The sequence below is a fragment of the Triturus cristatus genome, chromosome 5_2, assembly GCF_964204655.1.
Source record: "Triturus cristatus chromosome 5_2, aTriCri1.1, whole genome shotgun sequence".
NCBI lineage: Eukaryota > Metazoa > Chordata > Amphibia > Caudata > Salamandridae > Triturus > Triturus cristatus.
The window spans coordinates 792,695,596-792,839,774 of record NC_140588.1 but is presented as its reverse complement, the minus strand read 5'-3'; positions in this window follow the sequence as shown (position 1 = coordinate 792,839,774).

Below are 144,179 nucleotides of genomic sequence, written 5' to 3'. Positions count from 1 at the left end.
ACCTAACACAGAATAAATCTGTATCATGACTCTCAGTTTTAACAATTATCAACCCCTCCCAACCCACCCTCCAAGGGCCCCACCCAGCGACCCCAAGGTAGTTACATAGAGGAGATAAACTTAAAAAACTCCATTAGAAAAACCAATTATCTTCCAAAGAGAAAATAAAACAACAAAAAAGAACAGAAAAAAAAAAATAACACAATATATGCAATATATATACATTAATATTTTTAGCTGATTCAAGAACACTAATTTATCCGATTCAGCCAATTGATTACTGGTGCCCATATTAATTCACCATTTCTTCGAGCCCTGGGACTTCTTTTTCTAAAGATCAACAGCTCCCATTTCCCAACATTAATAAATTTGCTTACCCACTCATGATCTGTCGGGGGGGCAGGGTCTAACCAAACAGTAGCTATACATAATCTCAGCGTAGCCATGGCTATAAAAAATAACTTTTGTTCGGAGAGTGTCATATTGGCATCCACTACCCCCAATATAACTGCTGAAGATGAGAGCTGAAGTGGGCGAATAAACAACATTTCTAACCATTGTTTGATTTTATCTAATAAAGGAATTAAATTAGGGCAAGAGGAAAACATATGAATACTATCAACCGCAATCTCCCCGCATCTGGGACAGTTAACTCCCGTACTCCCCCCCCATTGATGTATACGCTTTGGGGTTATATACAAATTGTGCCAAGTTTTAAAACATTGAACCTGGAGATTTGCGGATAGCGTGGCAGTGTGACTGAGCCGTAAAGACTCTTCACAAACTTCCTGCCTGGCATTTAATCCAACTTGCCATCTATTAAAATGTTTATCTAGATCATCTTTCCTTCTTTCATTTATCAATATATAAATTGAGAATATCGTAGAATGCCCACTTTTAATAGCTTCAACTAAAGGTATTGTACTCCAGCTAACAGTTTTGCGAGAAAGAAAATCCCGAATCTGTAAAAACTTAAAGAAATGTTGATTATTGAGATTAAATTTCTGTTTTAAATAGTCAAAGGTCCTGACCCCATTATCCGAGACTAAGTCCCCTAACCTAATGGCTCCTCGGGCATTCCATTCTCTAGAATACCCATCTGCAAAAATTTGAGGGAGAAGGGCATTTCTGTTGAATGGTGTGTATATATGTAATCTTCCTATATTGAATAATTTCCGGGTAAAGGTCCAAATTTTAAAGGCGGCAAAGAGACCCTTAAACCTCACACGTTTAAAATATGCAAAATCTATATGTCTAAGTAAAACCCCAGATACTTCTTCTCCATAGACAAGTCTATATATTGATTTTTCCGGGTCATCAGAATCTTGACAATCCAACAACTCCGCTGTATGCCTCAAAGTAATTGCCCAATAATAGATCTGAAAATTGGGTACAGACCAGCCCCCCCTTTCCCTTGGAAGTGTCATAAATTTAAAGGCTCATCTAGGTCTTTTCCCTGCCCAAATGAACCATGAGACTATGCGCTCTATTTTTTTGAACCATAATACATCAAACAATAAAGGGATAGCTCTGAAGAGATATAAAATCTTTGGTAAAAAAAGCATTTTTACAACATTACATCTCCCCATAAGAGTTAACTGAAGATTATTCATCCTCCGAGCATCTTTTTCAATTTTGTATAACAGTGGCTTGACATTAATCTCAACAGTTTCTTCGGAGTTTGCACTTATAAGTATTCCTAAATATTTTGCTTTATCAATAACCCTAGGATCGGAAATTAAAATCTTATCATTACAAATAATTTGGGTTTTTGCCTCATTCAAATGATAACCTGACAGTCTTCCGAATTGAAGTGTCAAGTTTTGTACTTCTAACAGTGCACGTTCCGGAGAATCAGTTAAAATGGCAAGGTCATCTGCATAGCCTAATATTTTAGTTTCACCACCCTTAGATCTCACTGGGCTAATCAAATTGTTCAAAAGAAATTTTTTAATTAAAGGGTCTATATAAATGGCAAATAATAAGGGAGAACAAGGACAACCCTGTCGCGTACCTCTTGAGATATTAATAGTTCCTGACTGAATCCCCATAATTGAAATTTGCGCCGTTGGTCGTCTATACATGATCTTTATTGCTGTAATGAATCCTTCTCCAAACCCATAGTGCCTCAAAACCGCCCATAAAAAAGGCCAGGAGACCCTATCAAAGGCCTTCTCCGCGTCAAGCAGAATTAAGGCCATAGGGTCCCCTGAGACCCTAGTAAAATCAAACAAGGCAATTGTGCGCCGAATATGATTAATGGTTTCCCGTCCTGGGACAAAACCATGTTGGTACACCGATACCAACCTCTTAATCACCCCAGAAAATCTCCTTGCTAAAACCTTGGCATAAATTTTAGTGTCACTGTTAATTAACGTGATTGGGCGATATGATCCCATATCTGTTGGATTTTTATCTTTCTTTAAAAAGGTGATAATCCGAGCCTTCTGCCATGATTCGGGGGAGACTTCTCCCTTCTGCACTGTTCTAAATAATGCCAGCATAACCGGGGTGAGTTGCAACCGAAATATTTTGTAGAATTCACCTGGTAAATTATCAGGTCCCGTAGCTTTTCCCCCCGGGATAGAATCTATAGCTTGTAGAACCTCATCCCAACTGATCTCAGCATCTAGTAGATCACGATCTTCCGATGTTAATGAATCCACACCTATCCCCCTCAAATACTCATATATTTCCTCCTGTAGTATGTCATTATCCCTGATGTCTTCGCTGTACAGATGCTGATAAAACTTCTGAAAGGCAAGCGCAATGGGCCCTTCCCCGGATACCAGACCGATATCAGGATCTTGGATATTCTTAATGCGGTTAACGGTCACCCTCTCTTTAATTCTTGCGGCTAACAAATGCCCTGCTCGTTCACTGTTTTCAAACATTTTTGATTTCCAAATTAAAAATTTGTCAGCTGCCTCAGTCTGAGAGAGTTCGGTTATGGCTGCTTTTGCTAAAATGATCCGAGTTTGTGCAGAATCACTATCCCCACCCTGCCGTAGCTGAACCACCAGATTCTGTTCTGTTTCTGCCAATTCTGTATATAACCGCTGCAGCTTGTCCCTTTCCTTCCTTTGATATTCCCAGCCGAACCGGGTTGTCTCACCCCTTACCCCTGCCTTTAGCGTATCCCAGACGTTCTGAATACTAGTACTATCAATATTTTCTTCCAGAAATCGAAGAATCCATATAGACATACAATCAACATATTCTGTATTCTTAAGCAGACCCCAATTAAATGTCCAGTTTCTGGGGCTACTCATGCACACTGACGTATTTATTTCAAGTAACAGCGGATTATGATCCGACATTACTCGCGGAAATCTAGTGATTCCAGAGCCTTGAAGAAAAACAGGTGAGGCAAAAAAGTAATCGAGCCTAGAACAGATTCTATGCGGTGCAGAGAAATATGTATAGCCAGGATCATTTGGATTTAAAAAAGCCCATACATCAGTTAAGTTGTGTAGATCTAATAAATGCTGCAGAGCTTGGTAAACCCTTGGTTTCCTCCCAGTATATACACTCTCTAGCAGCCTCATGCATCAAGCCAAAATCCAGTCGGTAAAATACCGATTCGCTAATAGCTCCCGGTATTGAGTTAAAAATACCCAATCCCAATGCATCAACCCAAAAGCAAAAATCGCTATTTAAGGAATCCTTAAATAGCGATTCCTTAAATAGCGATAGCAGTTAAGGAATCCCAAATTGAGATTCCTTAATTTAAGGAATCTCAATTTGGGATTCCTTAAATGCAATGCATGAAAGTTAAAAAATTAGCGAATTCGCTAATAGGGGGAGCAAATTACCATGAAGATGAACTGCATGGTAATTTGCTAAAAGTTTGAAAAATTCACTTTTGTGCATTTTTCAAAGTTTCATGTTGCGCACACACATGCCCTTAGAGCATGTGTGTGTGCAACATATGTGCACATATCAATTTCAGGGGTGCTATAGGGTGTCATTTTGACACCCTTGCACCCTTGAAATTGCATGAGCAATTTGCGAGAACCTACTGGTACTCGCAATTTGCTCATGCAATCTCCAATTCATTCCTATGGGCCTGGAGGCCCATAGGAATGATTGGGACGGCATTCCTTAATTGCTACTCGCTATTTGCTAGTGGCAATTAAGGAAAGTTAAGGAATCGCTATTTGAATAGCGATTCCTACATGCATAGCCTTTTGCTATTCCTTATTAGCGAATCCTTATTTTTCGCTAATAAGGAATCGCAAATGGCATTGTTGATGCATATGCCCCTAGATTATTTAAAGTTCCACATTCTATATTTATGTTCAGGTCTCCACATATAATGATCGGAGAAGGCCACCCCACCAACTCAGAACTAAGCCATTTAACTAATTCGGGATCATCCAATATCGGGCCATAAACGGAGCAGAGTGTAAGATTTTTACCCTGAAAATCACCATAAACCATTACCCAACGACCCAATGTATCAGCTGCAGAGCGCATAACATTAGCTTTTCCTCGTTTTGCTAAGATTGCAACACCCCTAGTCTTAGCCTCAAATTTAGTCCAAGAGAGAAGTTGGAATCCCTCAAACTCCAAAAACTTGTGCCGACTAGCTTCAATATGTGTTTCCTGTAGGCAGAGAACATCTGCCCGCAAGAAACGCAGGTCTTCGCCAATCTGGCGTCGTTTAGACGGATTATTCAGCCCACATATATTTATTGATGCAATTCTTAAACTAGCCATACAGAAGAAAAAAATTCCAGTAGCCTTAATTCAAACGGTAGACCCAGAGTTTCCTCTCGCCGCAGTATTTTTAGATGCCACCAAGGCATTCGATTCTGTAGAGTGGGACTATTTATTTGGGGTCCTACAGAAATTGGATTCCCGCATGTTTACTTATCCTGGATCAAGTTACTATATAACTGCTCTACTGCCAAGATTTTATTAAATGGGCAGGTGTCCCAGCCAATAGCAATCTCGAGGGGCACTCGGCAGGGATGCCCCCTATCCCCTCTGTTGTTTGCCATAGCTATGGAACCGCTAGCCTCCAGATTACGCCTAATTCATCAAGATAAGGCATTTCGGTGCTGCATGCGGCAGCTACTAATCTCATTATATGCTGACGACATGACGCTATATATCAGGGACCCCGAGCAGAATACCAACGCTATTTTACTTGAGTTCATCCGGTTTGGTAGTCTATCGGGCATCAATATTAATTGGGGAAAGTCGCAGTTCTTTCCTCTCACGCCGGCGGTACCTAGATTGCCTTTGGATTTCCCGTTAGACTGGTGTGATAATGAATTGCGATATCTTGGAATACAGATCACCAGAGATAAAGAGGAAACAATACGGGCTAATTATGGTACGGCTATCACACGACTCGCAGCCAGCGTTTCACGCTGGATCTCGCTGCCGCTTTCGCTGGCAGGGAGGGCTTCCCTCATTAAGATGATTGTATTGCCGAAATTACTTTACCTTTTTCTCAACATACCATATCATCCCGGGCAGCATTTCTTTAAAATATTGCGTTCAGAATTGACTAGACTAGTTTGGGGAGGGAAGCAACCACGACTTAAATGGGCGACTTTAATACGACCGTATGATCAGGGGGGATTTGATATCCCTGATTTCGAGCTTTATTTCCTAAGCGCGCAGGCGCATTATGCCTACTATTGGATATATCCCCCAGATATATGCCGCAAATAGCGGTGGAAGACTGGCTGGCAGACCTGATACCACTAAGTGGCTTGATACATGGGGCTGCGCGGTCACGCGCGATGCCTCCAACTACTATCACAAGCACGGTTGATGCTTGGAATAAGATAGCGGGTTTGTTGGCTGTGCCGGTACTGTATTCTCCCCGATTGCCGCTGACATATCATCCTAAGTTGACCTTGCTGCAGGAGAGGGGTTTCTTGGAGTTATGTCGGCGAGTCAAGGTCTACACATGGGGGACCTGTTTCACGCTGGGGAATTTCGCACATTAGAGCACTTTTCACACGGTATGCAACGCACACCATTGGATGTATTCCTTTATGTCCGCTTAAGACAGGGTATGCGTTCAATTGTTCCGGACTTCCCACGGGAACCCTTAAGTCTAATTCCGCTGCACAACCTGCTTACCACCAAAGATGGAAGACATCTAGGATCTACTTTATACACTACCATACGGTCTAACAGGGAAGGGGATCCCTGCCTGGCGCGAGTGCAGTGGGGGGAGGATCTTGGGGGGGAAATCACGGACGAACAGTGGCAATATTGCTGCTTGCAGACGGCGCAGATCTCGGCGAGCTGTAGGCTGCGAGTCATACACTATAATACCTGCACCGTCTTTACTATACACCACTTCAGAAATACAAATTTATATTAGCCACAACTGACAGATGTGAGCGGTGTCACCAATCGGAAGCGGGGTTCCTGCACTTAGCGTGGGAATGCCTGAAAATACATGAGTACTGGGAACAGGTGCTAGAGGCCCTAGAGAAGATGACGGGTGGGGAAATCGAGAAAAGTCCGCTGGCGGCGCTGTTAGGATACACGGCAAAGGTACCTAGCGCTTACAGGAAATATCTGGCAACATCATTACTGCTAGCTAAACGGAGAGTTACTAACCAAAACTGGGTCCTGGCTCAAACAAGCTCAGCTGAACTGAGCCCAATTAGCAGAAAAAACAAAACAGACTGAGAATCACTACAAACTTCCTTTTTTAGCTCCTATCATGACAAATAAAACGTGAGAGGAGGGCTTTATGAATTTCCTTTTTCTCAGGAGAATATTTATTATTTATTTCTCATTTCTCTCATATTGTGCGCTAAACAATAATTCATTGCGCATTTAAATTTTATAAAAAACAACATAATACAAATCCAAATACATTACAAAACAATACAAAATGGTCTTGATCCCCTATATGGAGATTACATACTACATTCACTCCTCAAACATTCATGCCAATACACTCTTACAAACAATCTACATGCACTGAACAAAGTGGTCCTAATGACACCTGACGCGTTTCGAACCTCTATCTTTTTGGGTTCTCTTCAGGACCAATCAATTTCTGTAATAAAGAAACAACAAACCCTCTTTAGAAAGTTAAAACAACTAGGGACCTCTAAAGAGCCATCAGCGGCTGAGCACACCCACCTTAAACAAGTGCGTAAAAGTAGAATCTTAACTGTCTGCAACCAATCCAGCTTGCCCTGGGGCTGTGAAACACAAATGAAACCCACTTATATCATCATTCTTTCTGTCGACAAAGTTACAGAGACACACAAAAAAGACACACAAAAAGACTAAAAGTGTCCATATAACTCACCATTCAAAGCGAATCCGTTATCTGAATTGGACAGCCGCAAGCTAGAATGGAAATTGATTTTGAATAAATCGGAGTGTGAATGGGTGCCCCCAACCACTTGGATCTAAAATGAAGCCCATGTTGGCTTACCGAATTATGAGACGGCTGCCTCCTTAGCCGGCTTTCACGATGGAAAGATTTATTTTCTTTCTAAAAGCGAAAGGAAATACTAATCGGTAACTTCTTTTTGAACACGACGGGCTACAGAAAAATGCCATTGGATCCTGGGGGAGCCGCTTACCTATTTGAATTTGCCTGCTCATCTCACGTTGGAGTCCCGTGCCGGCATCTAAAACCCAAAGGCGTCGAAAATCGCCGTTAGTATTGCTCGGCTGGCCATATCTATATACAACAAACTATGCGAAACTATCAGAGGGAGGAACTGCTTACCGAGATCACTCCACTCCTTCAGCGCTTCGTGGCTGCATCAGTCCGTTCACGATACTCCTGGGAAACCTGGGGCAGTTAACAACTAAATGCTCCCGGGTCGTGAAATCCCGTTGACTCATGGGAATTGGAGTTTTAATGTACCGATGGTTCAGCACATGATGGAACATGAAGTTCTTTGATGGAATGCTAATTAGTAGCCTTATTGGTGTCTATATGCTATGTCATCATCATTAAATACGAACAGACGAAAAACGGGCACGTATGATAGAAAAACAGGGTATCACGCTATAAAAAATGGAGTCTATACCACTGGTCTGAAGATCTCCGCTATCTCATTTAAACCGTTGATTGCCGTGTTAAATTTCATGATAAGCAATGCTTCACGCTGACTTAAATGGCCCTCCAAATCACCCCCACGGGGGTCTCGCTCAATTTTCGAAAGTACTGTCCATTTAAAGTCTTCCTCCCTATGTGTCTTTGCGGCCCAGTGGCTGACTAGTGGGGCATTTTCCACTCGTCGTCGAATCCTCGACTTGTGCTGGGTAATACGCTGCCGTGCCTCCTGGGTGGTCTTCCCGATATAAAGCTTTGGACATGGGCAGGTGACTGCGTACACAACACGTTTACAAATTGTAAAACCAGGAATGTCGTGTACGCAGTCACCTGCCCATGTCCAAAGCTTTATATCGGGAAGACCACCCAGGAGGCACGGCAGCGAAAATTGAGCGAGACCCCCGTGGGGGTGATTTGGAGGGCCATTTAAGTCAGCGTGAAGCATTGCTTATCATGAAATTTAACACGGCAATCAACGGTTTAAATGAGATAGCGGAGATCTTCAGACCAGTGGTATAGACTCCGTTTTTTATAGCGTGATACCCTGTTTTTCTATCATACGTGCCCGTTTTTCGTCTGTTCGTATTTAATGATGATGACATAGCATATAGACACCAATAAGGCTACTAATTAGCATTCCATCAAAGAACTTCATGTTCCATCATGTGCTGAACCATCGGTACATTAAAACTCCAATTCCCATGAGTCAACGGGATTTCACGACCCGGGAGCATTTAGTTGTTAACTGCCCCAGGTTTCCCAGGAGTATCGTGAACGGACTGATGCAGCCACGAAGCGCTGAAGGAGTGGAGTGATCTCGGTAAGCAGTTCCTCCCTCTGATAGTTTCGCATAGTTTGTTGTATATAGATAGGGCCAGCCGAGCAATACTAACGGCGATTTTCGACGCCTTTGGGTTTTAGATGCCGGCACGGGACTTCAACGTGAGATGAGCAGGCAAATTCAAATAGGTAAGCGGCTCCCCCAGGATCCAATGGCATTTTTCTGTAGCCCGTCGTGTTCAAAAAGAAGTTACCGATTAGTGTTTCCTTTCGCTTTTAGAAAGAAAATAAATCTTTCCATCGTGAAAGCCGGCTAAGGAGGCAGCGGTCTCATAATTCGGTAAGCTAACATGGGCTTCATTGTAGATCCAAGTGGTTGGGGGCACCCATTCACACTCCGATTTATTCAAAATCAATTTCCATTCTAGCTTGCGGCTGTCCAATTCAGATAACGGATTCGCTTCGAATGGTGAGTTATATGGACACTTTTAGTCTTTTTGTGTGTCTTTTTTGTGTGTCTCTGTAACTTTGTCGACAGAAAGAATGATGATATAAGTGGGTTTCATTTGTGTTTCACAGCCCCAGGGCAAGCTGGATTGGTTGCAGACAGTTAAGATTCTACTTTTACGCACTTGTTTAAGGTGGGTGTGCTCAGCCGCTGATGACTCTTTAGAGGTCCCTAGTTGTTTTAACTTTCTAAAGAGGGTTTGTTGTTTCTTTATTACAGAAATTGATTGGTCCTGAAGAGAACCCAAAAAGATAGAGGTTCGAAACGCGTCAGGTGTCATTAGGACCACTTTGTTCAGTGCATGTAGATTGTTTGTAAGAGTGTCTTGGCCACGAATGTTTGAGGAGTGAATGTAGTATGTAATCTCCATATAGGGGATCAAGACCATTTTGTATTGTTTTGTAATGTATTTGGATTTGTATTATGTTGTTTTTTATAAAATGTAAATGCGCAATGAATTATTGTTTAGCGCACAATATGAGAGAAATGAGAAATAAATAATAAATATTCTCCTGAGAAAAATGAAATTCATAAAGCCCTCCTCTCACGTTTTATTTGTCATGATAGGAGCTAAAAAAGGAAGTTTGTAGTGATTCTCAGTCTGGACAATATGTTTTGTTTTTTCAGCTAAACGGAGAGTGGCATGTAAATGGGGTAGGGGCAGGGCCCCGAAATTTAAAGAGTGGTTGGCAGACCTAACATATTGTCAAGAACAGTCTGCTATCTATGCCGAGATGGTACCAACTGCCTCCAAACCCAGAGATATATGGCAACCGCTCCAGGGATACCTAGTCCTACACAGCTCAGTGGATGGGAATGCTGCTCCACATACAATGGCATAAAGACGGATAGGGCTGTTGTGCAGGATGTTTCGGTGGCAATGACCGCAGCTAGCTGGGACTACTGGTACAGATGGTCAACTGTATTTTTGAACAATGACACCAGGGGGTCGGTTGCTTGCCTCCGATTGCTTTGTGTCTGGTAAACTCCTCCTTGCCCACACAGAATGTTATGACATTGCGCTACGTGTTATATATGTTTTCTTTTTGTACTGATATGGCTTAAAAAGAATGGCTATATTGAGGCTGGCACCGATAGGGGACCGAGCGGCAGAAACCACTGGGATTGTGCTATGGCTCTTTGCACATTGCAATGCTATACGCTGTTGTATGTTATGTTAAAATCACAAATTAATAATAAAAAAAAACTAAAAAAAACAAAACGATAACACTACTTACCTGCTGAGTGAATTTTCTGCCATAGGATAACCTTGGTGATTCTATGGGAAAAAAGTTTCCAAGTGGCAACTTTTAAAATACAATAATAATCCTTAAAAATCACTACTGTAACCAAAACGCTTTTACTCAACTGTTTACAGGAGATGTCCAAGGACTGAATCTAGCATCCAGTCCTGTGGTTAGAAAAGTAATCCATAAAGTAACTAATTTCATTTGACTAGAAATTCACATTGAGCTCAATGTTGCTTTGTGTTTGAAATTGTGTTGCCCATTGCAACAACTGTAACTACTGTACTTAAAAGTCTATTGCCTATTTGCAAAGTATTTAAACTAAAGTAATTCATTCTGAGAAAGTATATTTTGTATTGTAATGTATAATGTAATTAAAAAAATAAAATATCTAAAAAATAAACAGTTTAAACAATGTAGTAAATCAGTATAAAAAAAATCAGTATAACTATTAATACATTAAAAATTGTCATTTACAAAACCTTTGAAATTCACTGAAAAAACCATAGGTTTCAGGCCTGATATAGTTAGGAATTAGCATTTAAAAAACCTTTGAAATTCACTGAAAAAACCATAGGTTTCAGGCCTGATATAGTTAGGAATTGGCATTGAAATTCACTGAAAAAAACATAGGTTTTAGCCCTGATATAGTTAGGAATTAGCATTTAAAAAACCTTAGATATTCACTGAAAAAACAATAGGTTTTAGGGGTGTTATAGTTAGCTGGACATTTCACTCGAACAAAACCATTGAAATTCCTCCGATATAGTTAGTTGTACTAACTACATCTCGCGCGCCCGCAATCCACTGCTGAAGATGTCACATATTACATCATTCATGACATGGTCAGTGACATCACTGATGACATCTCAAATGACATCACTGATGACATCACTGATGACATCATCCACGTGACAATCAGATACACCTCATCATACACTAGTATAACCTTTCATCACTCACTGTAAAATAGAGAGTGCCAGATTTAAAACCATTGACACACCAATACAAGTTTCTAAACACCCACTCAGTGGATCCTAGATCTATACACACATCTAATCACTTACCTATAGATTCACTCATACATGCTGTCAATGATCAATAGAACACTATCAAATATACTTATACACCTATATCGACATTACACACCAGCACACATCCTAATCACTTATGAAGTCATCCTACTTAGTGTTATGTATACTTATTTATATACAACAACTGACACATACACTGGCTTTTATTTTTCTAGTTTGTTGGACATGTACCATTGAGACATATATTTGCTCATCGCCATACCCATAAAGATATTCACTCACCACAAACAACTGTAATAACATGTAGTTTTAACTTCATATACCTACTGAATTGACTATTCACACATCTGTGGCCAGTCACACACCCCCCACCGAACCACACACACATTCACTCTCCCATACAAATACTCAGTTAACTAATCAATAAATAATATAGACTTTCACGTAGCTAGTAACCAACTAGTGCAGCAGTTTACACAACAACTGACAAAGTGATACGGATATTCACACAGTTTAGTCACTATCCAATATATTTAGTGAGACACTATAAATTAGTCAAGTAAACATCAATCACACTGCTACTAAATCCTCCATCCAGATATTTATATTTATATATCCACTCATTCTTCAATGTAAATTGCTATATATATAATACATATTTAAATAACGAACCAAACCACATTCTCTGGATGATGTCATCAGTGATGTCATTTGAGATGTTACCAGTGATGTCACTGACCATGTCATGAATGATGTAATATGTGACATCATCAGCAGTGGATTGCGGGCGCGCGGGATGTAGTTAGTACAACTAACTATATCGGAGGAATTTCAATGGTTTTGTTCGAGTGAAATGTCCAGCTAACTATAACACCCCTAAAACCTATTGTTTTTTCAGTGAATATCTAAGGTTTTTTAAATGCTAATTCCTAACTATATCAGGCCTGAAACCTATGGTTTTTTCAATGAATATATATATATATATATATATACATTTCAATTTAGGTTTGTTATGTGTATATATGTTATCAATCCAGGGGCAGCTTTAGCTGGTGGTATATATATATATATATATATTCACTGAAAAAACCATAGGTTTCTGGGGCGTTATAGTTAGGAATTGGCATTTAAAAAACCTTAGAAATTCACTGAAAAAAACATAGGTTTCAGGGCCGTTATAGTTAGCTGGACATTTCCCTCGTACAAAACCCTATAAATTCCCCTGTTATAGTTAGTTCAGCTAACTATAACTCGCGCCCCCGCAATGCACTGCTGATGACGTCACATATTACATCACTCATGACATGGTCAGTGACATCACTGATGACATCACTGATGACATCTCAAATTACATCACTGATGACATCACTGATGACGTCATCCATTGAGTATGTGTTTCTGAACAGTTTTATTATGTTTAATATATATAGGGAAAGGCCTGTTGAAGAATACGTGGGTGTACAAGTGTGTGAATGAATGATTTTCTAGGTGCGTAACTGACTCTATAAGTGAGTCATTAAATGTATCTTACTGCAGACTAGTGACTAAACTGTGTGAATGTCTGTATGTGTCTGTATGTTGGTGTATAAGTGGCTGCATGATTTTGTGAATAGCTATATGAGTGTCTATATGGGTTATTTATTGGTTGTCTGAGTATCTGGATGGGTGCCTGAGTGTTTGTGGGGGTAGGGTGTGTGTGACTTTGTGACTAGATGTGTGAGTGGGTGATTCAGTGGGTGCATGGTTTTAAGAGTGCATCTGTGATGGACTGTATGGTTGGGTGAGTGTACGTATGGGTGTGTTAGTGATTGAATGTATATCTCAGTTGTACATGTGTCAGTAACTACATATGTGAAACGCAGTGTATATGTGTGTAAGAGTATATAACTATCTATATGTGAGAGTGTGTGATTTTGGGAGTGGCTGTATGCGCTATAGTGCAATGATATCTGTGTCATGTGCTGTTTATTTTTCTGCAGGAAGACACAGAATTTGTTAGTATTTATATGAGTAAGTGAACTTGAGTGTGTTTAACTGTATAGGTGAGTAAATTGGACTGTGATTAATTATTTGCATGACTTACTAGATGTGTCAGTACCTCAATGGATGATTGGCGGTGTGTGAGTGTCTATATAGGTATATAAATACACAGAGTGACTGTAAGTATGAGTGACTGTACAGGTGAGTGAGTGGACAGGTATGTAGACCTAAAAGTCAATGAGTGGGTGTGTAGTTATTGGTATTGGAGTATCTATGGCTGTCAAAATGGCCGTTTGAAATTTTGAGTCGGTGTATCAAAGGTTCTATTAGGGTGTGAGAGGTTGTACTAATTTATCACATGGATGACGTCATCAGTGATGTCATCAGTGATGTCATTTGAGATGTCATCAGTGATGTCATCAGTGATGTCACTGACCATGTCATGAGTGATGTAATATGTGACATCATCAGCAGTGCATTGCGGGGGCGAGAGTTATAGTTAGCTGAACTAACTATAACAGGGGAATTTCTAGGGTTTTGTATGAGGGAAATGTCCAGCTAACTATAACGCCCCTGAAACCTATGGTTTTTTCAGTGAATTTCTAAGGTTTTTTAAATGCCAATTCCTAACTATAACGCCCCTGAAACCTATGGTTTTTTCAGTGAATTTCAAAGGTTTTTTAAATGCCAATTCCTAACTATAACGCCCCTGAAACCTTTGGTTTTTTCAGTGAATTTTCAAAGGTTTTTTAAATGCCAATTCCTAACTATAACATGCATGAAACCTACGGTTTTTTCAGTGAATTTCAAAGGTTTTTTAAATGCTAATTCCTATCTATAACTTATCTCTAAAGATATCATGTTTAATGATTTTGATTACATTTCTATATTTTTCAAATTCAGTGTGTCATTTTCTTTCTTTTTTTTTTTTTATATTTTTTTATCATCACTTTCTAAACATATTTCTTCAATTAATTCTTTTAAAAATTAAAAAATATTATTTGAACTTAATGTGTTTTTCAAACATATTTTTTGATATTTTTCAGATAATTTTTTTTCAAATGTTTTCGGATCTGCGCACCCTATGCGCAACGTTCACGATCCGTACGCGATAGCATCCGTGCATGGTATGCGTTGGGTACGTGTTTAGTGCGCGATCACTATGCGACCGGTACGCGACTCCCAGCCTATACGCGACACGTTCGATGTATGTAACGCGACGTTTACGCGCTTCCGCGATGCGTCTTTTGCGTCCGTGACGCGATGGGTGCGCGGATCCCGCGAAGTATTTAACATTTAAAAACACATATTTATGTATTGCATGTGAATATTAATTGAAGACAAACTCTAAACTAGTCTTAAAACTAATATATTTTGACATCTAATGCTATATTTGTTTTTAATTCAATTTCGCGGATGCGCGCTGGGTGCGTGTTGCGTAAGCGCACGGTTCGTGGATCCCATGTGACCTGCAAAAAAAAGAGATTTGATTGGTTCATTACACTTCCTGTTCTAACTACTGAAAGACCCCACCCATTATAATCATTCTTCTTTGAGCTTCTTTGGAGAACCATCTCTTTGGACAGAAGAAGATTTTTTTAGACTAAGTATACACTTAGTTCTAACTTTTTGCAACCAAAAATGGCTTCAGGGCAGCAGGCATCACCTGCATCACCTCAAACCTCTGAGGATGAATTTTTGCCGGAGGAACCACAGAAAAAACGTTTTGCTTCAGTGGTGTGGAAATTTTTGACTTTTCCCGAAGGACAGAATAAGACCAATGCCACCTTGGTCACATGTAAGATTTGCAAAAGACTCTTATCGAGAGGGGATCCCACCAAGAAATACTCTTGCGGCACGGCAAGTATGATGAAGCACATGAGGAGCCTTCATCCAAACAATCTTGCACGCGAAGAGTGCCGACGCATGAGAGACACTCCTGCTCCTGCGCCATCCACCTCATCGCAGCCAAGCACGTCAAGAGTGCATCCCTCAGACTCAACCTTGAACATCCGTCCTCAATTTCAATTTTTAAAAGTGCTCTGCACTAAGTGCAATAAGACTTTGTGCTATGGCGAGCAGTCAATCGACCTCATCTGCCGCCGGCAGGAAAGTCATATTTGCTAGTTTTTTTTTTTTTTACTGTTCCCTGAAGTTAATTGTTTGGTTTCTCGTGTTTTTTTTTTTTTTCAGAAAAACCAAAAAAAACACAAAATTGTTCAAAACCCCCCCAAAAAAACATAATAGAAGAAAGAAGAAAAAAAAAAGTTCTTTTAAGAACTAACTTTCCTGGTTTAAAGAAAGAGCTAAATTTCTTTGTTAGTGTGTGAAAGTTTAGATGAATGTATGTGTAGTACGTAATTGACTGAATGAATGCATTAGTAATGATTGGTGAATGTATAAGTGCAGAACTATAAGGAAGTGCTGCAGCTTCACACAGTAACCTCTTTAACTGCTGTGTGCTGTAGTACTTCCGAAGCACAGAGATGCAACATATGTACATAAATATGTTGCAAATCTATGCTTCTCTCTGCACGGTTGCTTAAACTGCAGCCATGTGGTGACACAGGCACCCTTGCACAATAGTGCAAGGATATCTGTGTCATGTGCTGTTTGTTTTTCTACAGGAAGACACACCTTCCTGTACAAAAACAATGAGAAAATGCATTTTTCTCCTTCAATGTATGCTAAACATTTCAGCATGCATTGAAGAAATAAAAATGTGGAGAAATTAAAACAATTCTCTTTGTTACGCTTTCCTACACCAATTGTAGAATGGTGCACCATTCACACACATATCGAGATTTACGATTTCTAATAAATCTAGACATGTGTCTTGTTCTATGAGTTTTAAGTGCAATCATGCACAACAACACTTATAGAACACCCTTTCATCCGAAAGTGGTCTGCATGATGAAGTTTTATTTTCATGGAGTATAAAAGTGCACAGAGTGCCTTTTCCTCTCTTTGAAAATATGAAAGAATATCTTACACAATAACTATGTTACAAAAAGTGACATATTTCCGTTTTTAAATTTCCTTGCGAATGATAGAAGGTAAGCACAGAATTTTGACTGCAAAGATGTTCAAAGAAGAATGATTGAAATAATTGCGGTCCTTCAACAGCTAAAAAGATGAAATATTATGAACCCCTCAAATCTCTTTTTTTGCATGTGACTTGATATCTGATTATGGTCAAATTTCAAAACTACATAAACAAAGTGTTTTAAGAAACGTGTTTCAACTTTGTAGATTCTTGCAGACCTCTTCATTCTCCATATTGAGACTTAGTTAAACTTACCTTCACAGTAATAGGAATAAAAAATGTTATTCATTTTTGCCTATTTTTCTTTCAAATATAAATTCTTAAAAATTGTTCATTTTAAAATTTGGATCTGTGAAATAAAATAAAATAAAAATTATAACATATAATAATACATTTTTTACAAAACAACATAATTTCCACAAAGTAATTTGTTTGCCTTTTTTGCTGTTCTCAGAATATATTGAATTTCACTCGAAATAGTGATTTCAATGGTACTCATCACTTAACAGCGGGCAAAAAAAAAAACAATCAGAAAGATTGTTAAAAAAAACCCAGCATACTATTCTCAGTAAAATACCAGAAAATACAAATCATACACATATGAAATGCTTACAGATTTCAAAATTTTATAACTTTAACTTATAAAAACTGTAAATGTTGCCACATTAAAATAATCACCGAATAAATGACCACCAAAAAGTCCAAAATTCAAAAATATACCTTTCCTTGAGGCCAAATGGTATTTTTGCACTTCTTCATGTAAACTGTTCAATGGTAGTTCTATTAAATTATAATAATAAATTCCTCAGAGAGTAAGTTAGCTTCCTAAAACTTTGGCTTCAAAAATATTAGGTAGGAATTTTGTAATTCCCTAGGCAAACGTTGTTTGAAAACCAACTGGGCATCATTACAAAGTGTCCAGCCTTTGTCACATTTTAGATAGGCAGTGTAATGTCCAGATGTGGTGGAAGGACCTTCATGGAAAATATTGCAATTGCTACAAAAGTCCTTCCGGATATTGATATTTGTGCTGCTACTAATTGTTTTATTAAAGTATCCAATTTTCTTCCATCAGCTGTACACCGTTGTATCATTAAAATTATATATTTTCCATATTTTGTTAACAATAATGTGGATAACATTTCTGATTTACATTGGCTACACTCCATGTTTTGATTTGCACCTTTCACTAATTTATTGAAAGCCACTGATTTACAGTCTGGTAATGTTAAATACAGAAATCTCTCAGTGTCTACATTGGTGCTACATGTATACGTGCAATTTTCACAATGATGTTCCCATTTGTAAGAAAGGCCAAAAATATTTTCTATTTCTACACCTTCATTTTCAAAAATGGTAAGCATATACATTAAAAATTCCTGAGCATCTTGTTAGATATTTTGTGTAAATTTTGTAGGACACGAACACACATCCAAAAGACTATGAACATCTGAAACAGATTGTATTTTACTTCTATCTGTTGTCAATTTTTCATAAACAGAGTGCAACAGAGAACAACATTTTTTTTGCCGATTCTCCATAATTTGCTCTTGCAAATCTTCAAGGTAAAAAACAACATTGACCCCTACATTAGCATAGCAGTTGACACCAGAACTATTTTCAAACTGATAACCAACAATCTCTTCAACAGTGTCCAATTTCTTTTTACCTGCAATCACAACATTATCTTGTTCTTTTCTTTTCTTGATACCTTCAGAACAGATATTCTCTAACCTTCTTTTTCGACCAACCACACGCTTTTCAAATACAGGATATTGACCTAAATACACCCTTCTTAACCTATTATACTCTTTTGCACAGTTTGCATCTGCAGTAACCTTTGTCTCATCAAAATCAATCAAAAACAAACCAGATAATGTTCTGACTCGCGACAAAGCAACATATGCCATACCCTCTTCAAATACAGTAGATCCAATGTTCACCAATGCACTGTCTACACTTAATCCTTGAGATTTATGAATAGTCACTGCATATGCCAGAGAAAATGGAAATTGTTTCCTACGGACATATAAATCTTTAACAAGCAAAAATCGAACTGAACAACGACCAATTTCTTTAACTTCATCAATCTGATCAAATCTAATTTTTAAAAATTCAATTCCTTCTTTTTTCTGATAATTCACAAAATCCACCACTTTGCCCATTGCACCATTAACTAAACCTTTCTCTACATCCAAATTATGCCTTAAAATTACCCGACAGTTTACACACACATACAGTGTCTTTTCCAAACCAGCAGTTTTAGATATTACCCGTTAAAATAATAGCGATTCCTTCATGTACTATTTTATCGATGGCTTCCATTTTGACAATTTCTTCATTTTCCAATTTTAATAATTCTTCGTTGAATATTGAACATTCACGCAGTGTTGGCATTAAGCAAATCACTGACTTAATTTTAGCAATTTCCACGTACACTTTTGCAGCAACTGCATTTTCATTTGGAAAGACATTGCAAAGTAATCGACTCTCCAAAGCTTCTTTCCCTTTTTTTGAAAGAATTCCAATATATCTTGAAGAATACTTCAATTTTCAGCATCATTTGCCTGTCGCATATTTGTTGTCAGTTCTTTGTATTCAAAATTACTCCAAATGTTCACATTACCAACACTGCCAAGAGACTATCTGGTATCTTCATGGGCAAGTGTTTTAAATACCGGTTGTCCTTTTACCGGTGTCAGTTGCAGTAGATCTCCAAAAACTATGACGTGTTTTCCTCCAAATAACACGTCATAGTCTGTTTTAAGAATTTGCTGCATTCTTAAATGCACAAAGGCAAGCATCAAGTTTGAGACCATGCTCACCTCATCAATAATGAGAAGTTCCATTTTCTTCTGGACACTTGAAACTTCACAACAAGCTTCTCCAGATAGCTTGTGGTATTCCAATTTGTTCTCATGCTCTACTGGCAGCATTAGTAAACGATGTAAAGTAATTCCTTTAATTTTATTTGCTGCCAACCCAGTTGGAGCAGTGACAACACAAGACAAATGCGACTCAGTTTTTTTTTGCAGATAACTTGTAATTACTTTAATTAAGAAACTCTTTCCTGTTCCAACTTGACCACTCACATACATTCGGATAGGTTGAAATGATGGACATGAGCAGTCTTTCTTTTCATGAAGTAATCCATGGTCAATCTGCTCTTTCACTTGTTGATATATTTGTTTCTGTTCAACATTTAGTTGCTCTTCCAAGTTTCCTAACTGTATTGCATCTTCTTGTGCTTGATACATTGCTGTTTCCACCTCATTCATGGCAATCGCTGCTTCATTTTCAACAATTGGTTGTCCAAGTGGATATTGACTCAGTGCAGCAGACCTTTGACTGTCTTGAGAACTGTCTCTAGCAATCTCAGCTGCAATTATAGCTTCTTGATCAATTTCATCATTCAACATTTTCACATAATTTGCGAAAGCACTGCATTGTATGCTATCTTTACAAGCATTAAATGAATCTTCATAGCTGGGAAAATCTCCAAGTAATTCCAGTTCAGAACGCCATGGTTTGAACATTTACAAAAGGGCTAAATAGTAAAATTCCCTTTTGTCAACAGTGTCGCAACTCAGTTTTCTGTGATTAATTAAATTTCCTTTCCTTTGTTTCACCAGACATCCTTCAGAACCAATCACTCCATATTTTCCATCGTTGATGTTCTCTGTAATATTCCGTTTAAAAGTGTAGTTTTGCAACACTTCATAGAGACACATGTTCTCAAGATGATGACTTCTCTTTGGATAGTTTGGTGCCAATTACGATCCTGGAAAAACCGGGTACGAACCGTCGGTCGGAGCGTTTTCTCCGTCCGACTCGTACCCGGTTGTAAAACTTTACAAACATGGAAGTACGATTCGCACGGAAACACCATTTCCGTACGAATCGTAAAAAACACCGACCGACGAAAATATTCATACGAATGTGATCCGGGAATGCTCCGACGTGACGTCGGGACGCTTTCAGGCAGCGTTTCACGACCCAGGAAGTACGATTCGAACCGACAGCAGTCCGGACGGCAATATTTTCACGGCACCCAAAAAGTGCCGGAAAAGCGAAGTACGCCGCGAAACGACCAGATAAGGGGGCCCGGTACGCGCAGTACCCCCCCCAGCCCCCGTGAGTACGCGCCGAACCCCCCCCGTGTACGTACGAGCCGAACCCCCCGTGTATGTACACCCATGTACGTACGAGTCGAACCCCCCCGTGTCTGTACACCCGTGTACGTACGAGTCGAACTCCCACCCAGCGCGTAGCGCTGGGGGTACGCAGCGTACATACACGGGTGGGGGTTCGACTCATACATACACGGGTGTACATACACGGGGGGGGTTCGACTCGTACGTACATGGGTGTACATACAGGGGGGGGTTCGACTCATACGTACACGGGTGTACATACACGGGGGGTTCGACTCGTACGTACACGGGTGTACATACACGGGGGGGTTCGACTCGTACGTACACGGGTGTACATACACGGGGGTTCGGCGCGTACGTACACGGGTGTACATACACGGGGGGGTTCGACACGTACATACACGGGTGGGGGTTCGACTCGTACATACACGGGTGTACATACACGGGGGGTTCGACTCGTACGTACACGGGTGTACATACACGGGGGGGTTCGACACGTACATACACGGGTGGGGGTTCGACTCATACGTACACGGGTGTACATACACGGGGGGGTTCGACTCGTACGTACACAGGTGTACGTACTCACGGGGGCTGGGGGGGGTTCGGCGCGTATGCGGGCACATGTCTCCATGGTTGCTATAGGAGTTCGGTCCGTACGGTGCATTTTCCATACGGTTGTAACATCGGACGCACGGGATGGATCGTACTTGTGCGCTCGGACTTCACTTTTCACATTTGTACGTAAAATTGTCCGGGGATGTGTCGGACACTTTTTCCGACCCGAGGACGTGTGGGGAAATTTTCCGACTGCGATTTGTATGGACTTTTTCCCATACGAATCGCACTGGGCAGTTTGTACGCTACTTGTACGATTCGTACGGTAAAAACACCGGATACGAGTCGTACGGGGAAATTTTTTCCAGGATCGGAATCGGCCCCTATGTGTCCAACATATTGGTTTTCAAAATCTCTGTACTTTCAGGGTCATTTTCTGCTAAATATTCAATTTCTTGAACAGATTTCAGTACCCGATTTCGCATTCCTGCAAGACCTAGACTCACCCAAATGATTCTTCTACTTTTGGAATATAGACTTGCAGATGATAACCAATCTGAACATTCATATGCTCCAATTTCACGATTCGATAACATTTTCAAACTGAAACTGTATAATTTCTTACTTAGACTCTTCTCGTGAGAAATCTCTTCCCACATTTCTTTCAATTCAGTCTTTTCTGATTTAGTAATGTAAGACGTTACATATCGAGCAACAGCAATAGAATTGTCCGCAACATACTGAATATCCATGTTAACGTTCCACATGGATAAAATAACTGGGTTGTAGTCATTTATGTATTTCGATTCTTCGCTTCTTCTTAAGTTGTCGGTGTTTTTCGGAGACTTTCTTGTGATGGTATGTCGTACAGCTGACATGAAACTGTTCACTCTTCCTTTGGCTAATACAGGACGTGGAAATCCAAAACGACATTTGGTATAGAACTTATCCTTTGACTTGTTCTTTCGTCGACAGTATTTTCCACACCTATGGCTTTGAAATCGTAAGACTTGTTCTTTTAAGTTTTTGTCTTCTCTGCTATTTGGTACAGCACATGTAGCATAATCTTCAATGAAAGACAAAACACTTTCATCTGAATCTGTTCCAAATTTGGGGGCATCCTTGACCCATAGCAACATATGTATGTGAGGAGCACCTCTTGCTTGATACTCCTTTCTCCAAAAGAAATCCACAACTTCTCCAAGAGGAGGATTCTTTTTATTGCAGATGAAAGACATCATAGCTTCAAATCTATGATTGAAATATCTGCATACATTGACAGGATCCAAAGAGCACAATTCTCCAGGTGTCTTGTATTCAATATTATTTATATTGGAATTTGCCTCTCGAAGAAATTCAAGTAAATCATCCCAAGCATACTCAGCACAGCTTAGTGTAACAAACCATGAGTTCCCAAGTTCCGTAGCATGCATTTCAGTTCTCCATGTCGACGGTACCAATATTCATTAGTCCCACGCTGACATGCCATCAGATTTATCAACTGAGATTCTAAATGATCATCTCTCTGATGCACTTTATCCATAAAATCCTTTGCAGTTACATTTTGCAGATGCATTCCAGTTTTTAAAATGTGATTTACTGCATATGAAAGTCCAGACAAGTCACTTTCAAACAGAAGATGAAACATATAAGGGATACATTGTCGAAATCTTGGATCTTCTGCATATAATGTTGTTGTCCGATATTCCGATGCAGGAATCTGCACAGGACGTTCATCATATCGTCCACCTTTTCCTGTTGGAAACAACTGCGGGAAACAACGAGCTTCCAAACTCTCTTCCCATACACTCATGGGACTTCCTGTTGCTTTTTTCATTTGAAACAACTCAATTGTATCCCCCATCACCTCTTTGGAATGAAGTGGATGTACACTGTAATGTTCATAGATCTTTTCACATCTGGACATGTCCACTTTTTCAATTTGTCCACTTAATGTTTCACTATCTTCTGCTAAATATATTTCTTCTTCTCCAACAAACACATTTCTATAGTACTCATTATTTTTTAACAGATACAATGATGCCTTTTGCACTTTTCTAACATCCACTAACTCTTGCCAGATTTTCTTATTCTTAGAAGGAACACCATTAACTAGAATGACTAGTGGCTCATTTTCTGCATGATCTACACCAATAGTTTCAAAATTTTTCCTTAAATCTAATGGTAAATACACAACTCTTCCTTTCAATCCTCTTTGCAACTCTGATGGAGGTAATTTACTTGTTTTGGGCTCCATACGAACAATAGCCTGAAAAGGGTGAACACATTGTATCAGAATAGACTTGTACGTATTTAAATCTATCAGCTCTGGAGGAATAGCAACCAACTCTAGATTATTATGAACAGCTCTAGCAGGCATTTTATTCTCATCTAATTTATTATAACAATATTTGCAAATACGCTGCTCACATCCCAAATCAAAACAATCCTCTACCAACAAATAAGTTGCAAATTCCATCCACTTATCATTATCTTCTATTTCACTTTTTAAATACAGATTGACACCCCTAGTCTGATTTTTATAGTGACTTCGCAGACAACAAATACAAGAAACATTTGGTCTTTCACCTGAAATTACCTTAAACTTTGTTATTTCATCCTCAAATTTTTCTGTAATTACAGGTTCTACATTGTCTTCAACATTTTGTTCTACTAATGTGTCAGTTTCTTCACTCTCTTGCTGAGGCCCAAAGTAACAAAACTCAATATCCTCACAGACCTGCTTCACATCTGAAACTGACCCACGCAAAAGAGCACTGTTCAACTCACTTAACTTTAGTGCTGGCCTTTTTGCATAATACAACCATATCACTAACTTCCGCATTTGAGTATGATGTACTGCCAGCATTCTGAAATGGTGAAAAACACTTTCACAAACTTTCCTAGAAAGACAAGCCAGAGAATGACCTTGCAAACCAGTATGTTTTCTCACTCTGCAAGGGTCTAGTCCTTGCAACAGCTTAATCTTTTGTTTTACACTTTTTTTAGTATAGACTCGTAAAAAACTACATAATTTTTCAATACATTCCTGTCGTACACTACAAACACTACTGCAATCCCAAGTGTACACAGGGTTTTTAGCACGTCTCCCTAAAACTTCATCAGCTATCACTTCTTCTGCATTTCTTTCAACCATTTTCTCTTTCTCCATTGGACAACCATCACTAACCTCATAACCTCTACCACTGGTGTCAACTGCGTACAATAATTTTTCACTTAGTGAATAACTCTCTTCATTAAAAAAGGCTCTGAACTAGAACTGTGTTTCCATTCTCCCAAAAAAACATCACAACATTTTTTTTTATTAATAACTCTTTTCCTCCCACTTTTGGCCTTCATTACATATATTGATTTATCTAGTGATCGAATTCTGTTCAACACTAAAATAAACAGTTTCCTTTTTACTTCAAAAGCCTTTTCCACAATGCTTTCAATATGCTTCTTCTTTTTATAAAATAAAGCTCTCTTTTTATATTTCTTTACATCTTTCAGCAAATTATGCACTACTCTCTTGTAAAATATTTTTTGCGTAATTCCTTATACTGATTTTGTCTTCTTTTACCATACTTTATCTCCTTTGACTGAACATTTGCTTTTTAACTTTTCCTCTTATTTTGATTTTTTTCTTACTCAAAAAATTATTTGAAGTTGCAGCATTCTCTACATTCTGTTTGCTCCTACAAACATTTTTAATAAATTGCTTCTTGATCTTACCAGAAGATTTTTTCCTTTTAGCCACATTATCTTTTTCATTCAATACTTTTGGTTGATGTTTCTTCAACTAATCCTCCTGTCTCTGTTCTTTTCTTTTTCTTTTTTTTTCTGGCATACTTTCTCGATTTTAACGTTGAAAAACAGTATCTGCAAAAAAGAGTCACAAATAAATGTATATTAATAACTTTCAAATTTACAATATTCCATTACTGTACAAACACATTTTATATAAAAACAGACTAAAAAACTATAGCCCTGAACCACAAGTGTGACGATGATTAAAACACTACATACATAATGCATACTACTTTGAAGCAGTTCATGCCCTAAAGCCTACCTCACAAAAAGACTACATGCTAACTAACTGAATGATTACAGTACTAAAAAGAGACACACTGGGTGAGTAACAGGGTGTTTGCTAGAAGTGTATGAATACTAACTGGGGAATTGAAGCTGCGAAAGACAACTGTGTAGCTCATTAGAGAACTGAATGCATACTGGATAGGCATTTAAAGCAGTCCATGTGCTAAGGCCCAGCTCACTGCATGAGTACTTGGGTACTGACTGAATGATTAGACTACAGCAAGGAGACTGCCTGGATGAATTTATAACTGGTAGACTTTTCGCACAGGGAATGAATTAGTACTTGGTACTAAAAAGGTCACTAAAACACTGCAAAGGGAGTGACAAGATGTTTGCTGGACTATATGGATATTAACTAGGGAATTGAAAGTATAAAAGAGAAATCTCTAGGTGGTTAAAAGACTGCATGCATAGTGCATAGGGGCTTGAAGCAGTCCATGTGCTAAGTCCTGGCTCAGTGCATGCATACTTAGACAGTAACTGAATCATTAGAGTACTGGAAAGAGAGTGTCTTGGTGAATTTATAAATGTTTGGTTTTGGCACAGTGAATGAATTACTACATGGTGCTGAATGGGTCACTAGAAGACTACAAAGAGAGTGTTTCCTGGAAGTGTATGGAAACTGTCTAGAGAATTGAAGGTGTGAAAAACAACTGTGTAGGTGGTTAGAGAACTACATGCATACTGCATGGACATTTGAAGCAGTCTATTTGGTAATGAATGGTTCACAACATAAGTACTTAGAAACTGACTAAATCATCAGACTACTTCTAGGACAGTGCCTGGGTAAAAATATTAAAATTTCAGTTCTGGGGCAGTAAAGACAATACTACATGGTACTGTACTTTAGTGTCAAAGCATGACTCATTTTATCAACGCATACGCAAAGACTGGCTTCTAATGCTACTAAAACTTGACAACATGACAGGTTTCAAAACAGTTTTCTGTCAGCAAATGCACAATGTTACCAAACGCTTCTCTGACAGTGGTCCCCAAATGCACACAGACTCACAGTGTGATTCTAGACAAGCACCACTATCCCTAGGAGTTTACCAAAACTCATTCACTACAGTGGAAGTGATAAGGGAACTGCACACAATCTACATATTTCACGACTACACTTTAGTGTCAATGCCTGACTCATTTAATCAACACATAAGCAAAGACTGGCTTCTAATGCTACTAAAACTTGACAACATGACAGGTTTCAAAACAGTTTTCTGTCAGCAAATGCATGATGTTACCAAACGTTTCTCTGACAGTGGTTCCCAAATGCACACAGACTCACAGTGTGATTCTAGACAAGCACCACTATCCCTAGGAGTTTACCAAAACTCATTCACTACAGTGGAAGAGGTAAGGGAACTGCACACAATCTACATATTTCACGACTACACTTTAGTGTCAATGCCTGACTCATTTAATCAACACATAAGCAAAGACTGGCTTCTAATGCTACTAAAACTTGACAACATGACAGGTTTCAAAACAGTTTTCTGTCAGCAAATGCACGATATTACCAAACGCTTCTCTGACAGTGGTTCCCAAATGCACACAGACTCACAGTGTGATTCTAGACAAGCACCACTTTCCCTAGGAGTTTACCAAAACTCATTCACTACAGTGGAAGAGGTAAGAGAACTGCACACAATCTACATATTTCACGAATACACTTTAGTGTCAATGCCTGACTCATTTAATCAACACATAAGCAAAGACTGGCTTCTAATGCTACTAAAACTTGACAACATGACAGGTTTCAAAACAGTTTTCTATCAGCAAATGCACAATGTTACCAAACGCTTCTCTGACAGTGGTTCCCACATTCACACAGACTCACAGTGTGATTCTAGACAAGCACCACTATCCCTAGGAGTTTACCAAAACTCATTCACTACAGTGGAAGAGGTAAGTGAACTGCACACAATCTACATATTTCCCGACTGCACTTTAGTGTCAATGCCTGACTCATTTAATCAACACATAAGCAAAGACTAACTTCTAATGCTACTAAAACTTGACAACATGACAAGTTTTAAAACAGTTATCTGTCAGTAAATAAACGATGTTACCAAATGCTTCTCTTGCAATCCTTACCCAAATGCAAACAGACTCTCACAGTGTGATTTTAGACAATCAACACTATCCTAGGACTTTACCAAAACTCATTCACTACTGTGGAAGGGGTAAGGGGACTGCACACAATCTACATATTTAAGTACAGCACATCAATGTCAAGGCATGACTCATTTAATCAACATATAAGCAAAGACTGGCTTCTAATGCTACTAAAACTTCACAACATGACAGATTTCAAAACAGTTTTCTGTCAGCAAAAGCACGATGTTACCAAACGCTTCTCTGACAGTGGTTCCCAAATGCACACAGACTCACAGTGTGATTCTAGACAAGCACCACTATCCCTAGGAGTTTACCAAAACTCATTCACTACACTGGAACTGGTAAAGGAACTGCACACAATCAACATATTTCACGACTGCACGTTAGTGTCAATGCCTGACTAATTTAATCAACACATAATCAACGCATAAGCAATGACTGGCTTTTAATGCTACTAAAACTTGACAACATGACAGGTTTTAAAACAGTTATCTGTCAGTAAATAAACGATGTTACCAAATGCTTCTCTCACAATCCTTACCCAAATGCACACAGACTCACAGTGTGATTTTAGACAAGCAACACTATCCTAGGAGTTTACCAAAACTCATTCACTACTCTGGAAGAGTTAATGGTACTGCACACAATCTACATATTTAAGTACACCACTACAGTGTCAAAGCATGACTCATTTAATCAACGCATAAGCAAAGACTGGATTCTAATGCTACTAAAACTTGACAACATGACAGGTTTTAAAACAGTTATCTGTCAGCAAATACATGATGTTACCAAACGCTTCTCTGACAGTGGTTCCCAAATGCACACAGACTCACAGTGTGATTCTAGACAAGCACCACTATCCCTAGGAGTTTACCAAATCTCATTCACTACAGTGGAAGAGGTAAGGGAACTGCACACAATCTACATATTTCACGACTACACTTTAGTGTCAATGCCTCACTCATTTAATCAACACATAAGCAAAGACTAACTTCTAATGCTACTAAAACTTGACAACATGACTAGTTTTAGAACAGTTTTCTGACAGCAAATACACGATGTTACCAAACGCTTCTTTCACAGTGGTTCCCAAATGTACACAGACTCACAGTGTGATTCTAGACAAGCACCAGTATTCCTAGGAGTTTACCAAAACTCATTCACTACACTGGAAGTGATAAGGGAACTGCACACAATCTACATATTTCACGACTGCTCTTTAGTGTCAATGCCTGACTCATTTAATCAACACATAAGCAAAGACTGGCTTCTAATGCTACTAAAACTTGACAACATGACAGGTTTCAAAACAGTTTTCTGTCAGCGAATTCATGATGTTACCAAACGCTTCTCTGACAGTGGTTCCCAAATGTACACAGACTCACAGTGTGATTCTAGACAAGCACCAGTATTCCTAGGAGTTTACCAAAACTCATTCACTACACTGGAAGTGATAAGGGAACTGCACACAATCTACATATTTCACGACTGCACTTTAGTGTCAATGCCTGACTCATTTAATCAACACATAAGCAAAGACTGGCTTCTAATGCTCCTAAAACTTGACAACATGACAAGTTTTAAAACAGTTTTCTGTCAGCAAATACACGATGTTACCAAACGCTTCTCTGACTGTGGTTCCCAAATGTACACAGACTCACAGTGTGATTCTAGACAAGCACCAGTATTCCTAGGAGTTTACCAAAACTCATTCACTACACTGGAAGTGATAAGGGAACTGCACACAATCTACATATTTCACGACTGCACTTTAGTGTCAATGCCTGACTCATTTAATCAACACATAAGCAAAGACTAGCTTCTAATGCTACTAAAACTTGACAACATGACAAGTTTTAAAACAGTTTTCTGTCAGCAAATACACGATATTACCAAATGCTTCTCTCACAGTGGTTCCCAAATGCACACAGACTCACTGTGTGATTCTAGACAAACAACCCTATCCCTTGCACTATATCAAAACACATTTCTTCATCTACAAGTAGTACTACATTTTAGTATAGAAACATAACATAACTCATTTCACAAATTCATAAACAATGACTGGTTTCTAATTCTACCAAAATATAAAAACTGCACAGTTATCTCTCTACAAACACATGAAAAACACAAATGCTTATCACAAAATGGTTTCTACATTTACACACACTGTCAATAAGATTGTAGAGAAAAAAAACCCTACACTTTAGCAGAAAAAATACATTAGTCTGATTAAAATAAAAATAGTCTACATACATCCCTTCACAATTAAATAACTCACCTTTCAAGATGTTTTGTAGATTAAGAAGTATATCAGTCACACACCAGATATCAGTCACACACCAGATTTTCTTATACAGAATCTCTGCACTGTGCACCTGTCAGCAAAACCAAAGAATGGCAAAGTTTCCCTCTCATTTTCCACACATATACATGTAAACATCAAATCACATTCCTTCCCACATAAATTCAAAAGCAAACACACATTTCTATTGGTTAAACATTTCAACCCTTTCCAAATGACATAAACTTCAACCCTTTCCCCAATCTGCCTTCTGCCCTTTACCATAGAAACAGGTCATGGAACACTGTACTGAGCACACAGGTCACAAGTTCAGCACACACAATGGTGCCGATCACGATCCGGTAAAAACCGGGTACGAACCGTCGGACGGAGCATATTCCCCGTCCGACGCGTACCCGGTCGAAAAAATATACAAACATGGAATTACGATTCGCACGGAAATACCATTTCCGTACGAATCGTACAAAACCCCGACCGAGGAAAATAAACATACAAATGTGATCCGGGAAAGCGCCGATGTTACGTCGGGACGCACGCAGCCTGCCATTCACGAACAAGGAATTACGATTCGCACCGACGTCATCCCGCACGGTGAATATTTTCCGGCAGCCAAAATCCGCCGGGAAATCAGGACGACGCGAACAAGGAGTACCTGCACGCGACGGACAGACATGGACCCGAACCTATGTGTCATCCCGGCCCTCATAGCAGTCGACCTCCTCTACAGGTTACGACGCAGACGCCGCAGAAGGTCAGAACAACAAAGGGAGGGGGGAAAGAGGGGGGGGCAGGACCAGGGGCAGGCCACAAAACCCCCACCAAAGTCACACAGCACACATGCCCTGGACATACCTGACCCCCAGGCCCTGGTCACTACGAGGGGGTGGGGCGTGTCCAGCAAAGCCAGCGTCCGCCACAACGGAAGTGCTTGACGACACGAACCGGCAACACAACAATACAGGTACGTCCCGTACCCACGCCTTAAGAGCGTGGGCACGAGTCGTACCACGCCCACACCTACGTCATCCCAACAATGGCGGGACGGCTGTACCCACGTGGCAAAGGCCTGGGTACGACCCGTACCCTCACCCACGTACGTATGGAGCATACCCCCACCCCAACAGTGTAAGTACGACCCGTACCCTCACCCGCGTATGTATGGAGCATACCCCCACCCCAACAGTGTAAGTACGACCCGTACCCTCACCCGCGTACGTATGGAGTGTACCTCCACCCCAACAGTGTACGTACGACCCGTACCCTCACCCGCATACGTATGGAGCGTACCCCCACCCCAACAGTGTAAGTACGACCCGTACCCTCACCCGTGTACGTATGGAGCGTACCCCCACCCCAACAGTGTAAGTACGACCCGTACCCTCACCCGCGTACATATGGAGCGTACCCCCACCCCAACAGTGTAAGTACGACCCGTACCCTCACCCGCGTACGTATGGAGCGTACCCCCACCCCAACCGTGTATGTACGACCCGTACCCTCACCCGCGTACGTATGGAGCGTACCCCCATCCCAACAGTGTAAGTACGACCCGTACCCTCACCCGCGTACGTATGGAGCGTACCCCCACCCCAACAGTGTATGTACGACCCGTACCCTCACCCGCGTACGTATGGAGCGTACCCCCACCCCAACCGTGTATGTGCGGACCGTACCCCCACCTCGTATGCATGGAGCGAACCCACACCCGTGTATGTTCTAAGCGTACATATCCTGAAATAGGAGGGGTGTGTTCAGAGTCCTCCCAGCAGTGCCCAGAGACAGGAGGGGTGGGTGCAGAGGCCCCCAGCAGTGCCCAGACGCAGGAGGGGTGGGTGCAGAGTCCACCCAGCAGTGCCCAGACGCAGGAGGGGTGTGTGCCTATCACTCCCAGCAGTGCCCAGACACAGGAGGGGTGGGTGCAGAGGCCCCCAGCAGTGCCCATGGAAAGAAAAAGGGTGGAGTACCCACAGATCCAATGGCCACAATTGTCAGTCAGGTGCACAAAGACCCTGCAGTACATGTAACACATGTGTGCGAGGCTGGGAGTACACACATGCATACTGCCTAAAAGGGAACATGTCCACATGAAGTCATGTCAACAGACTACATACACAAGTACAGTTATCACCAAGGATGCCACGAATGATGCAGGTAGAGACATCGCTCTGCATTCATGGCCAAAGTTGAAGGGGTCCGTCACACACCCAGCTAATGTAGACACAGCTCAGCACAACACATTGGAAACACCCTGCAGGGAAGATGTCAGGGTACACAGAGGAAGGAACACACCTTGGGACAATTTCACCATGCAGTAACAGCCTACATGAACAAAGAAACTTAGCTAACACCTTGTGATGGCACACAGATACCAGGGTACCCCCTATGACCAGCAACCTACGACATTTCCCACACACCCAACACATGATCACCACCCAAAATCATGGAGCAGCCCCACCAACAGCAATACCACAAAAGCAGTAGGGTTCTAAGAAACAAAAAAAAGGCTTTATTCAGCATTAGCAAAAATAGTATTTGTGGAGAAAGTTCAATATTTACAAAGCCCATAGGGCAGTCCATGAGTCACAGCTGGATGGGGGACACAGTGGGACGTGTGTCCCCTAGCTTGCCTGCACAGTCAGACTCCTTCGTCTTCCAGAGCAGGGAGGGCATCATGTGGGGGGGAAGGACCAGGCACCGCAGGGACATGAGGGCGAAGGGTAGGCGTCGTGGGTGCAGGGATGGAGGACTCCACCACAGGGGGTGGGTCAGGGCCAAAGGCGGAGGCCAGGATGGCGCTGCACACCTTTGCAAGGTCCTCCAGCGACTCCCCTGCACCCGAAGGAACCACAGGCCCCAAGGAGGGGGGGGGCGGAGGGGTGGGTCGCAGCGCCACAGGGGGAGGGTGTGGACAGGGGGGGGACTCAACCAGCCTGACCGGGGACTCCCTTGACCGCTTGCGGGGTGGTGTCACAGTGGGGCTCAGGGACAGAGCGGCCATGAAGGAGTCTTTGCCGGATATGTGGCCAGGAGAGCTGAGGGGAGGGGATTTGGAGGGAGTAGACTTGGTGGAATGCGGACTCCCACTCTGGCTGCGTGACTTACGTTTGCCCCCCGACCCAGTGGGTGTGCCTACTTCACCCTGTGTGTGTGTGCCAGGAGGTGTGCGTATGACCTTCCCTGCTGGTGTGGTGCCTGTGTCTGTTGTAGTGGGTGCATGCTGACGTCTGGGTGTACGTGGGACAGGCATGGGAGTGGGAAGTGTGGATGTGTCAGGGGTAGGGGGTTGGACGTAGCGCTGCAGGAGACCCACTGCTGCAGTCAGTGTCGAGTCAATGGACCTCAGCAAGTTGCGTTGGTCAGCCTGCGATGAAAAAATGCCCTCCAAGTATGCCTCCATGTTGTTCAGCACTTGGCTGTGGCCATGGAGGACATTAAGCATCGCACCCTGACCAACCTGCAACTGCCGCTGGATGTCCACTGACTCGGCATTGGCGGCAGCAAAGAGACAGGGGCAGGGGGTGCGGTGCCTGGCAGGAAGGAGACATGTGGTGACCGGGCACGCTGGGAAGGGACACGAGCAAGTGGGAGGCGGCTGATGGCAATGGAGGGGGCGGGCTGAGATGTTGTGCCGCTGTCAGCTGCTGGTGCAGCCTCCGCCCACTCGGAGAGATCATCCTCGGACCCGTCAGCTTCATATTCTGTCGTGCCAGTGGACAGGTCCTCGGCCTCACTCTCCTCCGCCTCAGTTCCACTCGATGTGCCAGCCACGATGTCAACGCTGGCACTGGTGCTCGGTCCCTCCGCTCCGTCTGTGCTCATCTCTCCCTCCGTGTCCCCCGACGATGCTGTGGGCAAGGTGAAGAGACAGCAATTAATCATACACCTGCATACATATGTCACATGAGTCCAATCTACATAGGTTACAGTGCATAGCCTGAAAAGAAAGATCAGTAACATCTACAAAACAAGGTACAGATGTAGGGCATGCAACACACAGTTGGTTGACCCACCATGCCACTGAAAAACCATGGAGAGCATGACACAATAGCAAATGACATGAAATGGAGTTTGACAGAGGAGCCAGGCCCTGGGGACAATCCAGCACTGCATCTGCACAACACAGCGTTGCCGAAAATAGGGATGAGCAGGGACCATATCCATGAACTTGAGGCACATGCTGCATAGGTAATACTGAAAACATGCACACCATGACTGGCTCACTGCACCTTGAGTGTATGTCCAGACAAACATCACACACTGGCCACACCTAGCAAGGAGATTTCAGGTTTTGACATGTAGGCTTTGCCCGCACCAACCACCCCCTACATGAGACAATTTGTTAAGACACAGGAAGCACTTACATCTCTTAGTCTGGGTGAAATACACAGGGGCTGCATAAATGCAAGATTGGACGCCAAATACCCAAGGTGCGCCTGTCCAAATAATCATGTACAAATGGTCATCATCAGATGATTCTAACAAGACACACAGGCACTGGCCACCGTGAGTATGGACAAGGAAAATCAGGTCAGGCTGTACAGTGGACACTTGTACTACATTTTACGTCAATATACATGGTGCCAGGGGACAATGGCACAGAGCACAACCTATGCTGTAGACACTGAGAGTGTCCACGTTTTGTGATGACACACATGACACCTAGGAAAATATGCCCCAGGGGACAGTAGTGGCCACACAACTCCATGGTCCTGAATGGGAATGACTGCAACACACGCCACCATCCCTGCACTATGCGTATCGCACACTCATGCACATCATGTCACAGGCCACAACATAGGACATGCGTGCTGTAAGGCATGACACTTGAGAGACTAACTCCCATGTCTGGACTCAGCATCAGTGCCAACTGACATGGAACCCACATGTACTGAACTGGACAGGGCACAGGCAAGGTCCCAAAACCTGTTACACACCACCCCCACACATGATGCTACAGGCATAGTTCACGTGGAGAAAGCGCCAGCCTACATTACCTTGTGAAGGAGTGACTACACACAGACCAGGGTACACATTGCAAGGAGGGGAAGGGAGGCATGAGAGCACCGCTATACTGTGGGTAACTGGATCTGCACAGCACCTTTGAACCCTGGCAGTGTATCCATGCAACTGTGCACTTACAAATGCTGGTGACACACAACAAACACACATGTACCTACCCCCTTCCTGCTGCTGCTTCTCCTGTAAGCGCCTGTCCAAGTCTGGAAATACCACCGCCAGCACACGCTTGTGGATGTGGGTCAGATGGCGGCGCCCGCGGTTCTTATGGGTCTCAGGTGAGTCCCCCAGCAGGACCCGTGCGATCCTCCGCGTCCAGCACCGGATATCCTGCCAGCGTTTCCTCACCTGGGCCAGGCGCCGCTTGCGACCGTCCGTCCTCCTCACGGCACTGACGGCGTTCATCCATATCTGCTTCTTGGCAGAGGCGCCTACCTGTGAGGATGAACAAGTGACACTACACCAATACACCAGGCACATGTCACAGAGACACATATTAGAACAAATTTGCTGTTTACAACAAGGCATAGTATGCATCGAACGCATTGCACCTTTGTCATAGGGACATGATCCTCTGGGGAAGGGCAAAAGCAGTACGTGCCATTGAAAGGACACAGGTGGAATGAGGGCAACAACACAATCAATGATCCAGGCTCACACTGTGCATCACAAGCTACACCAGGATAATGTGCAGCACCTCTAAGCAGTCACATGCCACAGGCCACTGACGCTACCGCAGCAGAGTACACAGACACACACAGGCACAGGACATTCACCTGCCATTGCCAAATGCTGCGACAAACCTCACTCTGCAGATGTGCCACTAGACGGGGGGGGCTCACAGGTGTGGGGCTGGCTCTGCACGTCAGACACACAGCACTGCTCCCTGCTCACATCACATGGGCAGGGTACATCCATCCCTCATGCAGCCTGGGTGCCACACTCCACATATGCACCCACCCACATGACAGGGGACTTACACACACACCGATGTCCAGGGTACGAACACATCATGTGGACACTCTCAGCACAGGTACACAGAACTAACACACATCTGTGGGTACAGTCACCTGTCACACTGGGCTGACCACATCATAAAATGAGGACTGTAGAGGCTACATTCCCAGGAGGAAAAGACAGGCAGAATGTGGCATGCACCATGCAGTGATTGTCACAGTAAACACAATGCAAGTGAGGATGGCAGACATGCACCACAGCATGCACTGGCTGGGAGACATCAGGCATTCCCCCCTGGGACCCCCCCTACAGTACATAGCATGTGTGTCACACCTGGACACAATGCCAGAAGTCACAGTCACAAACAAGGGACACAGTCTGTGCTAGTAGACTCTGCACTCACATGATACCCTGGTCGCCCATACAGCAGGGGGTACTGTGGGAGGATCACATCCAGCAAAGCCAGGTTCTCCTCCAGGGTGAAAGGCTGTGACCTCTCCACAGACCTTGACATGGTTCCAGGGAATCAGTAGCAGCAGCTGGGTCGTAGAATCCAAAGATGTGCAGGCAAGTGCTCCCTCATGGGACCTGGCTGCCTTATATCTGCCTTGCTGGCCTGTTTCATGCACAGGAGTACAGAGTGATTGGTCACTCACATTTGCATCCTATGTTTCCTCCAATCCCTTCAAACCTAGCACAGTCAGTGGGTTCTTATTGTGTTTTTTTCTTGAGCATGATGTCAACTCCAGAACCACATTGCAACAAAGTAGATTCATTCAAACAGACTACTGCTGTGCACCTGCTTAAAAAAATTCAAACTTTAAACTTGGTCTCCATGACAACCAGCATGCATGTAGGCCTTTATACTTACCCTCATGTGTCCCCTATGTAATTTGGAGTTTCACACACAGGTACGGTGCGTCCCGGGGCCCTAGGGCACCACAAGTGCATAGCAACGGCCCGTACAGGCGTGTGTACGGTCCGTATCACTATGGGTGTGCTTGCGTATACGTACCCATAGTGAAAGTGAGCGTACGCACGCATGTACGGTCCGTATCACTATGGGTGTTCTCGCGTATGCGTACTCATAGTGGTACGGACCGTACACGCGTGCGTACGCTCACTATCACTATGGGTGTTCTCGCGTATGCGTACCCATAGAGATACGGACCGTACACGCGTGCGTACGCTCACTATCACTATGGGTGTTCTCGCGTATGCGTACTCATAGTGGTACGGACCGTACACACGCCTGTACGATCACTATCACTATGGGTGTTCTCGCGTATGCGTACTCATAGTGGTACGGACCGTACACACGCCTGTACGCTCACTATCTACATGTACACCTTATTGGCAAGGTGTGTGGGCTGTCCTAGTGTAATGTCATGTGACCTGTGGCTCTAGTGTTCCGCTACCAGTCTCTGCAATCGACATCCTACTTCTGCTGATGTGTTGATGTATGTCACTCCTGCATAGGTAATACTGAAAACATGCCCACCATGACTGGCTCACTGCACCTTGAGTGTATGTCCAGACAAACATCACACACTGGCCACACCTAGCAAGGAGATTTCAGGTTTTGACATGTAGGCTTTGCCCGCACCAACCACCCCCTACATGAGACAATTTGTTAAGACACAGGAAGCACTTACATCACTTAGTGTGGGTGAAATACACAGGGGCTGCATAAATGCAAGATTGGACGCCAAATACCCAAGGTGCGCCTGTCCAAATAATCATGTACAAATGGTCATCATCAGATGATTCTAACAAGACACACAGGCACTGGCCACCGTGAGTATGGACAAGGAAAATCAGGTCAGGCTGTACAGTGGACACTTGTACTACAGTTTACGTCAATATACATGGTGCCAGGGGACAATGGCACAGAGCACAACCTATGCTGTAGACACTGAGAGTGTCCACGTTTTGTGATGACACACATGACACCTAGGAAAATATGCCCCAGGGGACAGTAGTGGCCACACAACTCCATGGTCCTGAATGGGAATGACTGCAACACACGCCACCATCCCTGCACTATGCGTATCGCACACTCATGCACATCATGTCACAGGCCACAACATAGGACATGCGTGCTGTAAGGCATGACACTTGAGAGACTAACTCCCATGTCTGGACTCAGCATCAGTGCCAACTGACATGGAACCCACATGTACTGAACTGGACAGGGCACAGGCAAGGTCCCAAAACCTGTTACACACCACCCCCACACATGATGCTACAGGCATAGTTCACGTGGAGAAAGCGCCAGCCTACATTACCTTGTGAAGGAGTGACTACACACAGACCAGGGTACACATTGCAAGGAGGGGAAGGGAGGCAGGAGAGCACCGCTATACTGTGGGTAACTGGATCTGCACAGCACCTTTAAACCCTGGCAGTGTATCCATGCAACTGTGCACTTACAAATGCTGGTGACACACAACAAACACACATGTACCTACCCCCTTCCTGCTGCTGCTTCTCCTGTAAGCGCCTGTCCAAGTCTGGAAATACCACCACCAGCACACGCTTGTGGATGTGGGTCAGATGGCGGCGCCCGCGGTTCTTATGGGTCTCAGGTGAGTCCCCCAGCAGGACCCGTGCGATCCTCCGTGTCCAGCACCGGATATCCAGCCAGCGTTTCCTCACCTGGGCCAGGCGCCGCTTGCGACCGTCCGTCCTCCTCACGGCACTGACGGCGTTCATCCATATCTGCTTCTTGGCAGAGGCACCTACCTGTGAGGATGAACAAGTGACACTGCATCAATACACCAGGCACATGTCACAGAGACACATATTAGAACAAATTTGCTGTTTACAACAAGGCATAGTATGCATCCAACGCATTGCACCTTTGTCATAGGGACATGATCCTCTGGGGAAGGGCAAAAGCAGTACGTGCCATTGAAAGGACACAGGTGGAATGAGGGCAACAACACAATCAATGATCCAGGCTCACACTGTGCATCACAAGCTACACCAGGATAATGTGCAGCACCTCTAAGCAGTCACATGCCACAGGCCACTGACGCTACCGCAGCAGAGTACACAGACACACACAGGCACAGGACATTCACCTGCCATTGCCAAATGCTGCGACAAACCTCACTCTGCACATGTGCCACTAGACGGGGGGGGCTCACAGGTGTGGGGCTGGCTCTGCACGTCAGACACACAGCACTGCTCCCTGCTCACATCACATGGGCAGGGTACATCCATCCCTCATGCAGCCCGGGTGCCACACTCCACATATGCACCCACCCACATGACAGGGGACTTACACACACACCGATGTCCAGGGAACGAACACATCATGTGGACACTCTCAGCACAGGTACACAGAACTAACACACATCTGTGGGTACAGTCACCTGTCACACTGGGCTGACCACATCATAAAATGAGGACTGTAGAGGCTACATTCCCAGGAGGAAAAGACAGGCAGAATGTGGCATGCACCATGCAGTGATTGTCACAGTAAACACAATGCAAGTGAGGACGGCAGACATGCACCACAGCATGCACTGGCTGGGAGACATCAGGCATTCCCCCCCGGGACCCCCTACAGTACATAGCATGTGTGTCACACCTGGACACAATGCCAGAAGTCACAGTCACAAACAAGGGACACAGTCTGTGCTAGTAGACTCTGCACTCACATGATACCCTGGTCGCCCATACAGCAGGGGGTACTGTGGGAGGATCACATCCAGCAAAGCCAGGTTCTCCTACAGGGTGAAAGGCTGTGACCTCTCCACAGACCTTGACATGGTTCCAGGGAATCAGTAGCAGCAGCTGGGTCGTCGAATCCAAAGATGTGCAGGCAAGTGCTCCCTCATGGGACCTGGCTGCCTTATATCTGCCTTGCTGGCCTGTTTCATGCACAGGAGTACAGAGTGATTGGTCACTCACATTTGCATCCTATGTTTCCTCCAATCCCTTCAAACCTAGCACAGTCAGTGGGTTCTTATTGTGTTTTTTTCTTGAGCATGATGTCAACTCCAGAACCACATTGCAACAAAGTAGATTCATTCAAACAGACTACTGCTGTGCACCTGCTTAAAAAAATTCAAACTTTAAACTTGGTCTCCATGACAACCAGCATGCATGTAGGCCTTTATACTTACCCTCATGTGTCCCCTATGTAATTTGGAGTTTCACACACAGGTACGGTGCGTCCCGGGGCCCTAGGGCACCACAAGTGCATAGCAACGGCCCGTACAGGCGTGTGTACGGTCTGTATCACTATGGGTGTGCTTGCGTATACGTACCCATAGTGAAAGTGAGCGTACGCACGCGTGTACGGTCCGTATCACTATGGGTGTTCTCGCGTATGCATACTCATAGTGGTACGGACCGTACACGCGTGCGTACGCTCACTATCACTATGGGTGTTCTCGCGTATGCGTACCCATAGAGATATGGACCGTACATGCGTGCGTACGCTCACTATCACTATGGGTGTTCTCGCGTATGCGTACTCATAGTGGTACGGACCGTACACACGCCTGTACGCTCACTATCACTATGGGTGTTCTCGCGTATGCGTACTCATAGTGGTACGGACCGTACACATGCCTGTACGCTCACTATCTACATGTACACCTTATTGGCAAGGTGTGTGGGCTGTCCTAGTGTAATGTCATGTGACCTGTGGCTCTTTTGTTCCGCTACCAGTCTCTGCAATCGACATCCTACTTCTGCTGATGTGTTGATGTATGTCACTCCTGTGTTGCGTCTGGCTGTTCACTTACACTGGGACACAGCTAATCCCATGCCATGGCATGTGGAGGTTCACAATCTCCGTGTGTAGCTGGGTCTTGGTAGGAGTGTCACCTGGCAGCCATACGTGTCCAGGGCATGTGGCACATACCTCACTCCATATGTCGCATATGTGTATTGACAGATTAACATGTGCTCAGCACCAAAAAATTGTTGTTGTAGTGCACTCACTCTTCCTTGTCACTTCCAAATTACTGCAGAGCGCCGCCTCTTCCCTGAGCAATTCCGGACTTGGCTGACATGCGGGAGAATGACTGTATCCGGTGCTACCGCTTCCCCCAACCGTTGATTGTGGAGTTGACGGCAAGGCTGGCACCACACCTGCAACTGCTGCACAGGTATCCTACGGCACTGACACCCAAGCTGAAGGTAATGGCAGCCCTACATTTTCTTGTCACGGGTACCTTTCAAAATACCATAGCTCATGTTGGTGGCATGTCCCAGAGCATGTTCTGCCGTGTGCTGCATGATTTCTTAGAGGCCATGTTGCTTCACCTGGATGAGTTCATCCATTTCCCAACCCCTGAAATGTTGCCTGGGGTCAAGCGTGGATTCTATGCCCTGGCAGGGATGCCCCATGTCATTGGGTCCATAGATGGGACACATGTGGCTTTGGTACCACCACAGGCACAGGAGGTAGCGTACAGGAATCGCAAACACTACCACTCCATCAATGCCCTTGTGGTGTGTCTGTCCAACATGGTGATTTCACATGTCTGTGCTCGTTTTCCAGGATCAACACACAATGCCTACATCATGAGGCGTAGCAGGGTGCCTGAAATGATGACGCAGCTGCGCAACGAACGAGCATGTGTTGTTGGTGGGTACACTCTGTCTGTCCTGTATTTTGTGTAGACTTCCAGCACGACCGCTTCTCCTGTCCTACTTATGTCCATGTGCTTTCCATGTAGGGGACGCTGGCTATCCCAACATGCCATGGCTGATCACACCTCTCCGCAACCCCATCACGCCGGCCCAGCTCCGCTACAACACCGCCCATGGCCGGACAAGGCGAGTGATAGAGAGGACATTTGGCCTCCTGAAGAGCCGATTCAGATGCCTCCACAAGACCGGCGGCGCCCTCCCATATGCCCCGGCGAAGGTCTGCAAAATCTTCATGGTGTGCTGCATGCTGCACAACATGGCAGTTGAGAAAGCTGTGCCACTCATCCTGGATCAAGATGATCAGGACCATCCACCCGTGGAGGACCAAGGTCTTGGCAATGGGGCTAGTGATGTGGAGGATGTGGTTCCGCAAGAGGACATCCGGAGTCGGCTCATACGCGACTTCTTTGCTTAGTGGTGAGTACCAGTGTCTGTGTGTGCACGCATTGGTCCCCGTGTGGCATGTGTTGCGATGTGTGTGTCCATCTGCATGTATGGCACGTGAGTCAGAGGTGTGTGTGGATGTGTCACTGGAGTGATGGTGCCAGTGATGTGTATTTCCCCAGTCATAATTGTGACCTAGCATGTTGTCATCCTTACATGTGTCGAGTACATGCACATGCAAGTGGCTGTGCTTTTTGTGGCTGACTTCTTGTGTGTCTCTCATCCCCAGGTACTTGCGCATGCCGTCTGCTGGTTGCATTGTTGTGGCACTGCTATTCCTCATGGACACGTCATCGTGTGCTGACTCAGCGTTACACGCACGGACAAGTTTGGAAGTCTCCTTAGGGTAAGGGAGGCATCAGGGGTGTATTGGGTGTGGCAGTTGTTTACGATGTATGCACACTGCCCCTGTCGATGTTTGGTTCCTCTGCGGACATGTCGCATCACCATGGGACACATGACATGCAGCTGGGTACACCTGAATAGATGGTCAGACTTGTTGACAGTCATCAGTGATGGGATTGTGGATTGTGATGATGGCATCAATGTGTGTTACACTGCCCTCGGACACATACGGTTTGCATTGGCTTGACATGGTGTGGGACTTCCACATCAGCGGATCAATGGTGTATGGCAGTCTCTCCGTGAGCAGCAGGGGGTGTTTAGCTGTTAGCCGACACTTGTGTGCCAGTTCCATGGCTATCACGCATTTGTGCTGCAGATGGGGGGTTCCAGTGTTGGACCCACATGTTACTCCACATGACCCGTTCATGTGTACTCCGAGTTGCCTCTGCAATCCCGAATACATGACTAATAAAGGTGTCCCTATGCCTCCAAGGTGCCTCTTCTCAGTCAATGCTGGTGTGTTGCCACGGTGCATCCGGCATGTCTGGCATGGTTTTCCGTGATAGTGGCTATGTGTCTATGTGTAGAGTAGCAAGATGCAAGCTGTTTGTGTGGGATTAGACTGTGTATTGTGCATGATGTCCATGACTGTGTGGGTATTGTGACATGTGCCATCCCCATGCATCCAACGTTGGCCAGGCCACCATTCTCTGCATCCACCTGACTCAAGCTTGCAGGACATGGTTCTGCCACCTGTCCACACATACCTGGGTGCCCCACAGGACACTCCAAATGATCCCTGACCTCTGCGCATGGCTGTCGCTGTACTCAAAATGTCTGTCGGCACGGTTGTGCGGCCACCCCCTCAGCTGGTTGGGCCCATCACGGGTGTGTATGGTGCTCCATGTCTGTCTTGCCTAATACAATGTGACCCATGTGTGTCCTGTGCCAGACTCAGGCCCCAGGGTGTGGATGGTTGAAGTCAAATGAGAACTCAGGCATGGTTAGACTTTACAAGACACATGTAAGGTAATAATGCAAAAAGTAGGCATCTTCTCTTTATGGTGTAACTTTTTATTTTGGTTGGGGTACGGGGGGGGGGTATGACATGAGGGGCTTTCCGGGTGTGTGGAATCCAAAGTTCACTAGGGGAGTTGGTGTCCTTGCCATTTGAAATCCTCAGAGTCCATGCCACAGTCTTTGTCAACATTGGTCAGACAGTGACCAGCAAGTCCATGTGGCAGAGAATGTCTTTTGCTGCTGTGCTGCTGTTGCTCCAGTGGGCCAGGTGCCAGGCCAGGTGTCCTGGGAGATGGTGCTGTTGCGCCGACCCTCACGGTCTTTTCCGTTGACGACCCGCCCTCCTGCGGGGACCCTCAGAAGCAGGCCGTGACGATGTTTGGGATGCTCCGTCGGATGTCTCCTCCTCCTCCTCCTGATCCCTCCCTGTGGGTGGTGATGTTCTACGCCTGATGGCACAGGGAGGGTTGCCCATGTTGTCGGCTATCCGACGGAGTGTACTGTGAATTCCCGTGAACACCGTCACGAGCTCAGCCTGTCTGTCACCCATCCGCCCTTGGTATCGCAGTAGACAGGCATGTTGCTCTGCATGTTGCTGGGCCTGCTGGGTCTTGATCTCCTCGAGGATGGACACAACCTGGGCCATGCCCGTGGTGTCCTGCCGGTATGTCTCCAGGATGTTTCTGACATGGGAATATACCGGTTCCCCAGCCAACTGGTCAGGCTCGCGCCTCCGCCGTCCTCCACTCCCACCACCCCTGCCCACTTGCACCTGGCCTGCCCTTGTGGGCACATCGGGTCTCCGGGACCCCTGAGGGGTGGCATTGGCGTTGTCGCCTGCCTCCTCCTGGGTGCCCGGTACACCGTGTCCCTCCTGGCCAGCCTGGCTGCATTGTGGTGGTGGGACAGGGATCCTGGGTGTCTCCTGGGATGTGGCAGGAGTGGGGGTGGTGGTTGGCCCAGTTGTACCTGACGCAGGTGCTGCAGGTGGTTGGACACCAGAGGGGCCAGGTTGGTCGGGGTCGGGTTCGTCCACAGAGTGGTGAGAGTCGTCGCTGCCGGTGGGTCCGTCATCCCGCCGAGCCGGGTCCTGTGAGTCTTCCCCCCCAGTGTTGGGGGGTGATCCACGACGTTGACCTGTGTGTGAGAGAGACAATGTTAATTTTGTTCCATGCAACATCCATGTTTCATTGGTTTGTAAGTTGGCACATTTCCTCTGGGAATTTGGATTTGTCTTGCATTCCACTCACAGTGCACTTGTGCATGGGTATGTCCCTTGGCCACAGCTTTTGCGACGTTTCCTATGTGTGGCACAGTCTTATTTGCTGCGTCAATTGTGACTGCAGTCAGCAGTGGAGTGAGCAGGTGTGGCGAGCCATGCATTGGCGCCTTCCGTGTTGCACTGTACGTGGGCACATGGAGTTGTTCCACACACTTAGATAATGCAGGTAGCTGTCGTTGTGCTCGTGCACAGGTCGAGACATGGCCCAGTGTTTTGCCATGGAGAAGAGAGGGGGATTCAGGCACTGGCCACCCTTGTCTACATGCACGCAGTCCACCTGCTGACGAGCAGACATTCCCACACCCCCCAAGGCTGAATTGGTCTCCCCGTGTGTCCCTTTCTCACTCCCTCTCTGTCCCCCTCTCCCTCCCTCTGTGTGTCAGCCTCCTCCCTCTGTCCGTCTCCCTGTGTCTCCCTCCCTCTCTCTCCCCCTCTCCCTCCCTCTGTGTGTCACCCTCTGTCACCTCAGCCCAGCTTCCTAGGCACACACTTTTTGCAGATCTTTTACTGGCCCTTGGCTTTTTGATGTGAGTTTGTTTCTGATCTGCAGGCACCCATTGGGTGTAGTGTTTGTGTCTGCGCTGCTGCTGTGGTGGTGTGTGCTGCCACTCTTTCACAGTGTTGGCTGTTCATTAGCTGCTGTCATGTGCAAAAACGAGCCGTCACCCCCATGTGTTAATGCAAGGCGTCCGCCATTTGCTGGCAAGTCTTCCCTGTGTGGGGACACACTGTTTGTCTGGTTGTGACCTAGGCCATATGGGCAGGGGGCATTGTTGTCTGCTTCTGAGTTGCACTATGTGATTTTTGTGGCCCACACTCCCGCCATCCGGCTTACCGTGTCTTGTGTTGGTGTTTTCTGTGGCCTGTGACTTTGCATTGTCCAGCTGGGTGCATGGGGCATGGTGGCGCCAGTGGCATGTGCATGTTCATGGAGTGTGGTTGAGTCATGCGATAGCTTGGGGTGGTTGCGTGCCTGTTTGTGAGTTTGGTTGTGGATGACGTTCCCCCCATGTGAGGTGAATTGTTTGTGTACTCACCCGGGTCTCGGAGTCCTTCTAATCCGTCCACTGACACCACCGGCAGTATGGCCATCACCCTCTCCTCCCAGGGATGGTAATGTACGGGTCTGCGGGGCGGCCCTCCTCCATTTACGTTGGCCTGGTTGTGGTCGTCGGTCATTTTGGCTCGGACCCTCCTCTGCAGATCGTACCACCTGGCTTGGCATTCATGCCTGGTCCTTCTGGTGGCCGCAACAGCATTCACAGCATCAACAATCCTCTGCCACATGGCTGTTTTTTCGGTCATGCAGGTCTGTCCGACCAATGTTCCAAAGAGGTGTGGCTCGACTCTGAGGATTTCGTCGACAAGGACCTCCAACTCGCGGCTAGTGAACTTTGGATTCTTGTTAGTGGGCATGGTGAGGGGTGTGGGTGTGGATGGTGGGGGGGGGTGTGGATGGTTGTGGGTGTGTGGGTGTGGTTGTGCAGGTGTGTGTGTGAATGTGATGAGGGGGTGTTTGTGAAGGTGGTTGTGTGAAGGTGTGCAAGTGTAAGGTGTAGTAATGGTTCTAGTATGGTGCTGTAGGTTGTCTGTGGGGTCTGGCAGCAGTGAGTCTGTTGCAAAGGCTCATGGTTTGTGTGTGTGGGCCCTTTTTATTGGTCCATTGGTGGGTGTGGCTGTGTTTGAAGTTTGGGTGGGTGTGTTATAAGGAGTGGTTGTGTTTTGGGCCTCTGTTTGGGATTTTGGCAGTTGCAGGTCAGTGAATGTGTTGTTTTTGTGCTTGTTGGACATGTTTTGTGGCTTTGTGCCATTCGAATGGTGTATTCTTGTGTTGTTTTGCTTTGTCCTGGTTGTGTACGTGCGTTTTTAGCGTGTGTACGGTGTGTACTTCGGGAATTTTGTTGTACAGTGCTGTCCTTGTGTCTGGCTTGGTACGACTCGTACATGCGCGATGTTGGGTGAAGGTGCTGGTGTTGGGGCCTGGGGTGCGCTCCGTACTTACAATGTTGGGGTGGGGGTATGCTCCATGCATACGCGGGTGAGGGTACGTGTCGTACATACACGGTTGGGGTGGGGGTACGCTCCATACGTACGCGGGTGAGGGTACGGTCCGTACATACACGGTTGGGGTGGGGGTACGGGTCGTACATACACTGTTTGGGTGGGGGTACGCTCCATACGTACGCGGGTGAGGGTACGGGTCGTACATACACGGTTGGGGTGGGGGTACGGTCCGTACATACACGGTTGGGGTGGGGGTACGCTCCATGCATACGCGGGTGAGGGTACGGGTCGTACATACACTGTTGGGGTGGGGGTACGCTCCATACGTAAGCGGGTGAGGGTACGGGTCATACATACACGGTTGGGGTGGGGGTACGGTCCGTACATACATGGTTGGGGTGGGGGTACGCTCCATACGTACGCGGGTGAGGGTAAGGTCCGTACATACACGGTTGGGGTGGGGGTACGGGTCGTACATACACTGTTGGGGTGGGGGTACGCTCCATACGTACGCGGGTGAGGGTACGGTCCGTACATACACGGTTGGGGTGGGGGTACGGGTCGTACATACACTGTTGGGTTGGGGGTACGCTCCATATGTACGCGGGTGAGGGTACGGGTCGTACATACACGGTTGGGGTGGGGGTATGGTCCGTACATACACGGTTGGGGTGGGGGTAGGCTCCATGCATACGCGGGTGAGCGTACGGGTCGTACATACACTGTTGGGGTGGGGGTACGCTCCATACGTAAGCGGGTGAGGGTACGGGTCGTACATACACGATTGGGGTGGGGGTACGGGTCATACATACACTGTTGGGGTGGAAGTATGCTCCATACGTACGCGGGTGAGGGTACGGTCCATACATACACGGTTGGGGTGGGGGTACGGGTTGTACATACACTGTTGGGGTGGGGGTACGCTCCATACGTACGCGGGTGAGGGTACGGTCCGTACATACACGGTTGGGGTGGGGGTACGGGTCGTACATACACTGTTGGGGTGGAGGTACGCTCCATACGTACGCGGGTGAGGGTACGGTCCGTACATACACGGTTGGGGTGGGGGTACGGGTCGTACATACACTGTTGGGGTGGGGGTACGCTCCATACGTATGCGGGTGAGGGTACGGTCCGTACATACACGGGTGTACATACATGGGTGGGGATTCGACTCGTACATAGGAGGGCTGGGGGGAGTGTTGGGCGCGTATGCGGGCACATGTCTCCATGGTTGCTATGGAAGTTTGGTGCGGACTGTGTTTTTTCCATACGGTTGTAACATCGGACGCACGGGATGGATCGTAATTCCGCGGTCGGACTTCACTTTTCACATTTGTACGGTAAATCGTCCGTGGACGTGTCGGACACATTTTCCAACCCGAGGACGTGTGGGGAATTATTCCCAATGCGATTCGTATGGACTTTTTCCCATGCGAATCGTAATTGGCAGTTTGTACGGCACTTGTACGATTCGTACGGTAAAAAGACCGGATACGAGTCGTACGGGGAATTTTTTTACCGGATCGTAATCGGCACCCAAGTTGCTAATCAAAACAGCAAGTGTGCTTGACTTCTCAACATATCAGCTTATCATATATAATGTTCCTTACAATCTGTTTTTGTTAACCAATAAGAATCAAGCGTTTAAAAAACAGAAATATGCACCCTACCTTTCAGTGTAGAAGGTTGTCAAACAACCAATGATTTATTGTCTTTTTTCAAAATTGCATCTTAGCCACCATTTTAGAAACATCTTACTTTCCAAACTGCCATTTCATTTACAGAGACCATCTGAGTGCATCCAGACCTCCTTACAAGATGGCTTACAGTGTGGATTGTGGGACACGGCTACATTTTCTGGAGCCAAAGGTATGCAGAAAACAAAGGCATTCACAAAGACCTAGGTTTGCCAAATGTAGACATTAAATGGATTGGACAGAGAGGGTTAAAGTGGCACCAATTGATGCCATTGGTGAAATCCTTCATGCAAATCCAACATCCTGACCTCATAATAGTGCACTGTGGTGGCAATGACCTAGGCACTTTGACTGGGGTAGGTCTGGAAATGCTTATGAAGGACACCTTTGCACAACTGATTTCACTTTTCCCTAAAACTGCCTTTGTGTATTCTAACATATGCCAAAGGCAGAAATGGAACTGGTCCGATCATTTTTGTCCACAGATTGAGAAAGCTAGGAAACATGTAAATAAATCTGTTTCTGCTTTTCTCCGAGACTACAGAATGGGATCCATTTACAATAACAATCTGCGCTTTCATATGCAAGAGATGTATAGGAGAGATGGAGTAAACTTTACTGATGAAGGAAACGGAGTCTTCCTCAACAACTTTAGACTCTGTATAGGTACTTACTTATAAGTACCAAAAACTCTCAATGAACACAACGGCTCTTTTTAGAGCCACTCAAGAACAAAACACTTAAGCTTAATCTTTATCTCCTAACAATTTAATTTTTTTTTCCCTTGGATCCACGCACCCACCGCGAGAGAATCCGTGCATCCAACGCGATAGGATGCGCGCACCGTGCGTGTATTTCGCCGCTTTTTTTTTTAAAAGGGGGGCCCCAGGGGGTCCTTCTGGGACCCCCTAAGCACCTCTAGAGGGTCAGAGTATTTCCACTCTGCCCCCTTTATATGTTTTAAGCACTTATTCCCCTTGCTTCTTCAGCCTCGCTTCTACCGAGGCAGAAAATGGCCACCAGCAGTTCCTGGTTTCGAATGTAGAGAGACGCTCGACAGCCAATTAGCATTCAGCGCGCGATCGGGAGGGTGCGCGCTCCGTTCGGGGAGGGTTCGCTTACGGTGCGGGTACGGTCCGCGGATCCTCCGCGGCCATAGATATCACTAACTTTTTTACCCTAATTTTCTCAGGAACTACTGAACAGATTCACACCAATTATGCAAAAGGCACGAGTCCGAACTGAGGACTACCTCTTTGCCAAATTTGGTGTCATTCCGTTCAGCGGTTTGGCTGTAGCTGCGACAACAGATCCTATGGGAAATTGCATGGGGAAAACGCGTTTTGGGACCCCCCTTTTTCCTCGGCCCCCACTTGACGAATCACCACAAAACTTTCAGGGTAGGAGCGGAGCGGAGCTGGCCAAAAGTTTGGAGAATTTTGCAAAGATTCGTCAATCGGCGCCAAAGAAATTCCCAATAGAATGTTGCGGATTTCCTATGGAAAATAGGTCCTAACTATAACTATCTACTGGCGACCGCCAGTAGATAATATATATATATATACATATATACACATATTACCTACTGGCGGTCGCCAGTAGGTAGTTATAGTTAGGACCCCTTTTCCATAGGAAATCCGCAACATTCTATTTTGAATAACTTTGGCGCCGGTCGATGAATCCTCGCGAATTTCTCAAAATAGGTGGGGCGCTCCGCTCCGCTCCTACCCTGAAAGTCTCGGGGGGATTCGTCAAGCGGGGGCTGAGATAAAAGGGGGGTCCCAAAACGCGTTTTTCCCATGCATTTTTCCATAGGACCTTTAGACAGAGCTACAGCCCGAACGGCTGAACAGAATTACTAGAAATTTGGCAGAGAGGTAGTCCCTATGTCAAGGAAGTGCCTTTTGTAGGTTTGGTGTAAATCTGTTCAGTAGATTCTGAGAAAATAGCCTTTAAATCAATATATATATCTGAGCCCGCTTACGGTACGCTTACCGTACGCTTACCGTACGCGTACGGTGGCGTGCGCGAGCGCGATTCTGATTGGCTCTTAGATCTTAGTAAACATTCGAATCGGCCGAAACCAGGAAGCGGCGTCCGCCATTTTGTCTCTCGCACTGAGTGTTATTTATCAAACATGATGCCCAAAAACATGTTACGGGGCTGTTTTGACAACTCCCTCCCACATAGTCATGTTGAGGGAGTCCCCAAACATCCCCCAAGAGCAAAAACGGTTTTATTTTTTTTTCGGCAATTTCGCCGAGTACGCTTACCGTACGCTTACCGTAAGCGTACGGTAAAAAATAGAAATAAAAAAAACACTATCCACACTTACCCCACCCCCTGTGCTTTTGGTGGCCGTAGGCCACCAAATGTACAGGGCTTATTACATCAGTAAAAAAACTATATTTTGGCAACATGAAATTATAAAATCGAAATAAAAAAAACACTATCCACATTGACCCCACCCCCTGTGCTTTTGGTGGCCGAAGGCCACCAAATGTACAGGGCTTATTAAAGTTGATAAAAACCGTGCACGGAACGCACTGCGTTAAGTGGGCGCGCACGCCTCGAATGGCGTAAAGTAACTTAGCATTTAAAAAACCGTACAAATTCACTGAAAAAACCATAGGTTTCACACACGTTATAGTTAGGAATTAGCATTTAAAAAACCTTGCAAATTCACTGAAAAAACCATAGGTTTCACACATGTTATAGTTAGCGGAAATTTTACTGATAAAAAACCAATGAAATTGCCCCGTTATAGTTAGTGCTGGCAACTATAACTCACGCGACCGCAATCTTCTGCTGATGACATATGTGTCTTTATAAAAAAAAATATTTGTAATATATGTATAGCTAAAAATGTATGGAAGAAGACATGGGCAAATAAGTGTCTAAATACAGTATTAGCATCAGCAGAGGATTGCGGTCGCGTGAGTTATAGTTGCCAGCACTAACTATAACATATATATATTACCTACTGGCGGTCGCCAGTAGGTAGTTATAGTTAGGACCCCTTTTCCATAGGAAATCCGCAACATTCTATTTTGAATAACTTTGGCGCCGGTCGATGAATCCTCGCGAATTTCTCAAAATAGGTGGGGCGCTACGCTCCGCTCCTACCCTGAAAGTCTCGGGGGGATACGTCAAGTGGGGGCTGAGATAAAAGGGGGGTCCCAAAACGCGTTTTTCCCATGCATTTTTCCATAGGACCTTTAGAACGAGCTACAGCCCGAACGGCTGAACAGAATTACTAGAAATTTGGCAGAGAGGTAGTCCCTATGTCAAGGAAGTGCCTTTTGTAGGTTTGGTGTAAATCTGTTCAGTAGATTCTGAGAAAATAGCCTTTAAATCAATATATATATCTGAGCCCGCTTACGGTACGCTTACCGTACGCTTACGGTAAGCTTACGGTACGCGTACGGTGGCGTGCGCGAGCGCGATTCTGATTGGCTGTTAGATCTTAGTAAACATTCGAATCGGCCGAAACCAGGAAGCGGCGGCCGCCATTTTGTGTGTTTCACTCAGAAAAAAAAGAGTGAAAACAAGAAAAGGGGGCAATGAGGAGAGTTACAGACCCCCTTACATTTGTGAGGGGGTCAAAGAAGGACTGTAAAGTACAAAGAAAACATTTATTGATTTTTAAAAAAATCACGGGGTACGCGTACGGTAAGCTTACGGTAAGCGTACGGTAGAAAAAAAAATAAATAAAAAAAATGAAATTCAGATTTAAGTGTTTAGATATTAGGGGGCTCTAAAAAGAGCCGTTGTGTTTATGAAATGATTTTTTAGTGGTACCTACAAGTAAGTACCGATGCAGAGTCTAAGGTTCAAGAGGAAGACTCTGTTCCCTTCGTCATTGAAGTGCACACCATCTCCTCTATAAATGTCTTGCATGTCATAACGCAAGTTGTTGTGGTAAATGGCACCCATACCATAGTCACGGAGGAAAGCAGAAACAGATTTGTTGACGTGCTTTCTTGCTTTGTCAATCTGCGGACAGAAATGATTGGACCAGTTCCATTTTTGCCTTTGGCATATGTTGGAAAACACAAAGGCAGTTTTAGGGAAAAGTGAAAACAGTTGTGCAAAGGTGTCCTTCATAAGCATTTCCAGACCTACCCCAGTCAAAGTGCCTAGGTCATTGCCACCACAGTGCACTATTATGAGGTCAGGGTGTTGGATTTGCATGAAGGATTTCACCAATGGCATCAATTGGTGCCACTTTAACCCTCTCTGACCAATCCATTTAATGTCTACATTTGGCAAAGCAAGGTCTCTCACCATATCTGTTTTCTCTGCAAACTTTTCACTCCAGAAGACATAGCTGTGCCCTACAATCCACACTGTGAACATCTTCAAAGGAGAACTGGATGCACTCAGGAGGTGTCTTTCAGTAGAATGGTAAAAAGAAATGAAAGACAGTTTGGAAATGGAGGCATACCAAAGAACAGTACTATGGATTTGCTGTTAGGTTTGAAAAGTCAAGCACTCTTGCTCTGTGGAATTGAAACATTGTGTGGCGAACTTCTGACCTAACTCCACACAGCAGTGTTCCATGAGCTGTTGCTATGGTAGCAGGCAGAAGTCAAGTTGGGGGAAGGGTACTAGGCAGAAGTCAAGTTGGGGGCAGGGTACTTTTGGAAAAGGGTTGGTTTTCAACCAATAGAAATGTGTGATTACATTTGAAAAAAAGGGGGAAGCACTGAGATTTGAAACTTACATGTATATGTGTGGAAAAATAGAGGGAAAGTTTGCCATTATCTGGTTCTGCTGAGAGGAGAGAGGTGAACAGAACAGAGATCCTGGCTCTGATAATCTGCTGTTTGAGTGCCATATTTCTTTCACAACTAACTAATTTTAAAGGTGAGGTTAGAGTTTGAGAGGAGATGTATATGGTAAATTAATAGAAATGGAAATTCTTTTTGTTGAAGTTGCGTTGATCATTTTCTGTTTTGGGAGAAATTTAAATGTGAGGAACATGTAAAATAATATGGACTATGTTTTCACGATAAATTAAGGTGTACTGGAAAAAAAAAGAATAGTTTAAGGGTTTGAGGTTGGACTCAGTAATGCAAATACATTCAGCATCACTAAGGCTGGTTGCCCTTGCTGGAATGTAGGCAGCCACCCAGGTTACACATGGTGGTGGTCTGAAAAAGCAGTTTGGACATGTGCATTTAAAAAAATCAAAAAAGTGGTTTCATAATGTGTCAGTCTGTAAAAGTGATTTTCACTTGCCCAAAAAAAAGAGCAGTAAGTGTGCTTTCAAATTGGCAAAGAAATTTCGTTTTGGGACTAATGTGAAAACATGACTCTGTGTGGAAATAGGAATTACAGGCAGAGATTTATTGCGTTTTTTTCTGGTGATTTCACAGTTGCATTAGTAGGAAAAAGGGGGAGCGATTTTTTGGGGGAAGAAGCAGACTCTTAGCACACACCCATCTGCTTGCCATGTATAATCATGCACAGTATTTACAAGCGAGTGGGGTTTTCAGGTTTCAGTCTGTAATGCAAATACATTCAGCATCACTAAGGCTGGTTGCCCTTGCTGGATTGTAGGCAGCCACCCAGGTTACACATGGTGGTGGTCTGAAAAAGCAGTTTGGACATGTGCATTTAAAAAAATCAAAAAAGTGGTTTCATAATGTGTCAGTCTGTAAAAGTGATTTTCACTTGCCAAAAAAAAAGAGCAGTAAGTGTGCATTCAAATTGGCAAAGAAATTTCGTTTTGGGACTAATGTGAAAACATGACTCTGTGTGGAAATAGGAATTACAGGCAGAGATTTATTGCGTTTTTTTCTGGTGATTTCACAGTTGCATTAGTAGGAAAAAGGGGGAGCGATTTTTTTGGTGCAGAAGCAGACTCTTACCACACACCAAGCTACTTGCGATGTATAATCATGCACAGTATTTACAAGCGAGTGGGGTTTTCAGGTTTCAGTCTGTAATGCAAATACATTCAGCATCACTAAGGCTGGTTGCCCTTGCTGGAGTGTAGCAGTCTGGACATGGGCTTTTTAAAAAATCTGAAAAGTGGTTTCATAATGTGTCAGTCTGTAAAAGTGATTTTCACTTGCCAAAAAAAAAGAGCAGTAAGTGTGCATTCAAATTGGCAAAGAAATTTCGTTTTGTGACTATTGTGAAAAGAAATGTAGTAATATATTTAAATAAAATAAAGGAATTTTTTTTTTAGTTTTTTTCAGGTATTGCTGAAGAGCAGTGAACAAAATTTAAGATGCCTACAAAATCCAGAGTTCAAAAAACGCTAAAAAAAAACCTATATTTGAAGACAACCAGAGGACCAAAGTTAGTAGAAGATGCTGATGTTGGGAAAAAGAAAAAATCTTCTGGTAAGCACAAAAAACAATTTCTTAAAAATATATTCAAAAGAATGAAAAATGTACAAAATGTCTGTACTCGAAAGGATGTTTTTAAAAAAAAAGGAGAGGAAAAAATTGACAATTTAGTTAATGCAAATATACCTTCAGCAACTGAAAAGATTTATATAAATAGAAAAACAGCGTTTAAAGAGATACGTAGAAAAATGTTTCAGAGAAGAGTTATGTCTAATTTGATGAAGGATGTGAAGAAATATATGAAAAAGACAAAGTTTTATAAAAGAAAAAAAGAAATAGAAGCCATTGCAGCAAAGGCATTAGAATTAAAAAGGAAACTATTCATATTAATTTTGAATAGGATGCGTACATTAGACAAAATGGTTAATGTACTGAAATCACATAGCAAAAGGAAAAGAGTAGTGAACAGAACAAACTTTTGTAAAGTGTTTTTAGGCAAGTGGATGCATAGTTCAAGTAGTGAACCTTTTTTTAATGAAGAAAGCTATTTTCAAAGTAATAGTTTGCTGCATGCAGTTGACACCAGAGGTCGTTCATACGAAGTAAAAAATGGTTGCATAATGGAGAAGGAGATAATGGTTCCAAGAGATGAGGTACAAGTGATGGCAGATGAGGCAATGGGGAGACGTCCTAAAGCCCCAGTGTACACTTGGAATTGTAGTAGTATTTGCACTGTGCGTCAGGAATCTATTGACAAATTTCGAGAGTTTCTAAGAGAATATAGTAAAAAAAGTATAAAATAGAAGATTAAGGTGCTTCAAAGTCTGGATCCATGCAGAGTGAGAGAGAATACTGGTTTGCAGGGTCATTCTCTGGCTTGTCTATCTAGAAAAGTGTGCAATAGTGTTTTCCATCATTTTAGGATCCTGGCTGTTCATCATACTGAAATGAGAAAGTTTGTGAGACGGTTGTATTTTGCTAAAAGTCCAGCAATAAAGTTAGATGAATTGAACAGGGCTCTGTTCCGAGGAACGGTATCAGATGTAGAGAAGGTTGTTGATGAAATTCAGTTTTGTTACTTTGGTCCTGAACAAAACAGTGCAGAGAAGGACACACTAAATGAGGAAGAAGTGGAAGAGAATGTACAACCATTTGTAAGTAAGACATTTAATGATCACATAACAAAATTTGAAAAAATCTCTAATGAAAGACCAAATATTACTTGTATTTGTTGCCGCAGAACTCATTATAGAAAACAAACCAGGTATGTTGATCTGTACAGAAAGAGTGAAAATGAAGATAATTATAAGTGGAAGGATTTTGCCACATATATATTTCTTGAAAATTGTTTTGAATTGGGTGAAGTTCAGCGTATTTGTAAATACGGTTACAACAAGTTAGAGGAAAATAGAATGCCGACCAGAGCTGTACATAATAATTTAGAATTGGATGCTATTCCTGCTGAACTTTCTGAATTAAATACTTATGAGTCTATACTCATTCAATGTGTTCATCCGTTCCAGACCATAGTACGTATGGAGCCCAAAACTGGTAAATTACCTCCTTCTGATTTACTGAGAGGTTTAAAAGGTAGAGTGGTGTATTTGCCCTTGGATTTGAAAAAAAATATGGAAACTATTGATGCGGATACTTTGGAAACTGAACCATTAGTTATTCTGGTTAATGGTGTACCTACAAAGAATAAGAAGATTTGGCAGGAGCTGGTAGATGTGCGGAAAGTACAAAGAGCAAATTTGTATTTGAAAAGGAATAACAAATGTTATGAATCAATTTATATAGAAGAAGAAGAAGATTTACAAGAAGACACAGAAACACCAACTGGACAAATTGAAAAAGTGGACAAGTCAAAGGAAGAAGAAATTTATGAACATTTTAGCATACATCCTCTTCATTCAAAAGAAGTTATGGGAGACAATATTGATCTCTTTCAGATGAAGAAAGCAAAAGCAACTCCCGTGAGTGTATGGGAGGAGAGCTTGGAAGCTCGATGTTTTCCCCAGCTGTTTCCTAAAGGAAAAGGAGGACGATACGATGAACGTCCAGAACAGATTCCAGCTTCTGAGTATCGGACTACAAGACTATATGCTGAAGATCCCAGATTTCGACAAAGTATTCCTTATTTGTTCCATCTTTTATTTGAAAGCGACTTGTATGCACTGTCTTATGCAGTAAATCACATTTTAAAAAGTGGAGTACATTTACAAAATGTGTCTGCTAAGGATTTTATGGAGAAAGTGCAGCACCGAGATGATCATTTGGAAACACAACTGATCAATCTGATGGCTTGTCAGCGTGGGACAAATGAATATTGGTACCGACGCTATGGTGAATTAAAATGCATGTTACGGAATTTAGGAACTCCAACATGGTTCCTTACCCTAAGCTGTGCCGAGTACGCTTGGGATGATTTACTGGATTTTCTACGAGAGGCAAATTCAAACATTAAAAACATCGAATACAAGACAGCAGGAGAACTGTGCTCATTGGATCCGGTTAATGTTTGCAGATATTTCAATCATAGATTTGAGGCTATGATGTCCTTCATCTGCAATAAAAAAAATCCACCTCTTGGAGAAGTAGTGGATTTCTTTTGGAGAAAAGAGTACCAGGCAAGAGGTGCTCCTCATATTCATATGCTGTTGTGGATCAAGGATGCCCCAAAGTTTGGAACAGATACTGATGAAGCAGTGTTATCTTACATTGAAGAATATGCAACATGTGCTATACCAAAAAGCACAGAAGAGAAAAAGTTAAAGGAGCAAGTTTTACGTTTCCAAAGTCATCGGTGTGGAAAATACTGTCGACGGAAATACAAGAGCAAAGAAAAATACTACACTAAATGTCGATTTGGATTTCCTAGACCTGTTCTTTCAAATGGAAGAGTTAACAGTTTTATGTCAGCTGTGAGACATACTATCACAAGAAAATCACCTAAGAATACCTACAACCTTAAAAGAAAAGAAGAATCAAAAAATATAAATGACTACAACCCAGTCATTTTATCCATGTGGAACGCTAACATGGATATACAGTATGTAGCTGACAATTCCATTGCTGTTGCTCGATATGTAACGTCTTACATTACGAAATCAGAAAAAACAGAATTGAAGGAAATGTGGGAAGAGATTTCTCACGAGAAGACTGTCAGTAAGAAGCTGTACAGTTTCAGTTTGAAGATGTTATCGCATCGAGAAATTGGATCCTACGAATGTTCAGATAGGTTATCTTCTGCAAGTCTCTACTCGAAGTCAAGAAGAATAATTTGGGCAAGTTTAGGCCTTGCAGCAATGAGAAATCGGGTACTGAAATCTGTAGGAGAAATTGAATATTTGGCCGAGAATGACCCAGAAAGTACAGATATTTTGAAATCAAACATGTTGGACACTTATTATCCCAAGAGAAGTCATCATCTGGAGAACATGTGTCTCTATGAAGTGCTGCAGAACTACATTTATTCACGGAAAGCCGCAGAAGACATCAACAATGGAAAATATAAAGTCGTTGGTGAAGAAGGATGTTTGGTGAAGCAAACAAAAGGAAGTTTGATAAATCACCGGAAGCTGAGTTGTGACACTACTGACAAGAAGGAATTTTACTACTTGGCTCTTTTACAGTTGTTTAAACCATGGCGTACAGAGGATGAACTACTGGGAGAATTTCAAAGCTATGAAGATTCTTTTAATGCTTGCAAAGACAGCATACAATGCAGTACATTCTCAACTTATCTGCAAATGTTAAATGAAGAAATTGAACAGGAAACTACAATTGCAGCAGAAATAGCTAGAGACAGTTCTCAGGACAGCCAAAGTTCAGGAACACTCAGTCAAGATCCCCTAGGACAACCAATCGTTGAAAATGAAGCATCAATAGCCATGAATGAAGTGGAAACGGCTATGAATCAAGCTCAAGAAGAATTTATAGACTTAGAAAATTTGGAAAGACAACTGAATCAAGAGCAGCAACAAATTTATGAAGAGATCAAAAACAAAATTGATCACGGATTTCTACATGGAAAAAAAGAGTGCTCATGCACATCATTTCATCCAATCAGGATGTATGTAAGCGGACAAGCTGGAACTGGAAAAAGTTTCCTAATAAAAGTCATCAGAAGCTACCTACAGCAAAAAACGGATTCTACTTTGTCTTGTGTGGTTACTGCTCCAACTGGGTTAGCAGCATATAACATAAAAGGAATCACTTTACATCGTTTGCTAATGTTACCAGTGGAGCATGAGAACAAAATACAATACAACAAGCTAACTGGAGAAGCATCCTTGGAAGTTTCAAGAGTATTGAAGAAGATGCAAGTTCTCATTATTGATGAGGTGAGCATGGTATCAAACTTAATGCTTGCCTTTGTGCATTTAAGAATGCAGCAAATTTTGAAGACAGACTATGACATGTTATTTGGTGGAAAACACGTCATAGTTTTTGGAGATCTTCTGCAGCTTACTCCAGTTAAAGGACAACCAGTATTTAATACTGTCACACATGAAGACACGAAGAAGTCATTGGGAAGCATCGGAAATACAAATATTTGGTCCTTCTTTGAGTACAAGGAACTTACTACTAATATGAGGCAAGCAAGCGATGAAGAATATGGAAGTATTCTGAAAGATATCAGAATTGGACTACTCACAGAAGTTGGCAAAAAAGCATTACAGAGTCGGCTGCTACATAATTTATTTCCAAAGGAAGAAATAGTTGCAGAGAAAATATACAAGAACATTGCAGAAAACAAAAGTGTCATCTGCTTAATGCCAACTCTACGTGAATGCTCAATATTTAATGAGGAGCTTTTGAAATTGGAAAAGGAAGAGATCAGGAAATTGGAAGCAGTGGACAACATTGAGGATGGAAGAATTACTGTCACAGTAACAGGCAAACTGAAAAATAAATTGGACTCACTAGAGAAGAACATCTCCAAAACAGCTGGATTAGAAAAAAATCTATATGTTTGCATGAACTGTAGAGTATTTTTAAGAAGAAATTTGGATGTTGAAAAAGGTTTAGTTAATGGAGCTATGGGAAGAGTTGTGGGTTTTATTAATTATCAGAAAAAAGAAGGAATTGAATGTTTAAAAATAAAATTTGATCAGATAGAAGAAGTTAAAGATATTTGTCGTTGTACAGTTCGTTTCATGCTTGTCAAAGACTTATATGTACGTAGGAAGCAGTTTCCGTTTTCTCTAGCATATGCTGTAACTATTCAGAAGTCTCAAGGATTGACTGTAGATTGTGCTTTTGTGAACATTGGTTCAACTGTGTTCAAAGAAGGTATGGCATATGTTGCTTTGTCACGAGTGAAAACATTATCAGGTTTTTTCATGATCGACTTTGATTATTCAAAAGTTAGTGCTGATACAAACTGTGTAAAGGAGTATAATAGATTAAGAAGAAGCTATGCTCCTCATTTAGGTCAGTATCCTGTATTGGAGAAACGTGTAGTTTCTCGTAAAAGAAAAAATGAGAATATCTGTAATGAAGATGTAGAGAAGAGGAAAAAAAAGAGGAGTGATGTAATTGCAAGCAAAAAGAAAAAGGAAAATGAAGAACAGGTTGTAGGATGTCATTTTGAAAATAGCTCTGGTGTCAACTGCTACGCTGAATGTTGCATTTTATCTGGAAAGTTTGCAAGAGCAGATAATAGTAAATCAGGGAAAAAGATTCTGTTCAGAGCTGAGTCTCCTTTTTCAAAAGCTGAGTAAAGATAAAACTCAAATAGAAAGTGCTACTGAAATTAGAAAACTTTTAGGTATATGTTCAGGACGAACACAGTTTTCTCAAAATGAACAGCAAGATGCACACGAATTTTTGATGTATTTTCTTCAGGTAGTGGAAGAAGAAGGAGTTCCCATTGAAATTTTTTTGGTCTCTCTTATAAATGGGAACATAGTTGTGAAAATTGTTATAATATATGTGGCTCTAATATTGATAATGAAAGGTTTATTTATTTGACATTGCCAGAGAGTAAAACAGTCACTTTTGCAAAATTAGTTAAAGATGCTAATCATAGCATGAAATGTGGTGAGTGTAAATCTGACATGTTTTCAACATTAATTTTAAAGGAATACGGACAGTATGTAATTTTAATGATGCAACGATGTAGAGCTGATGGTTCAAAATTGGATACTTTAATAAAGAAGTTTACAGGACAGCAATTATCAATTTCAGGAAAATCTTTTGTAACTGTTGCAATAATTTTCCATGATGGACCTACTGTTACTTCTGGACATTACACAGTTTATCTTAAATGTGAAAAAGGCTGGACACTGTGTAATGATTCCCAATTGATTTTCAAACAACGTTTGCCTTTCGATTTAGCAAATTCCTATCTAATCTTCCTGAAACCTAAATTTTAGAGAGATTTGGCAAGATCTGGACAAAATAATTTTACCATTTTACTGGATTACCATTGCAATTTTGTAAAAAAAAGATTTTTTAAATTATCATTTGGCCTAATGGAAAGATAACCAATTGTAATGTGGACTTTTGTAATTTTTAATGAAACTTTGGAAAACCAAAAATTTAGAAAAAATCGGTAACATCTGCACAATTTAAATTTTGGAATGTTATTGGACTGCCATTGGAAATTTTTTCAAAAATGATTTAAAAAATTACTATTTGGCCATGTGGAAAAGTAACCAATTCTATTGTGGACTTAATAAATTATTCAAAAAATTTTCGGGAACCAAAATGTTACAGAGAATCGGTGAGATCTGGACAAATTAAACTTTAGAATTGTATTCGATTACCGTTGGAAATTTATTCCAAAAAAATTTTTAAAATTACTATTTGGCCTAAAGGAAATGGAATCAGATGTATTGTGGAGTTATTTGAGATATAATATTGTGATTATACTTCTGAAACAAACATATCAGACGGTATTTTAAAGAAATAAGTATTGGTATTAGATGATATTTTTTTAGATAATTATGCATTTCTATAATGTTAAGTTTAAGTAAAAAGAGATTCTGGGCTTTTTTAATACAATCTTTGTGATTGTTATTTTTTTTTGCCCGCTGTAAAATGATGAATGCAATTGCTTTCACAATTTATAGTGAAATGCAATATATTCTGAAAACAGCAAAAATAAGGCAAAAATATTTTTTGAAAAATATGTAAATATGTGTACTGTATTATAAAATGTTTTAAAAATATTAATACTTTTTTCTTTTTTTTCAGATTGATATAGAAAAATTTCGAAAACTAGAACCATTTTTAAAGCTATTTTTTTAAAAAACAAATGAATAAATATTTTTTTGAGTGGGTATGGTAAGTCAATAATAATAATTGTAGTCTCTCAAGGACCTTGTAATGTGATAATTGATTTTTAGTGTTTTTAAAAAAAAAAAAAAAAAAAGTACGCGCACCGTACGCGTACGGTAAAAAAAAAAAAAAAAAAAAGTTTTAAAAACATATGTAAAAAAAAGATGAAAGATAAGGTTGGCTCTTAAAAGAACCGTTGTGTTCATGCAGGGACAGAGGAAAGAAAGAATGGGAAAATTATTCAAAGCGACAAGTGTGCTGATCTATTTTGTTGTTCACTAGGGAAACACTGGTCTCCCTATGGCAAATTAGATCTTGACAAAAGGCGCATCGAATATCAACCCTCCGAAATCGAGGGTTCATTTCCAGAGGGCCAGCAAAAGGAGATGCTCCCCCCACAGATGAAGGGCTCACCTGACCTGCAGAAGAAGGAGTCAGCTCTGCAGATGATGGTCCAGGCTGAGCTGCTGTGGATGTACTTGCTTGTCTTTCTGAAGAGTTACCTCCAAAAAGATGACCATGTGTCCTTTTGTGTACATCCTTGAGGTGTCTCTTCATGGTATGATTCCCAAAGGAATACTTCCTGTCAGGATTACCTCTTGAAAGTACACGCTGACACAGCTTGCAAGTTACTAAGGGTGCATTCACCTTTTGCTGGCCTTCAGGAAAAGTAAAATAATCCCATACATAAGAGGGCTTTTGTTTCCTCGCTCTCTGCCTCAAAACAGTGCTGCTAGTGCTAGCCTCACTCTCAGAAGAGCTCTGCTGTTCTGCCATCGTATCACAAAGACAACCCAGCTCCTTCTCCTAAGGGATCACAAGCAGAAATGAGAGGAATGGGTGTGGTGTAGGAGAGTTCTAGAACTGAAAGTAGTTTCAACCAATCAAAAGTTGTGTTTCATGATCACATGACCTACCGTATGCTTACGGTACGCTTACGGCAAAAGTGCGCATGCGCGTAAAAAAGACACGCGCTTGCGCGCATGCGCATAACAGACACTACCCGACACTTCCGCGTAACGTGCGCGTGTAGCGTACGCGCGCACGCGTCCCACGCGGAGTACGCGCGGCTACGCAAATTGCGTAACTATACGCAAGCAGCGTAGAAAAATTACGGGCGTTGCGTAAACCGTACGCTTACCGTAAGCTTACGGTACGCGTACTAAAAAAATAATAAAAAAAAAAAAAAAAAGTACTGCAAATAAATTTTACATGTTTATTTTAAAAAATATATTTAAAAAAACATATTAAAGAATTTTAAAAATTTAGCCATAGTCTTTATAAAAGGTAAGAAAAATAAAATAAAAATAAGTTAAAAAAAATAGAAGAAAAAAAAAACAATTAGCATTTAAAAAACCTTGCAAATTCACTGAAAAAACCATGGGTTTCACACACGTTATAGTTAGGAATTAGCATTTAAAAAACCTTAGAAATTCAGTGAAAAAACCATAGGTTTCACACACGTTATAGTTAGGAATTAGCATTTAAAAAACCTTAGAAATTCAGTGAAAAAACCATAGGTTTCACACATGTTATAGTTAGCTGGACATTTTACTCGTAAAAAACCAATGAAATTCCCCCGTTATAGTTAGTTCAGCTAACTATAACTCGCGCGCCCGCAATGCACTGCTGATGACGTCACATATTACATCACTCATGACATGGTCACTGACATCACTCATGACATCACTGATGACATCTCAAATGACATCACTGATGACATCACTGATGACATCATCCTTGTGATAGAGTGGCAGACCTCCTCTCACCCTAATAAAACCTTTGATACACGCATTCAAAAATAGAGACTAAAATTTTCAAAACAAAGGACATACCAATAACAGTTACAACAACCTCTTCAGTAATTCTAAGATCCACATACACATCCACTCATTCACCAACAGTCCTATACAGTCACTCATACATGTACTCACTTATCATATGTACTCATACACCTATACATCCTGTTACACAATGCCACTCATCCATAGAGCTACTCACAAACATAGTCACTCATGCTAATAAAGAATCAAACATACATTTACTTGCATATACAGTTATACACACACCACCACACTTACTTCTACGGAAACTTACACATACTTAGTCTTTTAAACAATCACTTATAGAAATACATACTTATTCATACAGGAACTCTTTCAATCTCTCACTCTCACATATACTCACATATATAAACCAATAGTCACATATACTAGTTTTAAACATATGTAGTTACTCATAAAGACACTATTGAGACAGTCATTCACTCACTAACACACCCATACACACACGCATCCACCCATGCAGTCCTGCACACATGCTCTGTTCAACACATACAGACAGTGAGTCACTCATTCATGCACCTATGCACTACGTCATACCCCCCACCGAACCATGCAGACACTCAGACTAATACTCAAAAAACAAACTAATAACCTATATAGACACCCATGTAGCTACTCACCAACCCATGCAGCCACTTATACACAAAGTGAAAAAATGATACAGATATTTACATATTTAAATATTACTCACTAAGCCATGTATTCACTATGATACACTTAATCAGTCAGTTACACAATCAATTTTTCAAAAAGAAATCATCCATTTAGACAGTAATATACCCATTTATTCTTCTATCAACCTTGAGATATACATATATAAAACATATTTAATTTTCAGAAAAACACACATTCACTGGATGATGTCATCAGTGATGTCATCAGTGATGTCATTTGAGATGTCATCAGTGATGTCATGAGTGATGTCACTGACCATGTCATGAGTGATGTAATATGTGACGTCATCAGCAGTGCATTGCGGGCGCGCGAGTTATAGTTAGCTGAACTAACTATAACGGGGGAATTTCATTGGTTTTTTACGAGTAAAATGTCCAGCTAACTATAACATGTGTGAAACCTATGGTTTTTTCACTGAATATATATATATATATATATATATATATATATATATATATATACATATATACACATATATATATATTCACTAGAGAAAAAATAGGTTTCAGGGACATTATAGTAAGTTGGACATTTCACTCGTTCAAAACCAGAGAAATTCGGCTGTTATAGTTAGTTCAGCTAACTTTAACTCACGCCCCTGCAATGCACTGCTGATGAAGTCATTTTTTAAATGCTAATTTCTAACTATAACGTCCCTGAAACCTATGGTTTTTTCAATGAATATATATATATATATTCACTGAAAAAACCATGGGTTTCACACACGTTATAGTTAGGAATTAGCATTTAAAAAACCTTAGAAATTCAATGAAAAAACCAAAGGTTTCACACATGTTATAGTTAGCTGGACATTTCACTCGTAAAAAACCATTGAAATTCCCCCGTTATAGTTAGTTCACCTAACTATAACTCGCGCGCCCGCAATGCACTACTGATGACGTCACATATTACATCACTCATGACATGGTCAGTGACATCACTCATGACATCACTGATGACATCTCAAATGACATCACTGATGACATTATCCTTGTGACAGAGTGGTAGACCTCCTCTCACCCTAATATAACCTTTGATACAAACATTCAAAAATAGAGACTGAAATTTTCAAAAAAATGGACATACCAATAACAGTTACAACAACCTATTCAGTAATTCTAAGATCCACATACACATCCACTCATCCACCAACAATCCTATACAGTCACTCATACATGTACTCACACATCATATGTACTCATACACCTAAACATCCTGTAACACAATGCCACTCATCCATAGAGTTACTCACACACATAGTCACTCATGCTAATAAAGAATCAAACATCCATTTACTTGCATATACAGTTATACACACACCACCACACTTACTTTTACAGAAACTTACACATACTTAGTCTTTTAAACAATCACTTATAGAAACACATACTTATTCATACAGGAAGTCTACCAATCTCTCACTCTCACATATACTCACTTATAAACACCAATAGTCACATATACTAGTTTAAAACATATGTAGTTACTTATGAAGACACTATTGAGACAGTCATTCACTCACTAACACACCCATGCACACACTCATCCACCCATACAGTCCTGCACACATGCTGTCTTCAACACATACAAACAGTGAGTAACTCATTCATGCATCTATGCACTACGTAATATCCCCCACCGCACCATGAAGACACTCAGACACTCATACTGATACTCAAAAAACCAACTAATAACCTATATAGACACTCATGTAGCTACTCACCAACCCATGCAGCCACTTATATACAAAGTGAGAGACTGATACAGGTATTTACACATTTAAACATTACTCACTTAGCCATGTATTCAAAAAGATACACTTAATCAGTCAGTAATACAATCAATTTTTCAAAAACAAATCATCAATTTAGACACTTATATACTCATTTATTCTTCCATCGACTTTGAGATATACATATATTAAACATATTTAATTTTCAGAAAAACACACATTCACTGGATGATGTCATCAGTGATGTCATTTGAGATGTCATCAGTGATGTCATGAGTGATGTCACTGACCATGTCATGAGTGATGTAATATGTGACGTCATCAGTAGTGCATTGCGGGCGCGCGAGTTATAGTTAGCTGAACTAACTATAACGGGGGAATTTCAATGGTTTTTTACGAGTGAAATGTCCAGCTAACTATAACATGTGTGAAACCTTTGGTTTTTTCATTGAATTTCTAAGGTTTTTTAAATGCTAATTCCTAACTATAACGTGTGTGAAACCCATGGTTTTTTCAGTGAATTTGCAAGGTTTTTTAAATGCTAATTCCTAACTATAACGTGAGTGAAACCCATGGTTTTTTCAGTGAATTTGCAAGGTTTTTTAAATGCTAATTTTTTTTTTCTTCTTTTTTTTTTTACATATTTTTATTTTAATTGTCTATCCTTTTTTAAAGACTATGGTTAAATTTTAAAAATTCTACAATATGTTTTTATTTTACCATTTTTTTTAAATAAACAGGTAAAATTTATTAGTATTACATATTTTTTTTTTTTCCTTTTTTTTTTTTTATTTTTTTTTTTTACCGTGCGCGTACGGTAAGCGCACGTCTTGCTGTAATTACGTTAGATTTCTACGCTGTTTGCGTTCATTTACGCAATTTGCGTAGACGCACGTCACGCGCGCATAGCGCGTAACGCGTACGCTGCACGCGCACGTTACGCGGAAGTGAAGGGGCGTGCCTGTTTAGCGCGTGCGCGTGTCTTTTTTACGCGCATGCGTACTTTTGCCGTAAGCGCACCGTAAGCGTACCGTAAGCGTACGGTAGGTCATGTGATCATGAAACAAAACTTTTGATTGGTTGAAACTACTTTCAGTTCTAGAACTCTCCTACACCACACCCATTCCCCTCATTTCTGCTTGTGATCCCTTAGGAGAAGGAGCTGGGTTGTCTTTGTGATACGATAGCAGAACAGCAGAGCCCTTCTGAGAGTGAGGCTAGCAGCACTACCTTGAGGCAGAGAGCGAGGAAACAAAAGACCTCTTACATATGGGAGTATTTTTCTTTTCCAGAAGGCCAGCAAAAGGTAAATGCACCCTTAGTGACTTGTAAGCTGTGTGGCCGTGTACTTTCAAGAGGGAATCCCGACAGGAAGTATTCCTTTGGGAATCACACCATGATGAGACACCTTAAGGATGTACACAGAAGGACACATGCTCGACTTACTGAAGGTAACCCTTCAGTAAATCAACCAAGCACATCCACAGCAGCTCAGCCTGGACCATCATCTGCAGTGCCGAGTCCTTCTTCTGCAGGTCAGGTGAGCCCTTCATCTGTGGGGGGAGCATCTCCTTTTTCTGGTCCTCTGGAAACTAACCCTCGGTTTATGAGGGTTGAAGTACGGTGCGCCACTTGTCATGATCTAATTTGTTATAGGGAGACCAGTATTTCCCTAGTGAACAATAAAATAGATCAGCACACTTGTCGTACCGTCTAATATTCCCATTCTTTCTTTCCTCTGTCCCTGCATGAACACAACGGCTCTTTTAAGAGCCAACCTTACCTTTCATCTATTTTTTATATATGTTTTTAAAAACTTTTTTTAATTTTTTTTTTACCGTACGCGTACGGTACGCGTAATTTTTTTTTTTTTTTTTTTAAAAACACTAAAAATCAATTATCACATTACAAGGTCCTTGAGAGACTACAATGAAAAACTGAAAATGTGATTGTAGAGACGTGGAAAAAAGGGACCATGATATTATTGACTTACCATACCCACTCAAAAAAATATTTATTCATTTAAATTTTTTTTAAATTGCTTTAAAAATGGTTCTAGTTTTCGAAAATTTTCTATCACAATCTGAAAAAAAAGAAAAAAGTATTAATATTTAATAAAACATTTTATAATACAGTACACATATTTACATATTTTTCAAAAAATATTTTTGCCTTTTTTTTGCTGTTTTCAGAATATATTGCATTTCACTATAAATTGTGAAAGCAATTGCATTCATCATTTAACAGCGGGCAAAAAAAAAATTAACAATCTCAAAGATTGTTTTAAAAAAGCCCACAATCTCTTTTTGCATAAACATAACTTTATAGAAATGCATAATATTCTTAAAAAATATCATCTAATATCAATACTTATTTCTTTAAAATACCGTCTGATATTTTTGTTTCAGAAGTATAATCACAATAATATATCTCAAATAACTCCACAATACATCTGGTTCCATTTCCTTTAGGCCAAATAGTAATTTTAAAATTCTATTTTGATTAAATTTCCAATGGTAATCCAATAAAAAACTAAAGTTTAAATTGTACAGATCTCACCGATTCTCTGTAACATTTTGGTTTCCGAAAGATTTATTAATAATTAAATAAGTCCACAATAGAATTGTTTACCTTTCCGCATGGCCAAATAGTAATTTTAAAAATCTTTTTTGAAAAAATTTCCAATGGCAATCCAATAACATTCCAAAATTTAAATTGTGCAGATGTTACCGATTTTTTCTAAATTTTTGGTTTTCCAAAGTTTCATTAAAAAATGGAAAAATTCCACATTACAATTGGTTACCTTTCCATTAGGCCAAATGATAATTTGTTAAATCTTTTTATTTGTAAATTCCAATGGTAATCCAATAAAATGGTAAAATTGTTTTGTCCAGATGTTGCCAAATCTCTCTAAAATTTAGGTTTCAGGAAGATTAGATAGGAATTTGCTAAATCAAAAGGCAAACGTTGCTTAAAAATCAATTGGGAATCATTACACAGTGTCCAGCCTTTTTCACATTTAAGATAAACTGTGTAATGACCAGAAGTTACAGTAGGTCCATCATGGAAAATTATTGCAACTGTTACAAAAGTTTTTCCTGAAATTGATAATTGCTGTCCTGTAAACTTCTTTATTAAAGTATCCAATTTTGAACCATCAGCTCTACATCGTTGCATCATTAAAATTACATATTGTCTGTATTCCTTTAAAATTAACGTTGAAAACATGTCAGATTTACACTCACCGCATTGCAGGCTATGATTAGCATCTTTAACTAATTTAGCAAAAGTGACTGTTTTACTCTCTGGCAATGTTAAATAAATAAACCTTTCATTATCAACATTAGAGCCACATATATTATAACAGTTTTCACAACTATGTTCCCATTTATAAGAGAGACCAAATAAATTTTCAATGGGAACCCCTTCTTCTTCCAGTACCTGAAGAAAAAACATCAAGAATTCCTGTGCGTCTTGCTGTACATTTTGAGAAAACTGTGTTCGTCCTGAACATACATCTAAAAGTTTTCTAATTTCAGTAGCACTTTCTATTTGAGTTTTATCATTACTCAGCTTTTCAAAAAGGACACTCAGCACAGAACAGAATCTTTTTCCCTGATTTACTATTATCTGCTCTTGCAAACTTTCCAGATAAAATGCAACATTCAGCACTACATTTGCGTAGCAGTTGACACCAGAGCTATTTTCAAAATGACATCCTACAACCTGTTCTTCATTTTCCTTATTCTTTTTGGTTGCAATTACATCACTCCTCTTTTTTTTCCTCCTCTCTACATCTTCATTACAGATATTCTCATTTCTCCTTTTACGAGAAACTACACGTTTCTCCAACACAGGATACTGACCTAAATGAGGAGCATAGCTTCTTCTTAATCTATTATACTCCTTTACACAATTTGTATCAGCACTAACTTTTGAATCATCAAAGTCTATCATGAATAAACCTGATAATGTTTTCACTCGTGACAAAGCAACATATGCCATACCTTCTTTGAACACAGTTGAACCAATGTTCACAAATGCACAATCTACAGTCAATCCTTGAGACTTGTGAATAGTTACAGCATATGCTAGAGAAAACGGAAACTGCTTCCTACGTACATATAAATCTTTCACAAGCATGAAACGAACTGAACAACGACAAATGTCTTTAACTTCTTCTATCTGATCAAATTTTATTTTTAAACATTCAATTCCATCTTTTTTCTGATAATTAATAAAACCCACAACTCTTCCCATAGCTCCATTAACTAAACCTTTTTCAACATCCAAATTTCTCCTTAAAAATACTCTACAGTTCATGCAAACATATAGATTTTTTTCTAATCCAGCTGTTTTGGAAATGTTCTTCTCTAGTGAATCCAATTTATTTTTCAGTGTGCCTGTTAATGTGACAGTAATTCTTCCATCCTCAATTTTGTCCACTGCTTCCAATTTCCTGATATCTTCCTTTTCCAATTTCAAAAGCTCCTCATTGAATATTGAGCATTCACGTAGAGTTGGCATTAAGCAGATGACACTTTTGTTTTCTGCAATGTTCTTGTATATCTTCTCTGCAACTATTTCTTCCTTTGGAAATAAATTATGTAGCAGCCGACTCTGTAATGCTTTTTTGCTAGCTTCAGTGAGTAGTCCAATTCTGATATCTTTCAGAATACTTCCATATTCTTCATCGTTTGCTTGCCTCATATTAGTAGTAAGTTCCTTGTACTCAAAGAAGGACCAAATATTTGTATTACCGATGCTTCCCAATGACTTCTTCGTGTCTTCATGTGTCACAGTATTAAACACTGGTTGTCCTTTAACTGGAGTAAGTTGCAAAAGATCTCCAAAAACTATGACGTGTTTTCCTCCAAATAACACGTCATAGTCTGTCTTCAGAATTTGCTGCATTCTTAAATGCACAAAGGCAAGCATTAAGTTTGATACCATGCTCACCTCATCAATAATGAGAACTTGCATCTTCTTCAATACTCTTGAAACTTCCAAGCATGCTTCTCCAGTTAGCTTGTTGTATTGTATTTTGTTCTCATGCTCCACTGGTAACATTAGCAAACGATGTAAAGTGATTCCTTTTATGTTATATGCTGCTAACCCAGTTGGAGCAGTAACCACACAAGACAAAGTAGAATCCGTTTTTTGCTGTAGGTAGCTTCTGATGACTTTTTTAAGGAAACTTTTTCCAGTTCCAGCTTGTCCGCTTACATACATCCTGATTGGATGAAATGATGTGCATGAGCACTCTTTTTTTTCATGTAGAAATCCGTGATCAATTTTGTTTCTGATCTCTTCATAAATTTGTTGCTGCTCTTCGTTCAGTTGTCTTTCCAAATTTTGTAAGTCTATAAATTCTTCTTGAGCTTGATTCATAGCCGTTTCCACTTCATTCATGGCTATTGATGCTTCATTTTCAACGATTGGTTGTCCTAGGGGATCTTGACTGAGTGTTCCTGAACTTTGGCTGTCCTGAGAACTGTCTCTAGCTATTTCTGCTGCAATTGTAGTTTCCTGTTCAATTTCTTCATTTAACATTTGCAGATAAGTTGAGAATGTACTGCATTGTATGCTGTCTTTGCAAGCATTAAAAGAATCTTCATAGCTTTGAAATTCTCCCAGTAGTTCATCCTCTGTACGCCATGGTTTAAACAGCTGTAAAAGAGCCAAGTAGTAAAATTCCTTTTTGTCAGTAGTGTCGCAACTCAGCTTCCTGTGATTTATCAAACTTCCTTTTGTTTGCTTCACCAAACATCCTTCCTCACCAATGACTTTATATTTTCCATTGTTGATGTCTTCTGTGGCTTTCCGTGAATAAATGTAGTTCTGCAGCACTTCATAGAGACACATGTTCTCCAGATGATGACTTCTCTTGGGATAATATGTGTCCAACATGTTTGATTTCAAAATATCTGTACTTTCTGGGTCATTTTCGGCCAAATATTCAATTTCTCCAACAGATTTCAGTACCCGATTTCTCATTGCTGCAAGGCCTAAACTTGCCCAAATTATTCTTCTTGATTTCGAGTAGAGACTTGCAGAAGATAACCTATCTGAACATTCGTAGGATCCAATTTCTCGATGCGATAACATCTTCAAACTGAAACTGTACAGCTTCTTACTGACAGTTTTCTCGTGAGAAATCTCTTCCCACATTTCCTTCAATTCTGTTTTTTCTGATTTCGTAATGTAAGACATTACATATCGAGCAACAGCAATGGAATTGTCAGCTACATACTGTATATCCATGTTAGCGTTCCACATGGATAAAATGACTGGGTTGTAGTCATTTATATTTTTTGATTCTTCTTTTCTTTTAAGGTTGTAGGTATTCTTAGGTGATTTTCTTGTGATAGTATGTCTCACAGATGACATAAAACTGTTTACTCTTCCATTTGAAAGAACAGGTCTAGGAAATCCAAATCGACATTTAGTGTAGTATTTATCTTTGCTCTTGTATTTCCGTCGACAGTATTTTCCACACCGATGACTTTGGAAACGTAAAACTTGCTCCTTTAACTTTTTCTCTTCTGTGCTTTTTGGTATAGCACATGTTGCATATTCTTCAATGTAAGATAACACTGCTTCATCAGCATCTGTTCCAAACTTTGGGGCATCCTTGATCCACAACAGCATATGAATATGAGGAGCACCTCTTGCCTGGTACTCTTTTCTCCAAAAGAAATCCACTACTTCTCCTAGAGGTGGATTTTTTTTATTGCAGATGAACGACATCATAGCCTCAAATCTATGATTGAAATATCTGCAAACATTAACCGGATCCAATGAGCACAGTTCTCCTGCTGTCTTGTATTCGATGTTTTTAATGTTTGAATTTGCCTCTCGTAGAAAATCCAGTAAATCATCCCAAGCGTACTCCGCACAGCTTAGGGTAACGAACCATGTTGGTGTTCCTAAATTCCGTAACATGCATTTTAATTCACCATGGCGTCGGTACCAATATTCATTTGTCCCACGCTGACAAGCCATCAGATTGATCAGTTGTGTTTCCAAATGATCATCTCGGTGCTGCACTTTCTCCATAAAATCCTTAGCAGACACATTTTGTAAATGTACTCCACTTTTTAAAATGTGATTTACTGCATAAGACAATGCAGACAAGTCGCTTTCAAATAAAAGATGGAACAAATAAGGAATACTTTGTCGAAATCTGGGATCTTCAGCACATAGTCTTGTAGTCCGATACTCAGAAGCTGGAATCTGTTCCGGACGTTCATCGTATCGTCCTCCTTTTCCTTTAGGAAACAGCTGGGGAAAACATCGAGCTTCCAAGCTCTCCTCCCATACACTCACGGGAGTTCCTTTTGCTTTCTTCATCTGAAATAGATCAATATTGTCTCCCATAACTTCTTTTGAATGAAGAGGATGTATGCTAAAATGTACATAAATTTCTTCTTCCTTTGACTTGTCCACTTTTTCAATTTGTCCAGTTGGTGTTTCTGTGTCTTCTTGTAAATCTTCTTCTTCTTCTATATAAATTGATTCATACCATTTGTTATTCCTTTTCAAATACAAATTTGCTCTTTGTGCTTTCCGTACATCTACCAGCTCCTGCCAAATCTTCTTATTCTTTGTAGGTACACCATTAACCAGAATAATTAATGGTTCAGTTTCCAAAGTATCCGCATCAATAGTTTCCATATTTTTTTTCAAATCCAAGGGCAAATACACCACTCTACCTTTTAAACCTCTCAGTAAATCTGAAGGAGGTAATTTACCAGTTTTGGGCTCCATACGTACTATGGTCTGGAACGGATGAACACATTGAATGAGTATAGACTCATATGTATTTAATTCAGAAAGTTCAGCAGGAATAGCATCCAATTCTAAATTATTATGTACAGCTCTGGTCGGCATTCTATTTTCCTCTAACTTGTTGTAACAGTATTTACAAATACGCTGATCTTCACCCAATTCAAAACAATTTTCAAGAAATATATATGTGGCAAAATCCTTTCACTTATAATTATCTTCATTTTCACTTTTTCTGTAGAGATCAACATTCCTAGTTTGTTTTCTATAATGAGTTCTGCGGCAACAAATACAAGTAATATTTGGTCTTTCATTAGAGATTATTGCAAATTTTGTTATGTGATCATTAAATGTCTTACTTACAGAGGGTTCTACATTCTCTTCCACTTCTTCCTCATTTACTGTGTCCTTTTCTGCACTGTTTTGTTCAGGACCAAAGTAACAAAACTGAATTTCATCAACAACCTTCTTTACATCTGATACCGTTCCACGGAACAGAGCCCTATTCAATTCATCTAACTTTATTGCTGGACTTTTAGCAAAATACAACCGTCTCACAAACTTTCTCATTTCAGTATGATGAACAGCCAGCATCCTAAAATGATGGAAAACACTATTACACACTTTTCTAGATAGACAAGCCAGAGAATGACCCTGCAAACCATTATTCTCTCTCACTCTGCATGGATCCAGACTTTGAAGCACCTTAATCTTCTGTTTTACACTTTTTTTACTATATTCTCTTAGAAACTCACGAAATTTATCAATAGATTCCTGACGCACAGTGCAAATACTACTACAATTCCAAGTGTACACTGGGGCTTTAGGACGTCTCCCCATAGCCTCATCCGCCATCACTTGTACCTCATCTCTTGAAACCATTATCTCCTTCTCCATTATGCAACCATTTTTCACTTCGTAAGCACGACCTCTGGTGTCAACTGCATGCAGCAAACTATTACTTTGAAAATAGCTCTCTTCATTAAAAAAAGGTTCACTACTTGAACTATGCATCCATTTTCCTAAAAACACTTTACAAAAGTTTGTTCTGTTCACTACTCTTTTCCTTTTGCTTTGTGATTTCAGTACATTAACCATTTTATCTGATGTACGCATCCTATTCAAAATTAAAATGAATAGTTTCCTTTTTAATTCTAATGCCTTTGCTGCAATGGCTTCAATTTCTTTTTTTCTCTTATAAAACTTAGCCTTTTGCTTATATTTCTTCACATCCTTTATCAAATTGGACATAACTCTTCTCTGAAACATTTTTCTACGTATCTCTTTAAACGCTGTTTTTCTGTTTAAGTTTATCTTTTTAGTTGCAGAAGGTATATTTGCATTAACTAAATGCTCAATTTTTTCCTCTCCTTTTCTATTGAAAACATTTTTTCCAGTACAGACATTTTGTACATTTTTCCTTTTTTTGAATATGTTCTTTAAAAAATCTTTTGTTTGCTTACCAGAAGATTTTTTCTTTTTCCCAACATGAGCATCTCCAACTAACTTAGGTCCTCCAGTTGTCTTCAAATATAGGTTTTTTTTGTGGTCTTTCTTTACTCTGGATTTTGTAGGCATCTTAAATTTTGTTCACTGCTCTTCAGCAATACCTGAAAAAAACTAAAAAAAAAATTCCTTTTTTTTATTTAAATATATTACTACGTTTTTTATGTTCTTTAGAAATCTTAAAATACTATAAACCCCTTTCCTATAAATGAAAATCACAATAACACCTTCACAAATTAAATTTCTAAAAATAATTCCTGTGTGCACACAAAGTCATGCTTTGAAATTAGGCAGAAAACTGCTTTTTCAGACCAGCACCATGTGTAACCTGGGTGACTGCCTACACTCCAGCAAGGGCAACCAGCCTTAGTGATGCTGTATGTATTTGCATTACTGACTGAAACCTCAAACCCCACTCGCTTGTGAATACTGTGCATGATTCCACAGGGTAAGCAGCTGGGTGTGTGCTAAGAGTCTGCTTCTGCACCAAAAAATGGCTCCCCCTTTCCATCTAATGCAACTGTGAAATCACCAGAGCAATACGCAATAAATCTCTGCCTGTAATTCCTATATGCACACAGAGTCATGTTTTCACATTAGTCACAAAACGAAATTTCTTTGCCGTTTTGAAAGCACACTTACTACTCTTTTTTTTTGGCAAGTGATAAACACTTTAACAGACTGACACATTATGAATCCACTTTTCAGATTCTTAAAAAAGCACATGTCCAAACTGCTTTTTCAGACCAGCACCATTTGTAACCTGGGTGACTGCCTACACTCCAGCAAGGGCAACCAGCCTTAGTGATGCTGAATGTATTTGCATTACTGACTGAAACCTCAAACCCCACTCGCTTCTGAATACTGTGCATGATTCCACATGGTAAGCAGCAGGGTGTGTGCTAAGAGTCTGCTTCTGCACCAAAAAATGGCTCCCCCTTTCCATCTAATGCAACTGTGAAATCACCAGAGCAATACGCAATAAATCTCTGCCTGTAATTCCTATTTGCACACAGAGTCATGTTTTCACATTAGTCACAAAACGAAATTTCTTTGCCAATTTGAAAGCACACTTACTACTCTTTTTTTTGGCAAGTGATAATCACTTTTACAGACTGACACATTATGAATCCACTTTTCAGATTCTTAAAAAAGCACATGTCCAAACTGCTTTTTCAGACCAGCACCATTTGTAACCTGGGTGACTGCCTACACTCCAGCAAGGGCAACCAGCCTTAGTGATGCTGTATGTATTTGCATTACTGACTGAAACCTCAAACCCCACTCGCTTGTGAATACTGTGGATGATTCCACAGGGTAAGCAGCTGGGTGTGTGCTAAGAGTCTGCTTCTGCACCAAAAAATGGCTCCCCCTTTCCATCTAATGCAACTGTGAAATCACCAGAGCAATACGCAATAAATCTCTGCCTGTAATTCCTATATGCACACAGAGTCATGTTTTCACATTAGTCACAAAACAAAATTTCTTTGCCATTTTGAAAGCACACTTACTACTCTTTTTTTTGGCAAGTGATAAACACTTTTACAGACTGACACATTATGAATCCACTTTTCAGATTCTTAAAAAAGCACATGTCCAAACTGCTTTTTCAGACCAGCACCATTTGTAACCTGGGTGACTGCCTACACTCCAGCAAGGGCAACCAGCCTTAGTGATGCTGTATGTATTTGCATTACTGACTGAAACCTCAAACCCCACTCGCTTGTGAATACTGTGCATGATTCCACAGGGTAAGCAGCTGGGTGTGTGCTAAGAGTCTGCTTCTGCACCAAAAAATGGCTCCCCCTTTCCATCTAATGCAACTGTGAAATCACCAGAGCAATACGCAATAAATCTCTGCCTGTAATTCCTATTTGCACACAGAGTCATGTTTTCACATTAGTCACAAAACGAAATTTCTTTGCCAATTTGAAAGCACACTTACTACTCTTTTTTTTGGCAAGTGATAATCACTTTTACAGACTGACACATTATGAATCCACTTTTCAGATTTTTTAAAAAGCACATGTCCAAACTGGTTTTTCAGACCAGCACCATTTGTAACCTGGGTGACTGCCTACACTCCAGCAAGGGCAACCAGCCTTAGTGATGCTGAATGTATTTGCATTACTGACTGAAACCTCAAACCCCACTCGCTTGTGAATACTGTGCATGATTCCACATGGTAAGCAGCTGGGTGTGTGCTAAGAGTCTGCTTCTGCACCAAAAAATGGCTCCCCCTTTCCATCTAACGCAACTGTGAAATCACCAGAGCAATACGCAATAAATCTCTGCCTGTAATTCCTATTTGCACACAGAGTCATGTTTTCACATTAGTCACAAAACGAAATTTCTTTGCCAATTTGAAAGCACACTTACTACACTTTTTTTTGGCAAGTGATAATCACTTTTACAGACTGACACATTATGAATTCACTTTTCAGATTTTTTAAAAAGCACATGTCCAAACTGCTTTTTCAGACCAGCACCATTTGTAACCTGGGTGACTGCCTACACTCCAGCAAGGGCAACCAGCCTTAGTGATGCTGAATGTATTTGCATTACTGACTGAAACCTCAAACCCCACTTGCTTCTGAATACTGTGCATGATTCCACATGGTAAGCAGCTGGGTGTGTGCTAAGAGTCTGCTTCTGCACCAAAAAATGGCTCCCCCTTTCCATCTAATGCAACTGTGAAATCACCAGAGCAATACGCAATAAATCTCTGCCTGTAATTCCTATTTGCACACAGAGTCATGTTTTCACATTAGTCACAAAACGAAATTTCTTTGCCAATTTGAAAGCACACTTACTACTCTTTTTTTTGGCAAGTGATAATCACTTTTACAGACTGACACATTATGAATCCACTTTTCAGATTTTTTAAAAAGCACATGTCCAAACTGCTTTTTCAGACCAGCACCATTTGTAACCTGGGTGACTGCCTACACTCCAGCAAGGGCAACCAGCCTTAGTGATGCTGAATGTATTTGCATTACTGACTGAAACCTCAAACCCCACTCGCTTGTGAATACTGTGCATGATTCCACATGGTAAGCAGCTGGGTGTGTGCTAAGAGTCTGCTTCTGCACCAAAAAATGGCTCCCCCTTTCCATCTAATGCAACTGTGAAATCACCAGAGCAATACGCAATAAATCTCTGCCTGTAATTCCTATTTGCACAGAGAGTCATGTTTTCACATTAGTCACAAAACGAAATTTCTTTGCCAATTTGAAAGCACACTTACTACTCTTTTTTTTGGCAAGTGATAAACACTTTTACAGACTGACACATTATGAATCCACTTTTCAGATTCTTAAAAAAGCACATGTCCAAACTGCTTTTTCAGACCAGCACCATTTGTAACCTGGGTGACTGCCTACACCCCAGCAAGGGCAACCAGCCTTAGTGATGCTGAATGTATTTGCATTACTGACTGAAACCTCAAACCCCACTCGCTTGTGAATACTGTGCATGATTCCACATGGTAAGCAGCTGGGTGTGTGCTAAGAGTCTGCTTCTGCACCAAAAAATGGCTCCCCCTTTCCATCTAATGCAACTGTGAAATCACCAGAGCAATACGCAATAAATCTCTGCCTGTAATTCCTATTTGCACACAGAGTCATGTTTTCACATTAGTCACAAAACGAAATTTCTTTGCCAATTTGAAAGCACACTTACTACTCTTTTTTTTGGCAAGTGATAATCACTTTTACAGACTGACACATTATGAATCCACTTTTCAGATTCTTAAAAAAGCACATGTCCAAACTGCTTTTTCAGACCAGCACCATTTGTAACCTGGGTGACTGCCTACACTCCAGCAAGGGCAACCAGCCTTAGTGATGCTGAATGTATTTGCATTACTGACTGAAACCTCAAACCCCACTCGCTTCTGAATACTGTGCATACTCAAACCCTTAAACTATTCTTTTTTTATACCAGTACACCTTAATTTATCGTGAAAACATAGTCCATATTATTTTACATGTTCCTCACATTTAAATTTCTCCCAAAACAGAAAATAATAAACACAACTTCAACAAAAGGAATCCCATTTCTATTATTCATTTCCTAAATTACCATATACATCCCCTCTCAAACTCTAAACTCACCTTTAAAATTAGTTAGTTGTGAAAGAAATGTGGCACTCAAACAGCAGATTATCAGAGCCAGGATCTCTGTTCTTTACACCTCTCTCCTCTCAGCAGAACCAGATAATGGCAAACTTTCCCTCTCTTTTTCCACACATATACATGTTAGTTTCAAATCTCAGTGCTTCCCCCTTTTTTTCAAATGTAATCACACATTTCTATTGGTTGAAAACCAACCCTTTTCCAAAAGTACCCTTCCCCCAACTTGACTTCTGCCTAGTACCCTTCCCCCAACTTGACTTCTGCCTGCTACCATAGCAACAGCTCTTGGAACACTGCTGTGTGGAGTTAGGTCAGAAGTTCACCAAACAATGTTTCAATTCCACAGAGCAAGAGTGCTTGACTTTTCAAACCTAACAGCAAATCCATAGGACTGTTCTTTGGTAACACATTTTTCTGTACCAATACAAAACATGCTTCTATTAATTTACACATACAGCCTAGTTTTTATTCTAGAATGGTATGAAACAGCCAATCAGTTCTTTTTTTTATGAAAAAAATATGTATGCCTCCATTTCCAAACTGTCTTTCTTTTCATATTGCCATTCTACTGAAAGACACCTCCTGAGTGCATCCAGTTCTCCTTTGAAGATGTTCACAGTGTGGATTGTAGGGCACAGCTATGTCTTCTGGAGTGAAAAGTATGCAGAGAAAACAGATATGGTGAGAGACCTTGCTTTGCCAAATGTAGACATTAAATGGATTGGTCAGAGAGGGTTAAAGTGGCACCAATTGATGCCATTGGTGAAATCCTTCATGCACATCCAACACCCTCACCTCATAATAGTGCACTGTGGTGGCAATGACCTAGGCACTTTGACTGGGGTAGGTCTGGAAATGCTTATGAAGGACACCTTTGCACAACTGTTTTCACTTTTCCCTAAAACTGCCTTTGTGTTTTCTAACATATGCCAAAGGCAAAAATGGAACTGGTCCAATCATTTCTGTCCGCAGATTGACAAAGCAAGAAAGCACGTCAACAAATCTGTTTCTGCTTTCCTCCGTGACTATGGTATGGGTTCCATTTACCACAACAACTTGCGTTACGACATGCAAGACATTTATAGAGGAGATGGTGTGCACTTCAATGATGAAGGGAACAGAGTCTTCCTCTTGAACCTTAGACTCTGCATCGGTACTTACTTGTAGGTACCACTAAAAAATCACTTCATAAACACAACGGCTCTTTTTAGAGCCCCCTAATATCTAAACACTTAAATCTGCATTTCATTTCTTTTTTTATTTTATTTTTTACCGTACGCTTACCGTACGCGTACCCCGCGATTTTTTTTAAAATCAATAAATGTTTTCTTTGTACTTTTCTGTCCTTCTTTGACCCCCTTACAAATGTTAGGGGGTCTGTAACTCTCCTCCTTGCCCCCTTTTCTTGTTATCACTCTTTTTTTCCTGAGTGCAACACACGAAATGGCGGCCGCCGCTTCCTGGTTTCGACCGATTCGAATGTTTACTAAGATCTAAGTGCCAATCAGAATCACGCTCGCGCACGCCACCGTACGCGTACGGTAAGCGTACCGTAAGCGCACCGTAAGCTGGCTCAGATATATATATTGATTTAAAGGCTATTTTCTCAGAATCTACTGAACAGATTTACACCAAACCTACAAAAGGCACTTCCTTGACCTGAGGACTACCTCTCTGCCAAATTTCTAGTAATTCTGTTCAGCCGTTCGGGCTGTAGCCCTGTCTAAAGGTCCTATGGAAAAATGCATGGGAAAAACGCATTTTGGGACCCCCCTTTTATCTCAGCCCCCGCTTGACGAATCCCCCCGAGACTTTCAGGGAAGGAGCGGAGCGTAGTGCCCCACCTATTTTGAAAAATTCGCGAGGATTCGTCGACCGGCGCCAAAGTTATTCAAAATAGAATGTTGCGGATTTCCTATGGAAACGTGGTCCTAACTATAACTACCTACTGGCAACCGCCAGTAGGTATATATATATATATATATATATATATATATATATATATATATATATATATATATATATATATATATATATATCCAATCCTTAGTATCGGTGCTCACCGCAACCGAAGATCGCCTTTTCCCCGCCTCTCGCAATGGCGGTCCGTGGAGAGGAAGCGAACCTATCAATAATTATACTCCAGCTGAATTCTTCGATAACGAAAAATAAGGACAGCAACCACGGACTCTTAGGATCAATTGCGCTATTTATTTAGCAACAAATGGCCACTCAACGCGTTTCGGGAAAACTCCCTTGTTCATGAGTGTGGTAATGCCAACTAAACATTGTTTAAATAAAGACATGTGAATACAAAAAACCATGCATGAACATAGAGAACGGACTGCACCTGTGGGAGTTACTTCACTCCTGTTAACATGTAATAGAGCTGATCCGCCATCTTAAAATGGTTCTAGTACAGGGTGAACATAAGTTATTTCAAAGTCTTGCACTACTTCAAATGCGACTGTAAATGTGAAAATGATAAAACACTAAGTTCGCTGTAAATTTTCTTTGCATAATTACGATTTCCGAAAATTATGTCCCAATCACAATGAATGTGAAAATCACAGTCACCCAACGCATTTGCGGAAACCTAAAAAAGGTGCTTGCTGTCGAACCCGAGTGGGTAACTGACGGGACGATGCATTCCCTTAGCTTACGATCCTCTTAGCATGGTAACAATAACTTGTATCTTAACCTTCGACGTTACAAAACATCATATTAGCTCAATAGGATCGCAATTCTTACTGCAGTGCTTGCTATTCAACCCAAGTGGGTCAAGACAGTCTAATCATCCTGAACTTTACAAATAAAACCATCAATGATGCTATATCTTCTTAGAAACAATCTACCGATACTTTTGCTTTATTGCTTTTCTTCGATGCTATATATATATGAGAGATGACCTTGTATTGAGGGGTATTCTTGTTGTTTCATGCAATGTATGTACCATAAAGTGAAACTCAAAAATAAATCATAAAAAAAGGGAAACAAAATGAGTGAAAAGACAGCAGCTAAATAGTCCTTCACGAATTATATAGGTAGGTGTGATCTAGAAAAGTAAAGGACATATGTGGTACCTACGTTTGTAAATGTCACCAGCGTGTGCAACAACTTACTCTACATCACCTATGATTACCAATGGCATTTACAATACTTTATGGGACGGATCTACAAAGAAGTGCCGCACCGCGGCAACGCAAGCCCTTTGGCTGCGGCACTTCCGAAGCACAGGAATGCAACATTTTTACAATAATATGTAGCATTCCTGTGCTCTTCCCTTTGCTGGCGCACAAACTGTAGCCATGCGTCGGCGCAGGCACCCTTGCACCATGGTGCAAGGATGCCTGCGTCGTGGGGAGATTGTTTTTGTGCAGAAAGGGGCACCTTCCTGCACAAAAACAATCACTACAGGGCGTTTTCCTCTTTCAATGCGTGCTGTAGAATGCAGCACGCTTTGAAAGAGGAAAAAACGAGGAAAAATGAAAACATTTCTCATCGTTGCGCCTCGCTACGCCTCCCCTCCTCTCCATTGACATGCAGTTTCAGATTTACGATTCCTCGTAAATCTGGAAATGTGTCTTGTTCCATGGGTGTTGCGTGGGAACACCCTCAGCAACACCCATGGAACGCCCCTTCCACGCAAGGTCCATATTTACAAGGAGAGGAAAAGTCACGCAGGCTGGCTTTTCCTCTGCTTGTATCTATGGAGAAGTAAAATGCACCTCCAGTACATCACAAAAAGTGACATACTGGTGGCGCAGGGGGGTTGTAAATCTTCCCCTATATATTCATCTGATAGGGTGTCTGATTATGTGTGCACTGAAAAATTGCGATCGCTGTCTAATCAACTGTTTGTGCAAGGATTGCATTTATAAGCAGCACAATGTTTATTGCGCCCTTTAGTTACCAGGGGCCGTATTACCCAAGACTGTGCCAGAGCTAATTGTCATTGTGCGCCCGAGTATGTCTGCGTTTAGGTGCGTTTGCGTCTGCGTGCTAATACAATATGCGCACAGACGCAAATGCACATAAACACAGAGTTCGAAGTCTGCGGCAACATCACGACGGCATTACAGACCGATCTTCTGTAATGCTGTTGGGTGTATACTCTGGCGCACAACGACAATTAGCGCAGTCATCGGTAATACGGCCCCAGATGCGCTAATGTTCTTACCTCATGGAATTCAAAAAGTGAAAAATGCACCATATTTACTGGGACATGCAAATTCCCAGTGCATTTAGCAATAAAATCTGCATATTATACCCTCATTTCAATTCAAAACTTGTGATAAACGAAGTTATTTTACCCAATGAATTTCAAACTGATGGGTATCAGATTTTATCAGTTGCAAAAAATGCCTTGTACCACTCCAGGGTTCCTAGGTCCTTTGTTTTTTATTAACTTGTTGTGTTATCAATCTTTTATATAGTGCAAACAGCTCACTCCACCAGGAGTATCCCAATAAAGGTGTGTAGCAGGCAAATCAGAATAGGGTACTTTTGGGTAAAACAGCCAAGTTTTTGGCAACATTTTGAAGATAATAAAACTCTGACATGAACAGGTATAAAAGAGCAACTTATTCCAGTGGGAAGGTGCAAGGTGAGGAAAATAGTCCGTATCGGGGTGCCTAGTTCAGTGTCAGATGATCCAAATCTCCTGACTGGCTTCTAAAACCTGGTTCTTGTCTGAAGGTATACTGAACCCTCGCCATACCATGCTCTTTAGGCATGGCAAAGGAGCTTAAAAATACAACACTTCCTGATAGGAAGCCAAGTAAAGGGATCTCAGAATAGAACTTGTGGAGGTGCCAGATGAAGGATGGCAAACCAAATGGGTGGCTGCGTTCTGGACCACTTGCAGGCACGACATAAGAGACTGGTTTGCCGGAACCAGAAGAGCATTACTATAGTCAAGGCAGCTGGTTATGAGAAGCTGAATAATGACCTTTCTAGAGTTCAGAGGCAGCCAGGAGAAGACCTTTCTAAGCATGCAAAAGATTCCAAAGCAAGTTCTACAAATAGCAGTGACTTGACGGGCCACGTTGACCATGTCATCCAGCAGAATATCAAGATTCTTTACAAGATTTCTTTGGGCAGAGCAGATTGCCCAATTATGTGGGCCACCAGTCATTTGACCAAATTTGAGTAGCTCTGCCTATTAATATTTCAGTTTTCGACTTATTAGGTTGAATACAGTTCTGTTTCATCCAAGATGCCAGAGCTCGCAGGCAGTCGCAGAACCTGGCTCTTGTTACTTCCTGGTTTGCCCACTCAATGTCACCAATTGGGTGTCAGCAGCATATGAGATAAACCTCAGGCTAAAAGACCTGACAGCCTTTACCAGGAGGCCCACATACATATTCAAGACTGATCACATTTGAGCTTTTGAACACATATGTTTTTATGTAAATGGTGTCACTTACATTATCAAATATCGTACATGTGCATCCAGGCGGGGGTGCAACTGATGCAGCAGGTATTTTCTGATAAAGGAAGATGCATTTGAAGAAAATGTAGAGGTAGTATTGTTTCTGGCACGGTAGACCACGGGTCACACAGGAAACGGCTGTATGGTTCATCATAAAATATATATTTGGCAATGTTCCTTTTGAAGGAAAGGAAACAGATGGGCGTGTTGCCATCAGAAAAGAACAACCTAGGAGAAACGAGAAAGCAGAAATATTTTCTCTTCGCATTTCTTGCTTTTGGAAAGGCACACTGAAGGGTGCACTTAGGGGTGCATTTCATTCTTCAAGCCGCTGGCTTTCTATCCTCTCACTCCCCCAACTAGAGACAGCTGAGCTGGCATTGCCTTCGTAAGATGCGCTGCAAAACCTGCAGCCTGGCCTTGCTAGATAAGCTCTCGGCTTTCTACACTCAACCCATACATCGACACACCCATATGTACTTCGTATGGATTTGGGATTACAATGCTGCAATACATTTTAATTCCTAAAAATAAAATAAAAACATATTCATGGCATTGACAAAAACAGGATTTATAAGTAAATGGAAACAATAAAATAGCAATATCACAGCACAGAGTGAAAGAAACGGTTTTTTTCCCCAATCCATACTGCAGAGGATGAACTTAGATTGCACGTTACCTTGGTCAATGTCACGCCTGCCCTTACCTATCAGTGGAAGGTGTTTTATTCACTATGAAGGTCACATAAGTGGGATTGATTGGAGAGAAGGTGGGAAAAGTTTTACACTTTGTCCAACTTTACCAAAGGCAAATTTAATCCTCCCTGCTCTGCTGAAACTCAGGGGCTTATTTACAAGCCCCTTGCGCTGCCGGTGCGTCACTTTTTCCCATGTTAAGTGTGACGCACCGGCGACGCAAGGGGCTTTTAAATAAGCCCCTCCGTTTTTTTCTTTTTTGACACAAGATGTTCCTTTGGAGATCTAAAAAATTCTTCTGGTGACTGCTGCACGCTCTGCCATGCAGGAAGGCAACCCATGAAAAACTGTATTCTATGATAACTAATACAATTTTCTAATAACATAAGTTCAAAACACTGAGCCAATGTTGCAGGGATTCTGCACATACACAGAACTATGCGCAGGATTATGGGACCTTGGTGTATAGGGAGTGTGCCTTCCTACCGCCTTAGTACCCACGAGCCCAGGACTGACTAGCTATAGTGTCTCACTCGCCCTCCTACTCACTCAGGGGGAAGCAAATGATTAGACACCCCAGAACACAACACTCCTGTATCTCTCAGGAATCGCGGTAACAAGACACACCTTTTCGCTCACACTCTCGTACCTGTCCACAATATGATCTGACTGAGACACGAATATAGTTTAAAATGTTTATTTTAACTAACGTGCTCTAACATGCAGTATACGTGCTACAACAAGCAGAAAAATTCATAACATGAATATCGTTAGCATTGCAGCTAGGCCATACATCATAAAGGGAGATGTCATCTTATAAAGACAATGGAGAAAGTACTATAGTGCCTAACCTTCCTCACCTTGGCTAGAAGGAGTATTATTATATAATAGAAGATCTCCGGGCTTTGTCAGCAGAACCCACACCTTAGAATATAGATGATATTTCTACATCGTAGGTGTGTGTTGCTCTTCTCCCTGGAAAGGTCCCTCTCCAAGTGTGTGTCACCTAAACATGTATCCCTGTAATATCAAAGCACGAGCTTCCTGCAGCAGCTGCGCTAGGTGCTAGGGCCTGATCAGAACAGAATAACAAGGGGCATTGTTTATCGCCCTTGCTCACAATGTTCAGACTAAACTCCAGGAACAAGCAAAGACAAACACAGCAAACAGTTTCTCATGTGAAAGGCAGAAACAGAGTCTTGCAAAAAATAAAGCCTTGTAGTAACTTGCGCAAAATCTGCATTATGGCTGCAGGGCTCATGCTAACTTAGTAATGTCGACAATGTACCCATCGGAAACGTGACACCAATACATATGTAAACAAGAAATAAGGTGGTATAAGTATGAATGGTCAATAGCTCAAAGATAAACCTATATGTATAATGAAATCTTACACACGGGCTATGTCTAACAAATTTAAAGCATAAAAAAGAGTGCTTTGACCTCTTTTGAGAAGTGGGTACTCCTTAAGGCTGATGATAAATATCTTATCACTGAACGTTATGTCCTGCTGGGCAAGGAGCTATCCCCGACTAAATCTAAGGGGCAGTTGAGGGGGGAGAAGGAGCTGGCTAGAACTCTTTCTATCAAGGAGTGGTAAGATATCTAATACAGAGTACACCACTCAACACAGATTATGGCAAGTGCTGAGACTGCATATAAAATTGTGCCATAATGGAATCTGACCCGAGCAAGACTCCAAACATGGAACACAGGGGGATCAAAAGAATGTTGGTGGGGTGCAGGGACACTGGAACGCTACTCAACCTTCTATGGCATTGGGGCGTGGCCTGCTGAGCAGCGGAATGGCCGCTCTCTGAGTGTACTCCGCCGGCCGAACGAATATCCTTTAAAATATCCTGCACTTCGGGGTGGTGAAGGACTGCCCAGACCATCTGCGATCACTGCTGACGACGTGGGATATAGGCGGAGGTCCCTCTTACCCGTCCTACCTCATACAGATCGCAGCTGTGGCCAGTTGAGGTCTGCGGTGTGAGGCGCCTGTGGTGACTGCTGGTGAGACGACGGGCAGCGCTTTAAATCGAGGCCGGGGTTGCCCCGCTGACCGCGGCCTGTGTTTGGGAGGGGGAGCTTCGCCCGTCATAGCCAGAGCTTGATTGAATCTGGCAGCGGGTGCCCCCCCCCCCCGGCGGAGAACGGCTGCGGCGCGTGCTTCCTCTGGTGCCTGTGGAGGCGGACAGTGATACAGAAGCCTGCGGACGGACGAGACGTGGCGGGGAGCGCCGGACGCCATCACCGAAAGTGGGGAGGCTGTCGGGTGCCCCGTGGAGTGCCGCATTTGTGAGATAGGCGCTGGCGATCTCGAGTGCTGGTGCTTGCTTGAGGAGGCGGCGAGAGGATCTGCAAGTTATAACGGACATTGGGCGGTGAGGTGCATGGCCGCCATCTTAGGAGCGCTCCTGTGACTGCCTGAGGGGAACGCTTCGGTGGGGAAGTGCGAGTGCCTGGGCGACGTGACCACCTCCGGCGGGACACCACAGTGCAAATAAGTACAGTTTGAGGTTCCTGGAGCTGTAGCGACAGTCCCTGGCTGCCTGGAGGACATTGGTGGCTGCACTTGGCACCGGCGCCCGTAGGCGCCTTCACTGATCGGGCTAGTGGAGGCCCCTGGTGACTACGAACGCCATCGCTTCTACAGCGCTGTTCGCCTTTGTTGTGGGCCACTGCTGCTGCACAGTTGGGGGCGCTTGTGACGCGGACAGGTGATTGTGCCCTTTACGGAAGAAGAGATTGTGTAGGGATCACGTGCGGTCTGCTGGTGAGGAGGTTGATGGATCTGGGCTGCTGTGTGGCGGAGATGTAAACTGCTATGAACATTTTCTGTCAATTGATATTGGCCTGCTTCTTGCCATATGTGGGCGGGTGTTGCATTGCCGGCTCCCTGCGAAATATGAGACCAAGCAAGGCGCTGTAGGAAAATCTCCTCGGGAAGTAACCGTGTAATTGTGCGGTGGGCTTCGCCACCTTTTGGATCTGTCGTTGCCTATGGGTGGTGGCAGCCTAGGCAGCATTTCTGTACGTGGTGCACATTGGCTCTAACCAATTACACTCCCCACATAAATAACGATCATCCATAGGCAGAGCACTACCTGAAGTGTGGAACGTCATTACCATCCAACATTCGCTATTGCTGGCTCGGGGGTGCCTCTACTATTCTTCTCCACGTGCTCTTAGTCCATTACACTGGAAATGGGCAAGCAGGATGCTAAGCAGCCGAAGCTGACCTTCGAACATAAGCGCTCCACGCGACAGGCGGAATTGGAGCCGGAAACTCAGACGGAGGGTCAACGTGATCCCACTGCGGAGGATCATGGAGAGGATTTGCGGACACTTATGTTGGAGATGCGATCGAGCCTCCGCAACATTGACACTAAACTGGATACCCTAACCTCTCAATTAGACTCTGTGAAATCACAGGTGGCAACCCATGAGACGAGGTTGGATACACTGGACAAACGTCAGACGGAGTTTCATGACTTCCAAGTTGAAATGAAGGACCAGTTGCTGCATATGGTCAAACTGCTCGGCGTTATCAGAGCTAAGAATGAGGACTTGGAAGCAAGGTCGAGGCGCAATAACCTTCGCGTTACCGGTATTCCGGAGACAACTGCAATATCTAAAATGGAAACCTATATCACCGACCTGTTACACGAGCTGCGGTGTTTGTGGTGGAAAGGGCGTACAGGTCCCTGGGGCAGAAACCTCCTGTTGGGGCGCCCCCTCGGCCTATTATTGCGAAGCTTCTGAACTATCAAGATCGCTACCTCGACCTACGATTGGCTAGAGAAAAGGGCACCGTCACGCATAAAGGCAATAATATCTCATTCTACCCAGATTTCACTCCAGCGGTCCAGGCGGCGAGACGAGAATTTCTTCCGGCAAAGCGATTTCTCCTACAGGCGCAGATCCCATACTCTATCCTATACCCCGCTAAACTGAAAGTATCGTTTGAAGGAACTGCCCACATATTTACTGACGCCAAATCAGCTTTGAAGTTCGCTAAACATGTCAGAGGCAAGAAAACAAAAGGGCCTCGAGGGGGAGCGGAATCATCGGGAGGCCAGCTGAGTGACAATGACTAACATGGGTATCGTATTGTGGATATATGGGACCTGACAAATTGTTAGACTGGGGGCTGGAATATTGTCGATTTTGGTGTGCATTTGAATTTCTCCAGACTCTCCTTTACGTTGTCTCTCATTGTTTTTAGTAAATGTGTCTTTGGGCGGTACACATCCCCGCAGGTTTTTCCGGCCACCCTGTCCAATACAGGGTAGTGGCCGGCATAGCTAGGCCCCCATGGGAATGTTCCCTTGCTTGCTTCACGCTGTTTTGGGTTTAATAGTTGTGTTGGGTACTCTACAACCCAGTTGGGGGGTTGGAGTGGGTGGGGGGTGGAGGGTAGGGACTGTTTTATGGTTCGATGCCAGTGCCAATACAATAAGATGTGTGTCTAGTGTTCTCTGCGTATGGAATGGGTCTTGTCGATCTGTTGATTTCCACTTATGTATTATAGCGGGATATGCATAAAGCTGATAAAACGTTGAATTGTTTGACCTGGAATGTTCGGGGGCTAAATGACAATAGGAAGTCACGGCTGGTATATGCCTACTTAGCACGCCACAATGTGGATGTCTGCCTGCTGCAGGAAACACACTTAAATACCACACCATCCCAGCGATTGTGTCATAATAGATGGGGGCACACTTGTTCGGCTATATATTCCAACTATACACGTGGTGTGGCGATACTGATCAGATGGGGGTTGGACTGGAGGGAGGGGTCGATCCAAGGGGATCCGGAGGGTCGATATGTCTTGGTTCAGGGACTGGTATGTGGTATTTCTGTGGTTATTGTGGCTGTCTATGGTCCTAACATTGACTCCCCCACTTTTTTTCATAAGATCTGGGGACAGGTTAGGGCTACTGGTTGCAATACGATTCTCTGGGGGGGAGACTTCAATGCTGTCCTGAATGACAAAATGGATAGGAAGGGGTCCGCTCGCACACTGAACCCGATGGCCAGCACCGCCCTACAGGAAATAATAGCTGATGGCGGACTAATTGACATTTGGCGAGGCAGACATGAGGCGCTGAGGAAGGGTACCTGCATCTCGGCCCACCGCAACGCTTGGTCCCGCCTAGACTATTGGCTAGTGTCGCGAGACGTAGCCCTGTGGACTGTAGACGTGGAGCATATGCCCCGTTCTCTATCTGACCACGCTCCCTGCTTGTTGAAACTGCTGATCCCGGGCTTTCCACGCCCGGCATTCGCATGGCGCCTCCCGCCTCATGCTCTACTTGATGATGCTTTTAGGGAGGAGATTAGGAAGGATATCACTGACTATTTTGAACTCAATGCTGGGTCGGTAGCCACTGAGACATCCCCATGGGAAGCATTTAAAGTTGTAATTAGAGGCCAGTGTATTGCCCGTCAGGCTGGAGTGTTAAGGGCGATAAGAAGCACCCTCGCATCTCTGGAGGCCAATATAAAAGAACTCGAACACACATTTGATACAGGCGAGCAGGATATAGCGGGACTGGTGAAAGCCAAGCTATTGGACTACGCTGAGGAGGCGCAGCGTGAGGTAAAATTCTTAGGTAAATATGCGGAGGCTAGAAGGTATGGCGAGGGGGGAGACCGGGAAAGGCATTAGCAGGTATGTTGAAAGCACCAAGATCTGCGACATATATACATGAACTGCGCATGAAATCTGGCGCCCCGGTTAGAGGACAAGGAGAGATCCTTGGTGCCTTTTCTGATTTTTACTCTAAACTATATACAGCTACTCAGGGAACGTGCCCGGAAGGGTTGGAATCCTTTCTGGAGTCGATTGCGCTGGTATGGTTTTAATAACACACACAGGGAATACATGGATCTCCCAATCAGTACGGAGGATGTGGCACAGGTCATAAAGAGCTTACCACCCGATAAGGCCCGGGACCGGATGGCCTAACCAAGGCCTTTTATAAGGCATACACTGAGGAGCTGGCCCCTAGGCTGTTAGCCTTCTATGAAGAGGCTTTGGTAACGGGCGTCTTGCCTGCATCCATGCGTGAGGCTCTGATTATTACACTGCTAAAACCAGATAAACCGGCAGAAGACTTAAACTCCTACAGGCCCCTTTCCTTGATAAATGTAGATGTGAAGATCCTTGCCAAACTAATAGCGAACCGGGTGCAGCCAATGTTGCCTATGATAGCGCTCCCCGATGAGTCGGGATTTATCCCAGAGAGATCAACCTCACACAACCTACGCACGATCTTCTCTGTCCTGCATTATTTACACCAAGATGTTTAGGCGGCGCTGGTGTTTTTGGACGCCACCAAGGCCTTCGATACTCTTGAGTGGCCCTATTTATTTGCTATATTGGGCAGGATGGGCTTTAGCCCACTCCTCATTAAAAAAATGTGCTTGCTATACACCATGCCCAGTGCCTGGGTGAGGGTGAATGGCCTGGTTTCGGAACCCTTCCCCATTTCGCGGGGTACGAGGCAGGGTTGCCCCCTCTCCCCGCCATTGTTTGCCATAGCTATGGAGCCTCTGGCGGCCAGAATTAGACAGCATCACACCGTGAGAGGTATAGGATTCAGTTCTAGAAATCTCCTAATATCACTGTACACGGACGATTTGACCCTCTATCTTATAAACCCGGACGAAAATCTAAACCCTGTATTACGTGAATTTGTCCGCTTTGAAGGCCTTGCTGGCATCTCTGTCAATTGGTCCAAGTCGGTAATCTTCCCCCTGACAGATAACACCTCAAGGGTTTCCTCTGAATACCCCCTGAGATGGGAGGTAGACGAGGTCAAATATCTGGGGATATGGATCAGTCGAGATCTTCAAGAAATCTGGAACCTTAACTATGGGAGAGCGATAATGTGGCTGGGAGAAACTACCCTTGTCACTCACATGGAGGCTAGCGGTGGCTAAAATGATTATATTACCTAAATTCCCTTACCTGTTCGCAAACATACCGATTCCGCTCACATCACATTTTTTTACCACCTTGAGATCACACCTGGTTGAACTAGCATGGGCAGGCGGACAGGCGAAGGTGTCCTGGGACATGCTGACGCTGCCTTTAAAACAAGGAGGCCTGGGCGCCCCAGATATGCGGCTGTATGCACTTTGCGCTCAAGCCCAATTTTTGCACTTTTGGACCCACCCAACTCCCTTTCAACCACATGTGGCGGTGGAACTGGATGTTGTTGCACCAATTCCACTAAAAGTAGCAATATGTGCCACAGCGAAATGCCCTAGAGGGGATGTGGATACTGCTGGGACACTACGATGGGCGTGGGAGGAATTGCGTAAGAGGGCGGGAGTCCCGTTGCTCTATGCCCCCTCGCTTTCCCTGGTGCATAACCCGATGCTGCCGTGTATTGAAGATGGCGTTGCCAAACACCTAGTGAAGAAAATGCACCTTCATACATTCGCAGATCTCTTCCCCGACAACACGTTCATGTCCCCCCTGGTGGCAGAGGAAGGCCGCACTGTGCCCTTTTCTGAATTGTTTTTGTATCACAGATTGCGGGCAGCATGCTGCGCACTCAGCGGGGACTTCCCGGCGGCCCCTCCGACATTCACTGCTTTGGAGGGTGTGGTGAGCTCCCCATCTCCACGCAAGTTAGTCACCCGTATATACCGGCAAATGCAAAGCACAGCACCAGTGGTCACACCTAAATCCCTCCATTATTGGAATGAGGACCTCCAATCCCCACTGACCGAGGAACAATGGAACTTCTGCTGCAGGCAGCTCACTGAGCTCTCTCCCAACTATAGGCTACGGTTAATACATTTTAAATATTTACACAGATTCTACAGAACCCCTATCAGTCTGAAAAGGATGGGGCTCCGGGAGACTGATGAATGCTGGAGATGTAGGTGCTCCCCTGCCTCTTTTTTACACATAGCTTGGTCTTGCCCACTGATCGAGAATTATTGGTCTCAGATTTTTAATTTGGTGAACCAGATTGTTGGCCGATCAGATATCCCATCCCCTGTACTTGGTATATTGGGATATGTTAGGGATACTCCACCAAAATCGCGCAAATTGCATGCGTTGCTTCTATTATTCTCTAAAAGGCAGGTGGCGGTGTATTGGGGCAGACGGAGGGTACCTACGGTAAAGGGCTGGCTGACGTAACATATGGACATACACAGCTGAACACATTCTGGGAGTTGATGCCGTCAGCATCCCGACCTCGCGATATCTGGGAGCCGTTTGTGAGGTGGGCTCAGGAGCGTCAGGATACAGAGACACATTGTGACACCTTGGATGGGTAGTTTCTGTGGTTGATGGAAGGGGGCGGGGGGATTCCCCGCGAACAGTTGGACCGCTTTGTTTTCCCCTCCTTTGTGATCTAGAATAAAGACCTAGGTCAATTGTACGGGTTGGAGTGGAACAGTACGACAGCTATGATAATTGCCTATGGGTCCTGTATGCTCGAGTCTACATGGAACTATGTTAATGTGCGTAGCCCCTGTAACTTACGGACTTATTCTAAAAATATGCATTGTCCACTATGGAATCGACACGACCAATATTGAAGTATGTACATCTCTGTATGGCACCTGACAACACTATGTATATGGATATGCTGAAACAACGACTGGCTGGTTATATTGGTTGCATTGTTTTGTAATTATTGCAGATATAACTAATAAAAAAAAACGGAAAAAAAACCAACCTTCTATGGCATTGTCCAAAACTAACCCGTTACTGGGATCAAATTTTGAACTATATTGACCTTCCTTTTAATACCTCAATCCTGAGGTTCCCGGCCTATACTGTGCTTAGGCTCCTAGACCCCTGGACCAACCCACTCCTCTCTAATCGAAGGAGGCAAATGGCTCTAGCCATGGGGGCAGCTCATCAGGTGATTCTCTCTCTACGGGGCACTGACAGGACCCTCTACTATACCTTCTGGCTACACAAACTGTTGTTCATTCTGGTGATGAAGAAACGGTCTCTATTGGTTTTTCCTGAATCGTACCTCCTATCCCGACCTGTGGGCGCCTTTCATTCATATTCTTTCTTCCGAATGCCGTGAACTGACATGCCGGACCTACCTGCGGCTGCTACGCTTTATTTCGGACACTGCCTTTATGGACAGTTAGTTTCTACCTGATGTTATAACACATTGCACAACCCATATCATGCCATATTGACACGCCAACATTAGGGACCACGTAGCTACTTTCACAGAAGAAGAATTAGAGGTGGGGGGCGTGTCTGAGTGTTTATTTCTTGTTTCACACCTAAAACTGCCTAAACTACGCTGCTGGCCCCAGGGTTGTAGGCAGCGAGCTGTGTTTATTACAAATCTTGTTTCATTGAATGCTGCTGGCCTCCTGGGTTGTAAGTGACTAGCTGTATAACTGTTGATACAACTTTAATAAACAGAATTGTTCCATAAAGCATGAAAAGGCAAAAACAGGCCTAACGGAAATGATTATATAGCAGAAGAAATCCACCAGATTAAGGGGGTTATTTACTACGGTTTGTGTGTTTTTTGTATGGTGCTGCACAATTTTCTACTGCGCTTGTAGGCTTTTATAATGGTAAACAAATTAATGTAATACGTTGCACCACTTTGTGCCATGCGTAAAACCTTAATGGATAATCGCCAATTGTTGAGCTTATATGATTGAACTGTTGGGGTTAAAAAGTTTAAATTGATTTTGGTATTTACTTTTAAAAGAGTGCCGAAAATAATAGCATATAGCCACATTCACATTAGTGAAAACAGTTACATTGTTTACTTACATGAAATTACTTGTTGATTCCTGTATCACTGTCTCTCTTTCCCTGCCCTAAACCTGTGGAGGAATGCATTGTTTTTCTGGAACAGTGGGCAGTGGCATAGAAAGGGACCCTGCTGCAAATAAGGAACATGGCCACCACCCTCTGCACTGCTCAGACAGTAAAATATATCCATAAATTGGGTGCAGTGGGCCCTAATGCCATTAAACCACAGTGCCACTGCATCTGATGGAGTATTGATAAATATGCTTCTGACATTCAAGCTGTCTTGGAGCTGCTTCTGGCAACCTAAAAAACCATAAAACTCAAAAGTGGCTTTTTGAATTGACTGAGGATTCCTGTTTCTCTGGCCCTTGATTCCATTCAAACCATGTGGACTCTTTTCCTACCCTGTGACAGAAGGCAGGATTTTCCAAGAACAGTGCAGGAAATCTGAGCCACAACTTGGACTCACCTCTGAATATTTACAACAACAGTTGAGCTGGTGTGGTGCACCAGTAACTGTTCAGTACAGGCGCAAACTCCATTAAGGGCAAAACCATTGGTCAGTGGCATCTCTAAGAGTGATTTCTGGAGGCGACGTACAATGGGCAAAGGGCAATCGTGATGAGTGTCTGTGCATGTGCGTGACTGATGAATTTGTGTAATTTTACACATTTGAGATGGCACCATAACTTACTTTTAACTGTGTTTTTAGTATAAATATATATGTTTGGATGCTTTTATTGCAGAAAACATAGTGGTATAAACCAATATTTTACAAGGAACTGTGAAATATGGGAATTATTTCACGGATTATAATGACAGTCCCCACATAACTATACAGAGCATTATCATTGTTAGTGATAGTAGGATTGTGTGACATACAGACAAGATTATTTATATAAATTATACAGCAAAAATATCAATAATGTAGCAGAATCTTTGTGGCTTTCAAACAAAAGGTGAAGAAAATTTGAAGGAGTGGGTCCCTGAGCGAGTAAAGTTGCAGAGGTGGAAGAAATCTTGAAGCACTTGGAAGAGATTGGGTCACAGACTGTGAAATTCCAGAAGTCTGTATGCCAATTATGGTGCAACTGGAGAAGAGAGTGGAGCATATCAACAATGCAAGACACTCTCCCAACCCAAGGCACTTGGAAGGGAATGGCCAGGAAGAGTATATGTGGTGACGCTGCTGTCAGGCAGTGGAATTTCAGAGTGAGTGTGATGTAGTTGGAATGTGGGGTGGTTAAGGTTCTGGGAGTTGACAGTTTGGGGACCACTCCTGAAGGGGATTTGGAGGTGATTTTGTATTCCCTCTCTGTAGCGGAGTTGAGAATAGGAAGCTCTTAAACCTATATGCGGAGTCCCTCATCTTTTCAATTTGACGGCGATCTCAACTCCGTGAGAACCATCGCGCGCAGAAGGAATTTATGCTGTTTACTCCTGGTGTGTTGGAAACTGGGAACAGCATTATTTTGTGGGTCGCAGGAGAAAGGAATGGTGTGCAAAAGATTGATAGCACATAAGCTGCCATGCTGTTTTAAATGAATTTGTGTTTTTTTTGTTGTCAAGAGAAACAGAGGAACCCTCATAACCATCACTCACGGGTGGTTCTGCTTAAACAAGCTGCACAAGCTCGAACCTGAAACTGACCTCGTCATTCTGGTTTAAATATGGAATTCCAGCAGCCTCAGGGAATTCCAAAGGCTCTGGAGTTCTTTGTGGCCACACTGGATTTGGTGTGTTCAGGAGGCTGCCTGCTGTGTGGAGTGTGTCGTTGGCACGCAGCGTGTGGGACGAAAGAAAGCGTCGAGTTCCAGAGGCTGTCAACAGAGTTCTGCTTGGCATTGGCTCGCTGAGCGATGGACGCAGATAGCAGAGGCCATTTTGGAGTGATCAGCGCACAGCTATGGTGGGGGGAGGAGACCTCAAAGAGATACGCAGGTTTTGCTGCCGGCATTCTTGCTGCACCAGTTCATGGTTTTGATCCGGTGTTGTGTAGTATGTTAACAGTGGATGCAAGCAAGAAAGGGTTGGGAGCAGTGCTTACCTAAAGGGATGAGCATAGCCAGGAATGGGTGATTGGTTTCGCTTCACAAAGTTTGTCACCTGCAGAGGAAGCTTATTCGGTGATTGGAAGAGAAACCCTAGTTTGTGTATGGAATATGAAGTACTTTAGGTCGTTCCTCTTGGGCACAGAATGGAATGTATGACGTTACTCACCAGCTATTACTACACAGTAGGTTACAACGCGGTCGTTACAACGACCGCGTTGTTACCACGCGTGGCTTTACATCGCAAGTCGTTTCTACGACTTGCGCTAGATGGCACGCTGGACTTAGGAATAGTATAAATTACTATTCCTACTCCAGTTAGCGCAACAGCAGGGAATGTGTTGGACTTAAAATCCAACACATTCCCTGGTGTTGCACGCCACCTAGCGCAAGTCGTAGAAACGACTTGCGTTGTAAAGCGACGCGTGGTAACAACGCGGTCGTTGTAAGGACCATGTTGTTACCTACCTGTGTGGTAACGTCAGCGTTGTGAACCCTGTTTCCCCACAGAATGTGATGTAAGGATGGACCATAAGCAGTTAGTAAAGTAGTTGACCACGGAGGGGTACTTTAAGGCATCTGCTATGGTTGTGAGGTTTTCCATGAGACTGCAGGATACTAAATTAAGTATGTACCGGGAGTGCAGAATAAGGTGGCAAATGGGTTAAGTCATGTACCATTACCCATAACAGAACTTCATTGAATGGGATAAAGCCACGCGTAATAACAACGCGGTCGTTGTAAGGACCGCGTTGTTACCTACCTGTGTGGTAACATCAGCGTTGTAAACCCAGTTTCCCCACAGAATGTGATGTGAGGATGGACCATAAGCAGTTAGTAAAGTAGTTGACCACGGAGGGGTACTTTAAGGCATCTGCTATGGTTGTGAGGTTTTCCATGAGACTGCAGGGTACTAAATTAAGTATGTACCGGGAGTGCAGAATAAGGTGGCAGATGGGTTATGTCGTGTACCATTACCCATAACAGAACTTCATTGAATGGATAAAGCCACGCGTGGTAACAACGCGGTCGTTGCAAGAACCGCGTTGTTACCTACCTGTGTGGTAACCTCAGCGTTGTAAACCCAGTTTCCCCACAGAATGTGATGTAAGGATGGACCATAAGCAGTTAGTAAAGTAGTTGACCACGGAGGGGTACTTTAAGGCATCTGCTATGGTTGTGAGGTTTTCCATGAGACTGCAGGATACTAAATTAAGTATGTACCGGGAGTGCAGAATAAGGTGGCAGATGGGTTAAGTCGTGTACCATTACCCATAACAGAACTTCAATGAATGGGATAACTTTCAAGTTTCATATGCGAATGAAGAAGATATGATTTCAATTGGGAAGGAGGATTGGAAGAAGGCATATAGTGTTGACAATGTATTGAAGCAGTACATTCTGGATGGATGGGGGGACGAAAAGAGGTGCCTTAAGGAAGTCAGGAATGAGTTGGTTGTGGATTCGAATTTTGTGGTAAGGTGTGGTAAAATGGTTACCCCAGTTAGTTTAAAAAAAAAACAATTTGGAGTTATGTCATGAAGGGCATTTTGGAGTAGTTAGAACTAAGAGAAGGGTAAAATCGATGATCACGTGCCCTTCGAATGTATATAGTAATAGCAAGAATGGTGAGTGAATGATTACAGTGTGCAAATTCGGATAAGACTTTAAGGACGTTGAAACCAGTGCTATGTCCTATGGAGTGCCCCAAAAAGGTTTGGGAGGTGTTGGCTATAGACTTTGTCGGTCCTGTGCGCAATGAGTTTGGGGAATGTAAGTCCCTTATTGTTGTAGTTGATTATTTCAGTAAGTGGGTTGGAACAAGAGGTGGTACAAAAGGCGGATGCAGAAAGGTTTGTGAAATATTTAGATGTGGTGTTCATGTGAGAGGGTTTACAGAATAAATTGTTGAGTGACAATGGTCCACAGTTCAAGTCTATGGTTGCTGCAGAGTTCTTGCAGACAATGAGGTGAAACATCTAGTGACGTCAGTTTACCACCCAGCAGGAAATGGTGCGGTTGGGCGCTTTAACCACGTGACCAAATTTAAGATAGTTACCTGTAATGGGAAGAAATGGTAGATGGAAGTTAAGAAGATGTTGTGGGCATATAGATTAACTCCTTTGCTCACAGGTTGTAGTCCTTTTGTGTTGATGCGAGGAAGAGAGCTGTATATCAAAGATAATCTTGGATAGATGGACAGTGCACAGGAGGTGGAGTGGTCGCCTGAGACTGTAAAGCATAACATCTTAAAGGCACAGAGTGTGTACGAGAAGTATTGTGATGCTAAGAAAGGAGCACAGAAAGAGAGACTGGAGGTAGGTGAGTGGGTGAAAGTTAAGCAAGTGGAGAAGGTGCCTAAAGGAGAGAATGTTTATTTGGAACCATTACAAGTCAATAAATGTCTGAAAAATGCACCAAGACTCAGTGACAATCAGGTATGGAACATGAGTTGAATAGCAAGATGCAACATGATAGGTGAACAAGAAAGAAGTAAAAATGAAGATGAGTTATTGCATGATGATTGGCTTTGGGAAAATGAGATTGTAGTGGAGCAAGAGGAGGGTGATGGAGCATGTAGAAGTGCGGAGGAACATCCGCAGATGAAGGAGGTAGAGTGTGACAGTGTGGATAGAACTGGAAGATTGGGTAGAGTCATTCGTACACCAGCCAAATTTAGAGATTTTATTTTAGAATTATTATTACTATGTTCACAATTGGTGTATAAAAAAAAAAAGATCAGCTCATTTATGATTTGTCATACTCATATGAACTAATACTAAATTTGTGCTTGATGTTTAGGTCACATATTTTTGGTACATCTTTCTATTATTAGATGAGCAAGTTTTTGGTAAATATTGTAGAAAGGGGAAGGATGTGTGGTGTCGCTGCTGGCGGGCAGTGGAATGTGGGGGTGAGGGTGATGTACTTGGAATGTGGCGTGGTTAAGGTTCTGGGAGTTGATGGTTGAGAGACCATTGCAGAAGGGGATTTGGAGGTGGATGTTGTATTCCCTCGCTGTACTGGAGCTGAGAATAAAGAGGCTTTTAAACCAATATGCCTAGTCCCTCTTCTTTACAGTTTCAAAATATTCAAGAGAAGATTGAGGATTTATTTTTTATTTTTATTTTTTTTGTTTATTTTTGTTGTCCTCATTTGCTTTACTCATTTCCAGCTGACCTCCAAGCTCTCCCTCTACCATGGTGTTCCGCCCTAAAGGAAGACTAGAAATCTCAGCTTGGGAAGAGGTTTCTGACTACCATATTGTGACCCCAAATGGCTGTAATCATTGGACCAGGTTAAAAGCCCAACACATTTCGGGCACCTGCTACTTGCACTTGGTACCAGCCAAGTGATGAAGAGGGCCCAGACTTTAGCTACCTTTTTTGAGTGGGAACAACTCAGATCCATCTTATAGACATACATTTCAGAGTTTAGTCATTCAGCTTTGGAGGGGCACACAGGGGATATCCACTGCTTACAGATTTCTCCTCTCCCCAGCAAAATTAAATAAAACCACAGCTTGCTGCCATAACCCTGAGGGTCTCCCACTTCAGGTGGCCACCCAAAAATAACTAGGTCTGGGCTTACCTGAATGTGGATATGAAAGTAGGCACTCAGAATTTTACTAAGAAGTAAGGATTTATATTCAGATAGGACCCATTACCATGCGCTGGATGTAGAGAATCATATAATCATTCCCTAAATACTTTCAATAGTGAGACTAATTAAGATAAGGCTGAATCAGAGGAGAATGCAAATCAAGAATTTCCAAATATTCGAAAAGATGTCATTAGTAACAGTCTTGCATCAAATGTACTTTTCTAAATCACATACAGTGTCTTTCTATTTTCAGAAACTTCAAAATCCAGAAGTAGCGAAGCACAAAAACAAACAGGTATCCATTACAGTAAGTTTTCTCCATACAACATTCATATTTGTACATTACCACCTTGTAGCAACAGTGTTCTGCTGGTAAGTGCTTTTATGTTTCACTTACAGGTCCCCCTGCACCCTACGGAGGAGCGGTGATGCTGGCAAGAAGACTAAGGGAGAACCAGGACTCCATGCAAGACAGGAAGTCGAAGCAGGTACTGGGACTCTAAGAGAGGCAGGACAGACTAACTCTGAGCGTTGAATCTCTTTTTTAAGAAGACTTCATCATGGTAAGTATCAGCACCGTGAGTTCAAAAATAGCAGGCAACTCCAGGGTCTCTGGATGCAACATTTAACCTTTGTCACAACTGAAAACCCTGACCCTGATGTCTGTGGACTTTGGGGTAGGGCAGGGCCTGCGACGCACCTGATGCAGCCAAAAAGTTAGAGCATCTCCTGCACAATGGATCTCTTTTCTGGCCACAGCTATGCCAGACTGCGCTCAGTCGAGCAAACATGACTACAAGGAACTGGTGAAATCTGGTGCATAGGCCTCTCAGTGGCGTAACGAAACCTGAGGGGCCCCCCTGCAAAGGACATGGAGGGGGCCCCCCATGCTCTGGGCCCATTCAGGAGCTCTCAGGCCAGGGGCCAGCCACTCATGCACAGTGCTGGAGGGGGCCCGCTGGAGCTTGGGCCCCACCGTACCACTGGGTGTGCGGGGGCTATTGTTATGTCACTGGTGAGAGGATAGGTGAATGAGTGGGTCTGGTAGCTCAGTGAACTAATCCCTCAACTGTAGGGGCTTGTGTTTGACCTCATAGTCACAGATTCGAATCCCAGCGGGTCCACTCAGACTTTCATCCTTCTGGAGTTGATAAAATGAATACCATTGAGTTTGGTAACAATAAACATCTGTTATTCAATACCAAGATACCCTTCTTCATGAACGTGTGCTTTACAAATACATATGTTATGTGAGAGGATAAGTAAGTGAGAGGATAGATACATCGGTGGATGAAAGGATGACAGAGTAAAGGGACATTTTAGAGGATGATGGATGGCATAGTTAATGGAAATCTGAGGAAGGGTGAAAAGATGGTAGAGCAAATGAAAATCTTAGAGGATGGGTGGATGGATAAAATGACCAATGGATGGAATGGTGAACGATTGAAAGTTGGATGACATAATGAATGGATGACAGAATGTAAAGGTGAAATGATTGATAGCAGAAGGTGGATGGGAGGGTGAAAGGATGAATGAACAGATGCTTGGATGGAAGAGACAGAGGAGCACTTCTAGGGTGTTTTGGACTCACTTGCTGCGCTTGCTTGGTGGCATCAGAGCTTTGGTGCGAAGTGGTAAGATATTCTAATTTTCTCGCTACTCCATTACACACAGGCATGTCTCTCACTCTGCATTCACCCAGCCCCTCCTATGCATTCAGACAGACGTGCCTCTCACCCTGTATTCACACAGTCACATACTCCCCTGAACTCACATGAATCACCCTCTACTTAAGCGAACACGTCTCCCACTTTGCACTCACGTGGGCACACCACTCACCCAGTACTCACACAGGCACACCAGTCACCCTGCACACTCACACTGACGTCACTCACTCTCTGCTCACATAAGCACCCCTCTCACCCTGCACTCACATGGGTAGACCGCTACTCACTCACAGAGGCACACCCCTCCTTGTGCACTCAAATGGGAACATCCTTCCCCATGCACTCTCCAAGGTTTATCTCCCATCATGCATTTACAAGGGCTCAAATATCCCCCTGCATTCTCCTTGGCGCCCATGCATTTACAAGAGCTCAGATCTCACCATGCACTCACTTAGGCTCACCTCTCACTATTCACTGTCACACACTCACCTTTCACCATGCGCTAACATAGGTACGCCTCTCACCCTTCATCCACACAGACTACTCTCTCACATAGGCATGCCAATCACCCTGCATGAACATCAGCTCACGTCTCAACCGACACTCACAGAGGCACACCCTGCATTCACGAGGTCTGAAGTGCATTCACAGAAGCCCCCCTTTCACACTGCATTCACACGGCTCAGCTGTCACTCTGCACTCACATGGGCTCAAACTTCACTCGGCGCTCGGACAGGTACATCATTCACCCTCCGCTCAGACGGGCTCACCTCTCACGCTGGAGTAACAACTTCAGCTCTCACTGTACACTCACAGCGCCACATATCTCAATCTGCAGTCACGCCTCTCACACTGCATTCACAGTCACACCTCTCACACTGCATTCACAGCCACATCTCTCCGAGCTCTCGCGTGAGCACACATGCCTCCACATACACTCTTCTACCAGATGGTAGAAAGTGTTTGGATCGTTGGCGGAGGTGGGACTTTCCCCGCGGAGCCGCGGCTCAGAGCAGCTGGGTTCGGTGGAAGGGAAGTATCCTCTAGCAGGATTAATAGCCTGGGATTTCTTCAGACAGCGCTGCCTTTGAGAAGGTTGCTGCCCCGATAGCTGCTCAGATGAAAGCATTCTTGGGACTGGCACTTTCATTCAGTGGCGTAACAAAACTTGAGGGGGCCCCCCTGCAAAGTACATGGATGGGCCCCCCCCCATTCTCCGTGCCACTCAAGATCTCTCAGGCCAGCGAGCCGCCAAACTGCAGGGGCTGCGGGGCCTATTGCTACTCCACTGGTACCAATACAGACGTTATAAGTAGCCCTGGATGGTGGAGTTAACAGTTGGGCTTAGTCTGCCTGCAGTCTCTTATAGGTGGTGGTCTATCCTCTACAGGGTCCCTGCCATCAGTACGCTGGGGAAGTTTGCCCTATTTTAGGTGGGTTTTCTAATGCAGACTTCTGTTAGGATATGCAACATCGGGCCCACTCTTCGTTCGGTTTCGCCAAAAGTGCATCCACTGTTCCTTCTCTTTCACACCTCCTTCCTCCCTCTGGCTTTCTATCTCTTCCTTTCCATTATTTCTGAGCATCCTATCTTTTCTTCATTCTCACCCCAGCCTGTTTCTTTCTATTCTCCATCACTTTTATCTCTAACTTTTTCTCTTCCATCCCATCAAAATCATTCCACTATGCTTTTCCTATCTTCTGTACAGTATTTCTCTCCCTTTCTCTGCTCTTTTTATGCTATCTGCTTTGTATTCCCTTCGTCCATTTTCTCACCCTCTCCATTCCCTATCTCTCTTTTCCTCTTTTATACCCCAGCTGACCTTGTCCCTATAGCACCTTGTGATTTCTTTTCTTTATACTTTCTCGCTGGGTCCCTTGATTAGCGCTAATTCTTATCTATCACTATGCTCTTCATCAATCCTGTACAGACCTTATTGCCCTTCTTCTTCCTCATAGTCTCCCAGAACCCCTAGCCTCAAAGGTTGTATTTGTTTACTCCAGAGTCTTCACTGGTGTCTCTAGAGAGGCCAGATATAGCCTGTTCCCCAGTGCTATTTGTCCTTGCTCCCTTAGAGCCCACCACCACAGCTGTTCAATGTATTGGGTGGCGACACAGAAAAAACAGACACTGCACCTTGCCACACACATTAAATTGTCCAACTACCTTTTGTAGCAAATCGGTGCTGTTTGATTACATTGTTTGAATCCATCTCTCTCTCTCTCTGTCTCTGTGTCTCTCTCTGTGTCTCTGTGTCTCTGTCTCTCTGTCTGTGTCTCTGTGTCTCTGTCTCTATCTCCATCTACATACACACATACAAAAAGGCCACTGATGGAGGAGAGGATTTTGCTGGAGTGGGGGACACATTCTTACCTCTGACCCACCACAAGCACTTTTTGTTTTGGGCCATGTATAATAGCCTTGTTCAAACCCCTTCATCTCCCTTATCACTCATACAGCATTCTCGTTGTATTCGGTACAGTGACATTGCAATGTTGTTGTGGACTCTTATGCAAACAAGAAAAAGATCCCCCACCAGGTCAATACCTCATACTCAGAGACATCCAAATTGATACAACCCCCAAAATACCCCAGGCATATTCCAACATAGGAAAAGGTAAAAAAAGAGTATATTGCATGAGGTGCATCTATTAGGTCAGCACATTGGCTTAAATGGGATGTACACTTTTCGTATGGTCAGAGTACGTTTATCAACATCTACCATCAGCTGTGACATTAGTAAACCTGGTCTTGAAATCTCTCCCTGTTGCCTTTTAATTTTGCTAATTCATTGGTGTTCACACACTGATAATAAATTGTAAAGACCAGGCAGGGCTAAGGTTTTTAACACATGCAACTGTCTGTTACCATTCTTGGACAGACGTATTTAAACAGCCCATTGTTGTATTTCCTGGATGCTAACAACTCGCTCTTGCTGCTTTTTCAACCGCCACGCCACTACCTCACAAAGCCATGTACTGATAAGCACCACTATCGATCAAGGACAAAATCACCCCAAAAAATAAGCTGTGTTCCAACCCCACATCGCCTTCCCAATAACTCACTTTAAAATACTCAGCAGAGGGCTGATCCATTTAATTTTCGACAACAGCCCTTGAAACAGACTTCCTGTAGAGCATCAAAACCCATCCTACTTGCTACTGTTCAGAGAACAACTCAAGGATCTCCAGCCAACACCCAACCTACCAACTCAAGACTCACACGTTTCCCCAACTCCTGCCGTATTGATAATCAGCCCAAACGTAAGACCTACCTCTTTCTTCAACCTACTGTCCTGCAGAAACAATCCAAGGTGTCTTCCCCAAATTTCTCTAAATCGATAAAGACAAAGACAACCAGTCATAAACATAACTTCTCTTGTCAATTGTGAGACAAGGCTTTCCATCGAGTGCACTGGCCTTTTTCTGTGGAAAATACTGGATAAGGTGGGTCTGAGTACACAATTCAAAACATGGGAATTGTGCAACTATTCTAGCCCCACAGCTCGGAAGCTGAGCTGGACTTACACCTCATTCTGTGCCTCAGGAAAAGAAGCAATGCTTAAGGTGACACACTATTGGTACTACAATCCAGCCAGAAGGTGAAATGGAAACTCAACAGTCCTAATGGCTGTTAACAAATCTTCGGCCACCCAGACACACTGACTCGTCTCCTCTGGTTCTGTCTCAAGTTCAAACGCTACTGGTAGGACATCTGAAAGATATCAATGAAATGTTTGCAACAGATATACCCCGTCTTTCTAGATACGTCCTACTGAGCCTCACCAATGCCCCAACACACCCTCTACACTCTAACAAAGAGAAGGCAATAATAATGGGGTTTGGCTTTGTGTGGGGCTAAACATGTCATCAAAACCAAATGGGGCACCGATACATTGTCGTCTCACTTTGACTTGCTTCATAAACTGTGCTACCTCTCAGGGATGGAAAAGCTTGCTGCTTCCCTGCAGAACAAGTTGCTACACTTTGACAAAATGAGGGGCCCATGCATCCAATCTCTGGCACAGGACTTTTGGGAACTTACTAGTCCTCTTTACTTATGAGTACGCCAGCTAACAGGACAAGGGGGCATGCCTGATCAGCAAGACAAAGACTGACCGCAGTGGGTTTGACGCACTAAAAGACCCAGCCTGCTGACACTGAATACGTTGCAAAAGAGCGAACTCTGGCGAGAGTGGCTATGCTCCCTGGGTGACAACCCCATATATTTTATCGCTTCCCTCTCACCTTTCCCAGTCTCCCTGGTATCTTCCCTTCCTCACCTTCTATCTCCTTCTTCTGTTCTCCCACTGTTCTACCTCGTCGGCCTTTGGATTTAGGTAAGAGTATTTGTTCCTGGATAAATTAATAAAAAGATCTGAACCATAAAAGATCAATGGGTCAGCAAAATATTTACATTTTAACATTATTAATATAATATTCCATCAACACAAGTAAATTTCAAAGTGGTGTACTAACTTGCAGCTGCTGTCACCTCCGTCTTTCAGAACTACGTGCCTGCTGTTTTTGAGAACTACACCGCGAGCTTTGAGATTAGGTAGCAGCGGATAGAGCTGAACATGTGGGACACCTCAGGTAAGAGAGCATTGGCGTCATGTCATGTCGGCAGCCCCACAGTGTCATGGATACCGTGTGCTTCAGCCAAGGCGACAATAACTTCCGGTGTCTGCGTGTACCTAGAGGGACCCAAAAGGGATGTCTGTCTGAACCAGTACTCCATTTATTATTCCATTATGACTGCCTGGAAGACACTTCCTTTTATTAAAAACTATTTTGTTTCCTTCCGTACCTCTCCAACTGTACACCACTAGGATAGAAGGGGTTAAACCGAGTCTCTGATGTCGACATATCAATGCATTGAATATAACAGGAGGCTCCTGGTTTTACACGAAGTAGAAAGAATCCTTCAAGCTGTCTATGTGCACATGCATGTGACTGGGATCCAGGAGGATTAACACGGACACTGGAATGTAGAAAAACATCTGTTGTCATCCCTAGTTTACACAGGTTCATCTATGGCCCTGGCAGTTGTACCCAAAAGCAATGAATGCAAAAGACATATGTACACGTGCACATGGGGCTCTGAGACTTGTACACATAGAACTGTTATATAGGTCAAATTCACCCCAAGACTACACATGCAGTTGTTAGCCTGCATGTTTAACACCAAGCCGGTAAGGGGAAAGGGGCAACTATCCCTCATGTGTACACATGCTTGTGGATATAGTTGTTGTATGTAGCTTGACACAATCCCACTCCAAATAATTCCAGAACACTTAATACCACATAACTACTATCCACATAATTCCACAGCACCCATGCCACATAATTCCAATACACAAATTTACTCCACACCATACAATTCCAAGCCACACAAATTCACAACCAACTAATTCAATCCAACCCACATGATTCCACAACAAACCACATGCATACACTCTGTAACAAATAAGTAAAACGATTTACAATGCCAATATAGCTCGAACACAAACAAATCAAACAAATGCAAGGACTATTGCATTTACAATGCTTGCTTACCTTCCAATGCGTCCCAGCAGAGTCCTATTCCTGGAGCTGCAAACCTTCTCCTGGCCAGAGACGTTTTAAGGCATGGGCAAAGTGGGCTCTGGCTCATGGGCCCGGCCTTTCAGGTGGCCCCTCATAGAGCTAGCTCTTTTCTGCAGAGTCTTGTCCTGGAGACCTTGAGTAATGCTTAGACAGATTGTTTTAAATACCATTTTTCTTTAATTTATTTTTAATCTGGGTTACAGACATTTTGCAGAGAAATGTTGTGTTTATGTTTAATGAAAAATCCATAAAAAAAGGTTAATTTAGAAAAAAGGACCTGAAATATGAGAAATGGGAGGGTGACACAGAGGTCATTTGCAGTAACATTAGTGAGCTGCTGCTGTGTTACAATATTGAAAACACAAGCTCAGTATGTGTGTAGGGCGAGTGTGTTGTCTTCACAATATATGTATGTTTTATCTCCTTCAACATGAATCTGGCTGCAGCCGACATTATATGCAGAAGTATCAATATATAACATTTGTATGTGCTACTTATGCAACAAAGGCGTGCAGCCACAGTTATGCAGACACAAACATGTAGGTCTTTGAAATGACCCTGCTGGGAATTAGGGCCCTGACAGACAGGTTTGTGTCAGCCCTCGTGGCATTAAAGTTTCTTTGGTATTACCAAGAGATTTTAGATGAATGAATACCTGAAGAGGGTGTGTGTGCGAAAAGAAGGTGCACAACTGAAAACTTGGTCATAATGAGAACTAGAGTTACACATTTGCTTTGAATGACACAAATCAACATAAACTATCCATCACTGTCATTAATCCTTCCTGCACTGTATTTTCCTTGCTCTGTTCCGAAGAACTCTGGGGCATATCAACAACAACCGGCGATAATTATCGGTCAGCACTCTTAGCGTGAGGATAATTATCGCCGACTAGCGTGAATTTTTATCGCTGAGATAGCGTGCTATTAGCAACGCTTATCTCAATAGCGATAAAAATCTACACGCTAACAGGCTAACGTGAGATTATCGCTGGAAACCCAGCGATAATCACACGTTACCTTGTTGATAGGGACAGGCAAACTTAGCCATGATATCCTCCTTCCATAGGATATCATGGCTAAGTCTGAAAATTAGCAGACGTAAAAAAGCAGCGTTAACCGCGGTTAGCGCTGCTTTTTTTATCTCTAACAGGGTTAGCGACATTCTTGATAATAGGAGAAATGTCGCTTAGCGACATTTCTCCTATTATTTTACTCTGGAACGCCCCCTTTGCATCTCATTAGAGGTGCAAGGGGAAGCGTAGAGTAAAAGGGTGCTAACATGCAAATTTGCGTGTTAGCACCCTGTTGTTGATAGGGCGCTAGTTTTATCTCTGCTTTTTTGGCTTTTAAAGCCAAAAAAGCAGAGATAAAGCCCTTGTTGATATGCCCCTAAGGCTCTAGATCTACTCTTCTGCCTCAGCTGGTGCAAAACCAGCTCTGGTGATTGACAGGCAGCCTACAGCTGCAACCTAACCCCATGTCATGTGTAACACTCTCAGCCAATCCTGAGCTCTCATCCTGCAGCACTGTGTTTGAACCAGACTTAAAGTGGTCAAACAAAGCTAAGAACTCCAGAGTTCTGTTGTGCTACAGATGCAGAAATGCCTCAAATTGGCACACAAGTAACGGACTCTCTTGGCATCACCTAGCCTTTCTCAGCAGTATTGCTCATGAGTCTTTTTGAGCTCTTATTCGGTCATTCACTGTGGTTGTCTTAGCCACTCCCCACTGCTAAATGGGTTGTTTCATGCATTCACCACCATTTCAGTGAAAATATGTTTGCTAATTTTAATTATGAACTTTCCTCATCCAGACCCACATCGTAATCTCTGTTTCAGGGTTGGAAAATTAAATTGGAGTCTCTTCTGACAAGCAGCGCAAGACTACTGAAAAACCAGATTATAGCTAGCCCTGTGACCTCAGAAGGGCACTGTAGAGAAAGGAAATGTGTCACTTCCACCATGATGTCAGCTGGGGTTTTGAGATATTTTGTGGCATAATTTACTGGCTGGTCCTTTAACTTCACAGGGTCACAGGGCCCTGTTCTAGAAGTGTGTACGTTTTTGAGCTAACACAGTAGGCAATGTTACATCGATTAAACACGTTTCTATTTATTTTCCAGCACAAAATCATCTTGTCTGCATAATTTCCGCTACTCCTTTACACTAGTAAACATTTTGGTGTATCATTGTGTGTGTCTAGATTTCCCATGTCAAGGTTAGCTCACCGCAGAATTATTCCACGCATTCAGGCTGCACCGCTGCCAAGATGCCCTTTATTGACAACGATAAAACAGGCACGACGGGTACGGCATTGCGAAGTGGTAGTGGCTAAAAGTCCAGGACTTGTTAGAATTGTCAGACGTGTCCACTAGGCCGCAGTGGGAACAGGTGTGCCATGCCTGGTGCTGATGTTATATGGTCTTCCGTGTTACCGTGGTAACAGGAGTTGCCAGATAAATTGTTATTACAAGTGGTGCTCAAAACGTGGCACAATGTTGTAAAGACGTAAGGACGAATCACACTCCGGAACTGTAAGCGAGCTTTATTGAAGAATATAAGAACAGCAGTACAGGTAAAGCCCACCTGCATAAGTGGACTGCTATCGAACCACCAACTCCCCAACTGGCGTTAACTGACTCTCAAGTCAGCTGGTGTTCTAGAATGCCAGCTGATTACATCACAATGCAAATGCACGAGGGAGTGAGGGACGGAAGCCAGGAGGGCACAATACTGAGGGAAATGCAATATGAAGATTCTAACATAACAAATGTGCATGGGGGAAGGGGACCTGGATGGAGGAAAATCATGTGGGATTCTGGGAGCAACCACCGATTCATGCAGCGTTATCCCCTCCCTCGGGTTTTGGAATCCTGTTGGTAGGATGACTTTAAAATACTCAGGCCCAAGCCGCTGCCACAGGCCTAACAAAACGTGAGAGGGCCCCCCTGCACGATGTCCTGAAGAAGCCCCTCACACCAGAAGGGGCTGAGGGGGGCCCCCTCCAGTATGGGTAAGACTGGGGGACCTCACACCGCGGGGGCTGCGGGGACCTTTGTTACGCCTCTGAGGCCTCTGTTCAGCTCCGCTCAAGCTACCTCAAGATAAGCCTCCAATTGACCCCAACATCTGCAATTATAAGCCCATTTCTCTTCCCCCGGCCTCACTAAAACGCTGGAAAAACTGATCAATGGTCAGCTTTCTGAGCATCTTGAGCAAGGTACGCTGTTACATCCCAGTCAATCTGACTTTCATCCCCATCATAGTACAGAATCGGCAGCACTGGCGAACTCTGAGCATATTAAATGGTCCTTAGATCAGGGGAAAATTGCTGCCTTGATTCTTCTTGACCTGTTTGCCGCTATCGACACAGTCCCACACTCTATCCTCCTGCACCAAGTCCAGCATGGGTGTGGACGCTATCGTGTGGTACTGGTGCAAGTACTTTCTGGACTCTAGAGGCCAATCCGTTTCGCTTGCCCCTTTTCCTTCTGAGATCAAGGCAGTTAACCAAGGGGTCCCACCGGGCTTCTCGTTAAGCGCTACCCTTTTTAATGTTTTCATGTCCCCTTTGGCCTCTGTAGTTGAGCCACTTGAATGTAAAATTAATTTCATACGTCGACAATACCCAGTTGTTCTTTTCCTTTCGATGGCTCCCATGCTTCAATTGCAGCATCTTTTATTGACTGCATGAAAGCCGCCTTTGATGAGATGCAAGGTAGTCGACTCAAATGTCAGACGGAACAGACGGAAATTATTCCATTTTAATCACGTGCCAACCTGGTGGGAAGATCTTTTGCCCCCTGCATTGCCAGCCTGCCCCTCCATCTTTGGTAGTCAAAAACTTAGGGGTGAAGCTGGAAATCTCCCTTTCCATACTAGCGCAGATCTATGTGGCGGTGGGCTAATGTTTCTCTATGCTCCGCAACCTGAAGACATTTTTTCCATTCCATCTTCTGTAGGTTAGGAGAGTGGGGATCCATGCGCTGATCACTTGCGCGTGGACTACGTTAACACCCTCTATCTAGGAGTTGCAGAGGATCTGGTAAATCTCCTGCAATTGGTCCAAAATGCGGCAGCTAGGCTTCTCTTGCGTTTACCTAGGCGTTCTTCGATCTCTTCGGTTTTGAAAGCTTTCCATTGGTTGCCTGTCAGGAAACAGATCCTATCTAAAGCCCCGGTTCTGGATCACAGGGCAGTGTATCTCTCCAGCCCTGGTTATCCAGTGAAGAGATTTGTCCAGTACTTCTCCTCCAGAGCACTGCGTTCTTTCTGTGCCTCACTTCAGATGATCCCTCGCTTTCTCTTTGCGTGCTGCCAAAGCATGGAATGAGCTCCCACGCGAATTGCGTCTAATCCCCCATGAGACTAAATTCCACAGAAAGCTTAAAACTTGGCTCTTCTCTGTGGGGCAGTCAGGTCTTGTTTTTTGGGTGCGTACAATGGGCTCCTTCTGATAGTGCCGGAACACTCCCCAGAGTAGCAGCGCGCTCTAGAAATCACTCATTCATTCATTATTACAAAAGGAAAACATTCCTAATCTGTCTATTAGATGTGTTCTTCACTTTTTTGTGTCTCTAAAGGCAAATAGCAGAACAAAATACACTGGCAGTCCTTGATGAGGAAGGTTAGAGCTGAAAACGTCCATTATTTGAGGTTACAGATTCTTTTGAGGTTTTGTCCCTTAGCCCCTACTAGGTTCCATCTACCTTAACTCCCCTTTAATCTTAGCGTCCTTCTGAAACAGTTCAAGCTAGTTAGAGCAACATCAGTAGAATCAAAGCAATCATTACATAATAAAATATTAATATAGCACAAATTAAAGTGAAGTCCAGCCAACTACAGTGGAGTTTTTCCGCCTTAGCGATTGAAGAATTGTTGCTGCTAGAAGTGTAGACACTATCTCAGTAAACTATTTTGTTTAGTCTAATAACAGCAAGGATCTTTGGTTATCCAATGCAAAAGGACATTTTTGTTGCCTGAAATACGTCTGATGTCGAATTTATTTTTCTTATCTCTATTTGTCTAAACCATCAAGAAAATCTAAATTAGCTGCATTTGGTACAATATTACTGATTAAAATCCTAATTACAATATCAAACCCACTGAAAACCTAGACAATATGGAACACCATCAAAGAATATAAACCAGATGACCAGCATCCCTGGAACACCATGGACCAGCCTTTGCTCATAGGAAATTAAATTAATGTAAGATCTTATGTTTATAGTATGTTTGGTGATCTATCTCTGGTAAGCAAAAATATGCCCCTACTGTCTCATCTCCTTCGTTACTCATATTATCCTCCTATTTCCTGTGCAGGTCGCCATTACTAAATTATACATGAATAGCATTGATCACTGTTAAACTGCTCAGTAACAACAAGTTCCTGTGCGTAGGAGTCTGACCTACCGCTAACACTACAGTTGACTTGCCCCTACCTATTCCATATTGTTGCCCCATTTGACGTCCAACCATGATAGCACTACGGAGATGGAATAATAAATATGTGAATTTGTATGGCTGCCACTATTATTAACCCATGCTTTTAAGTCATACAGTGTATTAACAGCCCCCTCCTGACTGTAAAGTAATGGGTCATTGAAATTACATTATTTTTTAGAATCTGCAGAAACCCCATGAAGAGCAACCAGATGGGTGGAATTTGAAATCATAATAGGCGGCCCCATATCCCTAGTCAAGATATCAGGAAATCCTTCATTCACATTGTCAACGTATTACAATGCAACTGTGGCATGTAATGAGGAAATTTCCACATTGTCCAACCTCTCTCAGCAGTCTACTTTGCATAACTTTCATTACATAGCACAGTTGCAAAAATAGCCAGTGGTTTTTAAAATAATTCAGTCCCAATGCACCAAATCGTCTTGAGGAACACACTGTCATCTTTCCTAATCTTGCTGGTCTCATTGCCCAAAGAAAGCCAGTGACCTTGATATAGAGTTAAACACCTTTTTCATTACTATGCAAAGAACTCTCACAAAAAAGATGTATAGTAACTGTAGTAAAATCTCCATTTTAACAATACTACCCTCAGCCAGACGTGAGAAATGTTTGTCTTACAAACACCAAACTTAAGAAATATTTTATAGTTGAGGATATAATGCTGACAGCATGCACCCAAATATTCAATTTGAGAGTTAATAAACTGTTGGGACTCGAGCCCTGGAAGTGCAGGGCACTATGTATGCTCTTTTAGAGGGCGCACCCTGGGGCCAGGCCTTGGACTGGCGCATGCGCACCCATGAGTTTAGGAGCAAATGTGCCACAAAGGTGAATTACCACCTCAAGACGCCTCATTTTGGGTGTGGCAATGCTAATTAAGCCACACCGAAATGAACATCTGTGCTTGTTCTACAGAGAACCCAGACGCAGCAGGAGCTCTACAAAGGCCTGCAAAGACTTAGCTCTTGCTAAGCTGCAGCGACCTCAGGAAAAAATTTTTTTTTCAATGCAATAGGTCTCTCATTTTATAGAGTTAGAGCTGTTGACTAGTAACAATGTTTTTTGCATATGCATTTTTTTCTGATATAGATTTACCGTGCGGTATTATGCATTTAAATGTTTATTTAAATATTTTCAGTTTAAAAGTTTTCATTATAGAGATGGATAATGTTGCCTATTTTGTTGTCTTTTCGTTTTTCTATGAATGCCAAATAAACCCTGTTATAAAATATTGAAGCCTAAACTGAATGTTAATGCCAAGTTAACCAGCCAAACTTGATGTCCCTGTACCGTAGCCTTGTGGAACAGGCACCTATCGCTTGACATGTGTGTGAAACTGGTGCCCACAGAGATGGGCTCTTGACATTGTCAGCTTTGTGTTTGCTTTAATTGAAAATAAATAGTTTGGGGGTTGCTACGGAAATGACACCTCTGCTTGCAGACAGCAAGCCCAGTTGTTTTGCAAACAGACACTAGTGGTACTGTTTGTCCTTGCTGACCTTGGAAGCTCAAAACCCTCGAGGAGATGCACATATCTTTACTTTTATATTTTGAAATGAGGCAGTAAGTTCTGCGCTAATTGCCTCTACACCGTTTTACGGGTTGATAAAGCAACACTGGAGAAGAGCATGCTATCCTAGCCTTTTAGTGGAAATAAACGGATTTATGATAAAATGTTGTTTGACTGGTGTGACTGTGGGGAATGCCATTATCTTTCCTTTTGAGTACACCATAGCTCCATAGCCATGTGTCATTCTATGCACAGCCCCTGCATTTATGGTGTTTGCAGCACTGCATTTCCGTGCAGAGTTGAGGCAAATGCAAAGCTGTGCGCAGGTGGGACACTTTCAAACTGCAGTGCAAAGTTGTGAATAGATGTGAGAAATACGAAATGCAATGCAAAGCTGTAAGCAGGTGGGGCATTTTGTGATAAATACAAAATGCAATGCAAATCTGTGCACAGGTGGGACATTTTGTGATAAATACGAAACATAATGCAAAGCTGTGCGCAGGTGGGACATTTCGTGATAAATATGAAATGCAATGCAAAGTTGTGCGCAGGTGCGACATTTTCAAACTGCATGGCAAAACTGTGTATAGGTGTGAGAAATACGATATGCAATGCAAAGTTTTTGTATATTTGGGACAAATACCAAACAATGTGATGAGCCCTCATCCGGAACCCCAAGACACTTAATAAATGCAAGTAAAACCTTTACAGGAAACGGCTGCCTGATCAGATGCTCTTGAGTGGCCGAGGATTGTCTGTCATGCTGAACAAATCTTACACGTGTCATTGAATATATTGTGCTCATTTCAATACTCGTGTTTGCTTTAAGCAATATCTCATGCAGCACATTTAGCCAGAATTGCTCTTGTTAAAATATTTACTGCATCATACTTGTGAAATAAAGGTGAAATATGTATGTTGCTGCAATTACTTACATAAATGTCAGAGTTTAATGCTGTTATGAGCAGCGGCTGTTTCAAGTGTAGCACCACCCTCTACATTCATCACACCTCTAAACACTTGAGCAGCGCATGGGCACAGCTGCCGCTGGCTCGTCTCCTTGGGTGCATTCTTGTTATTAGTCAGCCCCCATGCGTGATGGGCGTGCATTAAAGAAGAGACTCTCCCCAATTGACTTCAAGTCATACACCAACAGGCTAGGCTGCTTCTCTATGCAGGACATACTGGGAGAGGGTGGGAGGCACCCGAGGAGACGAGCTAACAGTAGATCTGCAGACGCTGCTGGTGTGTTTTTAAAAGGCACGTTTCTTGCAATAAACAAGACCAGCTACTCACCGGTACTGCAATATAGCGGAACAAGCGCGTGTCTGCCTTTTAGTGTGAGCACGCGTTGGAAGCGTGGGAGCCAGAAAGGAGACGCCATGCGGGCGCACACATGTACTGAAAGCCAAAATGAAGCGCACGTTGAGAGCCTGTAAAACAGAGGGGAGACTCCATGCACGTGCACATCGCCTGTCCGTGCGTGCACATGGTTTGTCTCCCGCCCATAGCAAAACCAACAACAATAGTCTCGCCAAGGCGAAGCAGCGCATGCGCTGCGCTCGCTAGGCGAGACGTAACAAGGAAAGAAGACAGAGGATGAGAACTAAGACCAAACAGGAACACTGTGGCAAGGGGCAGGCTTACGTTTATGAATACTTACTAGTTGTTTCAAGTTTAGCTCTCGCAGCAAAGATCTGCAAAAGAAAAAAGATACATGTTATTCCAAGTTTGATTAGATGTGAGCATTCATTGCATATATTGAATTTGGGATTAAATTCAGGAAACCAGTTTGAGAAAAGACTCATGTAAAACAAGCATTGACATATCCAAAAGGTCTCGCCTTTTGGACCTTATAAGTGTTTAGCCATAGCTATTGGCTTTGGCAATGTCTTTAGGCTAGGTTGTAGAGCAGTGTTATAAGCATTTTTGTTACCTTATATATAACCAAGAAGACATTATGTACAACTGAATGACCATATTAAAAAAGACAATAGGTCTCGCTTATGGGGGAGCTATTGTCTTTGGCAATTGGGTGGGGGTTGTTAACGGGAGGGCAGGTGAAGGTGATGTTCGGAAGGGTAGGTTGTTGGTGAATGGGAGGGTGGTTTTGGAATAACAGGGCTTGGCTCTCCCCGTGCCTACAAAAACAAGTAAAGAAACCCTACGTTGCCAACTGCATCATTTTGTAGGCATATAGACCAAGCGTGTGCACACCTACAAAATAACACAAGCAGTTTGTTTGCTTTTTTTTTTTTTTTTAGCAAACTGAGTTGGATCAGTAATAAATAAATAAATAAGTTGAGTCCGTGGGTGGAAACAACACGAGTAGGGAAAGAATGCAGGTGGGAAAGCAACGCAGAGTGGAATCGTGGCGGAAGGGGAAGCAACACGGAGGGCGGGTAGAAAACACACAGGGATGCATGGCGAGGAGCAATATTATAGAAGGTGCAGGAGAGGGGAGGCAAAACAGAGGTCACAGTGAGGGAAGCAAATAGAGAGAGAGCAACCTGGATGGGGGTGTAAGCAAACAACCAATAAAGGGTGCACCTTGGAGCCGAAGCCCACAGGCGAGCGAATCGAGCAGCAAAGCAAAAACATATGTAAGAGCAACTTGAAGAACAAAGTTGTGCAAAATGTCATTTTCTAGTGTGAAACGAAATGTAGAGAGAAGCCATGCCTCCCATCCTTCCAAAACAGATAAAAGGAGCTCCATTTCATTTGGTTGTAGAGACATTTGAATCACTCCCAAGGATTGACAGCAAGCTCTGGTTAACACGCTATTAACATCATGTACAACTTTCAGCTACGCATTGTAAAAGCTGCTGCAATTTTATTGGTCATTTTAACAAAAAATTTGCTGTTTGTAAATGACAGTGCAGTACCTCACCAGTGCTTCAAAAAGCACTGCAGTCTACATACCACATCCTTACAATTCTCCTGCTAAAGTGGAGTGGCTCATTTGCTACAATTGTTTTTTGTGTGATGCTTGGATTTTTTACAATCCCTTCGACTTCAGTAATGTTAATGCCAGCACCCACACCCTGAAAATTGTTCCAGAACCATTGGAAGCAGTAGGGCTAGGGCTTGGAGCTAGGACAGGACCGCTCAGACCGGTGTGTTTGTGTGGCAGAAATATATGAAATCTGAAAGGCACAAGCACCAACCCAGCCTTTCATCCTTCTGAGGGCGATAAAAGGAAGCACTATTTACGTTGCGAATATCATATAATTGAATTGCTACCAAGCCCTGGGACTGACTGCAATGTCCGCACAAAAGCCTACTAACATAACCTACATCTGCCTGCTAGGCACTAAAATAAGTTGTCTACCTCCCATCTCAGCATGATTCGTACACACACATTAAGACAGTTCGTGGTTCCTGCATCCTGCCTCAGGCTCCTTCTCCAGTACAACTTTCCACGCACGGCTTACATGTTCTTTCCCAACAGGTCACAAGCTCCAAACTGGCCTCTCATCCATCCCAAACCAATAAAAGGTGCTCCATTTGGGTTGCTAATAGCAGACATTTGAAGAGCTACCAAACCTTAGAACTGATGTGAAGGTGGCATAATTTGTGTACACACATTGAGAAACCCCCATTGTGGCTGCACCTTCTTTCAGACTCCTTTTCCAGCAGTACATTCTATGCGGCATTTTAATATGAGCAGACACACAGCACAGAATAAAATAGCAAGCCAGTGTGATTTAGCTCAAATCTGTATATAGTTGTGGTGCACGAATCACAGCACAGCTTTCTCCTTCACACACATTAGCACTCTGCCTTTTGGGTAGCAACCCATTCATTTTCTTTTGCACTCTTCGTTTTCTGGAGTGGTGGTAGCTGATGATGAGATCTGAGGTAGCAGGCGAGTACCTTCCTGCTTTACCCTCCTTGGTGGTGCTACCTTGAGGCACCATCACTCCTTTCCTACACTTTTTCTACACTTTTCTATCACATTGGGGTGACAGAGACACAAACTTGGGTCATAAAGATAATCCTTCTGTTGAAATTGTCTATTTGTTATTTTGGTGAGTTATACCTACAAGTAGCACAGATGGTGCAACCACTTGCTTCATAAAGTGTCTAATATATATGACAATTCCAATAGGTATATGAACTGTATCCTCACCAAGTGAACAGGTCAATTAGTGTATATTTTATTCCCAATATAATTCAAAGTTATTAGTTAATAAGAACCACACTTCGTTATGTCATTGTCAAGATTTCCAATCAAAATAATAACTGATTTCTCAGTAGTAGAAGGAAATACGCCTGTGGCCACAGGTTTAATGAACATGAATAACACTACAGGGTCATCCATTTTTCATATAATTTGTAAATCTCATTGGTAGGCCTAACAGGGCTGCAGGCTTTGCTGCTTTGGGATATATATTTTAATCAAAGACCTGTATACAGATAAAAATATATCAGCAAAATAATTCATGAAATTATTAACAAAAGATTAGATATTATACCTTTACCATATATTGAGCTTTACAGAATTTGAGAAAGCAATCAACTGCTTTCGACTTAGTGACAGTGGTAACATCATCTCTTAGCACAGAAGGTATATATTTTATTTTTAGACTTTAACTTTAAATCCCCCACCAACAAATTTGTGCAACTGTACCTCTTGACAAATGTTTTGTTTTTCTATGACTATGGTACCATTTTTCTAAGGCTATGGTACCACTGTACCCTCATCTATTCTCTCACCAGTGACACTAACCTAGAGGCCAGCATATTTATCTAGATGTCTAAGCCATATTACTAATGTCTTCAATTTTAGCATGACTATTGTTGCAGCCGGATGGGATCTGCACCATGCAGATCATTGGTACAACCTCAAGTACAAGATGCATTTGAGCGGATGGACATTTAGTCCCAGGCTGAAGTTTAACATCAACAAATCAACAATGCATCAATAACAGTGAAGCATATAAGGCCCTACAAGGATGACGGAGAGTAATAGATTTTCAAAAAATCAAGCTTTATCAGCAGATTAGCAAAGTTAGAATCTCAATGCATTTAATTAAATATAAATTGGTGATTATCATATAAATACATTGGGTAGTATAATTCAAAGCAATTCAAAATAGCAAATACAAAGACAAACTATTTATTAAGTTGCCAATAGCAAATCGGGTGAGTTTCAGTTTCTCCTAAAGGGAAATTTCCTAACATGCTCACCTAAAAGGAAACAAGGAAATTCGTCCGAGAAATCAAGCTGGAAGTGTCGCCAAATAAAGCCTCTAAAAGGCAGAATCAAAAAGAAAATTCAGCCTGGGAAATTAGAGTGGAATTGCTCCAGAGTCTAACTTTTATAGCAGGGTACAGCATTTGATTTCAAGAAAGTGGAAAGGGGTATCTGAATTTAACTAGCTCATCAATGCACAATTACAACACACAATTCTCGACACGATGCAACATTCGCCACGGTTCTCAAGGAGACTGTTTTACGAGGAGATCATGGCTCCACCCTTCTACCCAGCCATCTAAAAATTGAACTTTTCAGCTGCACGACCTTTAAAAGATATCTGTAGCAGTATAGTACATCACAGGCATCTTGTGCAAGGCACATCTGTGGAAATTCACTATTCACTCTCTATGGAACACATACAAATAACATTTCTCACAGAATCCAAAAAATTTGTAACAATCTAATTAACACAAACTACTGCAACTTGGCTCCTGAAATGAGAAAAGGAGAGAAAGAACAGAGCAGGCAAAAGTGCATTTTCATTTTAACATGAGTTACTCAAACTGAGGCCTACAAAAATCTACATTCTATGTTAAGCTTATTGTCCTTTGACGATCCCGGGTTTGCCCATTTCCCATCTCCAGCATGATATTTTGAAAGCTAAATGTGTGACTTTCTTCGTAGTGTGTGAAAATAGATATATACTTTAATATAAGTTAAGAATACCCTTTATCACTGAACTATATTCAAAATCCTCATTGGAATGGGTAACATTTTATTTGTTTTAGCCCTTCCAAACTTCGCTGGACGTATGGCTGGGTAGTAGTTTGAGAATGTCCATGCGAAGTATCATACAGCATCCTGTACACAGAAGATAACTTTACAAGCAACCAGCTCAACATCTACTATCAGCCACATTTGATGAGTAGAGGAGTAGTGAGCAAGAGTGGAGACCCCAGGATTGGCTTGTTTGGCTGCATCATGAAGGTCATGCTCTCCAGGCACATCATGGGTGATGGGAAGGGTGCATTAACAGCACAGTGAACAAGAGGGGCCTCAAAGGCCATGGATCATCTTTCAGCTGAATCTCCCTGCTTCAGAAAAAGCTTTCAGAAAATAAATGCTGTTGTTGTTATTTTAATAATTTACGTGATTGGAGGTAGTCAGTCTCCTGCCTGCAAGCTGTATTTACCATGGACTAATGAGAGATAGTAGAGCATTTTACTAATCAAGACTACTAACTCGTCGCCCGTGAATCTCCCTTTGCTCAATTTCTCAATATGATATCATGAAGAAATGTTACAAAGTTGCAGGTAGGAGGGAGCAAGGGTGCAGCAGCAGGGGCAAAGCAGATTTCTTTGGCACTTGTCTTTCATACATTTCAGTGCAACTTTTCGGCATACGTAATTTACCCACACATGCAGCTCGTTCGCAAACCGATATTTTTTATTAGGTAAACGTTGAAATGTACTAGCACTAGTGGCCGTGGCATACCCATGGAACAATGTATAACTTATGAGGGGACCTTTGGAAAACGGACAAAATAAAAAATATGTTACCCCAGCGAAACGAATACGGCCGGTCAAAGTGGATTTAAACAGTTCTATTTTGTCTCGTTCACATCAATCAAAATTCGGAAGCTTCTGTTTTAAAATGCACATTTTGAGGATTTATTCATCGGAAAAGCCAGGTTCATGGGACTGTAAAAGGAGAACTGGGCCCGTAAAACCGCACGAGTAGGCAGGATGCCCTGAAATGTTACTATCAGCGAGCGCGTGCTCACAAAACGCGGCCCCAAGCGCTAGAGGCTGTAGAACTTTGGTTTCCGGCTTGCGGCACAGTTTAGAAATGACCCGCCTTAACCCCGCACCTGCGGAACTGTTTTTGGGATTCGCACGAAAGAAAAGCACGGGCAAACCGTATTTCCATAGCAACATCTTCTAGCCAGCGAAATAAGCGACGCGGGTTATTACCGCGCGAATAGTAGTGGGAACAGGTGCGTAGATAAATTATGAATTGCATGTTGGTTAAAAGAAGTTAAACAAGTATGTGTGCCCAGAATGACAAATTGCCTGTTTTCTGTCTCACATTATTTGCTCCCCACTGTCTATTTATTACTAGTTTTAAGTTTAAAATTGAGTTTATTAAGAGAAAAGTAACAGTGCATTAGAATAGCAGAAATTGCAGCCCAATGGGGGGTGGGGGGACAGCATAAGAATAAGGGAAATAGCCACATAATTCATAGAAAATACTGTCTGATTATAGGTATTATATATAAATTAAAATAAATAACAAAATACAAAGTAGAAAAAGGATCTGATCAGAAGTGGGAAGTCAGGGAGGCTGTGGAACCTGTTGGGTGGAGGGGCAAAAGACACAATGGCAGAAGGATCACGGAACTGAGTAACAGGCGACCAAAGGTCCTTTCGTTTTAGAACAAGGGATAAGGGGTGCATATATGCAGTGTCCAATCGATGATTATTTTTTTTGTTTGATGCTGTTTATTGGTTTTACATGAGACATGTGTTACCATACAGTGATTGTTGTTGCCGTACAGGGTATGACAATGACATACAAAAAGTGCAGTATTTATCCTTTTCTGCTACTGTTCTAACTTGTGCATTAAGGGGTGGGTTAAGCCCCCGCTTTCCGGATAGAGGCGTACCGTTTATACATACAGGAAGGGTGGGGTAGGACCCCAAAGTGGATGACAAATCGATGTGTACCTCGGATACCTTTCTATACATAATGCCACTATTACCGTCCAATGGATATGACTCAGGAACCATGTTGAATGTTGTATGAGAGCTTCGCATCGTGTGATTATGGATTAAACAGGAGAACTCAAACTTGAACATGGAGGGGCTAGAAAGGGGTACAACTAACTAAGCGTGTATCCTAACGTTGCCCATGGCGCTTCACCGTCGTTAAATAAACATTTAAGTTACCTTGAGATGCTTAGTTGTCTCGTCATGCACATGCTCAAGTGTGTGTACAGAAAGTGTAAGTACAGAAATCTTTGCGCGAGTCTGCTTGTGTTTATAGAGATGATAACTCTCCTGGGGTGCCAGTGGTTCCCACTGACGCTAGCTGATTGGAGTGATGCCAGAATCATGTCCCTGTTAGCAGAAATTGGGAATTTACTTAAGCCCAGGGTGTCTTCCCTATGAAGTGCTACTCCTTCCACCTAGTCCCAGTTGAGCAGAGTAAGACCAGGCTTGCAAGTGCCGGGGATCGCATGCTTTCCAGCGCTTCATGATAAGGCGTTTAGCCACCACTAAGCCAAGATCCAGAAATCTAGTAGTGACCCTGTGTTTTCTGTCTGTGGCAAGAACCCCTGGTATACAGGCCTCCAAGGTGTTGGGAAGCGTCCGCTCAGTGCATGTGGATAGATGTCTTATCACTCCTTCCCCAATATTTTTGCAGTGCTGGGCACGACCATAGCATATGCAGTATGTCCGCATCTTGGAAGTTACAATGTGGGCAGCATGCATCTTGTCTGTAGAAGTATCTTTTAATTTTATCTGGGGAGAAATATGCCCTGTGTAGTATGTAGTACAGGAGGTTGAAGGGTCTGAGATAGCTTCAGTGGTGCGTAGTATCCAGGAAGTAGAGTGGGGCACTGGCGCAGGGGGTCATGGTCCTAGTGTTGGGAGGGACACTCCACTGACTCTAGATGAGGGGCGAAGGGTTCCCCCATGGTTGAAGTACTGGTGTGTGAATGTGGAGACCGCCCAGAAGAGTGTGGGTTGAATGACAGAATCTGTCAGATACTGTCTTGCCAATCTCAGGAGAGTAGTGTGGAGTACGTGTGCAAGGCACTGGATGGTGAGGTGAAGGATAGTTTGGTTGACCCTTGTAGGGGGCTGTGTAATCCAATTGTGGGGGAGCATATTGTAAGTCCCTGTTTTCCAGAGCTATGCCAACACCTATTGGAGAGTGAGTTCTCTGTCCCCAGGAAGCTCACATTGGAGGCAGACCTTTTGTTGGAGTCCAGAGGGTCTGAAGAGGCATTGGGGAGTGATCCTAAGAAGAGTGGCTCAGGTATCTTCCAACCCAGTGTGGTGGACGTGGCTCAGAGTAGCCCAGCTAGGTCCTGTAGTAGTGAGAGGGGTGTAGGGCTTCACGTCCTGTCTTTAAGGGGAAGGAGTGAGAATGGGTTATGTCCTGGTAGTGCCCAACCTCAGTCTCAGAGCCTGGATGGTTCTTTAAGGGAACACCAGGTGGGGAGCCTTGGCTGTCCTGATGGGCCACTCGTTGAGGGGGATCCCCTAGTGTCTGGTGAACTGGGAATGTCTGTAGGCAGGCCTCCATCGTTCTGGTGTATGGCAGTACCACTCCTAAGTGGAGGGTGCAGAAGTCCAGATTGAGGGGTGAGAGGGGGAAAGAGTCCCCAGTGGAAGTGCCAGTTGGTCAGGGGCCTGTCAGAAGGGCTGAGTCACCAATCAGTGACCATGGTGACACCACTTCTGTCCTGGGGTATCTTCACGCACTGTCAGATGGACAGGAGGTCGTGAGCTCTGTACCAGGCAGACTGTCACATGACCCATTAGTTATGTGGCACGCTCGGGGGGAGGGTATATGTACTCCCCAGGAAGTCCCGGTGCGCCGGGCAAGTGTTCAACCGCAGGGGTTGGTCCATGGGTTGGGAAGCCAGGTTCGGGTGTTGTCTGACCTGGAAGAAGGGGCAACTGTAATCAGTGTCCTGACCGATGTAGCTTCTAGGGGTACCATTCCAGTTGGAGGGGGGGTGCAGTGCTCTCGAAGAGGATGCAGAGGGAGGGAGTCCTCGCCTCTGACCCTGGTGCAGCCTAAGGGTTTAGACCCTAGGTTGGAGGGCCAGGTTCAGGGTGTCCCCCCTGACCTGGAAGCCCAGTTGCAGGATAGCACCCCTGAACTGGTGGGCGAATTGTGCAGGACACCTGCTACAGGCACCTTGACAATTCTGGAAGGGGGTACTGCTCCAGGTGGGAGGGTACAGAGCCCCAAGGAGGAGGACCGGGTATGGGAAAGCCCACTCCAGTCTCCTGTCCAGCCGCCGGGTACAGGCCCAGGGCTGGTGGGTCAGTGCCAGGATGTCATACCTGACCTGACAAGAGGGAGAATGGACAAAGGGTGCCAAGTACCTGGGGCTACTGCCCCCCGCTCTCTGACGCCACAGAGGTTTGAGAGCCCTGAGAGGCCAGAGGCCTGGGTCTCATCGCTGACTACGGTCAGGGGCCACTGTGACTTGCTGTCTGTCTGTTGGGACACACCTTTGAGCAAGTTAAGGTTAGATGCTGCACAGGTGGTGTCCAAAGGTGAGGAGAAGTGTTCCACATTGGTTAGCTTGGTGGACCCTGAGAGTATGGACAGAGGAATTGAAATAGGTTCAGATTGGCGTAGAACTGGAATACGCCCCTGCAGTGGCGGGCCAGGTCCAGGTTCTATCACCCAAAGCAGGGAAGCCCATCAGGGTAGTGATTGCTATCCCCTGCGTTTTGTCTGGAAGGGGGTTGTGCTGGACTTGGCCCTTTTTGTAGGGTCATCCCTGAACCTTTTGCCTTCCTCCTGTATTTTGTCTGCCCTGTTTTTGTTGGTTTTATGACTCTGGGCACTTTACCACTGCTGATCAGTGCTAAAGTGAATATGCTCTCTTGTGTAAATTGATGTATTAATTAGTGAGTCAATGATTGGGTTATTTGATTTACTTGTCAGACCCTAGCACCGTGCACCATGTGTGCCAAGGGCTTGTAAGTCAAATGCTGCTGGTGGGCTTGCAGCACTGGTTGTGCCACCCACAGAAGCATCTTATAAAGTGCGTCTCAGGCCTGCCATTGCAGAGCCTATGTGCAGTCTGGTACTGCCATGCTGACTGTCCAAGTGCACCCACTTGCCAGTCCTTAAACCTTCCCTTTTCTTCATATCAGACACCCCTATGGTAGGCCCAAGGGCAGGGTACATTGTAAGTATAAGGTAGGACATGCCCTGGTGTGTGTGGCATGTCCTAATAGTGAATTACAGCGATTTTCGTTTTTCACTATTGCAAGGCTACCTGATCCCCATAGGCCAGAATGGGCAGTTTGATTATTACATCTTATAATCCTAACTGACCCAGGGAACATGGTAGAAATTCGAGTTTAGTATGCCTGAACTCAGAATGAGAAAATACAGCTTTTAGTGAAGTTGGTTTTAACATTCTGTGTTTGAAAATACCACTTTTAGAAAGTAGGTATTTTCTTGCTTAACTGTCCAGGCCTGCCTCTGCTAGGTTGTGTATTGTGTATCTGTGAGTGACAGGGGCTGGGCATTCCAGGAGAGAGGCTGAGTCAGCACAGGGCTGAATAGGAAGACCTGCATGTAGATGGGTGGGAGGAGTTGCACCTGGGACCTGAATAGGGCTGTGCCTTCCCTCCACAATGCTGGCTCTACTTCCTGTGGTGTGTCTGATGTCTCTGCCCTGCACTGTGAAAGGAAAGAAAGAGTCTTGTCAACAAAGTTCTCCAGGACTGACCATAACTGGTTTGGACTAGGCAAAGGCCTCTCTGCCTTCAGAGAAGAAAGAGAAAAGTAGTATAAATATAGGGACCCAGACCCTAAGACTTTAGATCACTTCTGGAACAACAAGACAAACCTCTGCCAAGGAGAAGAACCAAAGGAAGCTGTAGGAGTAGACTGCCCCCTGCCAGTGTGCTGTTTTGCTGGGTTGGCCTACAGTGGTGTCTTCAGTGCCAAGGAGAGGAGAAGGAACTTTTGTGTGTACTTCATCATCTTGCACAATATTTCTATAACTTGTGCTTGCCTCCTGCTGCAGTCTCAGGGACAAAAAACTTCACCACCAGCTCCCCCCTGAATTTCCTTGCTAGGAATTCTATCTCCAGAAGACTGCGTGTCGCTGGGAGCTGGAAATGCGACGCAACAAGAAGAAGCATGACGCCGCCGCAGCTGTAGTCATCGCATTGCCAGAGAAACGTGCCGCCACCACATCTCCCAGAAGCGTGTCTTCGTCGCAGCTGTCTGCTGTCGCATCACTGGAGAAGCGCGTTGCAACCATGAGGGTCGCCGTCGCATCATCGGAGAAGCATGTCGCAGGGCCTGTCGCGGCTTCAAAGTACAGAGTCGCCGCAAGGCTGCCAGGGCGTGACCGCATTGTCTCAACATCGTAGCACCAAGGGCGCCATCTTATCACATCGCACCGGATTATCGCATCGAGGCGCCATCTTGCCGCATCGCAACCGGGCTGCAGTACAAGAATCTACGCATCACCTCCTCTCCGGTAAGGATCAAGACACATCCCCTACTCTGCGCAAACTTTGAGGTGCGATGCATCATCTCTCCGAAGCAAGGAACCGACGCATCTCAAACGATGCAAGCCTTTTGTTTATTTTGCGTCACGCATCCAGGTACTTTTGTGAGAACTGTGTCGCATCTACCATCAACTTGAACTAAGTTAACTCTACCATCTTTAAATCAATTTTGAGTACAGTATTGTGGATTTTTGTGTCGTTTGTGGTCTTGTGTTAAGTCTGTATAAAGAATACTTATTTTTATAAAACCTGTGTAGTGTCCATCTGTAATGTTTTCACTGTATTACTGTATGTGTTCACAAATGCTTAACACACTGCCTCTGAGATAAGCCTGTCTGCTCGTGCCAAGCTACCAAGGGGGTGAGCAGGGGTTATCCAGTAGTGTAATCCCCTTTCCCTGACTTAGAAGCAAGGGTCCCTATTTGGTCAAAGGTACCTACCTCTGCCAACTAGAGACCCCCAGTTCTAACAGAACCCATTTTCATTTGTATCTCTACACAAGCAACTTCATTGGTTTGACTGATCAATCAATCATTTAATCAGGATTTATAAAGTGCAACTTATCACCAAAGGTGCTTGCAGGTCCTGGAGGCTAATTCGAACAGCCAGGTCTTGAAGGTCATTCAGAGTTCCGGAAGTGTCGTGATGGTCCGGAGTTGTGTGGGGAGGCTGTTTCAGGTCTTTATTGCGATGTGGGAGAAGGAGCTTCCTCCACTTCTGCTACGGTAGATGCAGGGAGTATGGGCAAGTGAGAGGGTGCAGGAGCGCAGTCTTCTCGTCGGTTGGAGGAACTTCAGGCAGTGAATAATGTAGGCGGTCCTTTTTTGGGGAGTTTTATATAGAGCAAACTCGACCCAAAGGTATCATAGCACTTTACATGAGCACCAGTTGCGTTACAGATGGACACATTCATATTGTTAGTCATGGGGAGATTAAGTGATTTGCCCAGTCCCCCAGGTTCGAGGTCGACCGCTCTAGCCATTAGGCCACATCCTCTTCTCTTGGTTGTGTAGAACCATGTGTGTGTGGGTTCTGCAGCATGAATTGGGATTTCTTTTTTTTCTTTTGCAGTTTTATATAGCCCAAACCCGATCCAAAGGTAGTGGAGTGTTTACATGAGCACCAGTTACGTTACACGAGGACACATTCATTTTTGGTGGGCACTGAGAGATTAAGTGATTTGCCCAGATGCAGTGGATGTTGAGCTGACACTGAGACTCAAACCTGGTTCCCCAGCTCCAAGGTCAGCAGCTCTGGCCGTTACACCGCATCTGGGGAGCCGGTGGAGTTGTCTGAGGTGGGGTGTGATGTGGGTTTGTCAGGGAAGGCAGCATTCTGTATGGTGTCAAGTCTCTGTAGGAGGTGTGTGGCGATTCCTACATAGAGGATGTTGCCATAGTCTAATTGGATGGTGATGAGGGTCTCTGTCACGGTGCAACTTGTGTGTAGGGGTAGCCACTTGAAAATCTTACCTAGCAAGCGCAGAGTGAGGATGCATGCAGAGGAGATGGCATTGACCTGTGATTTCATGTTGAGCTTGTTGTCAGTGATGACTCAGAGGTTTCTGACGTGGTCAGAAGGAGTGGGTGCGGGTCCTATGTCTGATAGCCACCAGGAGCTGTGCCATGTGTTGCTGAAGATCAGTACTTCAGTCTTGTCTTTGTTCGGCTACAGACAGTTGTTCTTCCTCCCGCAGGCAACGCTTGTCATGAATCTGTGGAAGTTGGTTCTGGTGGTGGTGGGGTCGTTGGTGAGTGAGAGGATAAGTTGAATGTCATCTGCACAGGAAATTATGTTGAGATCGTGGGATCTGACTATGTTGGCCAGCGGGGTCATATATACATGGGCTGAGGGATGTGCACTGGGGGGACACCGCAGGTGATCTCCTTGGGTTCGGAGGTGAAAGGTAGGAGGTGGATCCTCTGGGTTCTTCTGGTGAGGAAGGAGGTGATCCACCTCAATGCGTCCCCTTGGATGCTGATATGGTGTTGTCGTTAGACCAGCGTGTGGTGGAATATGGTGTCAAAGGCTGCTGAGAGGTCGAGGAGGATAAAAGCTGCTGTTTCTCTTCGGTCGAGGAGAGTTCGGATGTCATCAGTGGCTGTGATAAGGGCGGTTTCAGTCCTGTGATTGCTGTGGAAGCCAAATTGGGAGGGCTTGAGAAGCTGGTTCTGCTACAGGTGTGTCGTGAGTTGCTTGTTGATGATCTTTTCCAGAACCTTCACTGGCAATGGGAGCAGAGAGATTGGCTGGTAGGTTTTGAGTATGCTCAGATCGGCAAAGAGTTTTTTGAGTAGTGGTCTGACCATGGCGTGTTTCCAGGCATCAGGAAATGTTGCGGTGGTGATTGAGGTGTGGAGCAGGGTGGTCAGTTCCTGGACTGTCAGTTGCATGTTAGTGTCATAATCCTCATGCTAGCTCCCCCTGCAAAGGTCCAGCTTGCCTGCACTCCGCTACCCTCTGCTGCCTTCAGTTTTTTTGCGACCTCGGCTCGTTTTCTGCTTGTTTTTCTGCCTCTTCTCTGACATTGCATCCACAGCACCCAGATACCCCTAGCGGTGACAGTGCTGCGCTATTCAAATGCTGATTGATTGATAATCTTTGTAATCCATGGATTCAACAAGCTTCCCAGCTTTCCTTAGTTCATTTCCAGGACAGAATCTTTTTGTTGTGAGCTATTGTGTAATCATCTATATCTGATATACTGTACTTCACCATATCAATTCTTACAACTTGAATATCGAGCCTTTCTTTCATTTGGTTACGTCATAATGCTAAGTTGTCAATTTTGCTGCCAATTGCTGTAACCTTTGTTCTTTTCTAACAAGGATTTCATGGCTGGTCACCTTCTGGCATCCGATTACCTTTAGTAGCCTCATTATCGGGGGCAATATCTTATTCTTTGTTCCTCCTTTGCCACGTTAGCCCTCAGCACAAGTGGCCCTGTAAATGGTGTGATATTTATGGCACCTGATAAAATCGCAGAGTAGGAATTTATAGGTTGCGAAAAATATCCCGTTTACAAGTTTTTGAGGAATAACATATGAACCATGTTTACAGCACCACTCTTACGAATATATGATGTTACAACGCAAACGATTACAACACATGTTTTTACAACGTGGTTTTTTACATCACAACTACCATTACATTGCATGATTTTACAACGCATACCATTACAACGCATATCATTACAACGCATAATACTTTTAGGGCAACAGTAGGGTAAGTGTTGTATAGTGAAGGGGTAACAATTACCATTCTCACTCCAGTGAGTGCAACAGTAGGGTAAGTATTGGATAGTGTAGGGGTAAACATTACTATTCCCACTCCAGTGAGTGCAACAGTAGGGAAAGTGTTGGATAGTGTAGGGGTAAAAATTACTATTCCCATCTACCCCAAAACCCATACCCACCCTAAAACTAAAAAATCTCCATTACTTACCATATAATGCGTTGTAATGGCATGCATTGTAATGGTATGCGTTGTAATGGCATGCAATGTAAAGGCAGTTGCGTTGTAACAGTTACATTGTAAAAGCAGTGCGATGTAATGACTGCATTGTAATGGATGTTTCCCCACTCTTACAGCAACAAAATCTGCATGACTGGTCAATACTGGTCATTTTTCCCCTGATAAATTTTGCAGATTTGACCTGTTGGAATTTTGCAGCAGAAAACTACGAGACTGTAATAATTATCACATTACTCATAATTCCGATGCCTGTGCAAAAATAGGTTTGCACAGGGATCAGAATTTAAACCTGAACTTGTAATGTGGGATTTTGAGTCAAATTAGAGGTTTGATTGCTTGGGATCGCCTTTATCCACATTACTACCTTTTGTGCATAGACATAAGTTGCAAAAATTACATTGACTTATATAGTCTGTAGGTCTACCGATGTCCTTCCATCACCATCTGCATCTGCACAGGTAAGCAGTCAGCACCTCACTCCCCCGGTAAGAAGGCCAGACAGTCTCAACACGTAGTCAGCAATCTCCATCTAATGAGAATATACAATGTAGAACAGTCTCCAGGAAACTGCTCCATGCAGTAAACAAGTAACAAGAGACAGCTTATTAGTGCACAACCCCAGGCCTTTAGCAGGCAGACCAGTTTTCATAGCAGTTCAATGGCAGGGCTGCACCCCAATTCCAAATGGTCACTGCAAGTTTTCTGTCAATGGCATCAGAGGTGGGTCTGATCAATCTGGCCTATATGCTATAGCTCATCCATGCTGGTCAAAGGGCCATCTCTCACTTCGAGAAGTCCTCACAGATACCACCATGGACAAGTACCAACATGGACGATCATGGTTATGTGTCTTTCTGCAGCACTCTCCAGTTGACACCTCGGTCAGGTTCAGTTGTCAGCAGAAATCTGGCTTGTCACCTAGAGCTGCTCTTTTATGCCGCCACCTTCACAACCGGCTCGCCAATGCCCCCTTCATTTTATGCTGGGCTGTTCTGTGTCAAAGTGCCTCATTTTTTTTTTTAAAACACTTTTTATTGATAACAAAGACAGCGAGCATAACAAATATATTGACAATGTGCCAATGTCTACCACTACCAGTTCGTCCATTTCCCCGCCCCCTTCACCACACCGCCTACCAGCATCGTTGCAGTCCCGAACGCCCCCGAGGCTTCTGTGTTTTTACACCATCTATTTAGTCTGGAATCCTCCTGACAAGCGGACTCTCGGGACCCTTTACTCAGTGTTATGCTGATCCGGTGCTGCCCCTCCCAGCATCCGCCCCCTCTCATTCCTGAGTTCAATTGTCGTAGAGATACAGATGTTGCCTCAATCTTTGTTCCACTTTCCCCATTTGTGATCCCATTTGCGCTGACTCACGGGGCGGGGGTGGGGAAGTGAGCTGCTGGAATGGGCTGTGTTGCCCTGTTTATTGGAGGTTCTTACAGTTATTGACAAAAGAGATGTATTTGTATACCCATCTGATACTTGAAAACCTCAATAAAATCTGTTTACAAAAAAAGGTACTCTAGAAAGTACTAAATCATGATTAGAATAGAAATATTCAAAAAGTCCTTGTCTATAAACTAATGATTAAATAATACAGAAATCAGCATAAGACAGAGGTATATGATAGTATGTAACCTCCTCAGAAACAGAAGTGGGTAAATGTGCACAAACATAGCATACCTTTGCATCCGTAGCATTAGTGTATTCTTGAACTGATCTGGTATAAACATTAGTATAAAATTCTTCCTTTTTATAACTTACAAAAGTATGAGAGAATTTCCTCTAAGGTCAAGTGTGTGTGTATTAGTAAGGTTCTTCTCTTTAAATTCTGACTCTGGTGTCAAATATAACCCTATTAGTACCAAAGTGATCATTATTACAAAAATCGATCCCATGATACATTTACACTTATTTCTAATACAACACATTCTCTATGAGTCAAACAAAAGCTTAGTTGAGTTTTGGGAATGGCTTCTTCGATACAATTAGAGTTCTTTGTCATTTTTCTTTTAACGGTTTAGATTTCTAAATAGACAATCTTGTTTTTCAATTTCCTCTCTTCTTTTTGTGGCTGGTTTGGCACTGGTGCTGCTGGTCTGGGTGGTCTTTTTTCTGGCAGTGCAAACACCAAAGCTGTTCTTCCAGGTTCGATGATCAAGGGCACTTCTTCTGGTTTGCTCTTTTGATGTATGAAGCATGAATCCAATTTGCTACTCCAGCACACTTGACAGCAGTGTTTGTTGTCAAAATCACTTGGAAGGGGCATTTCCATCTGGGTTCAATACAGGTATTTTGGACATGCTTCGTAATTATGACCCAATCACCATGATTATGGTTGTGGCAAGTTTATTGATGGAAGTCTGGTGTGGCCCCTGATACCTGATTAGAGGCAGAACGAACCATGTCATCTAATTCTTTTGAGTAATCCAAGATTATGTTGTCTGCAATATTCATAAGGGCAGGTATTCTCATTGCCCTGTCCATTAGGATTTCATGTGCTGATAGTCCTGTCTTTCTGTCTTGGGTACTTTGAATGCTCATTAACACTAAAGGTAAAGCATCTGGACACTTTAGGGAGGTTAAAGCACAGACCTTTGCCAATTTAGATTTGATGGTACCATTCATTTGCTCCACGATACCTGATGCTTCTGGTCTATAACTGTAGAGTAGTCTTTACTCAATCTGTAAGGCTGTACAAATCATCTGCATCACTTCATTGTTGAAGTAAATTCCTCTGACTCAAGAGAAATCAGCATGCCGTACCTAGGAATCAGTTCTCACAAAAACAGCTTGGCTACAGTCAGACTTTCATTTCTTCTCAACGGGTAGGCTTCGACCCATCTCGAGAAAATACAGACAATCACCAGGATATATTTCAACCCATTATGAAAAGGTATCTCAATAAAATCCATCCGCATTCTGTTAAACGCACCACCTGATCTCCCTATGCGTGTCAATGTGACGTGTTCTTTTCACTGCTTTCAGTTGCTGACATATTGCACACTGGTGATAGAAGTCTTCTGCAAACATTTTGAACCTGTGGTTGTACCAACTCTGTCTGAATAGTCTCACCATGGCGTCTCTCCCCAAATGTGTGTATCCATGATAATATCGTGTCATAGGAAACTAGAAGCTATCGGCAACACTGGCCTTCCGTCAGCTGACAGCTAAATGTCATTAGCATCTTTCTTACATCCACCTCTTACCAGTCCATTCTGTTTTGCCTCTGAGACATTTTCTTGTACTCATTTCAATTTGTCCCATGTGTCAGTGACTTTCATCAACATGGCAAAAGAACTCTCTTCATCAGATTCACATGGTAAAGCTCCATTAACCCCTTCGCTGCTAGGCCTTCCCCCCCCCACCCCCCAGTGCTAACTCTTTTTTTTGCTATTTGGGGTAGTGCGCGCTTAGGCCCCTGTAACTTTGACCACATAAGGTATCCACACCAAATTTGCTTCCTTTTCTTCCAACATCATAGGGATTCTAAAGGTACCCAATGTTTCTGGATTCCCCTGGAGGGGTCCCAGAAATTACCCTAAATACAGCTACATTTTATTTTTTTAGGGAAAGATGCAAAAAAAGTGCTACAAATGAAAGCGTCTGGGTTTTTCCCTGCAAATGGTATCAAAAAAGGGTTTGTGAGGCTGAAATCACACTTTTCCCAGCTTTTAGGGAATGACAGACTTTTGGCAGAAAACCAACATTTTTTACACAGTTTTGGCATTTTTCTGGGACATAGCCTATTTTTGCTATTTTTTGTGCTTTCAACCTCCTTCCAGTTACTGGTAGAAATGGGTATGAAAGTAATAATGGATCCTGGAAAGCTATACATTTTAGAAAGGTAGACAAAATTCTGAAGTCAGCAAGGGGTCATTTGTGTAGATCCATCAAGGTTTATTTATAGAAACTAACAGTTAAATATAGGAAAAATTGAACATTATTTGAAAAAAACAGCCTTTTGTGTCAACGTTTTCACCTGTAACTTCTTCTAATTATGACAGCGCTTTGAAAGCAATATACCGTTACATCCGCTGGACCTTACTGGTTCTGGAGATATATAGGACTTTTAGGTTCACCAAGAACCCGACGAACCCAGAGTCAAAAACTGAGCAGCAATTTGCAATGACTTTATATTATGTACCGGGTATATAGAAATTATTGTGGGAAAATATATACATGGAAAAATCGGTATGAAAGACACCTATGTATTTCTGAAATGGGAACGAAATATAGAGTTTAGAAAGAGTAGATATTTGCACATTTCCGAAATGGGGAATACTCATACTAGCATGAGAATTCTCGGTCATTTTTTAAAAATGACTTCTCTTTTACACAATGTCTTTCATTTGGAAGGCAGAAATGCATCGAAAATCAATAGGTAATAACAGTAGCCTAACAAATCTGAATTACCCTAAGTCTCCCGATAAAAATGGTACCTCACTTGTATGGGTCTGCCTAGTGCCCGCGACAGGAGCCGGCACAAAACGCAACATGGACACACCTCAATTTCGCATTGAAAAATTACCCTTTTTTGGCAAAGTGCCTAGCTGTAGTTTTTTAACCATATCTCTGCCGGCACCTAGGGAAGCCTAGCAAACCTATACATTTTTAAAAAATAGACACCCAGGGGAATCCAGGATGGGGTAACTTGACTGCCTCCCACCAGGTTCTGTTACCCAGAATCCCTTGCAAACCTAAAAGTTGTCAAAAAACCCAAATTTTCCTCACATTTCTGTGGTGGAAAGTTCTGGAATCTGCGTGGATTCAGAAATTTCCACCCACCCCGCGTTCCCCAAAGTCTTCTGAGAAAAATGGCACCTCACTTGTGTGGGTCGGCCTAGTGCCCACGAAAGGAGACGGCGCAAAACGCAACATGGAGACACCTCAATTTCGCAGTGAAAAATGACCCTTTTTTGGCAAAGTTCCAAGCTGTAGTTTTTGAACCATAGCTCTGCCGGCACCTAGGGAAACGTAGCAAACCTATACATTTTTGAAAAATAGACACCCAGGGGAATCCAGGATGGGGTAACTTGACTGCCTCCCACCAGGTTCTGTTACCCAGAATCCCTTGCAAACCTAAAAATTGTCAAAATAAACACATTTCCCCACATTTCTGTGGTGGAAACTTCTGAAATCTGCGTGGATCCACAAATTTCCACCCACCCCACGTTCCCCAAAGTCGTCCAAGAAAAATGGAACCTCACTTGTGTGGGTCGGCCGAGTGCCCGCGACAGGAAACGGCTCAAAACGCAACATGGACACACCTCAATTTCGCAGTGAAAAATAACCCTTTTTTGGCAAAGTGCCTAGCTGTCGTTTTTGAACCATAGCTCTGCCGGCACCTAGGGGAACCTAGCAAACCTATAAATGTTTGAACAATAGACACCCAGGGGAATCCAGGATGGGGTAACTTGACTGCCTCCCACCAGGTTCTGTTACCCAAAATCCCTTGCAAACCTAAACAATTGTCAAAAAAACACATTTTCCCCACATTTCTGTGGTAAAAAGTTCTGGAATCTGCGTGGATCCACAAATTTCCACCCACCCCGCATTCCCCAAAGTCGTCCGAAAAAAATGGAACCTCACTTGTGTGGATCGGCTGAGTGTCCGTGACAGGAAACGGCGCAAAATGCAACGTGGACACACCCTAATTTCACAGTGAAAAAGGACCCTGTTTTGGCAAAGTGCCTAGCTGTAGTTTTTGAACCATAGCTCTGCCGGCACCTAGGGAAACCTAGCAAACGTATACATTTTTGAAAAATAGACAGCCAGGGTAATCCAGGATGGGGTGACTTAACTGCCTCCCTCTAGGTTCTGTTACCCAGAATCCCTTGCAAACCTAAAAATTGTCCAAAAAAACACATTTTCCCCACATTTCTGTGGTGGAAAGTTCTGGAATCTGGGTGGATCCAGAAATTTCCACCCACCCCGCTTTCCCCAAAGTCTTCTGAGAAAAATGGTACCTTACTTGTGTGGGTGGGCCTAGTGCCCGCGACAGGAAAAGGCGCAAAACGCAACGTGGACACACCTCAATTTTGCAGTAAAAAATTACCCTTTTTTGGCAAAGTGCCTAGGTGTAGTTTTTGAACGATAGCTCTGCCGGTTCCTAGGGAAACCTAGCAAACCTATAAATTTTTGAAACGTACACACCCAGGGCAATCCAGGATAGGGTGCCTTGACTGCCGCCCGCCAGGTTCTGTGACCCAGAATCCCTTGCAAACCTAAAAAATTGTCAAAACAAGACACATTTTCCCCACATTTCTGTGGTGGAAAGTTCTGGAATCTGCATGGATCCACAAATTTCCACCCACCCCGCGTTCCCCAAAGTCTTCAGAGAAAAATGGTAGCTAACTTGTGTGGTTAGGCCTAGAGCCCGCAACAGGAAATGGCCAAAAACGCAATATGGACACACCACATTTTCACAGTGAAAACTGACCCTTTTCTTGCAAAATGCCTAGCTGTAGATTTTGAACCCTAGCTCTGCCGGTTCCTAGGGAAATCCAGCAAACCTGTACATTTTTTAAAACTAGATACCCAGGAGAATCCAGGATGGGGTGACTTGACTGGCTCTCACCAGGTTCTGTTACCTAGAATCCCTTGCAAACTTAAAAAGTTGTTAAGAAAACACATTTTCCTCATATTTCTGTGGTGTAAAGTTCTGGAATCTGTGTGGGTCCCCAAAATTCCACCCACCCCGTGTTCCCCAAAGTCTTCCGAGAAAAATGGTAAGGCAGGAAGGCTGTAATGTTTGCGGGGAGAGGTTGGGGGCATGGGCATGCCCATTTTGGGAAGCCCCCACCCTAATTCAAACTTGCCCAAAAAAAAAAATCGCTGGCGACTAGTGGGCTTTTTGCCCCCCGGAGGTGCAGATTGGGGGCTAATGCCGGGCAGTAAGCCTACTAGACACCAGGGATTTTTTTTGGCAAATTTTAATTAGGGTGGGGGCTGCCCAAAACGGGCATGTCAATGCCCCCACCCTAATTAAAGTTTGCCCAAAACAATCCCTGGTGTCTAGTGGGCTTTTTGCCCCCCGGGGGGGCAGATTGGGGGCTACTGCCCCATATTCCCCCCAGGGGGGGCAGGAAGGCTGTAATTTTTGCAGGCGAGGGGGTGGTGGCATGGGCATGCCTGTTTTGGGAGCCCCCACCCTAATTCAAATTTGCCCCCAATAAATCCCTGGCATCTAGTGGGCTTTCTGCCCCCCCGGCGGGTCAGATTTGGTGCTAATGACCCCATCTACCTCCCAGGGGGAGGGGGGGGGGCAGAAAGTCCACTAGTTGCCAGGCAGTTTTTTTAACAAATTTTAATTATGGTAGGGGCTGCCCAAAACAGGCATGCCAATGCCCGCACCCTAATTAAAATTTGCCCAAAAAAATCCCTGGCGTCTAGTGAACTTTTTGCCCCCCCGGGGGGGGCAGATTTGGGCTGCTGCCCCATCTGCCCCCCGGGGGGCAGGAAGACTGTAATTTTTTGGGGGGAGGGGGTGGCGGCATGGGCATGCCTGTTTTGGGAGCCCCCACCCTAATTCAAATTTGCCCTAAAAAAAATCCCTGGCGTCTAGTGGGCTTTTTGCCCCCCCCCTGCTTCTTCAGAGCCTCTGGAATTCAGAGGAGAGAGGCAGGTAGGTTATGTCGGGGCTCCTGTGTCCTGCCTCTGAGGGCCTCAAGCCTACGGAGCCAGGAGCTCTCTCTTCACCTCTGCCCCAAGCCAGGGATGCACAGAACGCAATGCTGCAAGATGGCGGGACTGGTTTAGCAGCGGCTTACTGGGGTTGCTTGATTTCTGCCGGCCAAGATCAGGCTCGCCCTTCCCCCGTGGCAGAGAGTGTTAGGAGTCTGCATCACCAGTTAGGACGGATTTATCCCTGTACCAGTGCCGGATGCAGGCTGAAACAGCAAGCGGGGATTCGGAGACGCGGAGAAACGCGTCTCACTCCATTGCGAGCTAGGCCACACTGCGAGGAGGGCACTTTTAGTTTAAAGTGATGCCTTATGGGTTTCAGAGGTTGGTCATTAGGGTGAAGGTGAGACACCAATACATTTCTTGTGTATCCCATGTCTGGTTGCTGAGAACTTAGCTTTGTTTTACCAGACTTCTGTCTCTGTGTTGTTGTGGGTACCAGGACTGCCACACACTAGATTTAGGTGTTAGATATGGGAGGACACTAGGATTATCATTCTACACTCCCAAAGAACACTCCCAGCCCTCACAACCCAAGTTTAGTGTGGCTGAAGACTTCAACCATCTTGAAAAAGCACAAAGTAGGTTGGGATGTCCCCAGGAGCCTTTACTCCATTGGTTAGGGTGATCTCAGGGGTCATTTCCACCCACTGCTCATACCAGCATAAATGTGGCATTTCCAGGCACCCACTTCAGAACACTACTCAACCTGTGGAAGATCAGAAGAGGACTGCTGTTTGAGACTCGATAAGAGCCTAGATGACTGGACCTCCTCTCCCTATTTTACCCGGGAGAAAGGAGTGGCCTCCAAAGGTCATACGGCTGAACTCCTGTTAAAGCTACAGGGACACAGCATGGAACAAGAGGCCTTTTCATGTAACTGCCCAGCTGACCAATGCCAACTGGACCTGGACTAGATTCTCCAGTTGGCCCTTACCTGCCACTATGTGAGTCTCTAAGTGCCTCCCCTAAGGTCCTATGGGGCTTTAGAATTGTACTCCTGTGGTGTATTGGGGCTTAAAGGACTAAAGTGAGAAGGCAAAATCTCTGACCAGGTTGAGCCTGTTTAGTGTATCTGACCCGTGCTCCACCGTGGTCAGCATAAAATCATGCCTATGTCCTATTCCACTGCAATCATTATCTCTCATTGGCACTTTGTACTTCTTGGCCCCATTCCCACTTAAAACTTAAAAAATTCATATCTCCAATTCCCCTTATTAATTCTTTTTCATTGTTGTGCCACTTTGTTTATTACATTTCACTCTATTTTTCTAATTCATTTAGGGATTTTTATTATTTTGCATTTCAACATTGTTTCTGCTTTATAGGACAAATGCTGGAATGGTGCACCCGTAATTAAGTAGAACAATAGATCTTTCAGTCCATTAGATAAATTATTGCTTTATTCAATATCCAAAATGTAAAATCCAATGATTAAAACACATCTAGCCAACGTGTTTCGTTCAAGCTCTCTTGAACTTCATCAGGGCTTGTATTTATATGTAGTTAAGCATCTGATTTGATTTGTTTTTCATCAGTTTTCTTGTGTATTTCACTTTATGTTGTTCAAACCTGTTTGCTGCTTCGGAGACGGACTCTGTGCGTTGCCCTCAGTGCTGGGGATTCCAGTTGCCTTCTGCCTGCCTGTGCCCGTGTCCCCCTCTCGCCGCCTGTCACCGCATTCGACACGCTAGCGGTTGCGGCCAGGAGGGGGACTACACCTCCCAGTAACACCTGGTGGGGCGGGGCGGAAGGTTACGCCCACTGGACGCGCCTGGAGGCGCTACTAAAAGCGCGCTCACCCTCGGTGGAGCGGGGGTGTTCAAACCTGTTTGCTGCTTCGGAGACGGACTCTGTGCGTTGCCCTCAGTGCTGGGGATTCCAGTTGCCTTCTGCCTGTCTGTGCCCGTGTCCCCCTCTCACCGCCTGTCACCGCGTTCGACACGCTAGCGGTTGCGGCCAGGAGGGGGACTACACCTCCCAGTAACACCTGGTGGGGCGGGGTGGAAGGTTACGCCCACTGGACGCACCTGGAGGTGCTACTAAAAGCGCGTTCACCCTCGGTGGAGCGGGGGTGTTCAAACCTGTTTGCTGCTTCGGAGACGGACTCTGTGCGTTGCCCTCAGTGCTGGGGATTCCAGTTGCCTTCTGCCTGCCTGTGCCCGTGTCCCCCTCTCGCCGCCTGTCACCGCGTTCGACACGCTAGCGGTTGCGGCCAGGAGGGGGATTACACCTCCCAGTAACACCTGGTGGGGCGGGGCGGAAGGTTACGCCCACTGGACGCGCCTGCAGGCGCTACTAAAAGCGCGCTCACCCTCGGTGGAGCGGGGGTGTTCAAACCTGTTTGCTGCTTCGGAGACGGACTCTGTGCGTTGCCCTCAGTGCTGGGGATTCCAATTGCCTTCTGCCTGCCTGTGCCGTGTCCCCCTCTCGCCGCCTGTCACCGCGTTCGACACGCTAGCGGTTGCGGCCAGGAGGGGGACTACACCTCCCAGTAACACCTGGTGGGGCGGGGCGGAAGGTTACGCCCACTGGACGCGCCTGGAGGCGCTACTAAAAGCGCGCTCAACCTCCGCGTCGCGGGACCGCGCGCGGGCGGCGCCGGGCTGAGCCCGGGCAGAGGGCGGGCCGTCTGTGGCCGTCCGGGGCCGAGGGAGGCCGGGCTGGGCCATTCCTCTTCGCCGTGCCATTGGGACATCGTCGCAAAGTCTTATCATCGGATTAAAGACTACTGCCCCCGCATTGCTCCTTAAGGTTTCGTTAACCATAGCAGACGGTAAAGTTTTATTTTACCTTTACCATAGCGTGAACCGTATTGTGTTACTCATCAATTTCCATTTCCTTGTAATCGTTCCGCCTTTCCAAAATGGAAACACGCAAAAGTACAGCGGGCACATTAGACGCCTATCTGTTGAGGGCAGAATCCCTAATCATACAGGAAATACAATCAACCGAAAGGAGGCTCTCCTTAGAACCCTTGACAAGATCCAACAGAACTTCTGATGTTTCAAATTCATCCTTACTGCCTAAATCACCTACCCTGATGATCACCACTGAACTTCTTCCTAATCCCCTCTCAACCTCATCTGAACGAATTGGACTCCGGTCGAACGTCGGTGTACCACAATCAAAGGGCCCTCTAACACGAGGGAAAGCCAAAACTAAAATGAGTATTGGGAGGGGGACACATAAAAAAGGTCAGCTTCCCAAAGGGGGGAAGACTTTACCATTTCCAGCTACCTGTGATATAGGCATACAAACAGAGGATATAAATCTATTTCCCCATGACCAATTATTTACTCTTGGCGAGACGATCAAGCTATCGGTAGAAAATAGTGTAAAGACACTACAATTAGCCATCAGTCATGACATCGAAGACAAACTTGGTGAAATGATTTCTCTACTTTCTTCGGTATTTGAAGACAAATTTGTCCAACTCACTAAAACCGTACTCGATGGCATAACCCGACCAAACTTGACAAATACATCGTTGGTAACCAGTCAATCAAATGCGCAACAAAACCGGAATTCACCACTTTTAATCAATCATTCCAATAACCCTAGTGTAAATACCCCTACTCTTCTCCCCACAACTAGACCGACGAAGATTCAAGTAACAAAGGGACCCTTAAGACCAAATACTGAATTAGACCCACCTGTGAGCTCTAAAGTAACTCCAAATCATAACAACAGGGCAGACTCTATAGCTTCTACTATCCCCAATAAAGATCACTTACACTTACCACCAGCTGCCCGCCCATACGTCCTGGTCCTAACAAATGTCCCTTTCTTACAAAAAGACTCTACCGAAACATGGGTCTCGTTAAGGAACAAGGTCACCTACTGACTTACTAAAAGCACCTACTTCCACCCAAGACATACAAACCAGATCTTGATGGTGCGGAGAGTGGGCTGGATTGGTGACTCTCACAAAAAAAGTCCCGGAGACTGTATAGTTGTAAACTTTAGGTCACCAGGCCTAGTTCGCTCTCTACTTAGAATCAACAGGACAATAACACATGAAATCACTCACATTAACATGGTGTCACTTGACTATTTCTACCACAGCGAGCAAATAAGTGCTCATAGAGGGAATGGGTGTATCCTTACCCAAAATAGATTTGAACAGCTTGCCACACTAGAGGAGGTGGACTGACAGTTAACATCATCGGACAACTCTGTCCCTCCGATCGCCATCGTTCCTCCACCTCTATCAACTGCCCACTTTGAGTTACATCTTGGAAAAAATAAGACCCTTCCTTTCTCAACTCACCTAACACCCACAAATCAACAAGGGATCGCACTCAACCCTGAACAGATCAGTACTCCTGAAAATATTTTCCCTCCGACAGCTAGACCTCATAGGGAGGGTGACACTAGAACCAGCATGGACCCTACTGCACACAAGCAAAACATTCGTAGGATTAACCCTATACGCAAGAAAATAAACTCACCTTTAAAAATAACATTCTGGAATATATCAGGTCTCCGTCTAAAGATCCAAAACGAAGAATGGATCAAATTCATTAAAGAAAACGAAATCATCGCTCTCCAGGAGACATGGTCAACAACCCCTTTACATATAAACGGCTTTAAGACCTTTTTCAGCCCAGCACTCCCTTCAACATCTGGTAGAGCAAAGGGGGGATTAACCATATATGTCTCAAATTTAATACCAACTTTGGAGGCCCACACCCTTAAAATTGAGCCACAATACCAGATTATACGAGTCACCATAAGTAGAATGTCACCCATCTTAATAGTCAACTTCTACAATAACCTCCCGGATACTAGATTTGCAGAGGTTATAAAAGAAATTCGCGTTTCCTTACAAAAACAACTTACCTCCACTAAAGATAAGGAACCAATAATAATCTGGGGGGGGGGACTTTAACTCAGCACTATGTAAGAGTACCTTAAATGGTAATTGCGGTCACTTGGACCATTTACAAAATAATATCCCTCATTTTTTACACTCTCATAAGGGGTCTGTTCTGAATGAGACCATGATTCTTTTCCAACTGGCCTTTGCAAATGAACTTACCATCCCCACAACTCCCTTTGCCCCAACTTTTAACGGCAGAGGCTTATCCTCCTGTATTGATTTCATTCTAGTAGGGAAT